Source organism: Apodemus sylvaticus, chromosome X (assembly GCF_947179515.1).
Source record: "Apodemus sylvaticus chromosome X, mApoSyl1.1, whole genome shotgun sequence".
Classification (NCBI taxonomy): domain Eukaryota; kingdom Metazoa; phylum Chordata; class Mammalia; order Rodentia; family Muridae; genus Apodemus; species Apodemus sylvaticus.
In genome coordinates, this window is record NC_067495.1 from 101,225,247 (window position 1) to 101,347,413 (window position 122,167).

General features: G+C 38.6%; 1 protein-coding gene and 1 pseudogene across 2 annotated transcripts; one reads left to right on the forward strand and one right to left on the reverse strand.

Annotated features, from left to right (window-relative positions):
* The first annotated feature begins 2,108 nt into the window (after positions 1 to 2,108).
* Positions 2,109 to 110,942, forward strand: Rnf128 (ring finger protein 128). 2 transcript variants are annotated; one of them, XM_052171475.1, is made up of 7 exons: positions 2,109 to 2,514; positions 79,877 to 80,124; positions 95,784 to 95,855; positions 100,784 to 100,866; positions 101,590 to 101,686; positions 102,439 to 102,607; positions 109,560 to 110,942. In XM_052171475.1, exons 1-7 carry the CDS (start codon positions 2,109 to 2,111, stop codon positions 109,691 to 109,693), a joined length of 1,209 nt encoding a protein of 402 aa, XP_052027435.1. In that variant the 3' UTR covers positions 109,694 to 110,942. The 2 variants fall into 2 exon arrangements, with proteins under 2 accessions (XP_052027435.1, XP_052027434.1); XM_052171474.1 differs by lacking the exon at positions 2,109 to 2,514 and adding an exon at positions 49,632 to 50,317.
* Positions 110,943 to 114,319: 3,377 nt separating this feature from the next.
* Positions 114,320 to 115,337, reverse strand: LOC127674934 (glyceraldehyde-3-phosphate dehydrogenase-like; annotated as a pseudogene).
* Positions 115,338 to 122,167: the final 6,830 nt, after the last annotated feature.

A 122,167-nucleotide genomic window follows, 5' to 3' on the forward strand; every position in this document is an offset into this window, starting at 1 on the left:
TGTGTTACCTCGCTTAGGATGACATTTTCCAGTTCCAACCATTTGCCTAAAAAATTCATGAATTCATTGTTTTTAATTGCTGAATAGTACTCCATTGTGTAAATATACCATATTTTCTGTATCCATTCCTCCATTGAGGGATATCTGGGTTCTTTCCAGCTTCTGGCTACTACAAATAGGGCTGCTATGAACATAGTGGAGCATGTGTCCTTATTGCATGCTGGGGAATCCTCTGGGTATATGCCCAGGAGAGGTATAGCGGGTCCTCCAGAAGTGTCATGTCCAGTTTTCTTAGGAACTGCCAATACTACTTCTTTTTATTGCAATGGCTTACACATACATGTGTGCATACTTTTGGTAAAATTATAATTTTTAGTAATTTCCATCCCCCATGACCCACACTCAGCCTTCCTTCTTTCTAAGAAGTCCCCCTTCAACTTTTGTGCCTTATTTTGGATGTAACACACTGAACTCAGATTGTTCAAATGAGCATGGATGGAGGTGATTTACAAGAGCACGCGCTGCTTTCTCAGTACCCAACAACCACGGTGGGGTAGTAACTCAGGTTCTGCCCTATTGATGAAATGTTGACAGCCTAAGTCTTCTTTCTCCAGAGAAATTTAACCTAAGAGTTTAGTGACATTGTCCATCAGAAATTAGTTTAGGGCAATAACACAGTAACATTAGTAGTTTTTCAGGCTTTTCTTTGTCTTTACATCAAAATGGTAGTATTCAAAGAGAAATCATGAACAGCTTGTGTTTACATAGGACACAAGACATGAGACCTTGACATTTTTCAGTTAGGTTGTAGCTATTAATAATTGTATTATTTAAGAAAAGTAGTAATAATTATAAAGAAAAGACAAAAAAGTAAAATGAAGGACTTTTGTTACTCCTGTCCACCAACAGTATTTCCTCCTTACTGTTGTTGGGCTATTCCCTGGATTTCCCCAGTCTTCCTGACTCCTTGCTTAGGATTTTGAACTGCCAGTGTAACTGGTTTCCTTTTGACCTGGTAGCTTTCTGCTTCCTCCAATAGCCTGATATCTGTTTGAATTGATCACTAACTCTTGGCCCCATGAGACTTCTGATATTTGTTTGTCTTGTTGTCTGCTCATTAATTCCTTCTGCAGCCTTCAGCACACATTGTAATCTCCCCATCACAGCAAGTTGCACAGACCCTTTGACCTTCTAGCAACTGCTGCCACTATCTACTCTAGTCCCAATTTAAAACTGTAAAACAAAGAAGGCAGTGAAATAAAATTACTATATCTTTGGGGGGAAATGTAAAAGCTTTCTGTGTTTAAAATTAAGGCTTGAATAGTCCTTTCCAGAGTATAAACCCTGAAGAGAAATAATGGAACCCAGCAGCCTGTAGATAACAATGAACAAATATTTGGTTGTCTACTGGGGGCAAGGAACTCAAAAGAGATCATGAACTACAGAGGTATGTTTACTTGGATTGAATAATAGAAGCTATTCCTTGGGGGAACCTCCTTAGAAAATAATTCACAAAGAAAATTGGAGAGGAAATGGTAGTAAAATGTTTTTACTAGGGGCATAGCAATTAAAAGTAGGGATTTTAACTTATTCCCAGCTCAACTGGTTGATAGCATATTTCAGCAGGGCTTGGAAAACCAGTTTTGTGTTTTAAATATTCCGAGAGGTGACTTTCAGCCTTGTCACGTGGGATTCCCAAGAGTCCTGTTCCTCATTCCAATCCACTCCGTGTTTATGAAAGTGCATTAGCTGGAACAGAAGAAAAAAAATTCACTGCAGGAAGTCATCCAATCCTGATAAACTGATTTGTGGAATAAAGTTCATAGTGTTGCTATTTATTACTAATATAGTTTGGCTAAGGTGTGTCTGTGTGTGTGTGTGTGTGTGTGTGTGTGTGTACAGTTGGAGGAGGGACCAGCAGAAGGGAATGTAGATAAAGTGAAAAGGAGCCGATGTATTCAGAGCTTATGTTGCTAGAGGTGAGATCAGTTACCTGCCTGCAACTGAAATTTCAAACTTCTGTTTAGAAGGGACATGAGTGGACAATGGTGACTGATAGTTGGAAATATCTGCAGACATCTTAAGTTTTATGAACAAATGAACGAGCAATGAATCAGAAGATTAAGTACAGTTTTCTTCAGCTCCTGGTAATTTTTTCCTTTTTACTGCAAAGTACAGCATCGTTTCCAACGAATGCCTATGTGACTGTGACTTACTTCAACGAAAGCAGCAACTACACCAAGACAGAAACATGTGAGTGTGGTGTCTATGGATTAGCCTCACCAGTGGCTAACGCTATGGGAATGGTGGGCATCCCTAAGAACAGTAACTACCAAGCTTGTGATGACAATACTGAGTTTACCAACACTGATAAACCTTGGATTGCTCTGATAGAAAGAGGTAATTGCACATTTTCTGAAAAAATTCAAATAGCAAGTAGAAGTAATGCCGATGCTGTTGTGATTTACAATTCTCCAGACACGGGCAACCAGACGATACAGATGGCAAATTTTGGTAAGTAATGATTGATTCCCTAAGAGAATTAATGTTTTGTTTGACTTAAAATTATATTCCCTTCTAGAATCACTGTATGATCTGGCAAAGAATTTAAGTCTTATAATTTTACATTAAGTTGCCTTGCCTGGCATTATTTGCAATTATTTTATTCTTAGTCAATATTTTTAATTTGTTTTAAGGACAGGAACAACTAATGAAGTGATTCCTGCCTTTGGGTTTGCATAGTTTTATTAGTTTCTTCAACATACATTATATAGAAGCTTTTAAATATACTGTGCATTAACTTCCATCAACATCAAAATAGCATTTTCATTTTGGTGCTATTTTAAATTTCACAATTTGATTCATTATCTCCTGAAAGTTACTTGTATATGTTTCTATGAAACCGTAAAACTGATCCATTAGGGGCTCTTAGACAACAGCAAATCGTAAGCAAGTGAGACTTACAGGATGGAGAATCTGTACCGTGTGTATGAAGATTTGGGTCTAGCTAAGGGAAGAAGACAGACAAATGACTGTCTGAGAAATGTTACCTGTTTAAAAACCCACAGGAGAATATTTCATATCAAAACTAAAGATTTCCCTTGGAAAGGTTTCCTAATGAGGGCTTTGGTCAACTACATCATCTATCTACCTCATTAGCTGTGTAAGGGAAGTTCTGAGAGTGATTTTCCTTTTGGGAAAAAAAAAAGAATGGCACTTTAAAAGTCAATGAAGACCTCTAAGTAAATATATCCAGTGCTTGTTGGTGTTTGCCGTACAAACCAATTTAAACAGACTTCAGACGCGTAAAAGAAAACAACAAAGCCCGGGTTAGTCAGAGAGCAGTTACACCCCTGAAACATGGAAGTTCTCTGACACTGAAGTCAAGCTGCCGCTTTCTCTGGCTATGGGGAAATTGGATGCAGAGATCTTTCAGCAGTACCAAGTTCTTTAAAACACAGCAACACTCTACTTTGATGCTTTTTGAAATATGTTCTGGGCATTGCTAGGGTTTCAGGTGAGCACCTTTCTTTTTCAAGCTAAAACAATTTCATGAGCCTCCTGTGAACATTCTTAATTTTGACCAATCCTCTGATTTTTGTAGAAATAAATTAATACAATTTTCTGGTAATGATTGCATTAAAGTTAATCTTAAAAAAAAAAAAACAAACAAATCATGGCTTCCTCTTCATTTAAGCTTAGAGATCCTGGGTGCTCTGGGTTTCTTTGGCCCATACACAGCCATATTCTGCTTATAGTTGCTCCTGTATTGGTAAAGTACAGTGTCTACATAGTAGTGCTGTTCTCAAACTTTTCTTTGCAAGTGTCCAGTAGGGATGAACATTGTATGAAATATGAGTGTGCCATTGCTGAATTTAAAATATTTACAGAGGGTCATTCACTGCAAATCGCTTCAAAACGGATGTGGACTATCTCGTATGAGTATGTGGCTCTGAACAGACATCAGGAAGTAGTTACATGACCAGCAACACTTTCTTAAAGGTCCGTCATTAGCACCGTTTTGAACTTAAAACAATGATCCGAGAAGCATGCATACACACCTGATATCAGAACTGCTCGGGGGGCTGAAGCTGAAGAACAGAGAATTTGAAGACAATAATAGGAAATATAGCAAGATGCCCACCTCAAAACATATACTAAATAAAACAATCACACTGAAAAACAGTTAGTATCGAAGCCAGGTGCACTGATACATGGTTACAGGAGCATGTGTAAGGCTGAAGCAGAAGGATCATAAGTTCAATGCCAGCCTAAACAACAAAGTGAGATCCTGTCTCAATGAAGGACAGGAAAGAGAAGACAAGACAGGGAGAGTTGACAGTGAGAAGGAGCAAGGAATAGAGGAGGTAAAGTAGACAAAAAATCAGCGAATTAAGTGAGGCAGGTAGAGAAAAAAATCTACAGTTAGATGAGGGTTGGAAGTCATGGATTTTTGTTTATTGCACAGTGGGACTTCAGATAATAAGATACTGTAAGCTGTATGAAAAGCAAAAAAAAAAAAAAAAAAGGGTAGGGGTGGGAGACATTTTTTAAGATTTCACCATAAGAAAATGCTCAAAGTTTGAGAAGTTAGAGATTTACCCATAAATCATAAATTATTGTTTATTAATGTGTCCAATTTTGTGCTTTTATATCAACTTAAATAGCAAAGATAGCAAAACCATGACTGTAATAGTTAACATTTATTGGCACATAACAATACATCATTATTTCTTTCAACATATATGCTTTAACAATGAGTGATATCAACTGTAAATGATTAAACCTGTAGCTTCAGTTTTGCCCTTACTAGTATTATCACTATTAACTAGTCCAGCACTGGGTTTCATTTTTCCTGGAAATGGCCCTCACATAGAAACTGTGATGCAATTGATAAATATAACACAGAGGGGTTATTTTGCTACATAAGGAAGAGTGAGTTAGTGCTTGCTGCCTTTTCCTTAGTGTTTTGTTCTACTTTCTTTGTGATAAAGGATGAAGGAACAATTTACCTGCCCATAAAAGCATATGGGTTTACTTTCCACCACCCCATGCTTTGCCCAAACTGGAGACTACCTACCATTTTATAAACTGAGTCTAGTCTTTGTGACCTGTGAACCTGACCACTCACTCCTCTCTGGTTCCTCCTTCCTTTCCTTTCCCAGTTCCCCTCTAGGCCTGCCTCTTAAATGCTAAATGGGAGGATCTGGAGGGAGGGAAATAAAGGGAGAAATTGTGTAAATTATATTATAATCTCAAGATTAAAATAAAAAAGTCCTAGAATTAACAATGTTTTCAGTCGGTGCATCCATAAACAAACTCACACTGTTAGAAAACACAGGAGGTCTCAGTAAGACTAGGTGTACTTTAGGTAGCTTAAGGAAGCAGGACATTGACCAACCATCTAATCTGGTTTGAAATGGTGTCAATTCCCAGGATGTTGGACTTTCAGAGCTAAAACAACCAGGAAGCTCCTGGGCAAACCAAGAAGTATTGACTCTGATAGCTGGGCTTATTTTGGATTTGTATGCTATCAAAAAATCAGGAAAAGCCTTTGATGGTTTCTAAGTAAATTCTTTTATAAATGGCAAAGAATAGTGAGAGGCTAAAAATATCATTCATGAAAAAGCAATAGCTATAGGATTTTACTCCACTCCTTGCTCATCATAGTTTTGTGATATATGAACCAAATATCCTTACTTCTGCATGCTGGCTAATTATGCCCTTTGCCTGCCTTTTTTATAAGTGCTAGTTAAGAACTACATCATCATCATCATCATCATTGTGATGATGGTGATGCTGATGATGATGATTGTAGTTCCTCATCCTTGGAGCTAAGTGTCTAATGTAGTCTCCCAAGTCACTGTGTGTTTGACTTGACATTTTTTATTTTATTTTAAACAGTGTGAGAATGTCATACATGAGTACTGAATTCACATCATTTTTGCCCTATACTGTCCCCTAACTCCTCCCATGTCTTCTCCCCATATTTCCTCTCAACTTTATGGCCTCTTATTCTATTATCATTTTTATGCATCTATATACACATGCAGATAAAAACACAATCTGCTGAGTCCATTCACTGTGCTCATATGTATTCGAGTTTAGGGATGACCCCTTGGGATTGGATAACTTATCAAGAAGCTCCTCCCTGGAAGATGGATTCTCCCTTACTTAGTAGCTATTAATTGCCTATAATTTTGGGTCAAGTCCTGTGAGATATTAATCATTCGTATTGGCACATAGTTGGTATTGCCATTGTACAGGTTTTGTTTAGGGAACTGTACTATTTTATTGTGTGCAACTTCTTGTCATGACATTAGACATAGGGTTACCTAGCCATTGAGTAAGGGCACACCTTTGATTTACCTTTTTTTTTCAAGATTACAGTAAAATTACAAAATTTCTCCCTTTCCTTTCCTCTCATCAAAACCTCTCAAAGAGGGTGACTTCTTGTTCTCTTACAAATTCTTGGCCTCATTTGTTCACTAAGTGTTAGTGTGTGTGTGTGTGTGTGTGTGTTATGTACATACATATATATTCCTTACTTGCCCCTACTCAGTCTGTATAGCATTATTTTGTATGTATGTTTTCAGGGCTAGCCATTTGGTATTGGATAACCAATTGGTGGGCACAACTTTTTAAAATTAAGTGAAAATTTTTGTTTTGTGTTTATTGCGTATGCATATACTACAATGTAGTTCCTCATACTTTTGATTTGCATTTCTCTGATTAGAGATTTTGAGCATTTCCTATATATCTGTCGGCTATTTATGAATCTTCTTTTTAGAAATATCTATTCACTTCTATCACCAATTTTAACAGGGTAATTTATTGTTCGTTTATTTAACTCCACATTCTGAATATTAGCCCCTGATTCAAGTTGTGACTTTCAAATACTTTATTTCACTCTTTAAACCAAACAAGCTCTCTGCACACCTCATCTTTCCCTTTCTGTGAGTCACACATAAACCAGGCTAGCCTTGAACTCACTATGTAACAAAGGCTGACCTCGAACTCCTGATTGTCCGTGTGTGTGGAAGTTAATGGATGCTTGTAGGAGTTGGTTCTCTCCTTCGCCCATGTAGTTTCCTGGGATTACACTCAGGTCACTATGCTTGACAGCAGGTGCCTTTACCCACTGAGCCATCTTCCCAGCCCACCACTTCTAATAATTCTTTCCAAACACTCCAGATATTCTTTCCCAGATATACAGGAAACATTAGGATTCCTGGGCTATTCAAACAAAAATTTGAGACATATAAGTACTCACTTGCTGAACAGACAGGGTTTTTTTTTTTTCATTTAAATAAGCTATTTATGGATGAATCGCCTTAAGAAATGCTTATTTTTGAATGTAGTTTATGTCAGCAAAATCAATAATTCAGGAAGGACAAACTAGTCCTTTTTATCATTCTGACTGTGTCTGATGAAGTGAATCATAGGGTGAGGGTTACAGCATTTCAAAATTCCCAACACTCACCAATTTTAGAGCAACTAAGTGTGTGGAAAGGAAGGAAGAATTTAATCAGCATGGCAGTCACCAGATGTATCAAAATGCTTTTTGTAGAAATGAAAGGGGAAGTACAGCCATACTATACGAAAGAAGAAGTGAGAGGACAATGAACTCCCCAATAAGATCTGGACTTTAAGCCAGGCAGTGGTGGCACACGCCTGTAATCCCAGCACTTGGGAGGCAGAGGCAGGCAGATTTCTGAGTTCGAGGCCAGCCTGGTCTACAGAGTGAGTTCCAGGACAGCCAGGGCTAACCAGAGAAACCCTGTTTTGAAAAAACAAACAAACAAACAAACAAACAAACAAACAAATATCTGGACTTTACTATGTATAGGAGCAAGAGGGTAATCCAAATGAACTGACCAGTTCTGCCTCACATGCATGTCAGGTCTGACCAGCTGTGTTTATTCTCATGACATCATCCTCATTTGCAAGCCACCACAATGGATTCTAACTAATCTCCCCACTGCAGTCCAAACCTATCCAGCAACCCAAGTTGCTTTGTGCAGCACAGGTGGGGTTTCGTGTAGCTCATTGCTTGTTTCAGAGCTCTTGGTAGCTGAGGAGGACTTTGAACTCCCACTGCTTCTGCTTCTGCCTATGCTTCTGGAGTGCTGAGATTCCAAGCCTGGGTGCCACTACCATAGCTTCTGTGGTGCTAGGGATTGGCCCCAGGGCTTTTAGCATGGTAGAGAAGTACACAACCACCTGAGAGACATACATCCCCACATCCCAAAATAGCTTTTCAGGAAAGGGAAGTCTCAGCTGTCATCCTACTGTAAGGGAAACATCTTTCCTTGTCATTCTTCATAGGGAACCCCCAGACTACTGCCTGCCACGCTGACTTTACCTCCTTACAGCGCTCCATGTCTTACTCTCTGAGATCTAGCTACTTTCAATTCCCCAAGTCCATTAAAATCTTTCCAGCCTTAGAGCCTGAAAGTAGCATTTGACCTTCCTTAACCATCTTCTCTCTTACAGGTCAATGGACATGAAACCTTTGCTTATTGTACCTCCAATATCCTTTTTATACCCTTTTTTCTTTGCCTACTTCTGATGCTTTTAGAGAAGTCCAGGACATCAGCTCTCAACGCTCTTCATTTGACTCTTACCATCTACAGTGTCTGGGAAAGTGGCCTTGTTATATAAATATGTTATATTTATATAATATATATTTGTATATATACATACACACATATGTGTGTGTGTCTGTGTGTGTGTGTGTGTGTGTGTGTGTGTGTATGTGTGTGTGTGTTTAAAGCCCAGAGTTTCTCTGTGCACAGGATAAAGTATTCCAGTTCCAAGCTTCAGGCACTCTGCTCTTTATGTTTTGTTTGTTTGGGGGCGGGGAGCTTATGTGCACGTGTGTTAGCAGCTATGCGCTCCTGTGCACACACATGTGGAGGCCAGAGGTTGACCTTGGGCGCCTTCTCCTGTTTCTCCCCACTTTGGTTGGTTCGTTGTTTCTTTTAGTTTTATGGTTTCGTTTTGGGGAGAGGGGAGTGTTTATGTGTTTATGATTTCTCTTTTTCTTTCTGTCTGTTCTTCTTTCCCTTCCTTCTGCCGTTTAGCAACAAGGACAACTCACTGAATCTAGACCTTAGCGACTCCACTCCACTGGCTGAGCAGCAATTTTCCAGGAACTGCTTGCTTCAGATCCTTGTAGTGCTGAGGTTAAAGACATACTGTAGAACACATGGCTTACTACATGGGTCCTAGGAACCCAATTTCAGGCCCTCGTGATTGTGCAGCAAGCACTGCCCACACGGAGCCATCCCGCAACTCTTTGTGTTTCTTAATTCAGAAAAAAAAAACCCACATATGTTTTTCACTTTTCCCTTTGAGCCACTTCCTCCTACCCCTCTTTTTCCTTCCTCCTCTTCTTCTTTCTCCTCCTTCTTGTACCATAATGCTGACTCCAAAATGTCTATTATTGCCAGTCTAGAGCATGTTAGTCACTATCATCCCCCAAATGACAATTACAAAAGCTTCCAAACCAGGTTCCTTATCTCTACTCTTGCTACCTACTGCAGATATTCACTTCACTATAGCCACCATGATGGTCTACACATATGGGTCAGCCACACCCTTCATCTTCTCCAAATCCCAGTGTTTTATGCTTTTCTTTATTCTTCAGATAAAATCTAAATTTTCCCACACCTGAAAGGATTTGCATTATTTATCTTGGCTACACTCCCAACCCAGCAATCCAACCCTCCCTCTCTAACCACACATCAACTAAAATGACCATTTAATAATTTCTCTAACTCAGGAAGCCTTGCTTTCCTTTGTCTCTGAATCCTAGTTTAAATGTCTCTTCTAAGAGATTTCCCTTAATAGTGTTCACGTTATTTCCCAATTGTTTTTAAAATGTACAATTATTTGTCATCTGCTGACTGCCTGTCTACCACTTAGACAGTGAGTTCTAGGAGAATATAGACCACAAATGTTTTTGCATTTCCTTGGGCTGAGGATTTGACATCATCTGTAATCCTTGAAGAACAAAAGTTTAAGACAGTGGTTCTCAATCTGTGGGTCACCCTAAAGGGCCAAATGACCATTCATCAGGTCATCACCTAAGACAATTGGAAAACACACATATTTACATTATGACTCATAACAGTGGCAAAATTACAGTTATGAAGTAGCTATGAAATAATTTTATGGTTGGGGTCACTACAACATTGGGAATCCCATTAAAGGATAGCAGCATTAGGGAAGCTGAGAACTACTGGTTTAAAAGATTGGAGAGGAATCTCTGTAGAAAAAAGGATGAACATGGTTAAGCGAAGTTGATTAGGTAAATTTAACAAACTACTGTGCTTGAAATCATTTTCACTTTTACAGATATAAGTTGCAAATGAATAATTTCTCTACCTAAAAAAGACAGTATCTGATTAGATTCCTCCTCTGAATACCAACTGTGATTGTTATTGATTCAGTATGGGACTTTTCAGACTTTTCCTATTTTTTTCTTACGTACATGTGTTCTGTGTCTCATGGATGCTCATATACATGCGCACACACAAATAAATTTGTGTAATATTCTTTTAAATAACATTTTGAAAACCTATATGAACATGAGCTGTGCTGGCAAAAACATGATGTGTTAGGGCTAGGTAGTAAGTCATCTGTGTAATTCACAAATCTGTGTAAACAGTAAAAGCTTTTGTATAACCTAGCTTTCCATAACAAGGTTTTAGTGCCTTTCTTATTCCTTCAGTGATGTCTAAATGCTCCCTGTCTCCCCTGGGATCCAGGTACCTAGAAACATAGCTACACAAACAATTATTCATTTATAAAGACATGAAGATATAATGCTTATGGACCTTGATTTTCAGACTGATTAAAATGAATAAATTCACTGTGAGTTCTCCAAAGCATACATTTTCATTTTAAAATTTAGGAATGGAGAATATTTTGTCAGGGCCTTAAAGATATATTTTCTTTTTATTCCTTAAGTTTTTGCTTAACTTTTTGGCATCTTCTACCCTAAAGTAATGTTTTGTTTTGTTTTGTTTTGTTTTTAAATATAATACTGTTGTCTGTTAGTCCATTAGTTTTCCTCACAATTCCTGATAATAATTAGGAAACTGTGTATATATGTATGTGTGTAAATATATAGAATAACTGCCTAAGGAAGACTTAGTTTAAGGCTGCTTCAGTGCTCCTTTGCTTGGAAGTAGCCCTCGCTTCCTGTATTCTGTCACTCACCCCATCCTTCCTTGACCATTCAAATATTCCTATCCTAGACTTCAAGGACTCTGACTGACTCTATTGTATCTGTATCTATCTATATTTGCAAGGGAAATATTAATATATCCATATGTTATTTTGATAAAACAGCCTAAGATATTTTATTAATTTTAAGTCAGTACACATACTATTACATTTCACATTGCCATTTTGTTTATTGAAAATAGATTGTTCTCTGATACAATACATCCTGACCACAGTTTCCCCTCCTTCCACTCCGCCCAGCTCCTCCCTTCTCCCCTGGCTCTTGGATCCACTTCCCACCCATCTCCCATCCAAAAATGGAAGGCCTTCAAGAGACAACAACCAAACCCAACAAAACAAGATGAAATAAGACAAAACAAACACTCTCGTATCAAGGCTGGGCAAGGAAATACAGTAGGAGGAAAAGACCCCCATGAGTTGGCAAGAGAACCACAGACCCTTACCACCACTGTTGGGAGTTCCACAAAACCAGCAAGCTAACAGCCATTACCCTTGCAGGCTCCATTATTGACACTTGAGTCTCTGTGGATTTAGTGGGCTGTGTTCTCTTGCAGGGGTGTTTTCAAACACAGTTCTTCGCTGATTCTTCTTTTCCTTGTACTCCTCCATCCCTGGACCCCACCTTTCCACCACCACAAACCTTTTATCATTTATTTCTCGTGTGCCCTATTGCCTCCCTCTCTTCCTTAGCAACACCACTCTTAGTCTCCCTTCTCAGTTTTAAGCCTATACCTACACCTACTCAGACTGTACGTGCATATAGATATTATAACCTAAGACTGGCGTATAAGGATAGAGTATGAGATTTTTGACTTTCTGAGTCTTGGATTAATTTGCTCAGTAGTCGGGAACTCTGTTCATTTTCCTATAAGGAGACATTTTATTTGTGGCACCTCAAAAACACCTTCACAGGTAACAAATATAACAAGTGAGAGAGAATAGCAGGGCTTTTGAACTAACTGTTGGACGAGTGCACTGGGGGAAAGGCACACCACAGCATCCTTTTTCACAGTGTGTGAGCAATAAGGCAGTTCACCTGTGCTCAAGGCCTGCTTTCAATATATAAATGATCAACAGTAAAGTGAGGCCAGTGATTTTTTTTACATTTATATTATATTTTCATCTAAATATTTAATAATAATAATATCTTCATAACATGGCCTATATAAGTATTTCATGTGCAATGACAATATATTTTATGACTAAATAACTAATACATTGATATCTCAGGAAAAAAAAAAAGAAGACCTGGGGAAATGAAACCCAACTTTAAAATTTGCTTTCTGTCCATTCTAATTCTCATTGTTTTTTTTTTTTGTCATTATCCTTACTCAGAATAATTGAAGTTTTTAAGTCTATCTGAGGGATAGAGAGATAGCCCACTGTTAAGAGAGTTTGCTCTAAAACACAATCCCCAGCACCACAAACAATAGGAAAAGAAAACTACCTGTTTGTTTTTCCACTCTGTGAGGACAACTATTTCTAAGAAATACTCTGTTAGTTGTGTGCCAAGTATTCTAAGTGTGATAATCTCCAGAACAATTTGAAGTCCTAGTATCAGCATGTCTATTTTATACGGAACACAACTGAGACATGGGCATGCTGATAAGCTTCTCCCATGGAAACAGAGCTGGTAGGTTTCGAATATAAACTTTGAAACCTGATATCCTGACTCCACATCCTAATTTTAATTATCCTAATAATAATTTTAATTATTCCACAAGATGTGTACCGTGCAAAGAACTGAAAATTAGTACAGAAATATTATGGCCTTTGAACAGGGAAATGGAGCAAGAGGAACTGATATTTATACAAATTGCCAGAAAGCAAAAACATGGAATATTAAGTTTATTAGACTTGAAGAGCCTGAGAGATTGTGAGGTGAGAGTGAGTGTTGTCAGGGTCTAACCATGGGCATTCAACTTATAAATGATGCAACCTGAACTGCTGAGATGGCTCTGCTACACGAGGCTGTCAACAGGAGTTTCATTCCTGGATCCCATGATGGAAGGAGGAAATGGCCTCCGAAAAGTTGTTGTCTGACCTCCCCTTGAGTACTGTGTGAATGTGTGCCCACACTCAAACCTGTATATCACACATGAGCACATGATAACGATGACGACAATGGTGACAACGAGGACAATGATGGCAATGGTGAACCCAATGATCAGTAGAGGGGATTTAAAAATGGCCAAAGATGAGGGGCAGGGCAGGCCGTCTCTGGGGTTAAGATTTCAAATGGAATTCTGGAGGAAAGTTGTTTCACACTAGCTTGGGACTTGATTTACTGGGGTAAATGGCTACCAGTATATGTGAAATAAGAGAATTATTTGCATGATGTTGGGCCAGTGAGATGGTTCAGTGGAGAAAGACACTTGCTACCAACCCGACCTACATGAAGGAAGGAGAGAACTGAGTCTCCGGTGCTGTCCTCTGAACTCCATGGGAGCACTGTGGTACGTGTACACACACACACACACACACACACACATATATATATATATATAAAGGGAAATAGCTGAATAAGAGCTGACTATCTTGAAGATAACTAGACCAACAACATAATCCAGAAGGCTTTGTGCCTAGATCGGGAATGCAGTTGGCATGTTGTATGTCACAAGGATGCACAAGAAGCATGTTGATGGCACAGAGCAAGGACAGAGCTTGGTGTGGCTGGGGACTCAGTGGGAAGTTATAGGTGGTATGGAGTGGCCTGAATCTAAGAGGAACCCAGTAGAGATCTTAAGTGGAGCTGTTTTCAAGGTTTGCTCCAGGTGCAAGGCAGTCCTTGACTGGGGCGCTCCCTGGGTATCTGGATGATGCTGCCTAGCAATTGGAAATCTTTGGAAAAGACTGAGTTGATGACAGAGCTCCCTGGAACTGTTTTTAATAATCCAGGCATTCTGAGAAATCGTATTTGTTGTGACTAGTGGTAATTACCTATCTTCACATGGAGAAGATTAGGATTTGTAGGAAAAGGGAGAAATTTAGTTACGACCTTCAGACGTCAAAATTGCTGTCATTAAATGCCTGCATTCCACTATTGTGTTCAGCCCAATCTACATCTACTTGTGTGTATTTTTAGCTTTTAAATGGAAATGTAAATTGAGTTCGTTTCCTTAAAGCACTGGGTTCAGCTGAGGAGGAGTATAGAATCAAGGAAGATGTTTGACATTATTTTAACCCTAAAAATGTCAGCACACTCAATTAACTTTTTTTTTTTTTTGGAAGTGGTTTTTTAACTGGTGTTGACAACCAGTGCACGATGCTCAGTAGAACTTATGGACAGAAGCAGCCACGGTAGCTGGAGGGCACAGGGATGAAGTTCATGCATAGAGGCAGGCAAATATTCTTCGAAAACGCATCTTGTCTGAAAATCCAGGAATATGAAAAGAGGCCACATTTACTGAGACACTCTCTAAGAACGGTTTGTCTCATTTATTCGTTGTTTACAATGTCTGCTGACCTTATGGCATTCTCCTGCATCCTTGGTTCTGATGGTCCTCCCTCTGCTCTCCTCCTTGTTGCTCCTCTCCATCATCACACCGTGAACCCTCGCATCCCTTTCCTCTACTTTCACATCTCGTGTATTTATGTGGGAATGTGTAGAGCCAAAATAAATAAATAAATAAATAAATAAATCAAACTAGAAAGGGGACTCAAGAGAGAACAAAAGTGAGGGGGGGGGGCAATAGAAAATCTGCAACACCTCAGAACTTTTGTCCAGGCAAGTGGCATTTTGGCTGAAGGAAGATTTATAGTTGGGCCATTTCAGCCATGCTCCCTGGCAAAGAGTCCCCATAACAGCCATATAGAAACAAGCTAAAGAGACATCCTAGGCTCCAACCCAATGCATTAGCACAGATACCTCTGCCTCTTGGGACGCCAGCAGGTGAAGAGAAGCCCTAGGGTAAGGGCCCTGGGGAGGCATATTCTTGTTTACTTATCTATAGACTTGGCAATGCTTGCTGGCACTGCGGCAAGCTGCTAGGAGAAAGTCTCCCGGGGAGGGCGAGTTCTGGCTGACAATAAGGGCTTTAACGTGGATTTTATAACAAAGACAAAACTAGGCATCATTTAAAAAAAAAAAACAAAAAACAAAAACAAAACTGAAATGCTAGGCTGAGTGGAATAATAATCCAGGCTTGTGATCCTACCACTCAGGAGGGTGTGGAGTTCCTGGACGCCCTTGGCTACACAGCCTTTGCTGTATGAGAACCTGCTCCAAAATAAACAAAAAGGAGCTGGAGAGATGGCTCAGTGGTTAAGAGCACTTCTAGAAGAACCTGACAGCTCACAACTGTCTTTTGTGATCTCTCTCTCTCTCTCTCTCTCTCTCTCTCTCTCTCTCACACACACACACACACACACACACACACACAGAGTAAAATATTAAAAACTCATTTAAAATATTACTAATAAACGAAAAAGCACTTACAGTTTCAAACAAAAGCAATGGTTTATTTATTTAGTCAACAAATATTTTTGAGAGCCAACAATCTGTCAGACCCTGCTCTCTTTCAGTTTTTCATTCCACAGTGCTCTCTGAGCCCTCACATGCACAGCCGGCTTTCCACCAGACAGAGAACACAGTAGTAACTTCACGGTGGATCTTTGTGGTGCAACAGACTTAAATGTGAATCTCAAACCTGCTATGGGTTTTTGTTGTTGTTGTTGTTGTTGTTTTGTTTATTTTCTGTGGACCATGTTCTGTGATCTCAGACAAATTGTTTAACGTCACTGAATTTTCACTAACCACTGAGCCATCTTTCTAGCCCAACTTTTATGGGTAGGATCACAAGCCTGGATTATTATTACTTCTCAGATGTGTGTTGTTCTTGGATTGCCAAAAGCATAGGCTCATGGGCCAGACTTAAGAGAATGGAAGTCTTTTTAACCTAGTTCATGAATCCCTTCCATGAAAATAGCCTTGCAGTGATTTCTCTCCTGTCTCAGTTCTCACAGAGGCAACTGGCTCCATTTTCTTCCCAGGCGGCGTCTTTCCTGCGTACTTCAAGTTTTTCCAAAGTTATTTTACAAATATTCTGCCTCTAACTTTCAAACATTTTTCTTTACTACGTTTCCCTTGGCAACGTAGGACAATAGACAGTTCACAACTTGAAGTTGTTTTTTATTTACTTTAGCATCCAGTTAGTTCCCGAATTTCAATGTTTAGACCATTTTTTTTCTATTGATAGCGTAGGAGGAAGACCTTTTAAAAAATAACGTAAGCTTTTGTGTGTGATGGTGGGGAACAAACACAAGACTTTGCAATACTGGGCAAAGTGTCAGCACTGATACACAGTCACAGCCCATGAGTAGTTTCACTTTCCCTGTAGAGGAGACAGATTTGGGGGCCAGTCATGTAAATAATATGATTGGATAGGGGAAATGGACAAGAATCTGTCTATACAACAAGATGACCCTCTCTACTAATAATACTATTTAAATTTCACCCATATTTTAGCACTATTTTTTAAAATTATTATGTGTATGGATGTTTTGGCTACATGTGTCTATGCACCATGTGCATGCAGTACCTATACAGGCCAGAAGAGGGCAGCAGATCCTCTGGAACTGGAGGTGAGGAAGTTGGGACCCAACCTGTGGGTGGTAGGAATAGAACCCTGGTTCTGTGAAGAGTAACTAGTGCTCTTAACTGGTAAGGATCTTTCCAGCCCCAAATGCCATACATTCTGAAAGTAGCATTTCTTTGGATTTTAAAATCTGTGTATTCAGGCTGGAGAGGTGGTTAAGTGACTAAGAGTGGTAAGGACCAGCCCCAGCTTGGAGAAGGGTTCTAAGAAAGAGGTGTCTGGGAGCAGCGAAATCAAACAATCTGAAGTCAAATCACGGATCCAAGCTGGTGGCCTATGTTCTGCTGCAGACAGTTTCCCAGATTGTTCTCTCAATGTTCTGCTTTCTCTGGAGATCTCTAGACAGATCTCTCTATAGTTTATGGTTGTGACAGTTCGCCAAGTTCTCTTTTGCTATTCTAAAAATTTCTCTGGATAGTTCATCTCCTGAAGATCATAATCCCAGCCTTTTATTTTACATACCAATCCCATCATTTACTCCACGTTTCTTTCCTTCTGATTATCTATGAATCACCATCCTATGACCCCAGCCCTTTGATTCCTAGGAGACAGCAAGCACACATTTTTTTATTAACATTGCAAAAAAATTCAGAGGTCTGCCTGCCTGTGTTAAGCACAGAAATTAGCATTTCTACCATGCCTAGACCTAACCTTGTTCTGCCCCAGGCCCACCCTGAATTTAGGAATCTGTCTGCCTTTGGAAGCACAAGGGAAAAAACTTAGCTGGGTGGAATCTCCTGTGATCACCTAAATCTCTTGATCTTCTTCTTTAGTATCTTTCCTTATATTTTTCATAGTTGAGAAATGATATATTTTCAAACCCATGTTTTTAGAGTTCTTCTACACACACAGCCTTTAAGGGCTGTCTTGAAGGTCCCAGCATTTACCATTTTGCTGAGACACTAGCCACACCTTTACCTCCCTGACTCATGTTGTCTCAGATCATCATGGAGTCACTAATGTTAACAGGAAGGACATTTCTGGAAGGAGGAATGTGAAAGTATGTACATTATACAAGTAAGTCTTACTCCCACAGCAGTCATTGACGCTCGTGGAGACCCACGAGGTCAGGAACCATGTCATTTTGTCCCTACCAAGGCCAGGCTAGACCTTGCCATTTGTCATAGCTTGAAGTATCTTACTAAGTTCTGTATGGTAAGGCAACGCATGTCTAGTAAGTGTCTTCTCAAAGCCTTCCTTCCCAGCCAAATGGAGTTGTGTACAGCTCACATACCACATTTAGGTTCATGATATACTCCTGCTTATAGCTTCTGAAGAGGCAAACCACAAAACCAGACTAAACTTCCAGAAGCCATTATTTCTCTACTCCAAAGTATCCTCTGGCACCCAGAAAACACAGCTCCTTGAGAATGCAATTGGTATTCCCTTTATGAACTTCTCCCTAAGGCACTCAGATCGGGTTTTCATACCCAGAGAGTCAAAGGCTTTTCATTTTTATCACAGAGACATATCTTCTGTACTCTCTTAAGTCAATTTCCTCAATTAGACCGTAGTTCCCTGCTTCTCATAGAACAGAATTCTCAATTGCTTATGCCATTTGTACAGTGAATAAAAGCAGATGCATATGCAGTTCTTAGATCTGCAGAAACTTGGTATTTGGTTTGTGTTGCTTTTCACTTCTTTCCTTTGGTTACTAATATCAGCACTGTGTCAGCTCTAGAGTCAGATTACCAGAAGGGTGGAAGAAATAACCATACTAAAGTAACAATGATTATTTAATGATTTATCTCACATAATAGTATACTCTTTATTTTTTGTTTGTTTGTTTGTTTTCTAGACAGGGTTTCTCTGTATAGCCCTGGCTGACCTGGAACTCACTCTGTAGACCAAGCTGGCCTCGAACTCAGAAATCCACCTGCCTCTGCCTCCCAAGTGCTGGGATTACAGGCCATCACTGCTCGGCTGATAGTATACTCTTTATAGTCTCTAAAATCGTAATACACTATCTGAAGTAATTAAATGAAGTAAATTCATGAGTGGGATTTGTTTGGTCTTGCCATTATATTTGGTCAAAAGCAAGAGGTTCCAATGATCTTTGAATCTAAATAATCATTTATCTAAAGGACAAGTATGGGCCATTGCAATATAGACATTCAATTTCTTTCAGAGGATCATGCATTATATAGGCTTATTCCTCAGGCTTGGAACTATTGAGAAGTAGCAGAACCTTTGAAAGGAGGGGCTTAGCATAATATCTGTATCCATTTCCTTTCTCTTCCTGCCTTGAATATTTTTGTTATGATGTAAGCAGCGTTGCTCAGTTGCTTGCTACTATCATGTGTTGCTGTGACCCAGGCCAAGAGGCAACAGGACCAAAAGCTCTGAAAGCATTGATGCAACCTGGCTGTTTTTCCATGTAAGTTGGTGATCTTAGCTCTTTGTTTCAGGGATGAAAAAGTAACATGGATTATATAACCTGAGAAGGAAAAATTTCAAAAAGCTCTCTAAGCTCTTACTCTATGAAAATACAAATACTCCCACACACAAAAAAAAAGAAAGAAAAGAAAAAGAAAGGAAGAAAATGACTCAAATCAATATAAAACAAAACACAATAAAATCATTACCTTGTGTTTTCTTTATTGGTGTTTGGTTCTGTATATGTATGTGGTGTATGTTTATATATAATAGTATTATATTTTTGTATTATTATATTATATATGTTTATATACATACATATATACATATATATGGTATATGTTTATGCATGGTCAAATGAGTGTGGGTGCATGTGTGCATGCTTGTTGAAGCCTGACACTGTCTTTTCAATCACTCTGTACCATCCATATTGAAACAGGATAGCTCCTGAACCCAAAACTCATTGTTTTGACTAGTCTGGCCAGCCAGCTTGCCTCCACTTCCCATGCTCTAGTCACTGGGTTTATGGGTGAGGCACAATAGCTTCTCAGCTTCCATGTGGATCCTGGGGATTCTGTCCTTATGCTTGTCCTCTGCATGGTGCACCATCTCCCCAGCCCAACTTGGGGTTTCCAAACATAATTACAAGTCTGGATATGTAGTTCCGTGGTAAAGTGCTTGCCTAGCAAGTGCAAGGCCCTGGGTTTGATCAATCCTAGTATCTAAAATAAAAAGTAATTATAAAGCAATGCATAGTCCTTCCAGAGAAGCAAATTTATGAAATATCACCACTTAAGATACTTGCACTTTGGTGTTTTCTTTTGAGGAATCAGAATAAAGGGTAATGGCTCATGACTATCTTATATCTTCAGAGATGCATTTGTATTTATATGTATTGTTACAACTAAATAAGGGGGAATGTTCTTATACATTTAACTTTTACCACTGTCTGAGCTTACAATAATGAAGAAAATACAACTCTTTCTATTATGAACTTATTTTCAAATATAGTCAAATTGTGTGAAAACGATTACTTGGATAATTTTAAACAAGGGATTTTAGAATATAATATTTCACTGTTGGAGAAAGGCTAGTATTCATTCTGTGATAAAAAATAATTTATATTATACCTGAGTGCCAAACTGGAAGCAGTAATTTTGTATAGGATACACATTCATGTTCAAAGGAGAAACTGTATATGTAATTCAAAAGATTTACATGGCTTTTTCAGATGTCTGTATTTTATTAGCTTTGATGACCTTACTGAATATGTCTGTGACTCTCTATGTGGCTGTTTGTGTGTCTTTTGTCTATGTGTAGGCTTGTGGATGTACCTGGGGAGGCTCTAAGAGTGACTTGAAACTCCTTCAATTGGAATTATAGAATGTTGTGAACTGCCTGATGTGTGTGCTGGGAAACCCGGGTCCTTTGAAAGAACAGCAAATTCTCTTAATTGTGGAGCTATCTCTCCATCCTCCTTACAGGTTCAAAAATAAATGAGCATTACCATTTTCAATCAATACAATAACACAAATGTCTTGCTACTAAAATAAATCCAAGAAGTACTACTTGATCTACTTTGATGACTAGACAATGACAGTCTTCAGGATACAGTCACTTTTATCTATAGCTTAGGAAAGCTTCTGGTCTCTGAAGGTTCTTAATCATCTCCTCACTACCTCTTGTTCATGTATGTGCTAATCCCCCACTTTAAACTGGGCAGTAGGACGAATGAATGAAGTTCTGCATGCTCTACCCAGTTTCCCATAGCACGGGGCAGATCACTCCAAAGACAATAGTTTCCTGTGGAAGAATAACAACTGCATAAGAAGTGCAGTGAATCAGGATGGGCTCTGCAGTCTGCTTCTCTCCGTGACCCTGTGTGGGTGCAGCACTCTAGGCAGCTATGTGGATCGCTGGTGGCAATCTAGGCAGTTCCTCTCGCCAGAGCTTTATATAGCAGCAGCCTCACAAAGAAGTCATGTCCCTGACTGCCAGCTAAAGAGGAGGCACCAAATAGTTGCAGGGGAACAGCCAGAGATCAAAAAGAACACTGTTAGTAGCCTGTAGAGCATCATTAAGCTGGGGAACCTAAAAATTGTTGGTTTTTTATCGCCCTCACATAACTATAGATAGAATCATGAGGGAGGTAAGATTTAGTTTTTTTGGCAGGAAGGAGATATTTCACTTTCTGCCTCATTTATTCTTCTTATTTTTCTCTTATTACTGAATCTCATCTGCCCTTCATTTACTCGTCCTCATAGTCTAATTTGCTCCCTCGTATTTATTCACACTTCAGTGAGACTGTACTCTGGGTCTGTCAGTGAGCTAAGTGCTATACTGACTGCTAGGAGTGATCAGGTTTCTTTCAGTGAAATAATCTCTGCTATGGTATTAATTTATGGGTGAAATTTAAGTGGCATTTTTAGTAGAGAGGGACATCTTATCGGATAGACAGATTCCTGTCCACTTTTACTGGCCAATCATATTATTTACAGGACTGGTCCTCAAATTTGTCTCTGACAGGCAAAAAGTGAAAGAACCTCTGGTCTGTGACTGTGTATCAGTGGTTGGCCTTGAGCCAGGATTGCAAGGCCCTGTGTTTGTTCCCGACCATCACCATGAAGTTATTTTTAAAAGGCATAAGGCCCGCTTCCTACTCTATCAAAGGAAAAACATAGTCTAAACATTGACCCATTTTTTGCCATGTTAGCCAAGTTTATGAAGATTTTTTTCTAGAAATATATGCCTTTAAAATAGAAACACAAAGCCCTATAGCTTTTAAAGATTCATTTTATTTATTGTATGGTTCTGAGTCTTTGGGTGTGTCTGTGTGGGCGGGATTGTGAATATGAATGCAGGTAGCTGTGGAGACCAGAAGAGGGCATTGGATCTCCTGGAGCTGGAGTTACAGGTGGTTGTGAGTTTCCCAAGGTATGTTCTAGGAACTAAATTCCATTAATATGAAAGAGCAGTATATGATCTTATGCTATGTCCACCATGGCCTTCGTAGGGACAAAATGACATAGTTCCTGCCCCCAAGGGTCTCCATGAGCATCAATGGCTGCTGTGGGAGTAAGGCTTATTTGTATAATGTACATATTTTTACATTCCTCCTTCCAGGAATGTCCTTCCTGTTAACATTAGTGACTCCATGATGATCTGAGACAGCACAAGTCAGGGAGGTGAAGGCGTGGCTAGTGTCTCAGTAAAATGGTCATTGCTGGGACCTTCAGGACAGCCCTTAAAGGCTGTGTGTGGAGAAGAACTCTAAAAACATTGGTTCGACACTATATCATTTCTCAACTGTATAAGAGTGCAATGCAAATTGTATAAGGGGCTTCACAGACCTAAAAGAACAGAGGAAGCTGTGCTGTGAGCCAACTTGTCAGAAAGATGCTAAGGAAGATCAAGAGATTTAGGTGATCACAGGAGATTCCACCTAGCTAAGTTTTTTCCCTTGTGCTTCCAAAGGCAGACAGATGCCTAAATTCAGGGTGGGCCTGGGGCAGAACAAGGTTAGGTCTAACCATGGTAGAAATGCTAATTTCTGTGCTTAACAGAGGCAGGCAGATCTCTGAATTCTTTTGCAAAGTTAAAAAAAAATAATGTGTGCTAGCCGGGCACGGGGTGGGGGGTGGGGCGGCACACCCCTGTAATCCCAGCACTTGGGAGGCAGAGGCAGGCAGATTTCTGAGTTTTAGGTCAGCCTGGTTTACAGAGTGAGTACCAGGACAGCCAGGGCTACACAGAGAAACCCTGTCTCGAAAAACAAAAACAAAAACAAAAACAAAAAAAGTGTGTGTGCTTGCTGTCTCCTAGGAATCAAAGGGCTGGGGTCATGGGATACTGTTATATAGGATAATCAGAAAGAAACCTGGAGTAAATGACTGGATTGATATGTAAAATAAAAGACTGACTGGGATTATGACCTGCAAAGAGATGAACTATCCAGAGAAATTTTTAGACTAGCAAGAGAGAACTTCTTTTCTTGTTTTTTTTTTTTAAAGATTTATTTAATTATTTTATATATATGAGTACACTGTAGCTGTCTTCAGACACCCCAGAAGAGGGCATCAGATCTCATTACAGATGGTTGTGAGCCACCATGCGGTTGCTGAGATTTGAACTCAGGACCTCTGGAAGAGCAGTCAATGTTCTTAACAGCTGAGTCATCTCTCTAGCCCCCAAGGGAGAACTCCTTGGAGAACTGTCACAACCATAAACTAGAGAGAGACCTGTCTGGAGATCTCCAGAGAAAGCAGAACGTAAAGAAAGACAGATTGCTTTCTGGAAACCTGTCTCGAGCCGAACATATATCGTCAGTTTTGACCTTTGACTTTGAGTTATTTATTTTTGCTGCTTGCAGACACCCCTTATTTAGAAACCCCCTCTAAGCTGAGTCTGGACTTTGGGAACAAATATGTTAATAATTTCTCTAGAGGAAACCCTTAATTTCCTACTGTCCTCCATAATAAAAGATTCTCACTTATGTTCCTGTGATGGCTTATTTTGGAAAAGGCAGCTGAGGCCAAACCTCATAGTGTGAGTTTATTACCTGGGACTCACATTATAACTTAGCCAAAGAAGAGATCTAACCCCCCATAAGTTGTCCTGAAACAGTCTCTCTCTCTCTCTCTCTCTCTCTCTCTCTCACACACACACACACACACACACACACGCACACGCACACACACGCACACACGCACACACGCACACACACACACACACGTGCGCGTGCACACACACACACACACGCACACGCGCACACACACATGCACACAGAGGCATACACCACCACCATGTAATTAAATGAGACTTAAAAATGTCCACTTATTTTACAGTAATGTGTGCTTATAGAAGTAGGCTTTGCATTCCCTCCCATTTGAGGAGGAGGGCGTAGCTTTAGAAGAGGCGAATTGTCTTTATGAACTTCACCCTAAGGTTTTTTTTTAAAGATTTATTTATTTATTATATGTAAGTACACTGTAGCTGTTTTCAGACACTCCAGAAGAGGGAGTCAGATCTCATTACAGATGGTTGTGAGGCGCCATGTGGTTGCTGGGATTTGAAATCAGGACCTTCGGAAGAGCAGCCAGTGTTCTTAACCACTGAGCCATCTCTCCAGCCCCCCCCCCCAGATAGTATATTTTAAAATAACATAATATTTTTAACACTTTTGAGATGTTCATACAACATATTTTGATCATGATCCTGGCCACAACTCCTCCCTGATCCACTCTGTCATCCATGTCCACTTTTTTCAGAAGACATTATCTTACAACTCAAAAAATCTTTCCACCCTGTCTTTGGTGATCTCTCAGCCTTTGGTGTAGCAATGCATTATAAATACCTTAAATTTCTCTTTTGAAACTAGCTATGTAAAGCAGATTTACCCTCACCATCAGAATATGAGTTCATGCTTAGGTTTATTCATCACATGTTGAAGTTCCAGTGACATTCCCTTTCTCAAGCCATTGTATAATCAGATGACACAGCGAATAGTTTTATCCTTTGTTTTGTCCCAATCTTATAAAGGAAGGCTCAGCAGAGAGCATGTTGAACTTTTTATTTTTTGTGAAAGTTCAAACACTTTCATCTTCATCTCAAATATATTTAAATGGTAACTTGTCACAATGGCATCTGAAGTGAAATTTCCAGTGTCTTCTGACACCATATGGCAACTCTTTCAATTAAGAAATACCAAGGGGAGAAAAGAAAGAAAAGGGAGAAGGGAGAGAACACCAAGATACTCAATTAGGCAAGGTCATCCAAGCAGATTTGAAAATAACAAAAAATCAATCTAATTGATTGTTTTAAAGCCAAGCCTTTAAAGATGTGAATAATTTTCCAGACTAAGATCAGTGAGTGAATAGAAACTCTTTTATGGCTACATACCCATGAGATACATGTGCTTATTGAGATGATTGTTTTGTATGTGGCCAGTCTTCAAGCAATGTTTAAATTGCTGGCTAACTTTAGTCACTCACAGTACCTTAGAGTTGCCTCTCAACAGGACTGGCAGCAATGCTTGTGTAGCACAAAGGATGAAATTAAACTGGAAAAAAAACATTTAAATACCAAATCCAAGTATATGTTTAATTATATACTTTATTATATTCTCTATTAACAATGCTTCCAATATACTGGTATTTATAATTGAAATTTGATTCAATTATTTAATTTTTTAGCGTGCTGCCTGTGTGTGTGTGTGAGTACACGCGTGCGCGTGTGCATGTGTGCAAGCAAATGTGTGTGCCTGTGTATGTATGAATGTCCAGACACGTACACGATCATGCATGCTCACGCTGAAGTCACAGCAGAAATGTAGTGCAGATCAGAAGACAGCTTTCAGGAGTTTTTTGTCTCCTTCCACTGTATGAGTCAATCCAGGGATCAGACTCAGGTCATCAGACTTGACGGCAACTGCCTTTATCTGCTAAGCCATCACACTGGTCCCTGGCTAGCTGCTCGCTTTTTTTTAAAGGGATAAACAAACAGGAACTCTAAGGAAACCACACTTTATTTCTCACAGAAAATGAGATTAAATTCACAAAGCATAAGGCTGATCTCAAAACTGAAGGAAAAAAAAATTCAGGAAGGTAAGGTTGTTGTTTATAATTTAAAAGACTGTGGTTCTTTTTAAGTGAAAACCATCAGAACTTTTAAAAGCAATCACTCCTTTCAGCACGAATACTTGACGTACTTAACCCCTGATACAGTACAGTGAATCAGAACATTGCTTAAGGCAAGACAGTCTTGCTTACACTTCCTCCATGTTGCTCTGCCTCCGTTTCTAAACTCCCTCAACTCAACTACTTATTTCCTGATCAAAGAAAGCCTTTACAGTCTTGCTCTTCTTCCCTGTTCCATTTTAATACCCCCTTTCCATCGGTAATATCATACATGTTTACCTGAAATAAAAGCAAGTAAACCATGCTAGTTGAACAAAGTAACTCAGTCTTCACGCTAACGAGTGTTTCAGTGTTTTGTAGATGATCCTTACTCTTGACTGTTTCCTGATATCTGTTCCATGTTTAGGCTTCCCTCCAAAAATATTTTCTATGTTTAAAACCATCAAGTGTTCTTCAGTCATATAAATTTAAAATTACTTGTGTTTGTTTTTAAATTGCATTTATGTATTTACATCCCAAATGCTGTCCCTCCTCTAGGTCCCTCTGGCACACAATCCCTCCCCCTCCTCCTTTCACCTTTCCTCTGAGTATTTCCCCCTACCCCCCACTCTCCCAAACCTGGCACATCAAGTCTCTGGCTCTGATTAAGCACATCCTCTCCCACTGAATCCAGACAAGGCAGCCCTGTTGGGGAATGGATTCCACTGTGGGTACAGCTGTTGTGACAGCACCCTGCCCCGCCCCCCCACCTCCCACCCCCTCTACCCCTACCCCCACTCCCCCACCCCCTACCCCCCACCCCCGCTCCAGTTGTTCAGGACCCACATGAAGACCAAGCAGCCCATCTGCTACATTGTGTGCAGGGAGACCTAGGTCCAGCCTGTGTATGTTCTTTGGTTACTGGCTCAGTATCTGAGAGCCCTCAAGGGCCCAGCTTAGTTGACTCTGTTGGTCTTCCTGCGGGGTTCCCTTCCACTCTGGGGCCCAAGATCCTTCCCCCAACTCTTCCATAACCTCAATGTGGCTAAGAACTGTCATAGCAGAAGTACAAGTCGCCCTATTTTTGTGCTGCTTTCCCCAATAACAAAGTTAAAACTAGAAACACAGAGGTTTTCATTCCCTTTTATTCTTCATGCAAAAAGGAAAATATTCAAGTTTTCCTCACCCCATACTAATACTAGTAATAATGCTTGAAATGAAGTTCGAATAATATGCTTTGTAAGCAGCATGTACCCCACTGTCTTTTTCCCTTTCCCTTTTTTTTTTTTGAGAAATTGCAGATTAGTGTGAACTTCTCAGAACTAGAGAGGTCCTATGCACTCTTCACCTACTTTCTGCCTTGCATAACTTTAATACAGTACCCTAACCAGGAAATTGGCAGTGATACAATCCATGCCCCTACTTTGATTTCGATAGTCTTACATGAACTCATTTGTATGTACTGTGAAGTGTTATCAGATATGGAGGTTCATATGATCAACAGCACAGTCCAGAGGCAGAAGAATTTCATTATCACAAGGCTTGCTTATGTAATATTTTTTCTAGCTGCGTACTCTTCTACTTTACAACCCCTTCTTAACAATGGGAGAAACAACATTTGTGCTTTCCAACTACATGTATTTGTTTTCCATTACTATGTACTTATAATTTTAAAGGTGTTATAGAAAAAGGGGCAAAGTGGCACACATCTATAATCTCAACACTCTAAAGGCTAAGGTAGGAGGATGACTTGTTAAACACCATCCTGCATCAAAAAGAGAAAAAGAAAAAAACGAAGTTGTATAAACAGAATCATAGTATTGGAATTGCCTTTTTGTACTAAGAACAATTATCAGGAGATCCATCCAGATTGCTGTTTTTAAATACAACAACATATATTAACAGACCTTTCCTTTTTCATTGCTAAGTGATATTCCATAGTATCATAATATCCTTTATCGTTTACTTATTGCACTATAACTAAGCTGTTTACAGAATTTGGTATCTGTGCCTAAGAAACTGTAAAAATAGGAAGAAAACACAAGAGAGTACAACAAAGTATCTGAACAAAGTATAGTGTTGTATGCATATGAAAATACAACTTTGTATATTAACAAAAAAGGTAATAAAACAAGAAATGAAATTTTATGGATGTTTTTATGAATATGACTCATTTGTCTGAGACAAAGGTCCAACTTGATAAGGTTTATAAAAAATTCAATCTGACTCCCATCCTAGATGTACCACTTTAAACTCCCATACAAAAATGCTGCTATGTTCCAGTGTCATGGGGTCCTCACCATTATTTGTTGTTATTATTTTAGAGGTCATTGTTATCCATTTTGACCATTTTGCTTTATGTACAGTTCCATGGATTTTTAAGTATATTTTCTGTGTGTGCGCATGAGTGTATTATGAGAACCATGTGTGCCCAGGAGCCCTGTTGGCGGTCAGAAAAAGGTATTGGATACCTTAGGAACTAGAGTTATAGACAGTTGTGAACCAAACCTTCGTCCCCTGAAGGAACAGCAAGTGCTATTAACCACTGAGCCATCACTGCAGCCCCCCCCCCCCCGTGTTTTTTAATTGCTGTTTTCTTAATGACTAGTGATATTGGACAGTTTTCCATTGCTTATTGGACATCAATATATCCTTCTTGGTGAAATACCTGTTTAAGAGTGATCTGGAAAGGCATTCGAAACAGTAATGAATTCGTTGTAGATAAGGGATTTGAGGTATGTCTGTGGATAACATGTTTTGACCAAAGAAAGGAATGCTGTTCAACTGGGGTTTCTAGAGTGAGTTGTCTGCAAAAACAGATATTCTAATGTTGACTCTTACCCCAGTGAAAATGTTCCTATGGAGGACTAGGAAAGTCGACTCCTAGAACAAGGCTTGACATTCTGAGACCCTGAGCAAAGTTAACCTTGAACACAAGTGAATTCAGCAAACTGACTTTGGACAACAATTTTACATGGATTTTTTAAAGTATATTTATTTTATGTGTATGTGTATGTGCATGAGTGTATTATGAGAACCATGTGTGCCCAGGAGCCCTGTTGGAGGTCAGAAAAGGGTGTTGGATACCTTGGGACTGGAGTTATAGACAACTTGTGAGCTGTCTATAACTTCTATAGATACACTTTCTATCATGGATCTGTAGGACAGTGTGATGTTAGTGGAGAGACTTTGATACATTCATCTTTGTATCACCCTCAGAAACTGTCATTGGACTGTGCGGATACTGAAAGCTTTAAAAATGACTATTATTCTTTAAAAAAAAAAATAGTGAGGCTGCAATGAAAATGGAATACACCAACATTTTGTTGGGAGTGTAAAGGAAACAGGAGATTATGCTATGGCTATCAATAGACTTAGTTTGTCACCTCATTTTAAAACTTGCCACCATACATTCATCAGCATAGGGAGTAAACTCCTTCAGTTCAGACAGGGTAGTTAGATTGCTTACAGGCAAAACTTAACTTTCTTTATAAAAGAGCTCGTGTCAAACCTCTGAAGTGGCTTTCTACTTCCGAATGAATTAAGACCAACTCCTAAACATGTTATTTAAGGTCGACAAGGCCCCTAACATGCCTAACAGCCCTTTTCCATCTCACTTCCCACTTAGCCTTTGCCTGCGCTCTAACGCAGACCCTGACTCGGAGCTTTTGTTCCTGAAATTCTTTCTCTTCCCTTGTCCTTAGAGCCTCTGAAAATAGTCTATCTCTAAGGCCCTCCTCAAATGCTACTTTCTCTATGAAACCTTTCTAAATTCCTGCATCAATATTCAAGTAGGATTTTGTACTCACAGCACTCATCTCTCTGACCATTCTTTTGTTTAAATGCTATGCCAACGCAAAAAAAAAAAAAAAAAAAAAAAAAAACCAACCCACAGACAACTCTCAAATGCATTATTGCTAAGTGAAAGAAGTCAGACACACAAAAGACTGAATGGTTCCATTTATGTGGCATTCTGGAAAAGACAAAATTATAAGGAAATAGAATAGTGGCTGCCAGTGGTTATGAATAAGGAGGCGGGTTAGATGCTAAAAGCATACCATAAGAGAATTGAAGGAATGGAGAAATTGTTTGAGATCTTCATTGTGGTCGCCATTAAATATGTTTATCAAAAGTTATAGAACTGTACACTTAAGAGAGTATGTCTTATTTCATGCAAACCATGCTTTAACAGAAACAGGGGAAGGCTGGCTCATAGCGTTTAAACAGCAAAGTAGACAAAGTATTCTTTAGTTGCTGCTATCAATTTCTTTGTCCTTCAAATATCTTCTGATACACTGGGTAATTCCTGGGGATACATGGCCTCCTTCTCAAAGAACAATCCCTGATGAAGAGAAGATATGTAAGTAAATGTAGCATAATGTGAGAGGCACAGTGCATGCTACAGATGCAGTAGAAAAACACTTGCCCATAAAGCAAGAAGTCATGGGTTCCATCCACACTCCTGCAAAGCATGATACACTGAAGTTGTAGAGGGTGCAATGAAAACTATGACCAGCTCAGCCTGAGTAGCTGAAGGTCTGGACTTCAAGTCAATAGATTGCTATTTTATTTATCATACAATAAGAGCTAGTGAAATTAGAACTGTCTAACAAAGAATATCTGGCTAGAGCATAAGGGATGATTTTAGAATGGTGGAGTTACTCAAAACAGATCAATTATTTAAAATAAGTCCAAGGAAAAAGTATCGCTTCTCAAGTCATAGACAACTGACATTAAATGACAAGTTCAGTGAAAGCAGGAACCACAGATCATCCAGTTGCATACAGGTTGAAACAAATAGAGGAGCCAACTTGTTTTTAAATAACAATTTACCCCTGGTGGACCAAGATATTTAGTGGAGAGACTTTGATGTGTTTATCTTTGTTTCGTCACTGGAGAAAGATACAGGAAGTTTCAAAATTTGTATTATTCTTCTAAAATATTTATTTTATGTATATGCATGTATACCTGTGCATATGTGTGTGCACCACATTCGTGCAGGAGCCCATGGAAGCCCGGAGAGAGTGGAAGGTACCTTAGAATGGGAGTTAGGGTCAATTATGAGCCACCATGTCCTCTTAAATTCTGAGCCATCTTTCCAGCCCCAAAATGTTTATTGTGATTATTAGAGAGTAAGTGGGTTTTCTCCCCCACTGTGTCTTTGTCTATCTCTGTCTCTCTGTCTGTCCCTCTGTCTGTCTCTCTCAAACGGGGTCTCAAGTATCCAATTCTTACCTCAAGCATGCTACCATAGCAGAAGGTAGCCCTCTAATACTGGAATTGCAGATGTGCACCATCATAACCAGTTATACATAGTCTTGGGGAACCAACCCAGACAGAGCTTCCTGCAGATAGACAAGCACCATATCAACCAGAGTGACACCCCTTAGATTATTGAAACACCAAAATAGAAAACTGTATATCCTGTATACCCACAGGTAATCGTTCTGTGATTTCATATGTCAGAGTACACCAGAGAGTGGAAATTCATTTTTAAAAAGTTTTATACCTAAATGTGTATGGTGACTGCAAAGATCCAGTAGGATTAGGCTAGCAATGCTTATTTCTGAAAAGCCTGGTTGTTCTTTGGTTGTTCCATGCTACATCACAGGGCTTGTAGTGAGAAGAGTCTGTTGAAGAGAAAGCTGAATGACCAAGAGTGATATAATTCCATGCTCTAGGATCCTACTCTGAAGCAAGTAGCTATTGCCTCTGTTTTTAAACTTGATTTTTTTTTTTTGTTACATGCCATGGGTATGGCCTATTGAAAGCACTGATGATAAATTTGTCTGCTTCCTGGAACGTGTGTTGAAAAGTTTTCAATCTGTCTTGAATCCAATCCAATAAAAGGCCTGAAAAGAAAGGAGCAAAGAGTTCTGTCCTAAACACCGTGAGTGGCCCAAACATGTGCTCTTGGCAGCTCTCTAAATACATCCGTTGTCATCTAAGAAAATAAGACGTTTAATGAACTGATGGGCTCATTGGAGGTAAACTTAAAGAGGCACTTCTTCAAACACAAAGAGTTCCAAGCTTTCCATTTCTGCCCCCCCCCTCCCCACTATGTAAAGCAAACATTGCTGAGCCACTTGGCTGCCTCTAGTAAAAAGGCTTTCTGTGGCTCCAGAGTTGACAGCATACAGAATATTAAGCAGTGGCCGATGCCTGTGTCTGAATTAGTTTGCTGTGAAGATCGGAAAATATTGTGATCCTATCAGCACTCAAAGGTGCAGAGTGAGATAGCACTTCAAAAAGTATACTGCCTGAATAATTGGAAGATTGTCAGCTTAGGGAAAAGGGATTTTTATGGATTCCAGGGTGAGCTGTGGTTCAGTTCATCTGGGTATGTTTTCCTTTTGATGTTCCTGTTAGTAATTTTCCCCCAGGAAAGTTACTGTATTGTACACTGCATAATTTATGGTGAATCAAAACGAAATTAGTTGTGCAGCTATATAATACCCTCTTGTTGAAAGTTCGCTTGTCCTTTGCTGCTTTCCTCTTACTAACAGAACCATAGCATTTGTTTCATTGGGGGGGGGGGGGTGATAGAACTTAATTATTGTGTGAACCAGAAGCAGCACACTAGCCGATTGCACTTGTCTTGTCTACGTACTAGCACCTGGTCACTTATTGCCAGATACTTGTTTACTCCAGGTTATTGATCAATTTTGAGCCCAGGGCAGCTGTAGCTAATCCTAATGCATATAGTTGGCAGCTGTGAAGTTGTGACTTTGCCCCTTGCAAATACAAATTCGCCTTTGCCCACATCCATGGAAACTTTAGCGTCTAAAGGGCAAGTCTTGGCTTCAGTAGGTGATTGTGATCACACACTGTAAACTCACATATAAGGACGTTGGTTTTTGAAGTTTCTATTTTTCCATAATGACTTTAAAGTTTTGTTTTAATTGATTTTTAGATTTCTTCAAATATTCAGACATGCATATAAAGTCTTTAGATCAGTGTAACTCTCAATTATATTCTAAACATCTATCCACCTTTCAATTCTTCCCCTATAATCTCACCCTTTCCCTCCCAACATTATGTGCTTGCTCTCTCTTTCTCTTAATAACCACTGACTCCATTTAGTGCTGCCTGTGTGTGCATGGGTGAAGGACCATCTACTGGAGCATGCTTCCCTAAGGAGAAATTACTCTTACAATATTCTCACCCCATCCTCTGTGATGTTGCTTTAGCCTTAGATATAGGACTATTGTAGATGTATCAACTGGGGAGAGACTCCACAGTCAGTTGCTCTCTGCATCTTGACCAACTGTGAAGTTCTTTGATAGCCTCTATCTGCTGAAAAAAAAAAACTTCCTTGATGAATGGTGTGATAGTTTGTGTATGCTTGGCCCAGACAGTAGCACTATTAGGAGGTGTCATCCTGTTGGAGTAGGTGTGTCACTGTGGGTATGTGCTTTAAGACCCTCATCCTAACTGCCTGGAAGCCAGTGTTCTGCTAGCAGCCTTCAGATGAAGATGTAGAACTCCTCCTACACCATGTCTGCCTGGATGCTGCCATGCTTTCGACTTGATTGATAATGGACTGAACCTCTGAACCTGTAAGCCAGTCCCAATTAAATGTTGTCCTTGTAAAACTTGCATGGTCATGGTATCTCTTCACAACAGTAAAACCCTAACTAAGATCTTCACTTGACAATAAAGTATAGAGCAGAGACTGAAGGAAAGGCCATCCGGAGACTGCCCCACCTAAAGATCCATGTCATATACAGTCGCCAAATCGGGATGCTATTGTGGGTGCCCGGAAGTGCTTGCTGATGTGAGCCTGACATACATAGAGGCAGATGCTCACAGCCAACCATTGGACTGAGTGTGGGGTCCCTGATGGAGGAGTTAGATAGGGGACTGAAGAAGCTGAGGGGGTTTGCAGCCCCACGGAGGAAGCAAGAGTGTCAATAGGCCAGACACACACACCCCCCCTCGGAGCTCTCAGGGACTGGACCAACAACCAAATAGTACACATGGAGGGACACATGGCTCCGGCTGCATATGTGGCAGAGGATGGCCTTGTTGAACATCAGTGGGAGAAACAGCCCTTGGTCCTGAGGGGGTTTGATGCCCAGTGTAGAAGAATGCCAGGGTGGAAGAATGGGAGTGGGTGGGTGAGTGGGTGAGTGGGTGAGCACCCTCATAGAGGCAGGGGAGGGTGGGAGAGGGGGTTTCCAAAGGGGAGACCTGGAAAAGGGATAACATTTGAAATGTAAATAAAGAAAATATCCAATAAAAGGAAAAAAGACAAAAAAAAAAAAGAATAAGTGTTTATAATGCAATCGGGAATTACATTGATTTTAGGAAAGTAGCAGTAATAGGTTCTCCACTAAGATTCATGACCTCAATAGACACATATATTTTGGTAGGTTTAAAATAATATGGATGAATTTGCCCTCACTGAGTTGATCTTAAGTGCAATTAGATAGTTGTTGGTTATCCCCAAGATGCATATACCACTATTGAACCTTTTGGAATATATTGCCATGTTGGTCATTGATGTGACTCATAGACTTTATAGCTGGGTAGGATTTTCAATTACTTCTTTCCCATGGAAACTTGCATAGCAACTTCAGATACTATGAGTACTAGCCTTTGGGGAGAAGGTTTCCATGTCAATTCCTGCTTGATTCCTCCAAGTTGGAATGGTTTTCAGTTTCAACTTGACAAAAGCTGGAGTTATCACAGAGAAAGGAACTTCAGTTGAGGAAATGTCTCCATGAGATCCATCTGTAAGGAATTTTCTCAATTAGTGAACAAGGGGGGGGGCATTGAGGGTGGTGCCATCCCTGGGCTGGTAGTCTTGGGTTCTATAAGAGAGCAGGCTGAGCAAGCCAGGGGAAGCAAGCCAGTAAGAAACATCCCTCCATGGCCTCTGCATCAGCTCCTGCTTCCTGACCTGCTTGAGTGCCAGTCCTGACTTCCTTTAGTGATGAACTGCAATGTGGAAGTGTAAGCTCAATAAACCCTTTCCTCCCCAACTTGCTTCTTGGTCATGATGTTTGTGGAGGAATAGAAACCCTGACTAAGACAAATTGGTACCAGGAATGGGATATTCCTGTGACAACCTCACCATGTTTTGGGGAGGACTGTGGAAGGACTTTGGAACTTTGAGCCATTGGGATGTTTAGAGCTCTATGGGATGTTCTGTAGGAGCTTGGAAGATAATGTTAAGAACAGTGCAGAAGATGAAGACCTGGCTTGTAAAATCTCAGAGGGAAGATTAAAGACTCTTATCAGGGCTGTTGCTATTTTAATTGTGAAGATTCTGTGGTTTTGGTTAGCTGGGGCTGAATAATCAGCTATGATTAACATGATACCAGAACTACTAAAGCAAAACATTTGCATTACTGGAATGATTGATGCTGGTTAGCCAGAGCTAAGAAATTAGTGGTGATTAAAAAGAGACCAGCATCATTGAGGTGAAATCTTTTCAGAAGTGTGTTTTGAGAGCACAAAGAGGCTATGTTCCAGAGATAGCCAAGGTTGTACCTCGTGCTTTGGTAATGTGGAAGAGTCATCCTGGTGGTACTGGTTTTGAAGACATGAAGGGGTCCTGAAGAGCCGATGAGGCACAGTGAGAGGCTATGGAAGGCCATTGGTGAAGGTGCAGCCTCAGTTGCAATTGATGGCCCAGGACTGAAGGGATCATGCAAAAGATTTAAGTTCTGACACCATGAAGAGAGCCTATGAGATGCTATTGGTGAAGCCTAGTTGCAGCGGAAGACAACAGAGTTTTGGAGATGCCAGTGCCATGAGATGACCACCAAGAACAGCAGCAGCAGTGGAGTATATGCAGCTGGAGCCTAGAAGACAAGGTGTATGCTACAAAGGGCAGGACTGGAGAAGTGATCCAAGCCCTTGGTGGAGCCCAGAAGATCATGAGTGGATCCCAGACACTGGACAGTTAGAGTTCGATTTTGATTGTAACTGTGCCCTGATCTTTTTCTCTCTGTAAGAAAGTATTTTAATAGAGCCCACAGTTAAGAGACTTAATTTTAAAAAGACTTTGTATTTTAAAAGTTACTAGATATTTTAAAAGAATCAAACTTATAATATGTAAAGACTGTGGAACTTTTAAAGTTATTTAGATCTTGGGGATGAATAAGAAAGTAAGGGTTAAGGCTTAATAGTGATGTGTTTGTGTATCAAGTTGATAAGGGGTCAATTGTACTGGCTGGTTTTGTGTGTCAACTTGACCCAAAGAAAGGAGAGAAAAGAGCTTCAGTTGAGGAAATGCCTCCATGAGTTCCAGATGTGGGGCATTTTCTCAATTAGTGGGGAAGGCCCATTGTGGGTGGTGCCATCCCTGGGCAGGTAGTCTTGGGTTCTATAAGAAAGTAAGCTGAGCAAGCCAGGGGAAGCAAGCCAGTAAGAAACATCCCTCCATGGCCTCTGCATCAGCTCCTGCTTACTGACCTGCTTGAGTTCCAGTCTGACTTCCTTTGGTGATGAACAGCAATGTGGAAGTGTAAGCTGAGTAAACCCTTTCCTTCCCAACTTGCTTCTTGGTCATGATGTTTGTGCAGGAATAGAAACCCTGACTAAGGCAATCTGAATTATGTGGGTCTTCAGCAATGAACTGAAATTCTACTATCTTGTAGTAGAACTTGAAGGTCTTACCTACCTTTTTACTTCAACATAGTGTCTTCTAAATAAAATAGGGAGCTGCTCGTAAAATCTTAACAATATGGTCACCTAAACAAGGTCTGCACAACTACAACACCAGATAACATACTAATGTAGAAAAAGGAAATTTCACAGGGCCCATATTGAGATAAAGATATTCAGGCAAAATTAATGGGTACCAAGAGACAGAGAATCAGTCTGATCCGAGGGCAAGCCTCGTTATAGACTATCCAATCCCAAGTTGTCATCCTCAAACATATATGCATATAAGCATATGAAATCAGCAGATTCTTGTTATGTATAACAACAATAATAGAAAAGGAAGTCATGAAATAAGGTGAAAATTGGAGATGGAGAGGGATCAATTATCAATAGCTCCTGTAGTAGGGTTGGGACTTTATAAGGCCCTTCCCTAACCATGCTGGGTTTTATCTGGCTTGATCTTGTGCAAGTCTTATGTATACAGTCCTAACTACTTTGAGTGCATGTGTGTTGCTGCACTGTCATTCAACAAATACTGTTTTTCTAAAGATATCCACCCTCTTTGGCTCTGAAATTTCTCCATCCTCTCTTTTGTAATGATCCCTGAGACTTAAGGTAGCTATTTTATCTTTGGTAAATAATAACATGTAAATTTAAGGAGTAATGAAATGTTTGCTCAATGCATATAGATTGTAGAATAATAAAATGCTGCTAATTAACATACACATCATGTCAGGTGCTTATCTTCATTTTGAGACTTTAAACTCTATAATTTTACCTATTTTGAAATGTGCAATACACAATATTAGCTATAGTCACTACAGTCAAAAGGTGTGGAATAGATCACTAGACACTATTCATCCTAAGGGAAATTTGGTACCATTGAGGAATATCCACCATTTCCTTGTGCACACAGCACCCTAAACCCATCTTCTGCAGTTATCATTATCCTCTCTGCTTCTATCACTTTGGCTTTCAGATTTTATGTTTTAGTCAGATAATGCAGTAATTGCCCCCCTTTATGCTGACTTTACTTACCATAATGGCTTCTAATCTTATCTATGTGGTTTTATTTTAAAGGAAGGATAGTATTCAATAGTCTATGTGTGCCACATTTTCCTTATACAACCATCCATTGATAGATATTACAGTTGTTTCCATATTTTAGTTATTGTGGGAAGTGCTACAACGAACATGGGAATATAGCCATCTCTTCAACACGTATTTCATGTCCTTTGGGTAGATGCCCGGTAGTAAGATTTCTGGATCTGACTTTAGTTCTATTTTTAGTCTTTTGAGGCACTTCCAATCTGTTTTGCATACTGCAGCAGTAATTTACATTCCCACCAACAGTGTACATAGGTTCATAGGTTCCCTTTTCTCAACAACCTTGCCTACATTCTATTTGTTCCTTACAGTTTTTATACTAGTCAACCAAACAGGTATAAAATGTAGTCCCTCATAGTTTTCATTTGCATTTCACTAATGATTATAGATTTTGAGCATTTCCAATATCTCTCTTGGTTATTTGCTTGTCATTTTTGAGAAATCTCTGTTCACTTCCATTACCAGCTTTAAGAGGATAATTTATTTTCTGTTGAATTCTTTTCATAGTTTTAATATTAGCTCCTGATTCAAGCGGTTACTTTCAAATATTTTATTCCACTCTTTATACCAAACAAACTTTCTCCACAGCTCATCTCCCTGTTTTTTGAGATAGGGTCTCAAATAGCCCAGGCTGGCCTCAGACTCACCATGTACTCAAAGATGATCTTGAACTCCTGAACTTCTTTTTACAACCTCCAAAATGCTGAGCTTACAAGTGTGTACCACTAGGCCCAGGTTTATGTGCTGCTGGCCTTGTGTGTGCTAGACAAGTACTCTATAAACTGAGCTTCATCTCTAGCCCTTCTGCTTTGCTAAAAGCTGCTTCCAAAATTTCAGAGCCTTTGTACTTCCATACAAATGTTGCGGTTTTTTTCTAGTTCTGTGAATAATGACACTGGTTTTTTTCTAGTTCTGTGAATAATGACACTGGAATTTTTATAGGGGAAGCACTGAATTTGTGGACCACTTTGGGTATTACAGATATTTTAACTATTAATTCTTTCTATTCATTAATTCACTGTCTTTCCATTTATGTGTGCTATCTTCTATTTTTCTTATCCATGCTTTATATAATTTGCTGCTACCTCTTTGGTTAAAGTTCTTTCTAGTCTATGTCATTTTGAGGTTATTGTAAGTTCAATGTCTTTCTCAATGTCTTTTTAAGACAGCATCTTAATAATTTGACTGTTTTCCGTTGATTTTCTACCCAGTAACCTTACAGAATGTGTTTTATCAGTCCCAAAAGTTGTTTCTAGGAGGTTTTATGGTATTCTGTGTATAATAGGTTGTCAAAAAAAAAAAAAAGGCCAGGGCAGAAATTCAAATTAGTTCATAGCTCCCCCATGGCCCCTGGAGGTCACAGCTACCAAAATATTAAGAAAGATTCATTTCCTTTCAATAATATCTGATTACTTTTTTCTAATTTTCTGGAGGCCTATAAGATCTCTCATATAAACGAGTTTTTATAATGCAATAATTTTCTTGAATCAAAGTGGTGAGAGATCACTTATCATAGAACTTCTAATCATGTTTTGCTACTTGTTTCTTCCTTTGTTACTATTTGAATGGCTCTAATTTCTTTTTCTTATGCAACATAAGTGGTCAGGACTTTTGGTACTACATTGCGCAGAAGTAATGAGGATGAGCATTCTTGCCTTGTTCCTGATTTTAGAGGGCAAGCTTCCAACTTTTCAACCCTCGGTGGGAAGATAGCTGAGGGCTTGCTATATACTGAGTATTGTTTCTAATAGTCCTACTTTTTTTTAGAATGTTTCTGCAGTCCCAGTGAGAAAATACAGGAGCTATTCCCCTAAACGTGGAAACTAAATGCAAATCAAAACAACCCTGAGATTTCACCTCACACCAGTCAGAATGGCTAAGGTCAAAAACTCAGGAGACAGCAGGTGTTGGTGAGGATGTGGAGAAAGAGGAACACTCCTCCACTGCTGGTGGGATTGCAAGATGGTGCAACCACTTTGGAAATCAGTCTGGCGGTTCCTCAAAAAACTGGGCATGACACTTCCTGAGGACCCTGTTATACCACTACTGGGCATATACCCAGAGGATTCTTCAGCATGCAATAAGGACACATGCTCCACTATGTTCATAGCAGCCCTATTTGTAGTAGCCAGAAGCTGGAAAGAACCTAGGTGTCCTTCAACGGAGGAATGGATACAAAAAATGTGGTATATATACACCATGGAGTACTATTCAGCCATTAGAAACAATGAATTCATGAAATTCTTAGACAAATGGATGGAGCTGGAGAACATCATACTAAGTGAGGTAACCCAGTCTCAAAGATCAATCATGGTATGCACTCACTGATAAGTGGATATTAGCCTAGAAACTTTGAATATCCAGGACATAATCCACAAATTAAATGATGTCCAAAAAGAATGGAGGAGTGGCCCCTGGTTCTGGAATGACTCAGTGCAAGAGTATAGGGAATTCCAGAACAGGGAAGTGGGAAGGGGTGGATGTAAGAATAGGAGGATGGAAGAGGGCTTATGGGACTTGCGGGGAGTTGGGACCCAGAAAAGGGGAAATCATTTGAAATGTAAATAAAAAAATATATCAATAAAAAAAAGAAAAAAATCACTAGTTTTTGTATGAAATAGCAGATGCCATTACAACTGGAATCAGATTCTGTTTGTGGGTTGTATTGCCCAGGTGCATTTTAAATTACTTAACTTGTGCCTTATTTACTGAGTCAGTACTTGGTCTTATACATTAACAAAATAATACATATCTATTTAGATGAATAGTCATATGCCACATAATGACATTTTGGTCAGTGATAAATGATGATGGTCCCATAAGTTTAAAATGAAACTGAAAACTCCCTGTCATCTAATGGATACATAGCTGTAGATGTAAGAGGAAAAGGAAGTATAAGAGAAGAAAAGAGGTTTCCAAGAAAGTTTGGTAAAATGTTTACCAGAAAGTGTTGCAAGTATCCTTAAAAAGTTTGAAAACATAAAAATTCCAATGACTAACAGGCTGTATTTATGTATTTAGGAATGTATATGTATCTGCATGAAATGTATATGCATGAAAAAACAATACAAAAAGAGGCTTTGAATTTGAAGGAAAGCAAGAAGGGGTATATAGGAGGGTTTGGAGGGAGCAAAAGGAAGGGAGGAATAATTATATTATCATTTCAAAAAGTAAAACAAGTAAATTTTAAAAATATGAGTGCTTACAAAGTATTATCCTCTTTTAAGGCAATACTGTGCTTTAAAAAATGAACAAAAGACAGCTTGGACATATTTCTGAGATGAAGAGTAGCACAGTCAAGATCTTAAGGCAGTTTCTTTAAGACAAATGCCAAAAGACCTTGTTATCATAGCGGATGATAGTCCTGTTCCTGTTACTTCCCTGGAGACTGTACAGAGAAGTGGGGAATAGGGATTCTGATGGTCCTGTCCTTGTGTAGGCCTAGGATAGTATGAGCATTTGTATTTCTATTGCTAATAAAAAAGTTTTAAAGGTAAAAATAATATAATAATAAATAAGTGTAAAAGGCATACAAAATAAGATATATGGAAAGAATTCCATTGATAGTGGTAGTGCATGTATGGCATCTTGGCACTTGGGAGACTGAGTCAAGGAACTGAGGCACATTAGAGAGCAGCCTGGGTTACAACATGAGTTCATGCCACAAAATCATAACAATATCTCCTTTTAAAATTAATAATGAAAGAAAGAAATGAAAAAGAAAAAGAAAGAAAGAAAGAAAGAAAGAGAGAAAGAAAGAAAGAGAAAAGGAAAGAAAGAAGGAACAGAGGGAGGTAGGGAAGAAGAATGGGAAGAAGTGAGAGATTGTAAAATTTGTGTTTTAATGATTGCAAAAAATTAAAATATAAACATTTATAAGCTAAAAAATAGATAAAAACAAGTGATGAAAAACTTATTTCTTAAGCAAATATTCCAAGTTCTTTTATATATATTTGTTACACAGGAAAAACTAGAAAACAAAATTTCTCTGACCTCTTAAAGGCTTCTTTGCTGGTGAGCATTTTCCTAAGAACAAATAGTCTTTTATATGAATGATCTCCAAACGCTCATGAGCAAAAAAGTGTCCAACGTCTGGATATCAACAATACAGTCTCTGACTACATACTGGAGTTTTTCTGTCCTGAATTTGTGATCTGCTCTCAGAGTCCTTTAATTTCTCAGAACAGAAGGCTCTTTGGAAGAAATAATGGGGGTGGGGGCACAACACTGGTATCAATGTAGTACAAGGCTAATTCACTATTGAAGGAAGAAAAATATTTTTATTAACTTAGTGTTGCCTAAGTATGCAGTGTGTATAAATTCTCGTAACAGACTGGTAAGCTCCGTTCACGATAATTGCTGCATATAGATGTACCATTTTAAAATAATTTATACCATATTTTCTTTTATTTTTTGGTCCCTTGGTGTTTTCCATGAACAAATGTTTCTGACTGTTTTATAACTGCCCTCTGTGCTCAGTACAACAGTGTGCTAACCAGGTTTATAGTCTAGGACACTAAACTTTATCATATACTATATGTTTGTAGTGGTCTACTCAATAGAAATTTATGGAAGTATATGATGTGATATCCACAAAATGATAAAATTTCCTAATTATGCACTTCTCAGTGAAGCTGAATTAACTATGCTAACAGAATTGTTATGCTATAAACTAATGTCATAATAAGTGGCTCAAATAAATCTTTTCAATTTATCATTAATATATCCACTTTTTTGTTGAGAAAGAAAAACTAGAATTTCCGGTGTCACACAACCAGTCAACTTCAAAAATAAGGGTAGAGATTGCAATGAGTTTCTATAGATCTTGTTGTGGGAAATATTAAAAAACGAACCAGTGTGTTCCCATGCTTGTGCTGGCAACTCTCTGCCCCAGTGGCCTGGCCAGCCATGCACTGGTGGGCAATTGCTGACCTGTTATTATTTCATGGAGAGTCTGACTCAGAACTCCAAAATCTCTCCACCCAGCTCCCTAGGTTCCCACTGGCTGGTTGCTAACACGCTACCACGTGGACCCCATGCTTCAATACCCCCACTAGTAGCTACATCTTGTCCTCACACTATCCCTGTCCAAAAAGACTCCTCCCCTCTCCAACCCTGAAGTCCCTCCTACTCACCCAGTGATTGGGTCCTTTATTCATTAGAGGATTGGTTCATAAGAAGTTACCTGAGTGATTCATGTGACTCACTCCTTGTCCGAAGCCCTTCCCTGGAGAGCAGAATTAGCATCAAAATATAAACAGCTCCAGGCCCATCCACAACAGGATCTAGACTATAGAGAGGCATATTGGGATTGAAGGAGTAGACTGAAGATAAACTTCAAGTATATGGTCATTTTGTAGGGTACAATTTTACACAAATTTTTTCCTTCTATCAATAACACACACACACACACACACACACACACACACATACACACACACCACACTACCATTCTTGTGGTCACAGATTTAATTCCCTTGGAATCTTCAATTCTCTAGAAATTCCAAGAGGAAATATAAAAGACTGGATGAAACAATATGAGCTTCCCCAGTCTACTCATCCAACAGCACAGTGAAGGAGAAAAGCCCCATATCCCCACTGCTCCTTTCAGTGCCTTCTCTGCCCATCTCTTTAAGCCAGTCCCACTTGCCTTGAGCTCTTCTCCACAGTGGGGGGTGGGGAACAAAGAAACTCTTCAGCAATCTGGAATCCCCTTAACAACCTTCCTAAATTCACTATTTGTGATTTGATCCTGTGGTGGAATTCAAGTGGATAAAATTCAATCCATATTCTCTGTGATATCCTATAACAAAATACACTTAGTGTACTAGTTCTCCTCACTGAGTGCACTCACTCTAAGCATGTATAGAAATACTCATTTCTATCCATGCATGTGAGTGAGCTTGTACAACTGAATATGTAGACATTCATAATGATTATGAAGCATTTGATAACTAGACACATCCCCCACAGTCTTCATTATCTAGGATTTCTGGAGCTGCTCAGCGAGGCACCAAGGGCCACTGGTAAATGTGTTCTTAACATTTTCCACTCTTGCTGGAAATGGCCAAGAAGGATCTGCTTTCTTCACATTGTAATGGTATTATCTCTATGTATGCAGAGTGGTAGTGCATCAGAGGAAAAAGATATGGCATTGGGAACCAGGAAAATTCCCATGAGAATTCTAACTCTGCCATATACTATGTAACATTCATCAACATACTTCATCATTTTACAATTCGTGTTCCTTGTATTAATATTGTGTATCATGAGAAACTAGAGATATAATTGATCCTTGTAAAGTGTTTGGTACATAGTAGGTTCTCCATAAGTTGAAGACCTTTTTCTGCTTTTATTTTCCAATGTAGTGTCATATAAGGCGCAAAGTGAGAAAATGGGAAGAGTATGGTTTTTGTACTTGAACATAGAGTCAGATTCATTTGGTAATTTTCATGGATGACATCATCAAGCTCCTAGACTTCTTCTGTTAGATTATAGTATATAATCCCTACCGGTAAAAGCTACCAGGACCATAACAGGTTCTAATTTATAGCTATTCACGATGGATAGAAAGACATTGTTCTTCGTTTTAGGTGCAGCATACTGAATATTGCTAAACCCCTCCCTTAAATTCTATTCTTTTCTTTGGATGTATGATAATAAGGGCTGTAGACCAATGCAAGCTAACTTGAGTCATATCTGCATTTGCAAATGATATGTTATCTACAAAGATGAAATAGCCTTAAATGTTGGCAATTTGCTTCACTTTGTTCAGTTCTTCTTTCTCTATACACCCCCCCCCTGGCACTTTTTTCTTCCTACCTAAATAGCAGCCGTCATGCTCTTTCTACAGAGCCTGCACAACTATGTTATTCAGCTCTATACCTACAGCATCATCAACATGGAAGACACTAGTCATTTCAAGCTATGTCTTGTCATTTCTTTAATGGTAAGAGGTCAGATGTGATGTCCCAATTGTTGCAGACATATTTTAGGCTGTACACTATTGTCCATCTCTATGCCTCTGTAGATACTCCCAGTAATAGGAAATGTAATCTCTCACAGTGGCGCCACACTGTTGCTCCTGCAGGATGCTGCTCTGTTTTTCAGTTCATCATTAGATAGAGCCTGCTGTTTCATTTGCTTGTGTTGATAGAAGCATTTGGCAGGGTTCGTCTTTGTGGTAGGATTTGAAGAATACAAAAAGGCTCTTGGTTCAGAAATTATTCCCTCCCTCAATGGTGACAGTGCCTGAAATGCATATTCGAAACATTCTTAAGCTTTCTTTAGCTTAAAAAAGTTTCAGTGTGCATGTCACTGTACAGAAGAATGGTGTGAGTCATTATCAACTATTAATACTTATAGTCAGAACTGCATTGGAATTCTGCTTCTGTTTAACTATGACTTTAGGCTGGCTGCTAATTTTGAACCTGTTTCCTGTTTTGTTTTAAAAAATGGGGATTAAAAAATGGAGGTATGAATGCAAAACACCTAGTGTTTAAAAACAGTAGATGAGTAACTGTTATTAACCTTAAGGGGAATAGCATTCAGAGAGAATATTCTTAGGTTTCATCAACTAAGTTGTCAGGAATCAGGTAAGATCTGGTTCAGGGCCGTTCCTGAGAGCGAAGGCCCTAGTTGAACAGGGATATGGCCAAGAGACACTGAAGGCCCAGAATCAGAGGAAAAGAGTTGGGAAGTAGGAGGGAGAGAATTGAACTGCATTAACAGGAACTTTCCAACAGGAAAACTGTAGTCTTACTCAGGGGGTGATTCTTTGTGAAGGAGATCTGGTACTGCAAGTTCTCGAGCAGAAGTGGGCGCTATCATTTCTAGTCAACTCCCTGACAATGGTGATGTGCCTGATCAGCAGCACACTTAACTCTTAGTGGTGGGCAGCTGTTATAGTGTAAAAATATTCTTCAGTAAGACATGGGGATAAGGTAAGGACAGCCAGCAAGTTACTCATCATGGAAAGACAATTGACGCAATTAGTATCGACAATCTGGTTCTCAGCTTTGAAAGCTTTGAAATTTAACTGGTAGTATAACCAGAGGCTGGCCTCCTGAGGACTGACTCAGAGTTAACCAAATTCACAGGAGACCAATATGTAAGCCAGAATGCCAATTGATTAATTTATAATGAGAAGTATAACCTCCAAATGGACCTGATACTAGTGTTTGCTGATGAGTACATTATCTCCCTGTAGGCATATTTACATGAGAAGCTAAATGATAATAAGAAGGTTGCTTGGTGAGGATAGACTCAGAGCAAGGGGATGCTTAATGGTTCACGTCATCAAGCTATGGTAGCCCAATGTCTTCATTTCATAATTGGGCTAGACCACCAAAAGAGATCTGAGGATGTTAGCCTCCTCAGTTTTCTTTCTATCACCAGAGTTGCTTTCAAAACAATCTGGATATATTTTTAAACGGAGATTTGTTATATTATTCATCTGTTCCACTATCTTCAATATTAATCTTAGATTTAGAGAACAGAAAAATGATTCAGTGCTGACGAGCTCTTCCAAAGGAAATGGGTTCAATTCCCTGCACTCTTGTGGCAGCTTACAAGTGCCTGTAACCCTGCTTCCAGAGGATCCAATGCCATCTTCTGACCTCCATAAGTACCAGGCACTCACATGACACACACACATACATGCAGCTAAAACAAACATACATATGAAAGACAATTTAAAATTTTAAAATTCACAATTTAAACTCATTGATTACAAAAAGTATAAGATATACAGAAAAGTTAAAACATTTAATATCTCTATGCCCACCGTCTAAATGTAACAATCGTTATTCATGTTGTCAAATTTGCTTTATGCGTATGTATGCATACATGGTATGTGTATCATTCTGCATGTTTTAAACTCTTTACATTCTACCTAATTGACTAGTTTGGTATTCATGAACTCCCCCTTGGTAGCATATATCTCAGCCATACCTAACTCCTGAATGTTAGTTTCCTGCTTGTTCTCTGTTTCCTCACATGGCATTACTTGTGCCTTAATATCATCTTTACTCTCTCTGCTATGGTAATACCTATGCCTTACTAAATCCTACCGCTCATTATTATATATGCTTATTATCTGTCCATGTCTCTGACTCTCCTGCTAAACCTTGGCTTCATTGAGAACAGGAATGTTCCCTTTATGTCTGCCTCTTCAGTGCCATACATCCAGTTAAGTGTCCAATAATAAGAAAAGCCAATAACCTTCTGCAGGCTTCTACCTGGTTCCATTACACACAGCTCAAATCAACATGTCTAACGTGAACTTATCTCTTTCTTGCTTATCAACTGTACACATTTTCAGGCTTCTTCCTGTACTTCCCCTGCCTGAACGCATCGTCTTTAGGCTCAACTCCCTTCCTCCCTCTGTAGCATCCCTCAAAATAAGTGCTGTTGATTTGGCCTTCAACATGAATCCCCTTTCTGCCCACATCTGCTCATATCTACTGCCTATCTAGTCCAGGTTACCTTCATTTCCCATTTGGAGTATTGCCAAAAATCTATCTCAGCTCCTCGATAGTACTCTTGTTCCTTCCAATCTATTATCCACAGAAAAGCCATAGTGATTTCTAAATTGCAGATCTGATATTACTCTGTTTAAATCCTGATTACATTACTGTTTTAGATAAAGTCCAGATACTTACTAGCTTTACTCCCTCAAATTCTGAAGGTCTGGCCTCTATATAGCACTTGAATTTATCTTTTATTTTTATTACTTACATTTTCTTGTGTTGGGGATGGACCCAAAACTTCTTCTCTGTTGTCCACTATTGGCCCGCACTGTGTAACCTCTATTGTAGAGATAGTACCATACACGTACACTAGTCAGTAACACCATGATCACTTAATGTTTGAGGTTAATTCATGAGCTTTAAGAAAGCATAGTTGATATTTTACTTAACTTACATTTAGTTCATAGCATATAGTACATGTGAAGAAATATTTGAGAAATAGTAAACGGAGGAAATGAATAAGCATCTCTATATTTAATTTTGTAGATATCTTATAAAATACATCCTTTCTTTTGATCACATTCTCTTCAAAGAACAATATAGTTGATTTTCATTCCACTAATATTGTTTAATTTTGTTTTGATTGTTCTCCATGAACAAACTCAGACAATTTCTAGAATGATACTAATCTTATAGATGGCTGATACTATTCTGGTTTTTTAGGGAGTATTTTAAATCTCAAAGGTTAAAGTCATTGATATTGGGGCTGGGATATTTTTCCACTTGCCCCATACCTACCCCAAATGGTTCCCTAAAGTTCCTTATAACATTCAAGGGTTGTGCTTCAAGGAATACTCACTTGTATTTTAGCTGGTGTTTGATAGATGGTTAATTTTCCTCTAGGTTTCTCTGGAGTCCTAAGAGTTATCAAGAATAGAATAAACCTATGTTTCATCTTGGGAAATACTATTAAGTAAATGCTGGGTCAAGGATTTACAGATGAGAGTGATTGGGAATGTTGTCCTGGAAATTAGACTGAACCAAATAGTAGCTAAGACTGAATTCATAAACAGCATGGTCTCTGGTTATTACTGCGAGGTAACAACATTTGATATCGTAGAACTCCTGTGCTCCTGAATTTGTGGAGTATCAATATTTAACATAATCTTCATATTCTGCTAAACAGGGTCCTGAGTGGTATACAGGAAGCCTTTTAACCATTTGATCAACTTCATGCGCTCAATGTTACCATTTCCATTTTACAATTTGTAAACAAATCAAAGCTCAGAGAAGTAAATTCTAGAGGTTAAAAACTGTTCAGAAGCCTGGCAGCAGTGGTGGTGCACGCCTTTAATCTCAGCACTTGGGAGGCAGAGGCAGGCGGATTTCTGAGTTTGAGGCCAGCTTAGTTTATAGAGTGAGTTCCAGGACAGCCAGGGCTATACAGAGAAACCCGGTCTCGGAAAAAAACAAAAAACCCCAACAAACAAACAAGCAAACAAACAAACAAACGAAACTGTTTAGAAGCTGAGAGAAGCTGGGCCTGGGAACAGTCTTTAAATGTAATCTCTACTAAGCAAGAAAGATTGCCCTAATGTATGCATATGGAGCTAATTTACACAGTTAGCCACGGGCTGGTCAGGGCTACTTATGGAGACCCTGTCTAAAAATCAAAATCATAAATAAATTCTAAACTGGCTGTCACCTGGTATATTAATTCAGCTTAGGTCCATGCACAATTTTTGAGAATCCAGTAACTGTAGCTGTTGATAATGCTGACAGAGACGTATGCTGAACAAAAACAGTGACATGTGTGAATTGTCCAGATGGGCCGACCTCATTCTAGTTGGTATCAAGAGAAGGAAGGTAATGTAGTTACAATCATGAATCTTGCTGGAATATCAGTTAGGTCAAACCTAATTTGTGGAAGGTGAAAAACAGGGGGTGGGGGGCTTGGCTTTGAGGTGTGTGGAGATGGTAATTCTGTTGTGGTTATCTAGATGGCTTGCAAGAGGCATCTGGTGCAGTGTGTTAGCCTTGGGTAATTGTAGGAAAGACTCAGATAGCACTTCCTGAGACCAGGGAAAGAGGAACAGTGCTGTTTGGGGCCGCTAAAAAAGTAATTTAAAAAGGGAGTAATGAGGCCTTGCTTTGCTTGTCCTTTCTAGGGGGAGTGGGGGACAGGAAGCCTCTAATCCTAGCACTAAGCCCCTACTCAGAACTCATACTCTCTGGACCCGGGGCTTTTCAGAAGTACTTTCCTAGTCTCCTACCACCAAGCCCAAACTCTCCTTCAGGCAAAGGAGAGGGAATTTGTGTCTTTCAAAACCAACTCCAATCAGACTCCGAACTGAAAGCTTGTAAACTGGCGCAATCTCCAGTTTCTCGGGCCGAGCATTCTTCCTAAAAAGGACAGGACACACCTGGCTGGCCAGCCTCGAGTCTCTCCTGTAATGTTTTCCCATCCTGTGACCCTTTTAAGAGGCGGATCCCGCAGTGTCCTTTCCTCTCGGCTTGCTTGCTTGCTGGCTCTCTCTCCCAGCCACCTCTACCCCCAGCCGGCTGGGCGGAGCTTCGCTCTAACGTCCCAGAGCCCGACGAGGCCGCGGCAGTCGCGAGCGAGCATCCCTAGCGCTTGCTTGCAGGAGCTGCGTCTGCAGTAGCCTAGCCGCTGACGCTGCGTGCCGGCCGGCAGGGCAGCCTGCGACCACGCTGGCTCCACGCCTGCTGCTAGCCGCCAGCTCCCTACCTGGTTCGCACCTAGTCCTAGCCCGGGGCTCCCGCCGAATGCGCGCCATGGGGCCACCGCCCGGGATCGGGGTCTACAGCCGAGGCGGCTGCGGAGCTGCCCGGCTACTGGCTTGGTGCTTCCTTCTGGCTCTGAGTCCGCACGCGCCCGGTTCCCGGGGAGCTGAAGCCGTGTGGACCGCGTACCTCAACGTGTCCTGGCGGGTTCCGCACACCGGAGTGAACCGCACGGTGTGGGAGCTGAGTGAGGAGGGCGTGTACGGCCAGGACTCGCCGCTGGAGCCGGTCTCCGGGGTCCTGGTCCCGCCCGACGGGCCCGGGGCGCTCAACGCCTGTAACCCGCACACTAATTTCACGGTGCCCACGGTTTGGGGGAGCACGGTGCAAGTAGCTTGGCTGGCCCTCATCCAACGCGGTGGAGGCTGCACCTTCGCGGACAAGATCCATCTGGCTTATGAGAGAGGGGCTTCTGGAGCGGTCATCTTTAACTTCCCTGGGACCCGCAATGAGGTCATCCCCATGTCTCACCCGGGTGAGTGCAGCCACTAATTTTCAGCTCTTCAAATCTCTACAGTGACCAGCTCCCCCGGTTTCCCTCCCTGCTTGCCTCTCCCTATCCCTTTGCTTGGAAGGAAAACTGGTGCCCCTTCCCCCCCCCCCCCCCACTAAGTAGAGCAGGGTCCTCCGGAGAGTCTTCAGGTGTGGGGGTTGGGCAGAAAAAATTCTTCAGAATTTAATTTGCCTCTGGTGGAAAGGGGTAAGACTAATTGGGGGGGGGGGTCACAGAAGCTGGCACGGGGGGGGGGGGGCGGCTTTTGCTTCTTTTCCTGGTGTTTCATAGGGTGCTTTCCTAGGATTAAGGGTGTGGGAGGGTGGACATTGGCTTTTAAACTATGAGGGACAACATTGCCTGGGAATCGCTCTGCAGTATAAAAACGGATTTTTCTCTTCTCTCTGGGTTTCTCTTCACCTTTCCTATGAATCAAGTAGAAGATAATGTTACCGTACTCAGTTAACCTCATTGTAATTTTTGTGGAAACTTTAGCTTAGGAGTTCACTGCCCAGTGGTCTTGGATCCCAAGTAGTTCTTGTTATCAGTGCTTTTGTTTGTAGCCTCTTGACAAGCCTGATTTGGTTTCTTGAGTTCCAAAGCAGGCGATTATTGTTACTGGAAAATAAATAAATAAATAAATAAAAATAAATAAAAAATAAAGGCCCAGACTTTGTAAAAAAAAAAAAAAAACAGTGGTCCAGGTACTTCTGAAATGTGTGGATATGGTGGGGTGAGTATTTTACTCCCTTCAGATGCCCCTACAGAAACCTCCTTTTTTGTGGTTTGCGATCCTAGGGCCTGAAGGACAGAGTGTGTGGGGGGAGGGGGAACAGGGGAGAGAAGGGAAGAGGCTAATAGCAGTGCTTCATGGCTATTAAGAGCTGGGCCTAAAGTCAGACCTTGATTCAAATTTCTGCTCTGGTGCTTACTAGTCCTGTGACCTTGGGCAACTTAATCTGAACTCTGCGTCTTGGTACTCTCCTCAGTCAAATGAGACTGGGTAATAAGAAACCGATTATCCACAGGTTTGCCTCTAGGGTAAAATGAAATCAAACCTTCTAGACTCTAGGGCAGTGTAACTAAAGGTTAGCAGAGACAGAGACTCCTTTAGGAGTTCCTGAAGGAAGGAATTTAGTTGTTTAACTGCATGAGAATGTGTGTTTTGCTTGCAGTAGTACCACTGGTCCTGCTTGGAGAGCTCTTGCCTGGAGTGAGGGGTCCTGTGACACAACGGAAGGAAAGAGCACTGAACAGAACCCCAGAGACTGGAATTCCTCTAAGCCTCCTCGCTTTACTCAGCTTTGTGATGACCTTGTCCAAGTTACATGTCAAATGGCAGTGTAGGCATCGAGGGGTGGGCACCCAGTTGGCAGAGCATGCACAGATACAGCCAGCCGAGACAAGGGAACACTATGGTCAGGATCCGCTCTAAAATGCTACAGTTCTTAGATTTAGTAGATTGGTTAAGGGAGCCAACTCTCTTTCCTAGATGGTAATACATTGATTAGAATGCAATTATATTTTAAAGGCTACTCAAGTTGAATAATGAGGCTTAGGAAAATTTGAAGTCTTTATTTGGCTATCTGATTTTACAAGGATTTGACTTAGTCTTCTCCAAATGAGACTCATTTGCATGGGTGATTCCCAGTTGAATAATATGCTTTATTTAGAGAGTGGACTTGTGTGAAGGATATTTATCTGGTAGTTTTAGGAGACTAAATGAACTTTTGGTGAGCTCCTACTATGTGCTAGGCTTTCCAGATACGTCTTATTGTTTATTAACAGGCACAATGGTGCAGTAGGAAAAAACAGACATTGAAGTCAAGATTGACAGTCCAATTCTGGATTTAACACACAATAGCTTTGTAACATTGGACAGGTTATTTAACTGTATTGAGTCTTGGTTCCCCTATTTGTAAATGCTATTTATGTTGTAAGAAGTAAGAATAGCATATAAGCCAGGTAGCAGATGAGACACATTCATAAGTGCTAGTTGCATAATAGATGAATGCTAAGAGGAAGTGAAAAGTAAATGTATACATGTATGATTTTCCAGTCACCAATTTGAAGACATGGATGTCCCAAAAATCTAAGTAGGTCTGTTGCATTTCAGGATCTCATACAGGAATAAAGAATGTCACAAGTGCACTGAAAGATAGTTGGATACTTTTGAAGCTTTTTTATTACCCAGATTGATGATGCAAACAATATTGCTGTTAAAGGAACTACCCAAAAAGCCAACAGATTACTTTTGAGGCCTAAAATGACAATTCTCTATGGAAGTCCTAGAGGCACTACTTTTCAGCATAGGGAGAAATCACTTTATTCACGTTTGCCATGGAGGACTTGGGGCATGTTGTGTGCTGTGGCTTTTCTTTCTTCTGAGAACAAATGCGGGGCTTCCTTTTAAACATCTGGTTGAAAAAAAAATCTTGGATCACAGTGGGAAATTGGGACTGAGGTTTAAGTTCATTCAATATGGATTAATTACATGGGGCCACCAAATGTGAAAAGCCATTGCTGCCTTCTGTGTTTACACAGATTTCACAGACTCTCACAGGGGCTACTCCGGAATCATTTGAACACAGTACCTATGCTCTCCTCCTACCATAACAGTAAAATCTTTAATACTCATTGTTTCAAGGGATAGAAATAAGTGCTTTGAAACCCTTTCTTTTGTTCTTTGTATACTTGTTTTGGAGGCAAGATCTTACAGGAGAGCCCAGAGAGGCTTCCAACTCACTCCAATGACTTCAGACTTGCCTTGGAAACTCATGATCCTACTGCAGGCTGAGATTCCAGGCCGTTGCCGGGCCTAGCAGAACCTTTAATTAATTAATTAATTAGTTAATTAATTAATTAATTTTAAGGGAAATTTTACAATATTGAGCAGTTATTTAGGAAAATGAAGCTATTTTTAGTGGATGAAAAGGTGTTCTACTCTCTGGACATGGTGGTCCATGCCTTTAGTTCCAAACAGAGGCAGGTGGATTTGTTTTCTCTGAGCTCAGGGCCAGCCAGGGCTACACAGAGGAACCTTGACTCACAAAATAAAAATCACACAAGCACAAAAAAATGTAGTCTGCTATCAACTTGTGCAAATTATGTCTGTATTTTATTTCGATTACAAACTATTAAGGAAACTCAGCTTCACATAGATAATGCATTTTGAAGGATACAAATGAAGTAATAGCTTACTGTGGAGTACCTGAATATATTATATATTATATATATAATGTTATATATATATATGTTAACCAAAGTGATACAGAAACAACTGAGAAGAGAATTCTGAGGAGAATTCGGTAGCAAAGTTTAACTATTCAGAGTCACTTCAAATATGAAAATCAGATGAGAAGCATCCACAAATTTAGAGTAAGCACTGCAGACATGTAAAATGTCGATTTTCACAATGAAGTATGTTAAGCATGCTTTCTCTATTACACAACAGAAACTGATCTTTCTCGGATCAAGCAGATGGGCCTAAGGCATGCCTGCTGTCTAATTGAGCACAGCCTACGGGTTGAGGTGATCTGTGTACTTGCTGGTACAATTATCCTTGCATCAATGGGGGCAGGCAGGAATTTATTGAAAGACCCATGCAGAGCTATGGCGGTCATCATCTATGACACATTTACAAGTACTTGAAACATGCAAAAAGGTGATAGGAGAAACAAGATTTCTGGGGACTTTATTTTTTTTTAAAAAAGTGAATGAACTAAATGGTATAAGTTAATGATTGGCTGCTCTTTCATCAAACACAATTTGGTATATAAAAGTTGCTTGTATATTTTATTGAATGAAAATACAGTACATTAGTTAATAGAATGAGACCTGTCACTTACTATTTCTAATCTCTAGGGCACTTATTTTACGTCTCTGAATTCTTTCCTATGCAAGATAGAATTTTTTTTTTTTTTAAAAAAAGCCTCATGAGGTTGTAGGATTAAATGAGATAGTGTTGACAAAATATTCTTATTAATCCCAGTAAGCTAGCTAAATGTATTTTATAAAATGAAAATTAAGTCCTATGTTTAGAGAACAAAATTTGAAAATGAGCAGCCTACAGTACTTCAAAGTCTGCGTAACCCAAAATCTTAATTTAAACCCTCTAGGCATAGAGTAGACCGGATAGAATTTTTTTTTAACAAGGAAAACCTCTTTTGATCTTCCTAGCTTTGACATTCTCCTCCTTAATAGTTCCTTTTCAGTCAAGCTACTAATCTTTTCCTTTTCCATTCGAAAAGACGCTTGAAATACTGTTGGTTTGAGCTGTCTCACTGTGTAGACCAGGCTGGCCTCAAACTCCTTGAGATCTGCCCACCTCTGCCTCCTCAGAACTGGGATTAAAGGCCCGAGCCGCCATGCCTGGCCATGATATATGCTTTTAGACTGACTTATCACCATCCCAATCCATTCTCAACACTTTTTTTCTTTCTTGAATAAGTTAGAATAAGTTGATTAAAGCATTGGATGGTGATGATTTACCAATGTGAAATACCATTGCCAAATCCGTTTCCAGAATGTTCTTCACAGCTTCCCTCTCTAATATAACAGTTGCAGCATCCAATTGATGCTATCACTTTAAATACTGTCACACAGTCCCCCTTCTCTCTTGTGATAATTAATACCCTGCTTTCAGTTCCTGTGTCTTCTCTTGGAGAACAGCAGCTAGCTTCCCGATTGGTCTCCTTGTCTCCAGTCATTTTCTTCCTGTACACAGTTCTTCCATGTTGCTACCAGAGCACAGCTCTGACCACATAACTGACATTGCCTATACATTTTGAAATACTTTCCTCAGCATAACACATACAACTTAATTGATCCCAAAGTCATTTGAAAACCTTATATCCGTCTTCACTCCTCTCTGTCTTTTCCTAGTATCAGGGGTTTAAATGTGCATTTTTTAAAATAGTTTTTAAATTGTGAGTATGTGGTGTGCATGCCATAGCATACACATGAAACTCAGAAGATGACCTTTGGAGTTCATTCCCTCCTTTACCCTAGGGTCTGGGGACCCAGCTCTGGTCCTCAGGCTTGTGCAGTGAGCTCCTAATTGATTTTTTAAGATGGGGTTTCTCTGTGTACCTTGGCTGTTCTGGGACTCGTGGCTGTCCTAGAACTCACTCGGTAGACTAGACTGGCCTTAAACTTCTGAGTGCTGGGATTAAAGGCATGAGCCACCACTGCCCGGCTGTGCAGCAAGATATTTCACATGCTGTTTTGAGTTCACTTCTGCTTTTACCTATGCATTCTTCCCGACTCTGCTGTTCAGAAACCCATTCATCCTTCAGATTTCAGTACGAATGCTTCCTTATCCTTGAAGATACCTTTTTTTTTTCTTTTAAAATTGCTTAGTTTTGTTTATTTGTTTGAGACGAGGTCTTACTATGTGGGCCTAACTGGCCTGAAAGTAGATATATAGGCCAGGTTGCCTTCGAACTCACTGTGATCCCCTTGCTTGTGCCTCTTGAGGTTTAAATCTTGGGAATGCAGGCATGGGCCAGTTTATGCATGTCAATCCCAATTTTAATGATTGCACACTAATTACACACACTTATGAGGTTCAATTGTGGCATTTCTATATGGCTCCCTAACCCACCCCTACCTACAGTCCACACCTGAAACAAAATTAACCTTTCAGCTTAAACAACACTTCACCGCTTTTCATACTTTCTGCCTTTTGCTGGCTGTTATTTGTTGATGTAATGATGTAGTCATTTTTATGTTTTAATTTTTAGATTCCTCATAGGAGCCTTTGTTCTGGGTGCGCTTTAGAAATGCTTTTTAAATTACCCTCAGCACCCAAGAAGTCCAATGCCAGAGGGTCATAAGATCCACTAGAAAGGTATCTCAGGCCTGGAAAGGGGGCTGCATTTTACTGAGCATTATTAACTCTGTGTGTGTGTGTGTGTGTGTGTGTGTGTGTGTGTGTGTGTATGTGTGTGTATATATTTGTGTATATGTGTGTATGTGTGTGTATGTGTGTGTGTGTGTGTGTTTTGTCTGAGTGTACAGAGTAAACACCATGTTCTGTGAAAAATTTAGGGGTTCATAGGATGAAGAATATATAATAAAAGGATAGAAATATTTCAAATTATAGGCTCCTTAATTGCTGTAGGTACCAAATAATGACTAAATTCTACTTTTTTAAAAAGCAAAATGACCTGGGTAACAAGGAAATAATGACAAATGGATTTTAGAATTTTTACATTGTGCTTTTCCTGTGCTATTTTTGGATGCTTAAAAAACTATGCCAGCCTTCAATTTGTGTCTCCAATTAAAATGCTTCCATCGAACATGTTCAACTTTGAATTTCCCAGCATAAAATGAGCTCACCTTTAAAGAAAGAAAATACAGCTCGATCAGTACATTGTTTTCTTTGCACATAAAGGTTTTTTTCCTCCTCTACCTCTAGAAAATATGGATGACCACATCTATACTATCACATCTAACCTGTATGCTCCTTAGCTTCTTACTGACTTTGTTCCCACTTTGAAAATGTGAAAAAATGTAATTAAAAGCATTGAGCTTCAATATAGGAATGTTATGTAACGAGTACCTACATACATTTCTTTGTTATTTTCTGATTACACAACTCAGTATAGGTAAGATATAAAAATCATGCTCCTCATTCCAAAGCACAGACATAAACACCATTAATAATTTTTCTTGTCTGTTTTTCCATGTGTAAATATTTTACTTTTATCATAGTAGTAATTTTTCATAATTAATGCCATGGTAGTAATATTCAGAAAAATTTAAAGACATACAAATTTGAAGAAAAATCCTTTTTTTTTATATTTAGTGTTTTAGTAATATGTTTTCCGAGTATATACTATTGTTGTTATTGTTAGTTTACATATCTATTTTTTTCTTTTTTTCCATCGATTCAATTTATGTCCCACTTGTATCCCCCTTGCCAGTCCCCTCCACAATTCCTCTTCCCCACCTCCCTCCCCTTCTTCTCTGTGAAGGGGGAGGTACCCCCAGGTACCAACCAACCAGAACTATGTACACCCTCACTCACTAAGGCCAGACAGGGCAGCCCAGTTAGGGGAACAGGATCCACACACAGGCAACACCTTTTGGGGTAGTCCCCAGTCCAGTTGTTCAAGACACACATGAAAACCAAACTGCACAGCTGCTACGTATGTGCCAGGGGACTAGGTCCAGCCCATGGATGCTCTTTGGTTGGTGGTTCCATTTCTGGAGCTCCCAAGGGTCCAGGTTAGTTGGCTCTTTTGGTCTTCTTATGGAATTATTTTTAAATTGTACATACATACTGTGTATACCACAGCCCTATATCAAAACCCAATGCTTTTAATTACAAGAGCTGTTGGTCTCTCAGCTCCTTCTCCAGCACCATATCTGCCTATATGCCATCATGCTTCTTAGCATGATAAAACTGTAAACCAGTCTCAATTAAATGTTTTCCTTTATGCAAAAAGAAAAAAAAAGGAGTTTTCTCATAGTTGAAGGTTATGTCAATTGACTAGGGACTGGAAATGAACCTGGCTTCCATTAGCTAGCAGAAAGAAAGTGCAACAGTTGGACAAGGAGCAGTGGGATTTGCATCAGTTAAAACAAAAATATGTTCTCCATAGACGTTTACATAAAGATATACTCAATAGTTCTAAAGTGGTCTACTCTACCCCATATGCACAGTATATCATGGCTTTGCTCCCCTTAAAGACTTTTTTCTGAGTCAAGGTATGATCTATTCCAATCTGGCCTCCAACATACTATGTAGCCCAGGATGGCCTTGAAGTACTGATCCTCAAGCCAGGTAACGGTGGGGTAGAGCTTAGACAGAATCCTAATAGATATTACCAAGTGCGTGGGTATTTTTGTGTGCTTGTTCCTGGGTTTGTTGTTGTTGTTGTTGTTAGCAAGAATATTAAAATAGTTGAGAGCCGCTACCCTTTTCCCTAAAACACCCACTTTGGAGCTCTGCATGAGAGTCTTGTTTTTATTCCATGTCCCACTCGCTTCTTTTTCAGCTGTATGTGGCCTTCTATGCATGGTATGTGGTACTGCTTGCATTTGCCAATAGACTAACTGCAATATTGATTTCTTAGCTAAACAAAGTCTGGTGATTCATGCTGAGCAGTGGGAAACCAGATGTAATTGGAGGCTATTTGGTTCAGAATCTAATTGTGAATTACTTGGTTTTAACACTTGAACAATCAGGTGACTTTGAGTTAACGCTATTCATTTTGACCTTTTCTGAACGATGATGGTACTGAAATTTGTTGTGCCTTTATGATCTCTCTGGAAGTGGCTTAGACAAATGCTGCCTGCAATTAACGATATCTTGGCATTTAAAAAGAAAATAGCACCATATTATTAACATTGTTGGTGAAAATTACAGGTTATTTTCCTCTTCCTTGTTTTTCTGTATTCTCTGATTTCTTACTATGAATATATTTTATTTTCGTAACCAAAAGAAATGTTATTTTAAAAAAACCTTAAATATGCCAATAGTTTGATAAAGCTTAAAGAAAGAATTAATAATATAGTATAAAACAAAAGCATTTGATTATAGAAATGGGTTACAGACTGAGAATTTAGGAATTGCTTTGGCTTTTTGGATACGAAGGCCTACAGTCTTCCTATTTGTTATGAAATGTTTTTCTTTTCTTTTATATTTAAATTTTTTATTTTCCCTTTGTGCACATTGAATCATACGTATGTATGTATCAATGATCATCTTTCTTCCTATTTTCCTTTCTTTTCCAGTAGAGGCTTGCTGCATCTCACTAGCATCCTCTAGCATCCATGTTATTGACTACTTTTAATACTTATACTTATTGAATGCCTTGGTATAAGGAGCATATATGTTGATCATTTGCACCCCGCAGCACTAGGTGCTCTGATATAGTTTTTGTCATTCTAAAAAGGAGGATGAATTTTTACTAGATTAAGAACAGTGGGGGACCTTAGTGTTCTTGTTTTATAATTTATTAATGATGGATAAAACATTTTGGATCATTAAAATTGAATTACTTTTTAATTTTCATTGAAACTACTTTTTCTTCTGTGAAACACCACTAGTTTATGATTCTCACAAGAAAACCTTGAATATATAGGTTGCCGTGGTGCCACTTTTTTCCTCTTAAGAAACCTGCCCCACTTTCTGGCCTATACTCTACCTTTATGGATCTGGTTAATTCCACCTTAGGTAGTCTTGCACTTTGCACATACAGGCATGTTCACATTCTTATTCTCCCCCCTCCCTTCTGTCTCTCCTCCTCCCTTTTCTTCTCTCTTTCCTTAGTTTCTGATCTCCCCTGCCTTCTTCCTTTTTTAGAACTGCTACTTCCTTGCTTCTTTTGAAGTGAAATTAATCTCTCTCTCTCTCTCTCTCTCTCTCTATATATATATATATATATATATATATATATATATATATAAAATCAGTGCTCTTTATATATAATCGATCTTGAGCGTGTAGTTGCACTTACTCGCAGAACCACCACATAATCTCCAATCAGCTATGTAATCTTCCTGATTAATCTTCTCACGTTCTAGTATTCAGGATAAATCTGAAATGTTCTTGTTTGCTTTGCTTTAAGTATTATAAAGATACAATTTTTGGAAAATTTTTCTTAAATTTGGGGTTAAGGAATATTATTTTTATTTTCTTACATTTTAGTCCTCAAAGCACTTCAACATGCAACAGTCTGTGTGGTCCCTTGAACATACAATCTCCTTAGCAACATTACTATGAGGAAAAAAGTGTTTTCTGTAGTTCCAAATAATTAGATATTACCCATTAGTGTTTTCATGTTACTTACAATGATAGTCCTGCCACTCTTCAACTTATTCCATTCTTTCCAATTGTCCTGCTTTGGACTTTATTGTACTGAGTTTCTTTGTCATATTGATCATGGTTCTCCCTCACCTTCCCCTGTGGTTCACCATGAAGAAATTTTGTTTTTCTAATTTCAGATGATCTTTAACCACTATATTTATTCTAATAACACTTAAAATATTCTTAATTTTGAGATATTTTTATTTATTTGTATTTTAAATATATGAGTGTTTGCCTACATATATGTCTGTGTACCACATGTTTGCAGTGAAGATGTTGGATCTCCTGGAACTGGAGCTACAAATGGTTGTTAAGTACCATTTGGGTGCTAGGAATAGAACCAGAGTCCTTTAGAAGACTGGCTAGTATTCTTAATTGCTGAATCATCTCTCCATCCCCTATTCTTAAGGTTTTTAAATATATATATATCTTAAATTTGACTTGTGCTTTAGTTAGCCAACAGCTTTTCAAGTGCATCTTTTCTCTTCTTAGAGGATTTAAGTAGTCATTTGGATGGAGATGAGAAGAATGAAGATTTTCATTCATACATTAAAAAAAAAAAGCCAAGAGCATACTGTCTATAACTCTTTTCCCAAGGTGTCTATAACTCTTTTCCCAAAGTGCACTTCTAAAGAGTTTTTGCTTCAAAGTCTTGGTTTCTACCCAGTCTATTTCATTTTTGCAAGTAAGCAAGCGGTACGAGATAACAGAACTGGCAAATGTAAAGATTATCTCTCACCTCCTTTCTGTAGTCCTCTGTTGTGTGTCTTTTCCTAGGAACACAGGAACAAGCATCTACTAACTCCCAATACGGCATTGACTAAAGAAACAATTCAACCTGAGTCTAGCTTAGTGAACTAGTGAATTTATTATGATTACTCAAAGGAGTATGTATGGATAGCTAAAAGCAGTATCATCACTTAGAAACCCATTCCAACATGGGTGATAACTCATGAAAGTTGTATCCTTGGAGTGCCCTACAAGACTTACAGAGAGCTCAGCCAGTAGGAGACTTCTCTCCAACAGTAGTTAGTGCTTATATAATCTTAAAGGAAGTGGGGTCTTTTTAAAATCATTTTAAGACATTTTTTATTTAAAATATTTTTTCATATAGTATTTACTCTGATCATAGTTTCTCCTCTTTTGTCTCCTCCCCACAGTGCAGGTTTTTTGTTAAAAATTTTTTAATATAATATACTATGCGTATATTCCCTCACTCTAGGAAAAAGCTTTCTAGAAACTTTTTCTTTGGTAGGTGGGGCTTTTGAATCTTATTAAGATTCAGGAATTTTCAGAGACTTGTGAGTTGTTTATTTCCTGAGCCTTTTGAGTGTTAATTGCTCCGAGTCTTATCAAGTTTTCCACCTGGATGGAATATTTCAACAACATTCTCAAACCATTGTATTCTCACTTCTTTAAACTCACTAACAAGGTAAGGGAATTTACTTAACCTTAAGTAATGTAATGAAAGACTAACACTTGATAGTCAGGAAAGCTACTTGATTGCTTTATTTCTTTATTTCAATATATGGTACCAAGGGTGAAAGTGTTCCACTTGAAAGTTGAAGATAGCATATTACAATGCAAGAACAGGTGTCCTTGAGTCTGATTGCTTGGCATGAATTCCTGTTCTACACATGAATAAATATGTAATATTAGGCATTCTGGCAACCTGAACCTCAGTTATCTTATTCATGAAAGAGACCCAGTAATATTTATTTTCATGATGCTATAAATAGAGCGTTGAACACACTGTGAACAACTGAAGAATGTTAGTTCCCTTGAACTTTTTACTAACAGTTTTCTTAATTTGAAGCCACACTCTTCCTTTGGTTGTTGTAGCTTTTCAGTATCATACTTTGAAATACGTAATGGTTTTATATGCAAAAGAAGTAAAGAGCAATGGTTCCCATTTTGCTTTTTCCCTGGGTAGTTTCTGAAAAATGATAGGAAGATTGCATAATGAAGAAAGGAGTCTAGACATGGTGGCAAATGCCTGTAGTAATGGTACTTAGAGGAGTTTGAGGCAAGCCTGGGCTACTCTGACACAGATAAAACAAGGACAACAACCATGGACATAACTCAGAGGTAGAACACTTGCCTATCATGTGGAAGTCTCTGGGTTTGATCTCTAGTACCATAAGAAAACAAAGCAAGAAAAAAATTAGAAAAAAGAAGAAGTAAACCTTCCAAACAAAAGGAACAACTGGCATGTCTTCCATTTTAAAGTCAGAACAAGAGTTTAGTATTAAGACATTAAACTTCATCAATGAAAATTTTTATAGTCCCCTTTCTAGCATAGAAATAAAGAGAAATGATTTAGGAATCAGATGGATTTTAATATGATTCTCAGTTCATTTATCTCCTGCAGAATCTTTGTGTGCTTTACCAAGTAATCTCTTTAAAACTTGGTTCCTACACATGTAGAATGGAGAATAATAATTATGTGTACATTATAGGTTTATTATGATGGATAAATATAAAGAATTGAGTGCACATTTCAATACATTAAAGGGAAAGCTTAATTTCTCTTTCACCTAATCTGTAGTCCAGTCTTGGAGACTAGCAGTGCACATCATTGAATCATTTCTTAGAGCCTCTAAAATGCCAGGAAAACTCAGTTCAATTTCATTTCATGTATTGTTTCTGAACTTCTATATCTATAGATTTTATTTTTATCTCCAAATTACTAAACATCTGAAATGTATATAATTTGGGAGTGCTGATTAGCATGCACTTTATAATTTCTCCCTTCTCCCATTAGTTTTTAATTTTGGCCTCATAATTTTGACTATATCAAAATCTGGTCAATTTACGGAAGTGACTAAACCAGTAATGTTACCTCAATTCATTATAGGAAGAATAGAATGTGTTCAATGTGACAAACATTTATGTATATGGTTTGTACCTTTTAGATCGTGCAGATGAAGGTTCAGTGTAGATACCAACAGAAAAAGTGTGTCTCTTTATTGACTCTTAGAAACAATTTATTGTGAAAGTATAAAAACATGTGAGGCCAGTTTGTGGGTTTTTTAAAAATTATTTTGGGAGGCTATAGACGCTAGCCATGTGATACTTTATACAAAAAGAAACCCAGTATCCTCAGGTATTCTCATTTATGACCTTTAGGTACCAATAGCATGATAGAAGTTATGCAGAATCATTACAGAATCTACTTTAACTTCTGTACTTAAAGGAATAATAATAATATTTTTATAATTATACCTTTGACTTCTTTGTCCAAGTCAAGATGAAGACTTTATCTTTCAACGCAGGATTCATTCATTCTCCTGTACTGAAAAGGATGCAAAAGAAGTTCCAAAACCAGCAGAAGTTTTAACCACCTTCATGTTGGATGTGACATAGTAGAGATTTGATCAAGTAATTGAGATAAAGTGCAATGTCATCAAATCTTTCCACGGAGTTCTCAGTGTTGGGCTGTATTGAATTTTTCATCATCAATAATAGTTTAGTCAGGGTTATACTTTTGATCTGGAATGTCTCCCAAGGGAACATGTGTTAAAGGTTTCGTTGTCCCTAGCTCTTGTCACTACTGGGAGGTGCTACAATCTTCAAGACATGAGCTTAATGAGATGAAGAGAGGCTGCTGGGAGTGGTCAGGAAGGGAATATTGGGACCTTGGCCCTTCCTCTGATCTCTCTTCTTCTCGTGGTTCTTAAGTGGTAAGTAACTTTGTTTCGCCACCCTCTCCCCATGCTAGTGTTCTGCCATGCCACATGCCCAAAGCAACTGGACAAGTTCCCAGACTAAATAATCATGGATTGAACCCTTGGAAATTTTTAGTCTCAGGTGTTTTGTCACAGCAGTGCAATTCTGAATGACATAGTCTAGCTTTCAAATACCAACTTAGGAATTTCAGGTCTATACAACAATGGCACTGTCTGATGTTTAGAATTGGGTACCATTTAAGATAACAGGGCACATCTTTTTTCTACATGTTCTTAAATTATTTCCATTTGGGCTGAAAGATTGAGAATAATGTGACAAGTGCTGGAATCTGTGTTCAAGTTTCAAGCTTCCAAGTCTCGCCTGTGGGTATATTTTTCACCCATATGTTTTGCACACGATACCGTAGCAACATAGTCAGCCACTTCCTAGTCAGGCAGTGGTGGTGCACACCTTTAATCCCAGCACTTGTGAGGCAGAGGCAGGCGGATTTCTGAGTTCGAGGCCAGCCTGATCTACAAAGTGAGTTCCAGGACAGCCAGGGCTACACAGAGAAACACTGTTTCGGGAAAAAAAAATTCTTCCTAAGGCTTCATAAAATAGGAAAACAAAGATGATCAATAAGAAACAAAAAATAGTTAATTGAGTAGCCTGTATTCTATAGAATCTTACAATAATGTATATTTTCTCAATATAATCTAAGGTTTTCACTGCTCTAACTGCTTCAATGATTTTCTTTTATGCTTCCTGAACAAGATCCTATGTTCTAAAACCACTACTTTCCTAGTGAAACGGATAACTACATTATAACCTGACCTTAGGACCCAAATTGCCTGTATCCTGGTATTTAAACTTAATTCTGAAGCTGAGATATACCCAAGCTCCCGGTTGGAGTGGGGTTATTAATTTCTGTGGATTAGGCCTATCAACACGGCCATAGTTAGCTAACTGTATCAGTGTGTCAGTGAGCATCATACTGCACACAAAGTCTATAGAATAGGAGTAGTCTTTAACTTTTTATCAGTGTATATCTCATATTCTTTCTTTAGGTGGGCATACCTAAATTAAATATGACATCTTTGTATGTGAGGAAGAGGCATATCTTAGGATGTTTATATCTTAAAAGGATGAATTTGGTTTTCAGATTGAATCAAATTTTGAAGAACCACCAAATATAGCTGAGAGTAGCCCAAGATATTCCACTGATGTTTGAAACCATAAACATTATTGAACTATAATACATAATACATATATATGAACATGTATATTCCTTTACATTCATACCTATGATAAAAATTTAATTTATAAATTAAATAGAGTCAGGACTAACAACAATAACTAATAATAAAGTAGAAGAATTATAACAGTATAATAAAACTAAAACTTAAGATGTTTTTATTTCTGAGGTTTTCTGTATAATTGTTTTGGAATATAGATAATTGAAATGTCAAAAAATGTGATTGTGGATAAGAGGGTACAGTGTACTTAAAACTTGACTTAGTAGGTGTTTATTTGGCATGTTATTGCCGCTTTGCTAGATACCACATATTCAATGATGAAAACCAGAGTCACCAACATGAAGTTCATAGTTTGATGTAAACGACAGACGAGTAAGGAACATAACTTCAAGAAAAGCACACACCGCATAGATAGCTTAAGTCAGGCCTTCTAACCTACATGTGTCAGGTTAATCTAAAAAGTGTTTAAAATATTGAACACTGTGTGAAGCAGTGTTTAATAAAGCCTTTTACCAAAAGAACAGTCCAAAGCTAGTAATGTTTCTTGTAACCATGAAGATAGCAAATCTGAGAACTTAGGCTGGTGGCTTGGACTCTAGTGGGGAATTTGTTATTGGTGATTTAGATGATATTAGTGACAGTAGAGATGTGTTCTATTGAGAAAGGAATGGGTGTCTTTCTGATGTGGCTAATTTTCAAACTTCTGTATAAAATACATTGCATACTTTAAAAAATATTCTCTTGGCAGACTTTTTCTATACAGGGCAAATAGTTGATACTTTTCTAGACATTGAATTGATATTTTTCTAAACCTTGTTATGAATTAAACTATAAACAAACTCCAACATAATGCTTCTCAAAGTATGTGTAGACCCCATAATGCAAAATAACCCATAAAACTAGTCAAACCAGCAGATATCCATATCCTACCCCAGATGTACTGACTCCAAATGGGGCTTAGGAAATCTACCGGTTAAGTCCCATGCATAGTAAAGTCTGAGGTTCATTGATTACCCAAAAAGCATATTAAAATATTGTCAGAGGACTATTGTTGCTCCCTGTAACTTCTCGGTGGTTCAAGAAGTCGACTTGTTTCATACTAATACTTCAACATTTTTCACTCTATTCTTGTTTACATGAATGATATAAAAGCAGTGATGAAAAGTGCTAGCATCAGTTTTGTTGTTGTTTTGCTTTTTGAGATAAGAGTCTCTCTTTGTAGCCTTCGTTATCCTGGAACTTCCTCTGTAGACCAGGCTGGACTCAAACTTACAGAGATGCACCTACCTCTGCCTTCCTCTACCTACCTCTGTGTTGGGATTAAAGGTGCATGCCACCACCTCCCAGGAGGGAGCCTATCCACTAGCATCTGAAAACAAATTAAGACTGAAAGCACTAGATGGTATTAATTGTTATCTTCTACCTCTGTGTACTTATAAGAAAAGGAAAATGCCAGCTTTGCAGAGAATGTACCCCAAATACCATGGAGTGCTCATTTGTAAATGGGGCATCTGCAGTACATCTCCTTCTGCAAGGCTCAGTGATCATTGTAAAAGAGGAGGCAGGAAGATTGTAAGCCAGAGTGGTGGATGGTTGCATGGGAATGGCATTTTCTCTACCCAATAGGGCAGTCAGTTGCACATGTGAACTCATAGTCGTTATGGCAGAATGCATAAGACCCGTATAAGCTAAAGCCAGACAAAATTGCAACATGGAATGGGAGATGGGTATGAAGTCCCATGCCTAGCTGAAGAACTCAGATGTTTGATAGCTTCTGGGAGAGAGAAAGTAAGTTTTCTTTAAGAGCATGACATCTGTAGGCCCTAGCTCCACGGCAGGCCTCATACCCAGTAGTAACACTAATTGAACTTGATGATTGGCTTGGTTTGGATTTGTTGTTGTTGCTGTTGTTTTAGATTTTCAAGACAGGGTGTCTCTGTGTAGCCTTTGGCTGTCCGGGAGCTCACTCTGTACACCAGGCTGGCTTCTGAGATCTGCCTGCCTCTGCTTCCTGAGTATTGGCATTAAAGGCATGCACCACCAGTACCCTGTAAATTTGAATAGGCTTTCAAAAAGAGAGAACTTGAAGTTGGGCGGGTAAGGATGCAAGAGTGGAGTTGCCTGGTGTTGGAGTGTATATGATCAATGTGTGCCTTATAAAGACTTGGACAATTAATAAAAAACATTACTTTAAGATTAGAAATAAAGCTGAAGGTCACTTCAAAAACACCCAGATGAATCAGTAAAATAATTTTATTAAGTCTCTCTTCTATGGCGCTGACACATAGGTGCATCTCTGTGTGATGGGTAGGTGACATTAGCATAAAGCAGCTTGCAACACAGTCAGGTGTTGTGCTTGAAGGAAAAGCACGTGTGGGATAGAGCTGTCAGCCGAGCTAGCTATTCTTTTCAAATACGTCCTTTTAACTTGACAACCTACTGACAAACAGGAGCTCTTCCGAGCTAAATATTTGGAAGACCTTTTCTCAAGAATGAAAACTGAGCCTGTCATCTCAAGGAAAAGCACTGACAGTATTTGCTGCCAATGATATGATTTTTAAGTTTTCAGGCAAAATTGGAATTTTTTTTTAAATGAGCCTACCATATAAACTTGGTAACTTCCTGATACTTGGGCTTTTCTGATAAAATTCATGTTGATACTAACAGCTGATTACTCCTTTATATTGTATTGTCTTGAAATGTGTGATTTTTTTTAGCTCTGTATAATTCAATGAACCAGGACTTTATAGATGATCAGTGCATGATATTAAAGTGGATAAGCAGAAGCAGAGGATATAGCCCAGTTGATTAAGTGCTTGCCGTGTACGCATTAGGATCTGAGTTCAAGTTCCAGAATCCATGTGGACAAAGCTGGGTACAATTCTGCATGTTTAGAATACAGGTAGCTAGGAGGTTGAGACCTGTTGAACCCTGGAGCTTGCTAGCTAGCTCTCCTAGCTTCTTAGTGAGATCGAAACCAATGAAAAACCTGATCGGAAAAACCAGGGTAGATGGATTCTGGGGAATGACATCTCAGGTTGATTTCTGGACTTCGTGGACTTGTAAACATGGACATGTACCCACATGCCTATATAGCTCTCTACAGGAACACACAACACACACACACATACAGGGCAGGGATGGGGAGGAGTAGGTATGGATAAATAAAATATCCACTCAATATGTTCAATATGCAAGCAAACCAGTGGATTTCCATTTAACCAAGTAGGGAGGGTCCATTGACATGGTTACAAATTATACCTTTTAACTAACTAAAAATTCAGATTAGATGTAATATAAAAGTGCAGTATATACAATTAATCGGAAGATACTCTTAAAGCAACACTTACTTCTTCAGTTGCATCATTTCTGTGAGTAAAAATTTACTTCATAGGCCTCCACTAAAATATAAATAATACCACTCTTCCTTGTTACAGTTTGAAGAAATAATAGTTATTTTAATAAAATAATGTTATGTATTTATGATGACTTTAAATGAGTGAATTAACATTTTCTAAATTCCTTGGTATTAACTTCTAATCTGGTAAATGTCACTAGAAATAACCTACATAAACAAAGGTTCTTTGAAGTCATCAGTAACTTTTAAAACATGTAAAAATGTCCTGAGACCAGAAAATTGGAGAACTATGAATCTAGTTCTTGGATTCTTTGTGATATGCTAAACATAACAACTGGTGGAAATCAAAATAGTCAAGACAGGACTAGATGTTTTCAAAACAGTTATGAGAATTATATACTTGTAAATGTGATAGGTCATGCATAAATTATTCATCCATGACCTTTTCTAAAGAGTTGCATCTATTTACCTACTATCTTTAATATGATGCTTTCTGAAGACTTCATCTATTAGAGACTGTTTTGTATAATATCAAAACTGATCCATTCTTCCATTTCCCTGGTGTAGCTGTGCCCTCCAAACCTACAGATGAAATACTTGAAAGTCCAAACCAATAGAACACCTTTCTGTACTATACACACTTACATATTTTCTGTCTTACAGAAGTACTTCTTAGACTTCCATTCTGAGAGCTTTCGTATTCCTGACTGAAATAGTTATCTTCCCTAACTGCCCAAAGAGTTTGTGTTGTAAAGGAAAAAAAAAAACAAGTCTTTGAAACCCACTATGGAAAAAGTGAATTTTCCAAAGTCCAGGTGATTGGTTACAGGTTCTCCTGATTAGAGGGTTGTTTATTTCCTGTGCAGGAACCCCTCACACATAGACTTTGTCCTTTTTAGATAGCAGTGAATTCCCAAGTGCTGACTCCATTGCAGTGTCAAGATGCCTGGGCAGTGTTGAATGTGAGCTTAGTTTTACAACAACCACATTGGACTTCAGTAGCCTTGTTATTTGTGATTCATTCTTAGTGGATACTTCTGCTTTCCTAACATTAAATTAAGAATGCTATTTTTACTCATCTCCTTATGTTTCTTGTTGAAATGTCCAGGTCCTGTAAATATTCTATCATTATGCTTAAAATACACCATATGTTATGAAAATCTTCTTATAACTTATTTTATATCTTGACACATTAGTATCAAAGGTGAGTAAAAAGGTCCAGAAACACAGAACTTACTGTGTCTTTATTCTCTATAAATACTCATTTAATGAGTTTGTGTTTATAAGTAAATAAGATTAAACTGGAATAATAATATCATTACATTTTTAAAATAAATGAAAAAGGTCATCTATCAACATGACCCTATATCTAATTTGTGTCCAGTTTGAATACTAAAAAGAAAATAAATGTTTCCATAGTGCTTATACTAGAGACCATTGTAATTTAATATATTAGTTGAATGATATTCAGAAATGGTGGTAAGCATTGTTACAGAGGCTAGAGAGATGGTTCAGTGGTTATGAGCACTAGCTCTTCTGGAAGACCTAAGTTTGGTTTCCAGCATACATGTTGGATGGGTCATAACCACCTTTAGCTTGGTCTCCCCAGGGAATGTGACACTCTTTTGGCCTCTGTAGACACTCACCACTACCACCACAAATAGTTAATAAAAGAGATTCTGTTTTATTATCACTATTCCCAAGACAGGGACTGTGTTTTAGACATTTACTATAGCCCCATAGCCTAACACAGTACCCGAACTGTGTGTAGGTACTGAAAATAAATAGGATGAAATTGGGGGTACTGTCTGTCCTCTGTGTAACTGGTCCATAAGGAAGTGATTTATAGTTTTAGTCATTGGCACTGATTTGATCACCTGAGCTATCCAGAGCACATTCTGCTGGTTCTAAAGTAGAGAAGTAATACAGTGAAACTTTTGATAGAAAACTAAATAGCAAGCTGGCTTGTATCTTTAAACCCAGCACTCTGGAGGCAGAAGCAGGTGAATCTCTGTGAGTTCAAGGCCAGGCTGGCCTACAAAGCTACTTCTAGGACATCCATGGCTTTACAGAGAAACACTGTCTCAAAAACAAAACAAAACGACCAAACTAATAAACAAAAAGGAAGAAAAAGAAAACTAGAAAGACTAGGTAACTCTACAACTTAGAAAACTATATAAATTGGTGCATTGATATTGATCTTAAAGATAATTTTATAGACTGTCCAATCAGTTTGCATTAAATTTGTTTTTATATAAAATGTAAGAGGACACGCTAAAACTATTGAGAAAGATGATACAATGTGCATGACACAGATTCAACAAAACAAGTTTGTTCCTGGATCATTGGATTTGTCTTCCTGAGGCTTTGAATGCTTGTCCTTAGAGAAGATCCATTTTATGAGCTTTGAAGAACTGCTTTGAATAGGTCTCTGAATAGAGAGGGGCAGTACCTTATTCTCCCTAATAGGCAAAGGGCTGTATTTTAAATAGTCCCCCCTGAAAAATCATATTTATTACATTTTCCAAATCTTGTTAAAAATAAAAATGCTATCTGGCCTGGTGAGTCACAGAGCAGTTGGGAGGTGATAACAAGATGGTCAGAAGTTTAGGGTCAGCCTCAGCTACCCCATGAGTTTGAGGCACATCTGGGCTACATGAGACTATAAGGGCCTGCAAAATATCTCAGTGAGTAAAGGTGCTTGCTATGACAAGAGTTCATTCTGTAAACCCTTTATGTTGGAAGGAGAGAAACGACTCCCACATGTGTCCTATGCACATGTATGTGAATACGTGCATAAAGTTTTAAAGAGAATGTAAAACCAAAATGAAAGGAAAAGGTTCTTCTAACCTATATGCATGTGTCTTCAATCTTTCTTTCACTTTCTATCCCCCAATCAATGACTGTCTACTTTGGGAATAGTAAAAGTTTACAATAAATTGTGACCATATATGTACTGCTTATTATACATGGCTAACTTCACATAATGAGTGTTTTGCGAGACTTTAGAAAGATCACTTATTAAACTGAAATAATAGCTCAGTGACAGAATATTTGCCTGTTATGCATGAGGCTCAGGGCTTAGTTCTTAGCGCAACGACAAAAAAGAAAAGATCATTTTAAAAATCACTAAAGCTAACTTGAAGATCTGAAAGGTTTGGAATCAGTCGAAACCATAAAAATGACCATGTGCATTACTGGAGAGCTTAAAGGAAAACAAAACTCAGCTAGGTTTGCATTAGCAGCACAAATTCACACACACCCAACTGTCATAAAAGGCTTTCTTTAGAACCCTGGGGCGTGGCTTACTGGTAAAGTGCTTGCCTGTCAGTCATGGTGGCATTCTGGAGGCCTTGCATTTAATTCCCAGCCCTGAAACAAAGAGCTAGTTTTTGTTTGTTTGATTTTCTTGTTGTTCCACTAAAACAAATCTGTTCTTTGGAATCCAGAGTCAACATCTTATTTTGTGGTGTTCAATAGAGTAACAAATAGAAAAAACAAAAACCTCTCTTGGGATTGCATATACACTGATTTGATTTTTTTTTTTTTTTACTTGCGTGTGTGCAAGTATGTGTGGGGGGTGGGTATGCCTTGATGTCCCTCTTTAATTTTTATTTTGAAAGTCAAATCACTTTGGACGTCATTAAAAATAGAGAACTAATATAGAAGAGTGGAAAGCGGAGTGCCAAAGCCACTGCCTAGGTGTTGGCCTCTTCTTCTCCGTGCTGGGAATTCAATTTTACCTTGTAATTGGAGCAATAGCAGTGCCTACCTTATATTAAATATGTTAAGACCTTCATTTATAGATACATTTTATCTTGTAACTTTCACTATCAAGTAAAATTGAGAAGGTAAACAGAAATGTCTTTGAGCAACAATTATAAATGCTGTGGTGTTACTTGCACTGAAGTCCATAGCCCTCTGGAAGCCTATTTGCTCTTTCTGCTTGATTGTCTCTTATCCAACAACAGTGGAGGAGCATCAAATTGTAGAGGAGGGCTGAGCTATTAGAAACAAGCTAGACAAGACTCTTCCTCCCTCATGGAAAATTGTTCAGTGTTAGATTACTTTTTTTTTTTTTAATGAATTAGGCTGATCCATGAGGTCTACTCCAGCTTCAATAATGTATGACTTCAGTGCAAATTATAAGAGTCTGGGGACAGATAATATTACTACTATATTAAATAATAGCATACAAAACTAACCCACTGTCAATAACAAATCATAATTAGTATATCTTAGTTATGAAAATAGGGCATTATTACGTATTTGTACACTTTTGTCTGTGGAATAAGAAGCAAGTACAGCTAATGATGACATGCTTTTAATAATATAGGGATGGGATGGATTGATTTCTTTATCCATTTGCTTCACGTAGTCCATTAGAGCAAAAAGTCTGTGTTAAATCTATAATGGAATGAAGCTAATATTTTGTTAGTAGTTTTCACTTAATTATTTTTAGTGCAATGAGCCTGTACGTACCATAACACTGTGGATTTTTTACAGGGTTCGGTTGTCAGACTCTAGTGGCAAGGGTTTTATCCCCTGAGTCATCTTGCTGCCCAACTGTTATAAATTTAATCAGTATATGACATACATGTTTTACAGAAATAAAACACTGCTCGCAGATTGTTTTAAAAATTCAAATATTGTGCTGAAATTTATGTTATATTCACTCATGGAAAAAAGCTGATTGTATGGTTGCATGCACTAAATACATTTTTGTTATAACATTGATTTTCCATTCATTAATTATTCATTTTACATCCCAATTGCTGTCCCCTCCAGGTTCACCCCTCACATAGTCCCTACTTCCAACCCCCCTTCACTTTTGAGAGGGTAAGATCCCCCATTATCCCTCCACCTTGGCACATCCCTAACACTATAGTGATACACACTTTTTAAAGATAAGGACTTAGCCAAACATTTTTGACTATGTTGAATGTATTATCTGATAGAAAAAAGTTGGAAAGGTGGCTCAGTGCACAAAGCACTTGGCATGTAAACATAAAGACCTGAGTTCAAATCTCCAGAATCCAGGTAAAGCCATACAGAGTAGTGTATGCATCTGTAAGCCCAATTATCCCAGAGGGAAATAAAGAAAGAGACAGGAAAATTTCAAGAAGCTCAAAGGCTACCTAGCATGTAATATGCAGTGGAGAAAAAGAACAAGAGACCCTGACTCTGTCAAGGTGGGAGGTAAATACTGATACCCAAGGTTGTCCTGATATCTACAAGTATGTCATAGCATGTGTGTGTGCTTGTATTCACATGTCCATACACTGTATACATATACTACCCAAAATTAAAAGCTACTTACATAAATATGGTTAAGTTTTAATATTTGTGTAAAGCATTTTTTCCAGTAAATCTTACTTGTGTGAAACATCTATCTAAATAGCACCAAAAGAAAAACATTGCTGTAGTGAATTAAAGACTTTTTCCACCCCAAAAAAGTTTCTTAGTTTAGAGAGGGAGTTGGTATGCTGACTTAAGTTGTCAAACAAAATGAAGAGCTGGACAGAAGTTAAAATTCAAGTGATGGGTGCTAGGGAGATGGCTTAGTGGATGGTAAAGGCATTGCTGCTAAACCTGATAATGTAAGTTCTATCCCCAGGAACTACTTTGTAGAAGGAATGAACAGACTCTCACTCATGAAAATGTGTTTACACACACGTACACACACACACATGCACACTGAATAAGGATTAAAAATAAAACCGATGGAACATTTGCTTTCACTCTGGAAGATTATGAACTGGATCATCAGGGATATAGAGGCAAATGGGGGAGGGGGCAGTAATCAGGATGTGTGCTGGGGACTTGAGAATAAGTGTACAAAAAAATTAAGAGTTCTTGAAAAGTGAATGACAACAAATGGCTGCATGTGGTTGAACCTGAGTATGCATAAATTAGGGTATAAGGGAGATACACCAAACTGGACAACTCCTTTGACACCATATCAAATGAGATTGTATACCCTAAACCAAGGAATCAGGCTTCAATGAGTAAAGAATTCTGAGTAGGATATAACCACATATGCCAAATAAATAAATAAATAAATAAATAAATAAATAAATAAATGAAAATGAATTCTGATGTTAGTTAAAGATGCTGACTGAATATTAAGGATACTGGATGTGGGAAAACCAGATACCAGTTAGGTTATAGAAATATGCCAAGGAATTATAAAAGCGGCATGAATATGAAAAAAAAATATTTTGATAATGGGAGACACCAAGAAAGAAAGATTTACATGATTGCTAGGTGAATACTAAAGAGTTAAAGAGGACTTTCCCTGTCTTCACCTAATGTTTCACTGTGGGTCTCTGTATCTGCTTCCATCAGCTACTGGGAGCCTCTCTGATGATTGGGCTAGGCACGGATCCTATGAGTATAACAGAATATTATTAGGAATCATTTCATTGACTTGTTTGTCAGTTGTGTTTGGTTCTACGCTAGGTCTCTGAGCCATTGAGCTTTCAGATCCCGGCCACCTATGTAGTGTTAGGCATGGACTGACTCTTCTGGTGTGAACCTCAAGTCAAACCAGTCATTAGTTAGCCAATCCCACAATGCTCTGAGCCACCACTGCACCAGTGGCAACCATGGAGCCTGCACCAGTCTCCCTGCATACACCATGTGCTGCAGTTTTAGCTTAGAGTTATAGTTAAACTCCTAACAATGGGAAGGGGGTGTCTCTCACTCTTTGGCCTGCTCATGGGACCCTTTTCCTCTTACTGGGTTGCCTTGTCCAGCTTTGACATGATGGTTTCTGCCTAGTCTTATTTTAAAATCTGCTCTTTTCTGAAGGGAAATGGGAGGAGTGAGGGGAAGTGTGAGGAAGACTGGAAGGGAGAGAGGGAGGGAGGGAGGGAGGGAGGGAAGGCTATGGTTGAAAAACTATAGTAAATTATTTCTTAAAAGAACACTCAGTTGCTCCTTAAAGCATGTGACTTGAAGCGTTGTGTTACCATTATCTGTGATTTGGAACAGTGGATAAGTAGGAATTTTAGAAAGCTGTAAGGCATTGAGGAAGAAGAGATCTACAATAATGTCTAGGATAGACCAAAATTAAAAAACCAAACAACGATAACTAAAAAAAAAAAAAAAAGAAAGAAAAATGTTTATGGGGCTGGGGAGAAGTAGCAAATACTTGATTTGCAAACCTAGTATTTGAGAAGCAGAGACAGGACTCTCATCTAACTCAATTGGCAAACTCAAGGTTCAGTGGAAAGATGTGTTTCAAAAAATAAGATGGAAAGAAACTGAGGAAAACAACTTGACATTGAACCCTGGCTTCCCTATACATGAAGACATACCCCTAAGACACACACACACACACACACACACACACACACACATATGCATGCACCTCAAAAAAAATGAAATCTTTCTCTAAAATGTCTACTTATTTTAAATTCATATAAATGGGGGAATGCACTGGTATCATACAAACTATTCTTCTAAGTGATCTTTCAGCCTATGAGACATGTGTCTTTTATATGACTCGAAGTGTAATTCAGTGTATTTCATTGTTAAACTTCAGAAGGTATGAATACAGATTGTGGGTATTGAAACACAAACTTGTTCCTGATATATACACAGTGTACATTCTTGACTTTTTATTTAAGTCTGAATACAGTGGGTAGTCTCAGTAGCCACTTCAGCTGCTTTGTCTGTATCTTCTTTTGGTTTGTTTGTTTTGTTTTGTTTTGTTTTGTTTTTCGAGACAGGGTTTCTCTGTATAGCCCTGGCCGTCCTGGAACTCACTCTGTAGACCAGGCTGGCCTCCAACTCAGAAATCCGCCTGCCTCTGCCTCCCAAGTGCTGGGATAGATTTCACCTCACACCGGTCAGAATGGCTAAGGTCAAAAACTCAGGAGACAGCAGGTGTTGGTGAGGATGTGGAGAAAGAGGAACACTCCTCCACTGCTGGTGGGATTGCAAGATGGTGCAACCACTTGGGAAATCAGTCTGGAGGTTCCTCAGAAAACTGGGCATGGCACTTCCGGAGGACCCTGTTATACCACTCCTGGGCATATACCCAGAGGATTCCCCAGCATGTAATAAGGACACATGCTCCACTATGTTCATAGCAGCCCTATTTGTAGTAGCCAGAAGCTGGAAAGAACCCAGGTGTCCCTCAATGGAGGAATGGATACAAAAAATGTGGTATATCTACACAATGGAGTACTATTCAGCCATTAGAAACAATGAATTCATGAAATTCGTAGACAAATGGATGGAGCTGGAGAACATCATACTAAGTGAGGTAACCCAGTCTCAAAAGATCAATCATGGTATGCACCCACTGATAAGTGGATATTAACCTAGAAACTTGGAATACCTAAGAAATAATCCACATATTAAATGATGTCCAAAAAAGAATGGAGGAGTGGACCCTGGTTCTGGAAAGACTCAATGTGACAGTATAGAGGAATACCAGAACAGGGAAGTGGGAAGGAGTAGATGGAGGAACAGGGGGAGGGAAGAGGGCTTATGGGACTTGCGGGGAGTGGGGACCCAGAAAAGGGGAAATCATTTGAAATTGTAAATAAAGAATACATCGAATAAATAAAAAATAAAAAATAAAAAAAAGGTGTGCGCCACCACTGCCCAGCTTGCCTGTATCTTCTAATGGGGAAAAAAAACTCTAGAATTCTTCTAGTCACTAATTAGAAGGTCACATCTATGATGTAAAAAGAATGCTTTCAAAGGGCAATATTTTCTACAGGTGACTTTTAAAAGTAGCTGTACTGTCAAATATCATATCCATTACAGTATCATATTATGTGACTAATGAAAATTTTACAGACAGATGTTTTCCTTATAGGAAAAAGACAGAATTCTAGGTTTTAGTTTCATGGCTAGAAATTAAAAAAAAAAAAAAAAAAAAAAAAAAAACAACCAAAAGACCCCTTTCCTCCTAAGTTACAAATTCTTTCACCCATAAGGGAAATTTTGGCCATATGTTTTAGATGAAGTTTAGTCATGTTTGTTTTAGATAAATATACAGGAAATGCTGTCTGCATTTTATACTCTTCACTTCCTGTGTCTTCTGTAATATTCTTCCATGGAAATAGGATAGTAAGCCATTAACTTCTATCAGACTGAGTTGTCTGTCATGCATCAGTCAGTAAGAGCCCCAGGAGTTTAACTGTCACCTGTAAAATAGGTTTTTTTTGGGGGGGGGCTTTAACTATATATAGTGATGAGCTGGAGAGCTGATTTAGAGGTTAAGACTACCCAGTGCTTTTCCAGAGGACCCAGGTTTGGTTCCCAGACACACAGTAGTCTGTAAGTATCTGTAATTGCTGTTCCCCGGGCCCCGACAGCCACCTCTCACTGTAGTGCATGCACATCACACATGGTGCTCGTAAAGGCGTTCACGCAAACACTCATATACATAAAATAAACTGATAAAAGGCTCTTTGGTGATAGCTTTTGCATATATTAGGAAAAGATCCAAGCCTAGGTACTAGGAGGTGTTTCTGTGTGGCCCAATCTTTTGTCTTTTGCTACTCAGAGCTGTAAATTTCAAGGATTATTTACTTGGGTTAAAAAAATCCATAATATATACCACCATTTAAGATTTTTACTCTTAGCCATTGAAAATGGCAACACTATCTTAGTATTGTCCTTTGTGTTTAAATTCTAGTCTAAAGGTCTTATTTGTGGGTGGTTGTTTATTCCAGGCTGAAGTTTAATCATTAACCTTGAGTAATACCTTAACCTAGTATCAATAGGGGGGTTTCTCTGGTTGGCAATACATTAACATTCAAAGAAACCTTCTTTTGCTTGGGATCATTCATCTTGGGTCATAAAAACTTGGAGGATTATAAACTTTGATAAGCATTGGAATGGCTTAAACAATGACATTCTCAGAACATTGAGAAAGATAAGGTTTGTCTTGCTTTTCTAACCAAACATGTTTGGGAGTAGAAAGGAGGTTATTACAGATATGAGGCCTTTAGTAACAGTAGTAGTGTGGTTCAGCTTTGTCCTTAACTGGCACTAAATAGAAATGAATACTTCTATCACTACTTTGTGTTATTTTCTTTGCTAATCTGAACAGGTCTATATATAAAACCTTAGAGCTCTTGAAACAAAATGTCTGCCTGCCGGTCTGCCTGCTTGCTTTCTCTTTTCCTTTCTTGGAATAAATGTTAGATGGATGAAGATTATCCTTTTCTTCTTTATTTTGTTTCATAGAACATTAAGAAAGAAGGGAGGAACAAGAAAAAGAAAGAAAGAAAGAAAGAAAGAAAGAAAGGAAAGAAAGGAAAGAAAGACAAGAAAAGAAAAAAGAAAAGAAAAGAAAAGAAAGAAAAAGAAATATATCTCATACATGGATAGAATGAGCTTTATGTTAGCCTACCCATTGCCCTCTTTTGTCCTATGTTCTCCTTTTACAAGTATACTTCTCCTTCCCAAGTAGCTTGTGCAAATTTGATATTATCTTTCGTAGAAAAATACCACAGCGGGGGTGGGGAGTGGGGGCACACGCTTTTAATCCCAGCACTTGGGAGGCAGAGGCAGGTGGATTTCTGAGTTCGAGGCCAGCCTGATCTACAGAGTGAGCTCCAGGACAGCCAGGACTACACAGAGAAACCCTGTCTTGAAAAAAAAAGAAGAAGAAATGAAAAATACCACATTGTGAACATGGGTATGGGCTTTAAAACATATTATGAGATTATTTGTCAAAAATCCCTATCGTGATTCATAAAGCTTTATATATAAATATTGAGTAAATATGACAATCTGCCTCCTTATAAATTAAAAAAATACATCTAAGCATTTTAATAATTCTGAGGAGGTAAGTTCTATTGCCTACCAATAGTCGACTATTTGTCATTAAGAAGGCCTTCACACAATTTGCATATTGGGGTGATTTTTCAGGCCTGTACTCCTAGCTACTCAGGAGGATCAGGCAGGAGGACCTGAGTTCCAGGCTTGCCTGGGATGCAGAGTGAGACAAGCAAACTAGACTCCAAAGGTAATGCTGTTGAATTACAGTTAATCGTGTGTGCCATGCCTTCCTTTAAAGCAGCTGTTCTTGACACAAAGGGGTCATGTATCAGGTATTTACAGTACAACTCACAGCATCAGCAAAATTACAGTTATGAAGTAGCAACAAAATAATTCTTATGGTTGGGGTCACTACAACATGAGGAACTGTATTAAAGGATCAAAACATTAGGAAGGTTGAGAACCACTGCTTTAAACAATGGGCTCCTGAGATCAATGCCTAATCTTACACATGGTTATAACCCTTATGTCTTTTGAATATGTAATAGGTGCTTAGTAATGTTAACTGAATGATAACACATCCTTTTGTGTCAGTAGATCTCATTTTAAATGTTTTAAATCATCCATTAAGTTGGCTTTTTATAGTAATGATCTCAAACTAAAACTGAATTCATCTTCTTTTACAGGTGCAGGAGACATTGTTGCAATCATGATTGGCAATCTAAAAGGAACAAAAATTCTACAGTCTATTCAAAGAGGCATACAAGTAACAATGGTCATCGAAGTAGGGAAAAAACATGGCCCCTGGGTGAATCATTATTCAATTTTCTTCGTTTCCGTGTCCTTTTTTATTATTACGGCAGCAACCGTGGGCTATTTTATCTTTTATTCTGCTCGAAGATTACGGAATGCAAGAGCTCAAAGCAGGAAGCAGGTTTGTAATGCTCCCTTTCCCCAATTTTCATATATCTCTACTGTTTCAGTTACAGTTTGGTTTCATGGATATTATTATACTTACTAGATAGACAATGATCTATAAATATGCCTTATGACATTTAGTCATTCAAAAAGTATATCAGCTTTCATCATTTCAAGTTTAATATTCTGTCATTTGTCAAAGTTAATCCTGCTTGATTAAGTCTTTTAACACCTCTAAAGATGCACAGCCAACATTTATTTATAAATGACTGTAAATACATATGTTGCTTTAAATGAACTGTTTTCCTAAATTATAAAAGCATTTCACACTCAAAGAAATTAGAAAGTACAGATGAAGAAGTATTCATAAAAGCAAGATAACTGTTGTTACTGCCTGAACATAAATATGTGTGTGTGTGTGCGCGCATGCACATACACGTGTGAGTATGAGAGTGACAAAGTGAATGAATTAATGAATGAATAAATGAATTTGTATTCAAGTCCATACTCTCCTACCTTGTGGGTTCCAAGAATTGAATTCATGTTAGGCTTGGCTGTAAGTAGCTTTACCCACTAGGCCATCTTGCCAGCCCAAGGAAGGTTTTAAAATTTCAATTGTTCATGATAACAGTGTTAAATTACAGACATACTGCATATTCATGATTTTACCATATTTTAACATTAATGCTTTAAAAAGTACAAAGTATGGAAATGGTGGCACAAAACAACCAAAAGCTTTTAGAACAGAGGAGTACCTATAATCCTCTATCCCTGATCTTGTCATATTTAAACTACCTTCACCACTTCCCATATTCTCAATTCTCTAATCAATTAGCTTAGGTTCTGTGGTCATTCAAATGTTATTTCAGACCATCACTTTCGTTGTTGTAGATTTATCCATTTGGTGTCCACAAGGGATTGGTTTCAGGACCTCCTGTTGTATACTCAAAACCCATGGGCTCACAAGTCTCTTATGTTAAATATCACAGTATTTGCATATAATGTATTCATATGTAAACACTTTAGATCCTGTCTAGATTGCATATAATAACTAATACAATATTTATGTTATGCAAATAAGACTTATGCTATGTTCTGTAGAGAATGACTGTCAGAAAAAGTCTGCACATATCCAGGAGAGATGCAGGTTTTCATTCTGAGTATTTTCAATCTAATGTTTGCTAAATCCATACATGTACAACCTATGTACATGCAGGGATAGACATACTCACTGGCAAAAATCAACCCTAGCTAAACCTTAACTTACACTCTATATCTACACCTTGACTTGAAGAAGTACCAGGAAAATATTTGTAACTCTACTGACTTTAAACTTATGATCTACATCTATACTTCTGTCTGTATCTGCATTTAGATCCTGCCCCTCCTCTCTGTCTTCTGTTTTGACAGATAAGATGTTTTCTGTAGCAGCCAATTTTCTCTGGTATACACGCTCTTTCTGGCTTTTGTATACTCAAGGCTGTTATTCCAACCATTTTTCTTTTAGCAATGTCTCCCTTTCCTCTAGTTCTTTCCAGTCAACACAGGCACATATCAGTATTACACCCATTTTCTACAGAATTTCTATTATCTCTAGGCCAGAAGCTATTGAGCTGTTCTTCCCCCCTCTCTCAGTCTCTGTCTTTCCCTCTCATTTCACCCATAGCCTTCATGAACAAATGCAGTATCCCTCCAGAGCACAATTATTTAACTACTTCTATTTCTCCCTTCTTCCCCATGCCACCACCATTAGTTACTTTTCCCTTCAAGTTTTGTCAATGTAACAACACAATATTGTGCCACTTTCCCATGACATTTGTAGTTAACATTTTCAGGTGATAGAAGCAACAGAATGTATTTTCATACTCTGGAAAGTTCCGCAAAGGCCGTGCAACGTCATGTACTAATTTTCCACAAAGCAAAGAAACCTTCATTATATTTAGGACCAGAAGCAACAAGATTTCTGTAGAGTTAAGAAAGTTAATTGAATTTCACAATAGATGAAAAGTTTAAATTTTATCATAAAACTTATATAAGGATTAGGTACCACCATATATTAATAAATGCTGAACATCAGAATGTTTAGAATTAATTGACTTCTGTCCTCTTCAGTGAAGAAGCTTATCACAATGGTGACAGGTTCAGCCTGTTACCAGCTAAGGTCAGAAGGATGTTTAGCATTCCAATGCCAGACTGCTCAGTAAATTCACTGTGTTAATATTTGACATTTGTATATCATGTGGGCTTTTATCTCTGAGGTTGGAAAACAATGATCTCCCATGTGACTGACTAACTATGCAAAGGTTAGTCACAATGATGAAAGTGGTTTGTGTGTGTCCACAGTAAGATCCGTGTTTCTGTATTCTAATTGCTATAATAAATCTGTAAACTCCTTTATGAAGTAATAAGGTTTATTCCTGGATTTTAAACAACAGAAATATATTATTCACAATTCTGGAGGCAGGAGTAATAAGGTTTATGAAGAACTTTGCCTGGTGTTGCACAAGCTTCATTGCACATTTAGGCCTAATCTCATCTTTCAATTAAGCAATTTTCATAAATTATAATACATTTTTATGAAAGTGTACCTCGGTCGAATTTCAAGAATAGCATTAAAGCTTCTCATCTATTACAGAAGGCTTTTGGAAGATCCACTTTTACTCTTTATTGGATTTTATCTTCCTCCTTTGAGGATACAAAGATTAAATATATGGGCAGTAGTCACTTTTGCTTATAAAGATTTAAGTGCTGTAATGTTACTTGTAGATTTGATTTTTGTAAGTCCACATTGGTTTCTAAAAAGCTTCATGTACATGTTTACAACTTTAACTGGACATTTAGCCACCCTAGTTATGTATTGATAGAAATGTTGATGAAGTTGTATTATGGAAACTTTCCCCATCATTAGACTATTAAGAGAAGGCATGGTGATGCCTCCCTTTAATCCCTGCAGAAACAGGTGAATCTTTGTGAGTTTAAGGCCAGTCCTGATACATATTGAGTTCTAGGCCAGCCAGGGTAACATAGTGAGACTCTGTCACTAAAAAGTAAACCAAAAGAATATTAGAGAAGATATCATTTCCAGAGATATCTTCCTTCTGAAGATTATGAGGCATAATAGCAAATATTATATAAATTGATGGTAGCTAAGGTTTGATAATTATTCAGATGAGCCCTTGGGTATAATACCTTTACCAGCTCATAAAAGATGTTTTTGCTGTTGAAAAAACTTGTAGACATCATGAAAAGTACCAATGGTTTCTGAATGAAAATAACATACTGATTATGACAAATCCTATTGCTGTTACTACTTAAAACAACCTTAATAGAAAATAATGTTACAAGAAACCTTATGACACAATTACATCAAATACTAGACTACTGTGGTCATGACCACTATAACACTGTAGAATATAGTACTTATCATTTGGAGAGAAATATAGTGTATGTATCCTGACACTATCTAAGGCAGTTGATACTCAGTGACACCTTTCATTGGATTAAATACTGTTAAATGAAAGAAAATAGGTGTTCAGTAAAATAGGAGATGGAATATGTATAGCAAGAAAAGCTGGATTTACATTTACTTTTGAAAAAAATATTTTTAAGATTATGGTTAATAACATCACTTTACCCTTCTAAGCATTCCCATGAATTCCCCCTTGTTCTTTAATTGTTGTTATATGTGTAGGCACACATGCATGTGTGTTTTCCTAAATACATAAACACAATTTGCTCACTCTGCAAAATGTTACTTTTATGAAAGTTTTCAGGGCTGACCATTTGGTAGTGGATAACCAGTTGGTGTGTTCTTCCCTGGGGAAGACTGTTTCTCCTGGTCTCAGCACTCCTTAGTTCTTTGTGTAGGGTTGAGGCCTCAAGAGCTTTCTGTTTTCAACATTAGCATGTCTATTGGTATCGTGTTTGTACATTTACTCTTAATGAGCAGTGATTTTAAGAAGAGTAAGATATAGTAATTAAAATACATAGGAAGGAATTATTTGCAAGAAAGGCAGAAAAATGGATTGATGGATTTGGAAGAAGCTAAGGGAGGTACAGGGAGAGAATAATCAGCATATTATATATATATACATATATATGAATGAAATTGTCAAAGGAAAAATTTAATCAATAAGCAATAGATTAGAAATAACTATTTTTGAGAAGAAAATGTATGAATGGAAATGTCAAAATAAAACTCATTAAATTTTTACAAGTCATATAATGTCACAATAAAACCCATTGAGTCATTCATAATAATAAAAAAATAATAATGATACACATGTACTCGATAATGGAAGGAGTTAACCATGCTGTGCAACAATTAATGGGAACTTTTAACTACAAATTAATGTGAATTAAAATATGTGATACAAAAAACTTTGTCCCAACTAACACGGAACCTAAACATGACACAATCATTACTACTAGTGACATTTCTCCATAGCAATATTTCATACACAGGAAAGGTCAGTCCTAGAAATGTAGAGTTCTGTGATACCTCCTGGTTATTTGGTATATTGTGACCATACTTTGAGTTCTGAAATGTACATTAGTAGTAGAACACTTCTATAACATATGTGTATGGATTCAAAGTAACACACACACACACACACACACACACACACATTAAAAGGCTGGGAATATGCCTCCATTGGGAAAAGTACATGTTTCACAGACTTTAAGGTCTGAATTAGGTCCCCAACTCTCATAGAAAAGCCAAGTATGCCACGGCTTGACTGTAATCCCAGTACTGGTAAGGAGGAGACAGGAGGATCGGGCTTTATTGGCCAATCTAGCCAAATTTGTGAACTTTTGTCCAGGGGGAGAGTTTTTCTTAGAAAATAAGATGAACAACAATAGACTTGATAACATGGAAGGGGAAAATCTCAGACTCCTACACCTAGACAAAGAGATATAATGAGCAACTAAGGAATACTGAGAGCAGGAGAAATTGTCATCCTCAGGAATGAGCACCCTAATTATTTATCCAACAACAAGTGGTCAGCCCAGAAATCATATGCATGTAAGTAACACTAACTTCCCTGAGCACTGTATTTATATACTTAGGCATATATATATATATATGCATGCCTAGGCACAATAACAAAGACAGTAGCCTTGAATTTAAGGCATTCTGGGGTGGGTACTTGGAAGAGAGTGGATGAAGGAAAAGGAATGATGTGATTACTTATTACTTAAAATCAAACAAAAATAAGGTGGAGAGAAATTTAGGAAAATGCATGATATTAACCTATGGCATATACGCACACAGTAAAATCATCATACTATAATAGGGTATAATAAGAGTCAGCTCCTATGTGTAAACAGATCATATAGTAATCAACTCTAGTGGAAGATATAAGTAAAGCTCAAGATGTAATGCTAATGGATAGTGACTTAACTGAGAAATAATTAAAATTACCCAATTTATTACTATGGTAAGTTACTCTGGACAAGCTTATTACAAAGTTCAAGTAGCCATAGATCAAGGGGTAAATGGATAATGAAATTGGTGTACCAATAAAAGATATTAGTGAGGGTCTTATAGATGTTGAATTGTTTCTTTGAGCCCATTTCTTGTCCTTACAGACTGTATTGTGGATCTATGTGTGCATGTCTGTTTGGGTGTGTATGTTGTATATATTTTATATGTACAAGTGCTATATTATGCTAATATAAATACTATACTATAAATATAATTAAGTCTATAAATATCAACCAAATGCTATTTATATGTAATTGTATATTTATATTATAACATAAAAATATAACAGCACATATAAATACTTAGACTTTACTATGGTAAATACTTACCAAATGAAGTGTTTATATATAAATACATTTTAATACTATGATAAATACTTACCAATGACATATTTATATATAAATATTTTTAATATATATTTTTTATTTTCTATATTCTTTGTTTACATTCCAAATGATTTCCCCTTTCCCAGTTCCCCCCTCCCCATATGTCCCATAAATCTTCTTCTCTCCACCCATTTTTTTTAAACATGATAATTTTGTTACAAAAAATTTGACCAAAGACAATGTGAGTAGACTGTAATACAAGAGGTAACGGAGTGGAACTAGTTGCTTATACCTTGAGTGTTTCCAAGTTAACCATGATTGGACATTAGCCAACTCTGGGAACGTGGCCCTCAAAGTGTCCTTTATATCAGTGGTTGACGTATTGTCAGATATGACTGGAGCAATGAACCATGTTATACCAGTTTTTCAAGATAGCTTTGCACAACAATCAAACTAGATGATATACACCTGGTTTCATTGTCTGGGCCCCACCTTTCAGACAGTATGACCAGCTGCAGGCAAGATGATCCTACCAGCCCTTTCCACTCCTACCATTTGAGTCTGGGAGTCTGATACTAAAATTAGTTCCCTAGATAGGGATATTCCACACAGCTCTTTATAGTTTACTGTTAGAAATAATAATACCAGAGTTCTCTAAGATGAAGAAGGGCTAAGCTGTATTAATATCTTAAAATTAATCCTTGGACCTGGTGTGCTGGCTTATGTATATAATCTCAGCATTTGGGAGGATGAGGCAAGAGGGTCACTGAATGTCTGAGGCTAGCCTGGCTACATAGTGGGTTAAAGACATGCCTGGGCTACGATGTGAGACCCTGCCTCAAAATAATTGTCTTTGAGGATAAATTATTGTTAGTATTATCTGGAATATTTCTAAGTATGGTCTCTTAGCTAAATTAACTGAAAAAGCTGCTTATATTTTGTACTATTACTTATCTTAGTCTATTACCTATCTGTCTATATGTGCATTTAGATATGTGTGTGTGTGGGTCTATAAACACACACACACACATATGCTTAATGTATATTTGTGGTCAGTGTGTTTACATGTATGTATTTGCCTAAATTTGAGAATTAATCAGGACCTTTTACAAAACCATGAGAATTTTGGCTCTTACATGGAGTAAGTAGCACAATTGCTTGTCTAAATGAGACCTATCTTTATAGTCTTCTGACTTTCACATAGATTGAAAGGAAACTCAAATAATGAGTCTCAGAATGTACTCTAATTTTACTGGAGGTTTTTTTTTTTTTTTTTTTTTTTTTTTTTTTTGAGACTGGGTTTTACTCTTGCTGGTATATTTTTGTTTGGTTGGGTTTGGTTTTGCCAGTATGACAAAGTCCTTGAGAAAAATTAAAGTAGATAAAATTTATTATGATTCATGGAATTGAGATTTCAGTCCACAATCATTTGGCCCAGTCACTTTAAGCTGGAGAAAGCATCGTAGCAGACCATGTAACTATGTAGAGTAATTACTAGCCCCATTGTGGTTATGAAAACAAAAGAAGACAAGAAAGAGTGGGGTCTCAACATCCTCTTCAAGGATACACCATTAATACATTTTGGACCCACTTCCAAAAGGTTCTATCAGTTTGTGGTAATACCATAGGCTGACCACCACCTTTATAATAAAAACTTTTGAAAACATTTAAGTCTGAAACCATAACAATTAACCTGAGGTGGTGATGAACTTTTGATTCAAGCAATCTTCCATCTCAGCTTTCCACACTGGTTGGGGATACAGCCAGGTATAACTATAGCCAGATGATATCACTAAGTCTTTACCCAACTTTATGTTGCATATTTGGCAAATAAACTTGTATCCAAAATGTTCACTGTGGTGATTTGAGATGCTGTGCATTGTGAAATGATTGCCAGAGGCAATTTGTTGAATTTCTCCTTTGCCACATAGAGTTAACCTTGCATGTGTTTAGGAACATCCATTTTAAGAACTGCTCTCCTAGCAAATTTCAAGTAAATTATTTTGAATGGCAGAGTTCCATAATTTTCTTCTCTGTAAAAACGTTAATCTCATAGAAGCAGAGAGCAAGACAGAAGCTTCCAGGGTTGTGAGAAAGGGAAGAGTTAGCTAGGAACTAGAAGTGATTTAGACGTGCAAATTTATAGTCACAGCACGATTTCTAAAGGTGCTAATTATATTTGTTTGAAAAGGCTATATAATCTTAGTTATAACATACATATCCACTGGGCAATTTACCTTTCTTCACACTTCGTCCTTGCAGTATAGTTCTTTATACTGCTAACGGTGGCCATCTTTATGGGAATGATCTATAGTCTTCCCTAGCCCTGTCTCCAGGGCTTTTAGCTATATGGGAACTCCTTTAATCACTGGTTTCTCCTTTCCAAATAAGGAACATTTTTTTAAAAGTTGCTTCTTAATTTTTTTTTAATTAAAGAAAACTCATATTGTTGGAACTTTTATCCAGGAATCATGCATAGGTTTTCTTTGGACTTTCATTTTCAGTGCCTTTTATTTCACACCTTGAAACTGCCACATAGCACAGATACTGCATTTGCTCACAGACAGGTATCCTGGGAAAAGAATCCCTTCACTATATATTTTCAAACAAATTTAAAGATTAATTTTTATAAACTCCGAGCCGATTATGATTTTTTTCTTCATTCTTGGATAATGTCCTATATTTTTAGCTTTTAATGAAGTGTTTGTTTTTTAAAAGGCAATGACTCAATCGCAGGAATATCTAGTTTCTTTGCATTATTCCCCTCCCCTATTTTTGGTTTTTGTATACTCTAGCCCCATTAAGTAACTAGTCTAACTCTATAAGTTGTTTGTGTATAGTTCAGTTACACTGAATGTTAATTGCCCTGTGGCCAAATCCCAGGCAGGGAAATCAGCAGGCTGACATGTTTTGTGTAATGTGGTATGAATATACAGATGAACTAAATAGAACAGCTTGTGTTTACCACAAATTTTAAAATTGAAAATTATAATAAATAATGAGAATTGGTCTGACTTTATTTTCAGCTCCCTCCTCCCAGATGCTTTGGAAATGCATAGAATCAAAAACAGCAACAACAACCTAAAATTGTCGAGCCCATAGCTTCAGTTACTGGCATGGCACTGTCAAAGCATTTGATTGGTTGGAGGAGTGGCATTAAGCTTCCGTTAAGAATATTGACACACACACACACACACACACACACACACAGACTCATAGATAGACACAGACACACCTACAGACCCACAGACAGACACACACACACACACACACACAGTGTCTTTTCCTTCAGTTCTCAACTCGATTGTCAAATATTCTTAAACCAGATATGATTTAACGTTACGGAGGAGAGGTTGTTAGTATAATACATCTATTTAAAATGTTCCTCAAATCACAATGTATAGCCAATTTAGAAACAATTTTAAGACTGAGTAATAGCTGACTTTGAGTGTTGTCTCCCTAGATTTTTTTTTTCTTTATCTTCTTCATAAGGAATGCAAAGCCTTTCAAAGGTTTCCTTACTAACACACAATGGAGGAAGTGTACTGCTGTGGAGAGAGCACAGGCTTTAAAGTCACATACAAGCTGGGCTGGAACTGAATCAGCCCTGTGCCTACTCAGCCCTGCACCTAGACCTGCCTGGACTTTAGTCAAGCTTCAGAACCCACTTGACTTGACTATAAAACTTGGAAATTAAAATACCTATTTCACATGTTAGTTAATGATTATACATGATGACACAGGTAAAAAGCTTAGGGATGAGCCTGGTACGTAGTTGGGGCCCAGTAAATGCTCTTTAAAAATTACTTTCCCCAGAGGTACTGGAAAAGAGGCTTTAAATAACTAAAACTGAGAAATGTCTTATTTGAGAAGCCATGGAAGCATTTATATTTTAAAATTAAATATTCTCAGAGCAATGAGAAGCCACTATGGGGATTTTTAAAAACAATTAAGACCCAGTCCTCTAGGTACTAGGAGTTTAGAGGGAGAAAGATAAAGAAATAACACACTTATAGGACCTAGAGTTTTCTTTTAAACCTAGTTTTATTAATCCTTTGAGAATTTCATATAACATATTTTAAAGATACCCTACAAGCCTCTCCTTGATTCCATCCCAACATCCCTTCTCTATTTTTTAGCCCACTGAATCCAGTTTGTGCTGCATGCATATATATGTATAATATTAATTATATATTACATTATATACATACCATGGGTGTAGGACAAGGCACTAGAGCAGTGATTCTCACCCTCTGGGTTGAGATCACTTAAGACCATTGAAAAAAAGATATTTACATTAAGTAGCAAAGATACTTATAACATAAAGAAGTTATGACATAATTCATAAAGAAGATATTCATAACGGTAACAAAAGTGTGGTTTTGAAGTAGTAACAAAAGTAATTTTGTGCTTGGGGGTTTACCATAACATAAGGGACTATGTTAAAGGGTCACGGCATTAGGAAGGTTGAAACCCAATGCACTAGAGCATGGGTCAACTATGAGGAGCCACACCCTTAATAAAAAACTGACTCTCCCTCCCCCAGCACCCATCAACTATAAATAGCTCTCTAACTAGGCATGGGGGCTTTCTTTCAGGCCTTCCTCCATGCAGGAATGTTGACTAGTTTGATCTTGTGCAACAGCCACAGCTGCTAGGAGTTCATAACCTCAGTGATCATCTCATGCCCAGAAGACATTTTGTGCTGGCCGTCCCTGACCTTGGGCTTTTATAGTCTTCCTAGCGTATCCTTTGAGAGAGGTCCCTGAGCTTTGATAGGTATGATACAGATGTCCCATTGGTGGCTGAGCACCCCGCTGACATTTATTTTTTTGCATTTTGACCATTGTGAATTTCTGCATTCACCATCGTCCAGGACACAAAGAAACTTCTCAAGTGAGGTCTGAGAACTGCACAAAGTACTCATTTTTATGGAATACATTACAAACTGCCATTTGAACCCACATGCTATCTTTAGAGATCTTCTACAACCAAGTTTCATTTTTTTATTATTAATTATTTTATGTATTTACATTTCAAATATTGTCCCCCTTCCCGGTCCTCCCTCCATGAGTCCTCCCACCCTCTCCCCCCTCCCCTTCACATCTAAGATAGTGCTTCCCCACTCATCCACTCCCACCTCACCCCTATACTCTCACCTCATCCCTCTAGCATCCACCTTCTCTGGGGCAAGTTTCTTATTTAATAACTTGGCATTTGTAATTAGGTCATGTGTGAGTGTGTGTGTGTGTGTGTGTGTGTGTGTGTGTATTTTACCCCATCACATATTTTTAGCTTGGCATTATTATTTTGGGGGGGGGGGATTTTTGGGTTTTTCGAGACAGGGTTTCTCTGTATAGCCCTGGCTGTCCTGGAACTCACTCTGTAGACCAGGATGGCCTCGAACTCAGAAATCCACCTGCCTCTACCTCCCAGAGTGCTGGAATTACAGGCATGCACCACCACCGCCCGGCCTTAGCTTGGTACTAATACCAGCTCTTTTTTCCTTGGGAATAGATTCATATATGGTATATATGTTGTATTTGCCTTTGAGCCCAAACCTCACATTAATTTGTATTACATTCATATCTGCAATGAAGGAAAATTGTGTGGCATTCATTACGAGTCAACATAATAAACATTATCATTGGAGACTCAGGGATTGATAATATATGGAATTTAGGAATGAACAATCAGACAATGCTGGCTTGAGGTTTGACAGCTTGTTTGGAGGTTCTCTCAGGGGAGTACAGCTATTCATACACCCTTGATAAAAGACTGTTCCTCCTCTATAGGGGAAGGTTGTCCTCTCCAACCAAGCATGAAGTTTTGGGTGAGATACACATGGAGTGGTAAGGTTGAAAGGGGACACCGACCTAGCCAGCCAAATTAGCTGAGTCAACCTTGGTGATGAGCCGAGTGACAGATGTTGCAGCCAGATCACCCTCCCGCATCTCAGTGTGCATATATACTTAATCAAATAAACATGCTAGAGAAATAGCACTTCCTAATGAGCACATTCCTCTACTTGGCTATAGAACGTGATGCTTAAACCTCAGCGAGCAATTTTTAAAGATAGATAGCAAGGATATATTTCTGGGTATACTATATGCCTTCCTGTCTTTGATTCTGTTTCCCTTTATGTTGCATTTTTTCCCCTCAGTGTCGTAGTAGTTCCTGATCTACATGATAAGAAAGTACTGAGGCTTAGAAATCTGAGCCACAGCCAGGCCTGTGGGTCCTAGCTGTTCACCTAGTGAAAGGAACACAGCTTAACAGCCTACAAGCTCAAGAAACTGGAGAACTCTCAGAAAACAGCTGAATTATAGATGGTTTTATTGAACCTGACTCTAGGAATACAAAGATCAAGCTTTCTTATTATCCTAGGTTTCCTTGGGCTTCCATTTGCAGCAGCGTTAGTTATTTCTACTAATCTATATTTGCTGGTCGAGGAGCAATCTGAGCCAGGTTTTTACTCTTCCTGGCTAGAAAAGGAGTTTGGCTAGTAATTTTGTTAGCTTTCAGTCAACTATCTTTCAAAATGATATATAGGACACATGTTTAGGCATTGGGCACATTCTTTACATACCTCTTCTATGGATTACTTTCTTTTTTTTTTTAAATGTGTATGGATTACTTTCAAAATATCATTGTCTGGAATATTCACGGGCCTTTTACCTGTATCTAGTGGGACTCATTTACAAGCCTTAGTTTATATTTCCATTTACTAAATGTTTTATTGCGTATCTACAATGTGTCAGGCACTATGTTAGGTAGTTTATTTGCATTATATATAATTTCCATGAAAGTCTTTGTGAGCTGGAAACCTTGCTGGGGAACAGAGCCTTCCTGCATAGAGGTGGGGGCAGGGAAGGAAAGCTTTCTTTCTCATAATGAACTCCAGTTCTCAACACCCATTGCTTGATGAAGTTCTGCCAAGTTTATTGCTTTTACAACTAAAAATAATATTGTAACTCAGAATATGATTGTGTATCATCTGTCTTGCTGCTATGCTCTTGAGTCCACACAGCATCTCCCTTGACGTGGAAGCTACCTCGACTTCTGTTTACACACACAGTATATTCACCTGAGTCATTCTTAAATAAAATATAGATGTTTATTTCTGGAAAAAAGTAAAGATTTTTTACTTTTGCATTAGACCAAATTAAGACTAAATATCTTGTTTTATTCTGTAGTCAATTCCAGCTGCATAAAAGCAAGGCAGTCTGCCCATGAGTCCATTCTCTGCAATCTTTTCTTAACATGTAGGGTCATCTGCTTTGTAATATGACTTGTGACTCACATATGAAGAATAGTTCTTGTTCCACTCCGTATATGAGCTTTGCTTTGACGTTGAATATCCAGACTCATCTTAGATACATGCTCAGTGAAACAATTTGGAATCCATGCCCCTTCCTAGACAAAATTGGTTATAAGCAGTGGGTTTTTCTAATATTAGATATATCAGGGCTATTTTCCTCATTTTATAGAAAAGTAAGTAAGCTCAATACTTCAGTGACTTGTTAGTGTTATTCTTTAGTCAGTGACAAAATCAGATTTTTTTAATCTAGGCCCATTTTAATTCAAATCCTGTGCACTTTTGTTCAAACAAGACCTATTTCAGAAATGAAATTGGAGAAGGTATACTTTAAGATCCTCTGAGCTTGAAAATAGGAAAATTGCTTCCTAAATTCATAGCATCTGACTCCATTTGGAAGAGAGGCATACTATTTTTGCCATTATGGTCCCAGGGATGCTGTTTTTAAAAGTAGGGAAACACAGTAAGTAAGTTTCAGTAATTTGGGGATTTAAGGTCCATTCTACATGAGAAACTAATGTCTGGTGCTATATATAAATCTGGCCAAGAATCCATGGGGTAGAGCTATTACTAGCATTTTGCTAAATTGACATAGTATCAAACTGTCTTCTAAATTCATAAGTCTATACCCATTGATCAGTGCAATTTTCAGTCCTCATTCAAAGGAGTGTCTTTGTGCAGTGGACAGCAATTACCACTGAAACTCACAACTGGTCAAAGTACAGAGAACAGAGTGTCTCTGGTATACTCAGACATAAATGGGACATCTGTATTACAGGGCCTAACCCCAAGGCACAGGGAATATCTTAGAAGAGGGAGCAAAAACATTGTTAAGGCCAGATGTTGCAGAGGCCTAGGGCCAAACAGTATCTTCTGGACATAATCGGACCACTGCACTGGGGCTCACAGCAACTGACTACTTGCAAAAGAGTCAGCATGCCTGCATAGAGGAGGTGGAGGGGCTGGAAAATTCCACTCCTAGTGGAACCATTAACAGTTGATGGGTATTTGGAATGAAATGTCAGTTTTCTTTAAGGATTTACCCCTGGTAGATACATTGTACTCTAGTGCAGTGGTTCTCAACCTGTAGTGGTTAGCAACCACTAGGGAGGTTGTAGATCAGATATTTATTTACATTAGGATTCATAAATGTAGCAAAATTACAGTTATGAATTAACAATGAAATAATTTTATGGTGGGGTCACCACAACATGAGGAACTGTTATTAGCAGGTCTCAGCATTAGGAAGGTTGAGAACCACTGATTAGTAGATGGCCCCACACAGCTGTGAATATATAGGCAGCATAAAATTGATTCAGTGGACTATAAGAAAACGTTTCCCATCTATATGTAGCTGATGTGCAGCTTTGACTTGATATGGGTCCTGAACAACCATGGTTAAAGCTGTTACCTGTCTGTAGAATCCGTTCCTCAGTGGGAGTAGTGCCTACCCCATCAGAGACTTGATGTGCCAGGGTAGGGGGATACCCAAGGGCCTTACACCTTCTCAGAGGAGAAGGGGAGGGGGTACTGTGGGATGGGGGCAGGAATGTTAGAGGGGGCAGTAATCAGAATGAAGTGAATACATTTAAAAAAAACAGAAAAGAAAATAGTTTCAGTAATTTGGAAGATCATGTATTATGGTTAATTAATTTGTGTGTGTGTGTGTGTGTGTGTGTGTGTGTGTGTGTGTGTGTGTGCATGTGTATGTGCACGCCAAGAAGCTATTTGTTATTAATACCTGCTGGGAATGAGAAATTCAGTTTCCTCCAATAGAGAGTAATTGGGCATATCAACCATACATGAGGGCATTATTATTTTTTGTTTCTTTTTTGTTTTTTCCATTACAGGGTTTCTCTGTGTAGCCCTGGCTATCCTGGAACTCACTCTGTAGACCAGGCTGGCCTCGAACTCAAAAAATCCGCCTCCCTCTGCCTCCCAAGTGCTGGGATTAAAGGCATGTGCCACCACTACCCGGCCTGGCATTATTATTTTATTGTTCTGACTTTTTGTGCTGGTTTTGTTGTCTTTTGAGAGAGGGAGAGATAGGGAAGGAGAGAGAGAGAAAACATGAAGATAGGGTGGGGAGGTGGGGAGGATATGAGAGGAGTTGGAGGAAAGGAAAGAATGTGATCAAAATATATTGTATAAAAACTTTTAATGCAACCTTACATGCATATGGAAGCCAATGGTCAAAGGCATGTGTCTTCCTCACGCGGCCTTCACCTTACTCTCTGATACAGCCTTTCCCTGAACCTGGAACTAACTGAATCAACTAGACTGGCTGGCTACTGAGGCTCAGGAATCATCCTGTCTCTGCCTCTGCAGTGCTAGGGTTAGAGACACACATTATGATGCCTTGCTTTCAAATGAGTGCTGGGCCTCAAACTTAATCCTTAATGCTTGCATAATAAGCACCTCATCACCTGAGCCCTCTCCCCAGCCACAGATTCTAATCTCTAAATTTTGATTTAGATAGTAATTTCACTGAGAGATATTAAATCACTATTTTAAATCATACTTCTATCTGTTTTTTATTACAGAGGCAGTTAAAGGCAGATGCTAAAAAAGCTATTGGAAGGCTTCAGCTGCGCACCTTGAAACAAGGAGACAAGGTACTTTTATTACTTTTAAAGCAATACTACCAAACCATTGTTCAAACTAAATGCCAATTGTCCAAATGTCTTTTCATTGCCATTTATACACCTCATTGAGTATTAAAATTCTATTCAATCCTGCAATTAGACTGTACAATAGCCTCCAACTGTACCTTACATACTAATCACTGGCACCTGTGAATATTATTATCTGGCAGAACGAAATTGCAGCAATGGAAAGTTTGAGAATGAGATCATCCAGGATTATTTAGACAAGTCCTAAATATAATCAGAATGCATATAAGCTAGAGGAAGGAGGAGGTTTGATCACCATTCATAGCAGCGTTGCAATGAAATAAAAAAAAAGGCAGAGTGGTTCAAGGAAAAGGCCATGAAACAGGGAATGCCAGGATTCTTTCAAAGCTAGGAAAAGTAATTACAGGTATGTTTCCTGAAGCCCACAGTAAGGACTGCTAACACCTCGGTTACCTTTTGACCTCTACAAAAGGTAATAAGCCATTCTATTACTGTAAGCTTGTAAGGGATTTTAATTTGGGATGGCAATGATTGAAAACTAACATAGTGCTTCAGGACAACTTTGTTTGAAAGTTCATTTTGGATATTGATGAAAAAAGACACCAGCAAAAAAATAAACATGACTTAGTGAAATAAAGATTTACCATTTCTAACACCATCAAAAGCATTAGGTGCTTAGTCATAAATGTTCAAAATTTATACAAGATTTACATGTGGGTGGGAGGACAGGGGAAGAGAAGGGGGCTTACGGGACTTTCGGGGAGTGGGATGCTAGAAAAGGGGAAATCATTTGAAATGTAAATAAATTATATCGAATAAAAAAATTAAAAAAAAATTTTCACAACACCAATGAAAGAAATGATAGGAGCTGGGCATTACAGCTCAGTGCTGGAACTCTTGCATTGCATCCTTGAGGCTTTGAGTTCAATTTTAAGTATGGAGAAGAAATCAAGGAAAACTCTACCAACCAGAGTACACAAGGAGGAACCCATGGCTCCAGCTACATATGTAACTGAGGATGGTCTTTTCATACATCAAGAAGAGGAGAGGCCTTTGGTCCTGTGAAGGCTCGATGCCCCAGCGTAAGGGAATGCTAGGGTGGTGAGGTGGGAGTGGGGCAGGTAGGGGGAGCACCCTCATAGAAGCAGGGGGGAGGGCTTGGGGGCTTACAGAAGGGAAACCGGGAAGGAGGATAACATTTGAAATATAAATAAATAAAATAACCAATAAAAAATTAAAAAAGAAAAACATATCTAAAGAAATGAGATATGTATTGTGTTTGTGGATCAAATAGTTCATTGTTAAGGTGGCAGTTCATCTTAAAATAACTTATGAGTTAGATACATTTTCAACCAAAATTTTCTTTTGGAAAATGTTGGAGAAGCTCAAGTATCAGTATAATCAAAATAATTTTGAATAAGAGCTATAGATGTTGAATGTCCTGTATCAGTTCTCGAGGTATGGTGGAACCTGGGAGAATGGAGTCTGATGAAGAAGCTTGCCTAAAGTCTCATGTACTAGCCAATCTTCTTCAGAGAACCAGAAAAATCTATGTTCTGAGGGTTAAGAATGGCCAGATGAGTGAAGTCCTCATGATTTTAAGTAGTAGACAATTATAGGACAAGCCACGCATGGTAAACACATGTTCCATAGAAGCACATGAACATCTACTTGAATAAGAACCCCAGGGAATACTGAAGACTCTAAAGCAAACTCAATCCTATCTGCTACACCTGGGAGGAGCATGACACCACATTCCAAGAACAATTCTATGTTTTGAAGAAACCGAGGTCACAAGACTCTTGTTTTCTTGGAATGTTCTCACAAGCACTCAGAATTCTCACATGACTGTATTCCTAGACTGTGTTGGACAGTACTGGCCCATGCCTTCAAGTCCAGCACATAGCAAGCTGAGGTAGAAGGATTGCAAGTTCAAGTTTAGCCTGGGCTACATAGAAAGACCTTGTCTAAATATAAGGGTGGGGTAAAAATGGGAAAAACTTCAAATAGTAATTCACACCCCTTCCGACTTTTATTTTAAGGCTGTGTCTGTGGGAGTGTAGAAGTGCTAGACCAATAAATGAATGAGCAGAATAGAATCCAGAAATGGACCAACAGATGCCTGGTCGGTTTATTTTGTATGAATAATGAAACCAGAACACAATGCACTGATTGTAACACTATGACCAGAAGCATTTTGGGGAGGAAAGGGTTTATTTCACTTTATAGTTCTATATCACAGTCCATCACTGAGGGAAGTCAAGGCAGAAACCTGGAGGCAGAAACTCCTGGAGGTGCTTATTGGCTTGATTAACATGCTTTGTTATATAACACCCAGGACTGCCAGCCCAGGGTGACACCACCCACAGTGAGCCCTCCTATATATAAACCATCAATCAGGAAAGTGCACTACTGGTCAGTCTGCTAGGAGCATTTTCTCAATTGAGATTTCTTCCAAAATGATGCTTATAGTCAAGTTGATACAAAACTAGACAGCACTGTATCAACTATAAAAACACTCCCATTCCCCATACAGTGTAAAAATTAAATTAAAAAGATTATAGGCCTAAATATACAGCTGATAAAGTCTTTGGAGAAAAATAATTCATTTTATGGGATACACTAATATTTTATATTAATAGGTTTTGTGTATGACCCCAAAAATGAATCCACAGAGAAAATGTGGAATTTGACTGTCAAAGTTTAATGGGGATAGTGAGATGGCTCAAAGGCAGTGGTTACTCTTTCAGAGGATCCCACGTTCAACTCCTAATACTTATGGGTGGCTCACAATCATCTGTAATACTCTCTCCTGACTTCTGCAGGCACTGATCATGCACACAGGGCACAGATATACAAGAAGTTAAAATGTACATACATATAAAGTAAAATAAAATAAAAATAAAAATAATTTCAATTCTTGGTGGACATAGTGGAACACATCTTTTAACCCCAGAACCTGAGAGGCATAAGCGTCTCTTAAGTGTGAGGCCAGCCTCCTCTACAAAGCAAATTCCCAGACAGTCAGAGCTTCATAGTGAAACCCTGTCCTGTATTAACTATACTAATAAACAAAACAAAAATAATGTATTGTCCGTTATTTGAAAGACAGTTTTTAAAGAAAGAAAAATGCGAGGTACAGTCTTGGAGAAAATATTTTCAAACCACATATTTATTAAACGACTACAGTTTGAACATAAAGAACTTTTGACCCCATAACAACAGGAACCACCAAATAAAAATATAGATGCAAACATGTGGTATGAAAGCAGAAAGGTTATGGGGCAGTAGAGCGGTACTGACAAGAGGGGTCAGAGAGCATATGGGAGGGCATATCAACAACAAAACCAATTTTAAAATCCACATTGAGGAGGCAGAGAGATGACTTGGTGGTTAAGGGCAATCCCCTGCACCCACATGGTGGTTCACAATCATCTGTAACTCTAGTCCCAGAGGATCTATCGCCCTCTTCTGGCCTCTTTGGGCACTGTATGCATATGACATACACACATACATTCAGGCACTCAAAACACATAAAATAAAAATAACAGAGAATAAAAATAACATAATGAAACCTAATATTATCTGTGCTATTACTTTGAATAAACATGGGCTGAGGAGATGCTTCAGAGTTTAAGGGTACTTACTGCTTTTGCAGAGTCCTGGGTTCAATTCCCAGCTCCCACTTGGTAGCTCACAGCAGTAACACTATTTCTTTAAAATTAAGCATTGTAAGAAGTATGATAAATAGACGTTTCATCAAAGGAACATATGGCGGAGAAGTATACAAAAGAATACTCAGCGTCACTGGTCATTAGAGAAATACAGAGTTAGAACCACACGTGAGAACAGTACACATTCAATAGCCTGGCTAGAAGTGAAAAAAGCTGGAAAAGCCAAGACCCGGTGAATATGTACAGCCTCTGTCTAGAATTCTTATGTATCTTCTGGTGATAATACTAAATGATCATGACCACCCTTTAAAATTCCTTATGAAGTTAAAAATACACTTACCTTAGGGGGAGGGGGGAAGCTGGGAAAGGGAAAATCATTTGGAATGTAAACAAGGAATATAGAAGCGAAAGAAAGAAAGAAAGAAAGAAAGAAAGAAAGAAAGAAAGAAAGAAAGAAAGAAAGAAAGAAAGAAAGAAAGAAAGAAAGAAAGAAAGAAAGAAAGAAAGAAAGGGAAAAAACATTTCAAGAAAAAATACACTTACCATACTAGATATTCACCATAAAGGAAAGGAGGGAACCCCTATAGTCCCATTAAATTCCTAAATGTACTTATTAGAAATTGTTCAAACTGGAAAGAATCCAAATCCATAGATAAACTGTAGAATATTCATATCATGGAATAAAATTTAGTAATAAAAGGGTAAGAGAGCCCTACTGCTACATATAATAACATAGTTAATATCAAAGACCTTGTGAAGGAACTGAGCCTCAAAAGCTAGATATAGTACATGATTCTATTTATATGGCATTAATACAAAAAGCCCAAGCTATAGAAATTGAAAATATATAAGTTGTGGGCAGAGACTGAGAATGAAAGGAAGGCTTTAGTTCCTAAGGAAATATGGATTGGTTTATTGGTATAATGTCACTATTCTATACCTTATTGTGGTGGGAAATCGATCACTGCATATGTTTTTCAGAACATGTAAAAACTGTAAACTAAATGACTGACTTTTACTAAATGTCAATTATACCTTTTTAAAGAACATAACAATAAAACTTCTAAATGGCTTTCTGTAGTTCTAGAGTCATAAAAAAGAGTTGCAGTTACTACATGATTTACTTTGTTCTTTCTCTATTTTCTCAACTTTATTATTTTACCTCTTCAAAGTGTCAACTTTAAATCTCCATTGAAACTTTTTCTTCTTTGAGTCACATTAACTCTTTACCCATAGGAAATTGGCCCTGATGGAGATAGCTGTGCTGTGTGCATTGAGCTCTATAAGCCAAATGATTTGGTGCGCATCCTAACCTGCAAGTAAGTTTCATCTTCTTTCATATCTGTAAAAATAATATCCCCAAAATTAACATGAGGAAGTAAAACTATTTTGAATGCTCCAAAATTGATATATCACTAAAATCCAGTACAGTTTGTTTTCACTGCAAGGAACTGAGAAACCTAGTCAGCAGTGTGTGTGTGTGTGTAGCATTTGATTATTTTAAATTTATTCTAATATTTCTATTTCTAAAATCATCTTGGTGCTCTATTTTGAAGTCTTCACTCTTTTTAAAAAATTACTCCTCTGGAAGGCTATTCTTACCACATTTCCTCTCAACTAATAGAGGTATTCTTGGAGAATATTCCATTGCCTAAAGCATTGATACTGTGTTATACTTAGTACTATAGCATTCTGTTACTGAGAATGGTGATTCCATTTTAGAGGAGTGAACTGATACTTTTAATATTGTAACATTTGAAATACCAACAGACTTAAATCAGGTAGCATTAGCCATTTTCAAGCTATGAATATTAAAAATATCTTTTTGAGGCTAGAATAATATGGGTACATTTAAGAGTTTTGTTTTATGAAATCTTCAAAATTTATTCTTGTGGCACCTTTATTAATGACATGTTTAAAGTGGGAAAAAGATACCCATGCAAAGGCTAAGTGTAATCTGAGTGTGTGTGTGTGTGTGTGTGTCAAAGTGTTGTTTCTGTTTCATATCTTACAACTAAATCATCTCTTTTCTCCTTCATTAGTCATATTTTCCATAAGACATGTGTGGACCCGTGGCTTTTAGAACACAGGACTTGCCCCATGTGCAAGTGTGACATTCTCAAAGCTCTGGGAATTGAGGTAAACGTTGTTATATTCTTTCTATGAAGGAACTTCAGCAGTGTGGTATTTATATGCACGGGCATTCATAAAAATAACTTCTCTCTCTGGGTAGGTAATATGCAAATCACAGTTTATCCCTAACACTAGGCATAGTTCTTTCATAGACACAGGGAGATTACTACCATCTTGGACATATACATTTTTCCTTCTTCTCAAATGTACTTATTATTTGGATCATAATTAGGACTGGTAGCTATATAAATTACCGAGGTGTTATTCACTTTTCTATTTTAACCTTGTTATTATTACAATTATATTTGTCATTAACCACCATGTTAGTTTGAAAAGGTATAATAAAATTATAATTTTGTATTTGGTAAATGAAAAAAACTTATCTTCAAGATATAATAAATATCAACTCAATAAAATCTTTAACAGAAATGTGCAGATGAAAGCAATTCTCAGTTCTCCTTTGTGACAGAATAGCATATATTAATGTATACTGAGCACCTACTTTGTACTGGCCATTATATTTTGAGGTGAAGGGATCAGCCAACTAAAGACATTTGCATCCCATTGGTAGAGCCATTTCCTACCCCAGCTCCTGTGATTGGGGCCAGCAAGAGATTTTTGTGATCATCGAAATGAATTAGAGGTTTATGAGGCTAAGAAATATTTCTGCAAGTTATCACCAATGAAAACATTATGATCATATGTCAATGTAATGCATGCACTCCAAATGTCTTATTTTGTTCAAATGCTTTCCGAAGGTGGATGTTGAAGATGGATCAGTGTCTTTGCAAGTTCCCGTTTCTAATGAAGCATCTAATACTGCCTCTCCCCATGAAGAGGACAATCGCAGTGAGACTGCATCATCTGGATATGCTTCAGTTCAGGGAGCAGATGAGCCACCTCTGGAGGAACAAGCACAATCAGCAAGTAAGCACAGGACTGAAGGGCAGTGGGCTCATCACAAGTAATCCACTGTGGACCACACATCTGGCCACATATCTTGCTTTTAGTAGTTGTTTCGTTTATTCCTCATGCCATTTCAAGTATTTTCTACTTAAAATGGCACAATAAAAGATGCACTCCTGCCATAAAGTATATGCATATTCAAAGAGGACATACATATTCAAGTATTCCTAAAATAGATGACATGCAGAAGGAATTGGGATTATTCCCAAAAGGAGAGTTTTGTTGGAAAATTCCCTGGGCCATTTAAATGTTGGCTAATTGACTTCTTCCTGAGGCAAAGAGCAACTTTAAACTTTAGAAGCCATTGTTTATTACTGATAAATCAGAATGTAGAATAAATGACTCCAGGAATAATAGAAAAATTTGATTTACAAAAGCAAGATTCCTTCCCATCTTCTCAGAAATCCATTTTGCAGATAGAAAACTGGGTTGAACAGTGGTATATGCTGCCACCTGTTGACTTTTCAAGGACATGAATCAGTTGTTAGACAGTCTTGTTGAACATATTATTTGGAATTCATGTAAAATTATCATTACAGTTTAGTAATTTTACATGAATGGAGATATTTGGGGATTGTTTGTTACTTCTAAAAAATATCAAATCTCCATATAAATTATTTTTCCTTTCTTTAACCTCATTCTCTCAATGTTTTTGTTTTGCTAGGTATTTATTTTGCCAAGAAAAGTGAAAACATAGGCTAGTACATGAGTGTTCCCAACAGTGTTGTTCCCAATAGCGCCGAAGTGGAAAGGATTTGTTTATTAACTGACAAGCGAATAAACAAAATTTGGTGTATGTGTATAACAGAAGGTGCCAGGCATGGTGGTACATAGCTTTAATCCCAGAACTCAGGCAGAAGCAAGCTGGATTCTGTGAGTCCAAGGCTAGCCTGGTCTGCATTGTAAATTTCAGGACAACTAGGGCTACACAGTGAGATCCCCATCTCAAAACAGCAACAAAAACAACAACAGCAAAAAATGAATGATGTGCCAAATATGGCAACTCATGCTTGTAATCAGAGCACTTGGGAGGCAGAGGTAGAAGGAATGGTGCGAGTTTAAGGCTCACTTGGATTATATAGGAAGGCCTATGTCAACAAATAAGGGAAAAAGCCAGCAAGATGCCTCAAAGGGTAAGATGTTTGTCCCCAACTCTGATAACCTAAATTAAATCCCAGGATCTGATTTGTAGAAGGAGAGAACTGACTCTCTTCAGTTCTTCTTTGACCTACACACACACACACACACACACACACACACACGCACACGCACACGCACACACATATACATGCACACACATGCACATGAGCATACACATGCATGTGCAAATACACACCATCAATAAATGTAATTTTTTTATTGATAGATACTACACAGGCATGAGTCTTGGAAACTACTAAGCTTCCAGACACAAAGAGTCACATATTGTGTGCTGTAGGATTCCATTGTTGCTTGTTTTCTTTTGGTTTTTGAGACAGGGTCTTGTAGAAACCAGATTGTCCTTGAATGTGGTATGTAGCTGAGGATAACCTTCACCTCTAAAGTGCTAAGTTTACAAGACAACACCACTGTGCCTCGATGACCATTTTATTTCTATGAAATATCCAGGCTAGGTGCACAATTATAGTCACATAGCAGATTTGTGGTTGCTACAGTCCAAGGATAAGGATGGGAAATGACAGCCGATAGGTGAGGGATTTGCTTTGGGAGAGACAGAAATTTCTGGCAGCTCTGTTTTTCTTGGTTTTAAAATTAGGTAGAGGCAAACAAGGTGGCTCTGTGGTTACGAGCACTCCTTGCTCTTGCACTAATTTTGAGTCAGTTGTTTAGCACCCACATGATGGTTCATAACCATCTGCCATCTGCAACTCCAGTTCTAGGGCATCACATGGCTTTAGCTTCTTCTGACCTCTGAGGTTACCATGGTGCATATATATACATGTAAGCAAAACGCTCATATACAAAAACTAAATAAGTCTAAAAGTTTTAAAAATAAAGTCTAAGTTTTATAAATAAAATAAAATTAGGTAGTGGTGATAGTTGCAAAATTTTGTGGTTATAACAAAACCCTTTGAACTATGTATTTTCTTTTCTTTCTTTTTTTTTTTTTTTTTTTTTTTTTTTTTTTTTTTTTTTTTTGCACTGTTGGTCATGGAAACCAGAGCCTTTTACAAACCACAACTTGGGTATACCCCAGTTGAATTATACAGTTAAAGATTGCATTTTTATGGGATGTGAAATACATCTAGATTTAAGCCATTACCAAAAATCATATCTGCCTACATTAAACAATTACAGGGAGCTGTGAATCTGCTTTTTTGAATGTGTGCTCAGTTTTTGTCATTTTGATACAGGGTCTTGTGTAGTCCACACTGGCCTTGATTTCCTAATCCTCTTGCCTGGAAGCTCTGTATTTTTGTTGGTTTGAAAGTTTTCTCTCAGTCCTTACTTTGAAGTAACCCAATGTTAGTGCAAAGGCGGAGGAAACGAAGTACTACAGTAGCTTATGAACATTTCAGCTTCCCATGACATAAACCTTTGCCCTTTATGGCTTTATCAGTACCGTAGATATCATTTCTGAAGATGTCACAAGGCACACAACTGTGTGTGTGCTAACTACATTTCTTGCAATATAATATCCAGGCATTTCCTTGAGCACACTCATAAGAATCTTAATTATCTGTGGATTTTTCTACCTGTAATACTGAGTCATTGTTTCTTTGTCTTGATGATCTTGTGTTCCCATAATGGTATGGTAATAGAATTCGGTGAAGATAAAAGATAATTTAATTTGTGCTGGTTGTTTTATATAGAAAATTCTATCGTAGTTGATTGTGTTCATCTTGTAGGGGTTGCTTAGAAGAATGGGGAAGCAGAAGAGACTCTACAGATCATTTAAATAGGAAATGAAATAATGATCCATGCTCTGCCTGCATCCTTACCTGGATGAGTGGCAGTGGTACTCACTTTGAGGCCTTAAGGATTCTCATTCCCTATATTCTTCACTCCTTCTTTCCCATTGGTTCAGTATATTTTCTCAGTTCCATCCCCCTAATCTCCCATATATAGCTGCAGTGTGAGCTCCCTGCATATCACTATGCCATTCCACTTGAACTCTCTCAGTCTGACCCCTGCTCTGCCTTCCGAGGACTTGCCTCTCCTCTGCTTCTTGGAGAAGCCTTTATTTCACTTGAACATCCACAACCGCAAATTTCTATTAATGCATTTATGAAACTAAATTCTTTCAGACAGCTTGTAGTTCTTCTAGAGCATCTTATATTAACCAGTTTTCTACTCAGCACACCCTGCTGCCTGAGATATGTAAATTTGTCTTGGAAAAAATGAACACTTAGATTATAATTCAGTCTGGTCTGTGTATACTGCTGATTTGGCAATCTTGCATATTTGTCACTGATAATTACAATGAAAGTTGATATTTATAACTTTGCAAATGCGTATTTACTTCATCTATGAAGCACATTGGAATCAGCTCTGTTAGTACACTAGTCTTCAAACTTAACTACAAACCTAATTTCCTGGAGGATTTGTTGACTCAGTGGGCTTTGAGTGGAGCCTGAAAATTTGTATGTCTGACAAATTTCCTAGTATGGAACCACACTGAGAGTATATCCAATAAGATCCCTGGGCTAGGGAGATGGCTCAGTGGTTAAGAACACTGGCTGCTCTTCCAGAGGTCCTGAGTTCAATTTGCAACAACTACACGGTGGCTCACAACCATTTGTAATGAGATCTGATGCTCTCTTCTGGTATGTCTGAAGACAGCTACAGTGTACTCATGTACATTAAATAAATAAATATTTCTTAAAAAAAATAAGACCTCTGCTTGTCAACCTGGCTGTATGTCAGAATCACTTGGAAAGATTTTTAAAAAATCATGGCAAACAGTGTGGGGTGGGATACCCAAGGGGGACCCCAACCCACTCAGAAGAGAAGAGAAGGGCAGAAGGATTGTGGGAGGAACGACTGGAAGCGGGGGGGGGGGGGGCAGTGAGTACTGAACAAGTAAAAGGTACATTAAATTAAAATTAATAATTTTAAAAAGCATGGCAGGTAAAAAGCACTTTAGAGCAATCAAATCAGAATTCATGATGGACATTGCCTAATTAATTACAAGTAGTTTTATTTTAATTTTAAAATAACTTCAGATTTACTAAGAAACTTAAATTTCAATAATCACACAGAGAATCCCCATCTGCCATTTCCCAGCCTGTGTAAATTTGAACATCTTATAGACCCATATCTTTATATGGAACCTAGGAAATGACTTGAGAAAAAGATTTACTAGAGACATTGTTCAGCATTAGCAGCTGGCCCATGCACACCCTTTTCTGTCTTAAGATGCCACATTTCATGGGCTTTTATGTCTCCTCAATCTCCAGTCTTTGGCAATTCCTTAATATTTGCCTTTCATGAGGTTGATACTATTAAATATTACTTTTCTGCTACTTTATAAAATGTTCCTTTCCTTAGCCGTGTATGCTGCTTCATGCTAATTAAATCACTGTCCATTTCTGCTAAGAATGCCAGAGAAGCGGATGCTCTGTCCCAGTCAGCAGCACGGATTATGAGGCACACAATGTTCTCATTACAAACGATTTTAACTTTGTTCACTTGGTTGAGGGTTTTGTCTGCCAAATTTTTCCCTTTAAAGTTTCTATTTTCCATTTGTCATTATTGAATGTCTTTTTGATAAATGCTTAGAAACTGTGGACGTAGTTTGTTTCTCGTGGTTCCTTTCCTGAGCAGCTTTCACAATAATTGATACTTCCTGTTATAATTATTCATCAAATAGTGATTTGCTAATTCCGTCATTCTTCCCACACATACTAATTTTCAAATGCAAGGAGAAGCCATTCCTTTTCCATTTTATTGGGGTATTTATAGTAGCGTGAGATCACAGAATTTCTTTCATTCTTTGTTAGTTTCATGATTTGTCCATTGCTCATAAAGTCCCCCAATTCTGTCTTCAGAATCTTGGTTAGGTTAGGTTTTTTATTCTTTTGACTTCTTTATTTTCTGTTACCATAGCATGTTTTCAGTCTTAGGTTGCCTTTTTCTCCCCTTTAAAGGACCAGGCAATAAATATTTAGGGATTGAAGGCCACATATGTTTCTGTTGCCATATATGTATTCTTTCTGCATGTCTCTTTAAGGAGGGGTTGGTTGCTTTTGAAAACTTTTCTAACATGTGAAAAGCACCAGTTTTAATTTTTTTATTTATTTACATCCCAAATGTTGACCCATCCCAGTCCCCCCTTGCAAAGTTTTTTACCCCATGCCCTTCTCTGAGAGGGTGCTCCCCAGGTAATGCCCCCACCTAGGTGCATCAAGTCTCTACAGGATTGTCATCCTCTCCCAGTGAGGCCAAATAAGTCAGTCCTCTGCTGGAGGCGTGCCAGGGTCATGGAGCATCCCTTGTATGCTCACTCAGTGAAAAGCGCTCTTAATTGTGGCTTTGTCTCTGTGAGATGTAGTTTGCTTCCACTTCGGCTAGAATCTAGGTTAATCTTATATACCCTCAGTCCAAGAATCTGCCATTTCTTCAAAGAGTTTTTTGCTTAGAGATTGTTATGTCAAAGGCAAGATATGGGCACTAGGCATACTCACTTATTGTCACAGGGTGGTTATTACAGTCAGTTCTTTCAAAGAACAAGGCTAGGAGGTACATGTTTATTCACAAAGCTCCTCCTCCCTTCCTTTCTTTGTCTCCCTCCCTCTTATCTGGAAGACATTGAGCTTCTACTGCTGGATGTATGTCATTACAGCTACATGCGCTCATTCAAGACTATTCTTCCGGCCTTACTTGGAATTTTAGTGACAGTGAAAGGAGAAAGGTTTTCCTTATCCAAAATATCTTTACTTGACCTTTCAATTCTTGCTGAAACGTAAAATACTTTAGCAACTACTGAACAATCCATTTCCTTTTAGCCATATGGCTTGAAGTTACTTAGGTGCCAATTTGTTCATTCCCCCACCTTTTATCTTCTAGGATGATTATCTATTTTATTTACTATACAGTTAGGTTCAAATAGCTCAAGCGGTAGTAATGTGCAACCAAGCTTAAGACCTGCTATTTTTAAGAAAAGAAAAAAACGCAAAAAGATGTAACTTTTGCCCTTAATGAGTTCATAATTTAAGTAAAAGTAAGCACATAAACATAAATTAAAAAATCAGGAATCATTAATCAATAATGCCAAAAATGCTTTAAGGGATACAATATAAATTATTTCTTTTGGAGATAGGCTCTCATACTGTAGCCTAGGCCAGCCTGAAATGTACTATGTAGCTCAGGCTAGCTTGGAAGGCACAAGAATTCTTCCAGTGCTATGAATACATGAGGGCATCCCACAGTTGGAGTTTGTACTGGCTGGTTTTGTGTGCCAACTTGACACAGGCTGGAGTTATCACAAAGAAAGGAGCTTCAGTTGGGGAAGTGCCTCCATGAGATCCAGCTGTGGGGCATTTTCTCAATTAGTGATCAAGATGGGAGGGCCCTTTGTGGGTGGTACCATTCCTGGGCTGGTGTTCTTGGGTTCTATAAGAGAGCAGGCTGAGCAAGCCAGTAAGTAACATTCCTCTATGGCCTCTGCATCAGCTCCTGCTTCCTGACCTGCTTGAGTTCCAGTCCTGACTTCCTTGGTGATGAACAGCAATGTAGAAGTGTAAGCTCAATAAACCCTTTCCTCCCCAACTTGCTTCTTGGTCATGATGTTTGTGCAGGAATAGAAACCCTGACTAAGACAGATTTTTTTAAAAAGTTACATAATATTAAGGTGTCATCGTCAGAATATGATGGCAGTGAATAAGGAAGCCTTCTTGGAAATGAGTACAGACTTCTGCCTTGAAAGGAAAAAAAGGTACTATCATTCTAACGTTTTCACTTCTGTGTCCAGATGAAAATCTACAGCTGGTAAACCATGAAGCAAATTCTGTGGCCGTCGATGTTGTTCCCCATGTTGACAACCCAACTTTTGAAGAAGATGAAACTCCTGATCAAGAGACAGCTGTTCGAGAAATTAAATCTTAAAAATCTGTGTCAATAGAAAACTTGAACAGTTAGTAACAACAGGACTGCCAATCAGGGCCTAGTTTACTATGAATGAACTGGGTAAATGTAAAACCAGAATGATACTGAAAGTGCTGAGGTGACTTATACTATAAACATATTTAACCCAGTACTGTTTTCCACAAACTCACTATAACGTTTTTCATAGGCAAGTTTCCTCTTGGTGATAGTGATAGCAACATTTTTGAACATTGAGAACTGTCTACAAGTAGTCAGGTTTTTCATTTACAACAACTTTCTTATAAAAATATGTTGCTTTAAAATGTGGAGTAGCTATAATCACTTTGTTTTATGATAGTGTCATAATTAAATAATACTACTACTTTAGCTTGGGCTCTATGTGTCAGGGTTTGTCTCCAGGTGATTATATTGATCTGGAATTTGTAAAAAAAAAAATTAAAAAAGCAATGCGAACTTAGGCATTAAGTTGATAGTACAAGATTAAAGCAAAATAATCATTTTAACCTTTTCATTTTAAAATTAAGCTGTGTATGTATTTCATGTGAGTGTTGAGCATAGTTTGTCAGAAAAATATGAACTGAATTGGTTGGTCAGTATATTAGTGACACCACACAAGATTATAGGCATAAAAAGTTTCTTACAAAAATATTGTAAACTATTTCTCAAACTTGACATTTTTAAAAGCACAGGATAGAAACTACCATCAGATTTGAAAATATTAATAGCTGAATAAATCGTAGAAAATTGGTAACTGTTTACTGTGCAGAATTCATCTACAGAAAATATTCCATAAAATTTGTCTGTAGAAAATAGTTTCCAATGTTGACTTTGAAAATTGAGTTTACATTTGGCCTTGTGGTCCTTGATTACATGAAATTTAAATTCTGTCCATATATCTATAATTTTGTGAATGCATTTTGTTGGTGTTTGAAAAAGAATCAAGGGAAGGGGGGATTCCAGGTGCCTTAATATAAAGTTTGAAGCTTCAACCACCAAAGTTAAATAGAGCTATTGAAAAGAAGCACTTTATTTGTACTTTGTGTGGCTTGTCCATTAGTTTTGTTCCCAGTGCAAATTCCCACAGAATTTAGACAAAAATAGAACAGACATGTATTTTTGTTTGCTGAATATATAATGGATGAAACCATTGCATTCTTGTACACTGATTTGAAGATGCTGTAAATATGCCCAGATTTGTACTGATTCTCTTTAAATATAAAATGTAAATAAAATACTCCAATGAAAGGTTGCATCTGGTGTTCAGTTTAGCTCTCATGTGCTAGCTAACTTTTGTATCTAATACACCTACTGTTGAGAGGGCAGAATAGTTGGGTATAAATGGACACTGATGTATTTGATCAATATAGGCTGAAGCTCTAGTGTGATCTTTACATATGACCTTATCCAGAAAGGGAGGTGCTGCCATTCTGATCTCACTGAACAGACTGTGAACTAGTTTTAGGTGTCATACAAACTGAATAATAAAGCTGCTCAGTTAAAAAAAAAATCATGGTTGAAAGTTCTTTATGTCTAACCTAGCAGTCCAAATCCAGGGAAGAGAGGAGGGAGTGGGACTGTGATCGGGATGTAAAGTGAATAAAAAAAACTGAGAGTTAAAAACAAGTTCTGGATGGCAACCTATATTCATTCCATTCATTACATGAGGATCGGTTCAATGTTTTAAAGCTTTCTTCCCATTTTCTCTTTTGATTGTACGATTGGTGGGATATTGTTAATGAACCAGAACATATTGGTGGGATATTGTTAATGAACCAGAACATATACACAGATACTTGGATCACCTCAGGACCATGATTATCAAAATCAATTTGAACATATTTTATGTGACAACATGCATGCAATGCGAGTATTCCCTGTTATTTTCAAAGAGTTTAAGTTGATGGGGCTTATTTGTAGAGAGGTATTTTTTTTTACATCTAAGAACTTAGATCTTTTTTATGCTACATAACTTGGCTTATTTATTTATTCATTTAGAGACAGTCTCACAGTGGAGTCTGGAACTCCCTATGTAAAGCAGGTTGAACTTGAACTTACAGAGTTCTAACTGCATCTAGCTCCCCAGAACTGGATAAAGATGTATAACACTATGCCTATGTACTTCCATTTTTGACAGGATTTCCAAAGCCCTGGCTGACTTCAAACTCAGTGTCTCTGTGAGGTCAATCTTGAACTACTAACCCTGCTGCCTCACTTCCCCTAAGGGCTAGGTTTATAGTCTTTTGCTGCCACATGGGGTTTTATGCACTGCAGGGGATTGAACTCAAGGCTTCCTACGGGCTACAAAAGTATTACAGAGAACTCCTTCCACAGTCTGGACCCTAAAGCTGCATCATTTTTACATATCTGGATATCTCCAGTTACACAATTATTTTGTGAAAGAAATTGAGCATCATTATGCATTTTTATTTAAATCCTAGTCTCAGAGAAGGACACAGGGATCAGTTGAGGCTAGGAAAAACTGTCCCACTACCTGAGCCTGCACAATGCAGCACTCCCCACATAGAGGCCCAGAGATCTGATCTGCCCATTTGGAGATGAGGGCCTGTTGGGAACCTCCCAGCCTGGAGGGCTTTGAAAGGAGCCACAGAGCAAGATTCTGCTGTGGCTTTAAAGACTGATGCTCTCCAGATGTCCTAATTTTCTAACTATACTGAATCCTGATGATAACTTCTAAAATGGCCTATTTTTTTTCTTTCTGAGGGTCAAAAGCTGCTGGCTTAGGCAATTACCACCTGTAGCCTAACAACAGGGGTATAAGCAAGGTAGCCTCTGTTCTATCTCCCTAGGAATTGCAGGGCTCAAACTAACAGCCTGCTGATTGAAGTTGAAGAAAGGTAGGTCTTAACAAAATAAAATATAAAACAAAATCATACTGAAGCTGGACAAGCCAATCTGACAGAAAAATAAAAGCCCCAAGAATAAGCACGGTTATCAGAGAGACACCCACTGGTTCACACATTCAGGAGTCTCATTACAGTACCAAACTGGAAGCTATAATATATGTACAGAGGACATGGTGCAGATCCATGTAGATCCTGTGCATGCTGTTTCAGTGAGAGAGGTATTTTTAACTTAGAAAAAAATTTGTGTACATACATATGTGTAGTGAGGGGTGGTATATATAGTGGCCAGAAAAGGCTGTTAGATCTCCCAGAGGTAGAGCTACAAGTATTTGGCGAATATATGCCCAGCTTGTTAACATAGGTGCTGGGATTTGAACTCAGGTCCTTATTCCATTATCCTAACACATACCCTCATGCCAACTGATAGTCAACTCCTGTTCCCATTTCCAGCCCACACATGCATTCACCAGTCTGCTTTTTGTCTCTATAGGCTTGTATATTTTAGATATATCATACAAACAGAATTCTTCAATAAAGGTTTGTGATCACATTCCCTTTACCATAATATTTTCAAGGTTCACTCATAGTATATAATTCCAGTAATTCATGCGTATTCATTGCTGAGTAATATTCTGCCATACAAACATCTGACATTTGTGTATCCTTTCATTAGTTACTGAATTCTTAGGGTGTTTCACCCCTTTGGCCACTATGGATAATACTACCACACACATTCATATGCACATCATTCTCTTATATTTTGGAGTCTCCTGGTATATGCCACTTGTGGATTTTATTACTTCCAGCTACTACCGTTAGATATACTTTAGCTTAAGCATCAGACTTTATATTATGCTCTCACATGATAGTCCCAACATAGGCTGATTCTTTTAACAGTGACAGTAGATAATATTTGTATGGTAAGTTATAAACATAAAAATTGGGGTGTATGGATTCATATTTAGTGGAATTTGAGTTGCATATTAAAAATCTACATTTACTCCACAATGTAATAAAAACATAGACACAACTGAGATGCTAGGAACATGTCTTCTCCCTTCCATATATAGAGATTGTTTATTTGTGAAATATTTTGTTAATGAATTATTAACTCAGATCATAAGCTTTTTAGTCAATTTCTTCACTCATTGTTTTTATTTGGAGTTAATTTTTACACCTTAAGTGCAATAACATAAAATTTAATTAAAACATTACATGAGAAGAAAAGAAATTAAGGTTTGTGGTCACTTTGATCTCTAGTGATGCCCTCTACCAACAAAGTTACTTCTGTGAAAAGTTTGGGAAGTAATCAACTTTCAGGTGTGTGTGTGTGTGTGTGTGTGTGTGTGTGTGTGTGTGTGTGTGTGTTGTATGCACATGAAGGAAGGCATGCACAAAAGCTAGAGGAAGACTCTCACTTATTCCCTTGAGACAAAGTCTCTCACAGAACCCAGAGCTAGGGTGGCAGCCAGCAAAGCCCAGTAATCCCCCTGTCTCTGTTCCTCCACCTCAGCCCTGGGATTATAGGTGTGAACAGTTGTTCTAGACTTTTTTGGGGGGGCATCCAGCAATCTTTTATTGATGGCATTCAAGAGAGTAGGGAGGGCTCCCTAGGCCCCTCCTATTATTATGGGGGTCTCGGATGGAAATTGTGAGGGAGATGCTCAGTGTTGGGGGCCGAGTTGGGACAGGGACTCCTCAACAACCTAGGGCCTCTCTCTTACTCTCAGTGTCCTTGCTGGGATAGATGGTCCAGAGTTTCTTACTCCTTGGAGGACATGCAGGCCATGGGGTCCACCACCCTGTTGCTGTAGCCATATTCATTGTCACACCAGGAAATGAGCTTTACAAAGTTGTCATTGAGAGCAATGCCAGCCCTGGCATCAAAGGCGGAAGAGTGGGAGTTGCTGTTGAAATCGCAGCAGACAACCTGGTCCTCAGTGTAGCCCAGGATGCCCTTCAGTGGGCCCTTGGATGCCTGCTTCACCACCTTCTTGATGTCATCAGACTTGGCAGGTTTCTCCATGCAGCATGTCAGATCCACAACAGATACATTTGGGGTAGGAACACAGAAGACCATGCCAATGAGCTTCCCGTTCAGCTCTGGGATGACCTTGCCCACAACCTTGGCAGTACCAATGGATGTAGGGATGATGTTCTGGGCAGCCCCATGGCCATTTTGCCACAGCTTTCCAGAGGGTCCATCTACAGTCTTCTGAGTGACAATGATGGCATGGACAGTGGTCATGAGCTCTTCCACTATTTCAAAGTTGTCATGGATGACCTTGGCCAGAGGAGCTAAGCAGTTGGTGGTGTAGGATGCATTGCTGACAATCTTGAGTGAGTTGTCTTATTTCTCGAGGGTCACACCCATCACAAACATCGGTCATTGGCTGAAGGGTCAGAAATGATGACCCTTTTGTCCCTACCCATCAAGTGCGTCCCGGTCTTCTCCATGGTGGTGTAGATGCCAGTAGACTCCATGACATACTCAGCACCAGCATCACCCCATTTGATGTTAGCGGGATCTCACTCCTGGAAGATGGTGATGGACTTCCCATTGATGACAAGCTTCCCATTCTCAGCCTTGACTCTGCCATTGAATTTGCCATGGGTGCAGTCATACTGGAACATGTAGACCATGTAGTTGAGGTCAATGAAGGGGTCATTGATGGCAACAATCTCCACTTTGCCAGATGCAGAACAGAAGGCAGCCCTGGTGACCAAGCACCCAATATGGCAAATCCATTTATACCAACCTTCACCATCTTGTCTATGGGACGAGGCTGGCACTGCACAAGATGTGACTGTCTTTGGAACAGGGAGGAGCAGAGACTGCTTTTTATTCAGATCCTCTTGCTTAATGCACTAAGTACTTACCACTGAGAAATCTCTCTAGTCCTCAACTTTATTTTAGTATGGAAGTAATTTCAAGAGTTCAGTAAGGTACATATACTATACTTGTTGGTGTTTAAAGAGAAAAGTATAGAAATGATTATGGCTGGTTAACAGCAAGTTCCCTTTTTAGCTGTAACTCCAACTAATATCAAAGGTTTTTTTTTTTTTTTTACCATTACTAGAAATTAAGAGAAAATATGAATGAACAAGTTCTGATAGAATCTTTTGTTTTTAAAGAGCAATATAAACCACCTTATGTTGGCAGAGCTTACATGCTTAATAATGATGCCTCTGAGGGACTTTATGGAAACCTGTTTAATGGCCACCAGTTTGTGGTAGTTTGGTTTTCAAATATCAAATTTGCTTTAAATCAGTATCTTTATCTTCCCACAAATTACCTAGGGATCTTGTTAAAATGTGTGTTCTAGTTGAGCAGGTCCAGTGTAGGGTGAGAGAGTCTGAGTCTGAGAGTCCCAGATCAGATGATGATAGTCTCGGATTCACACTTGGAGTAACAAAGCTTTAAATGACATTCCTCTAACAGTAATAAATATGCTTTGAATCTTACTGCTCCCAAACCTACTACAGACAGAAAAACAAACAAACAAACAAAAACAAAAATCCACGTAAACTTAGCTAGTATCACTTAGATAACCCAAGAAACTAAATGACAGTTGAAGCATTTCCATAGCACAGTCTCTGGAATTTTGTTTTTGGGGAGGGTGGTTTCTTCATTCCTACACTTTCTCGTAGGTATTTGAGGCCACTGTTTAAAAAATACAGCCATCTGGAAAGCTGACCTCTGGATAATATACCCACATGGCATATGGCATATTCCTAGTTGGGTTGATATAAAGCTCAGAAGATGTGAATGAAAGCAAACAGGTGAATGGGGAAGCCATTAAATTGAACAGCAGTAACATGATATAGATTCCTCTAAACCACAGGAGGCTGAGATATGTTTTTTTTAAGTGTTGTGTGATAAGAGATACACACAGACACAAACTGGTAGAAATGGGGAGACAGGAAAAGAAAGAAAGAAATCTAAGCTTATTCCAAAGTTCTAAGCTTAACACTTGGTAAACAGAAGTGCTCCAAACTAAAAGAACATCAGGCTGGAGTCATCTTGGAGAAGAACATTTAGCATAGGACAGACTGTGTTTGTGTCTATGGACCATATACATAGACAATAATAAAGAGTTTTGATTTGTAGTCATAAATGCACATTCAGATTTCAATTCTGCCATTTTGTTAAAATATGAGGTCTTAGGAAAGTAACAGTGTCTGAATCTGCATTTGTAAACATAGAAAAAAGCATAGACTTATTGTAGTAGTTTGAATATGCATGGCCTAGAGAATGGCAATATTAGGAGTTGGCCTTGTTGGAGTAGGCATGGCCTTGTTGGAGGTCTTAGTTCCTCTAGCACCATGCCTGCCTGGATGCTGACATGCTTCCTGCCATGGTCATTATGGACTAAACCACTACATCTTGTTCCAAAGGTAAACAGGATAAGAATGGTTTCCAGGCAGCTAGGGGAAGGGTCTCAAAGCCCACCCCCACGGTGATACACTCCCTCCAACAAGGCCATGCAAGCCCCAATTAAATGTTGTCCTTTAAAAGAGTTGTTTTGGTCATTGCCTCTCTTGTAGCAATGGAAACCCTAACTCAGTTGGTACAAGAAGTAGGGTATTGCTGTGATAGGCTTGACCATGTCTTTGGAGGAATGTGGATTTGGGGACTTTGGATTTCAAAAGCAGGAGAATACTTTAAGTGGGGCTTAATGGACCATCCTAGTAGGAAAATGAAAGACATTAGTGGTAAGGATGAATTGAACTGTGCAGACCTGGTCCAAGATGTTTCAGTGGAGAAGAATTTTAGTATGTAGCTCAGAAACCAATTATGATATTTTTGTGAAGAATTTGACTGCTTTTTGCCATTGTTTGGAGAGTCTGCCTGAGGCTAAGGAAAAGAGATTTAGATGAATTGTTTTGACAAAAGAAGTCTCAAAACGACCTGGTATAACTTCTATTGTGTTTACTAAAGTTCACTCTTAAGAAGAGCATTATTTTTTTACGGTAGGTACAGAGTTTATTTTTTTAAGTAGTGACATTTTAATTTTTTTTTGTTTTTACAATCCAACCATTGCACCCTCCTAGGCCCCCTCCCACAGTTCCTCATCCTATTTCTCTACCACCACCCCCTCATCCCTAAGAGGATGCTCCCCCCCACCAGACCTCCCTCTTCCCTGGGGCCTCAAATCTCTCCAGGATTAGGTGCATCTTTTCCCACTGAGGCCAGACCAGCCAGTCCTCTACTATATATGTGTCAGGGCCTCATATCAGCTGGTACATCCTGCTAGTTGGTGGCTCAGTATCTGAGAGATCTCCTCAGAAGACCAGGTTAGTTGAGGCTGCTGGTCTTTCTATGAGGTCGTCCTCCTCTTCAGCTTCTTCCAGCCTTTCCCTAATTCAACCATAGGGGTCCCAGACCCAATGGTTGGGTGTAGGTATCTGCATCTGTTTCAGTCAGCTGGTCATCGGACCTCTCAGAGAACAGCCATGCTAGGCTCCTGTCTGTAAGCACATCAGTAATAGTGTTAGGCCTTAGTGTCTTCCCATGAGGTAGATCCCCAGATGGGCTGGTCACTGGACCACCTTTCCCTCAGGCTTTTCTCCATTGTTGTCCCTGCATTTCTTTTAGACACTTCTGGGTCAGAAATTTTGACTGTGATTGGTAGCACCACCCTTCCTCTTGAGGCCCTGTTTATCTGGAGTTGGACTTTATGAGGAACATTTTAGTGAAAAGGAGCAAGGGAAGAAATAAAAAAATACAAAATGTATGAATCAAATATTAAAGGGGCACCAGGAAGTAGAACAGAGCTAAATCCTTTGTTCAAGGAGATAAATGGATTAAGAGAGTTGTAACTATAGGACAAGATCCCACCCAGCTAAGCTTACTGTTTATGCTTTTGCAGTTAAACAAGGGAGAGTCATATCTAGGTGTTATTATTACGTGGCTAATTTTAATATGAAATGAATTACAGTCAAGAAATGGATTATACGGGCTGGAGAGATGGCTCAGCAGTTAAGAACACTGACTGCTCTTCCAAACATCCTGAGTTCAAATCCCAGCAACCACATGGTGGTTCACAACCATCTGTAATATGATCTAACTCCCTCTTCTGGAGTGTCTGAAGACAGCTACAGTGTACTTAATATAATAAAATAAATAAATAAATAAATAAATAAATAAATAAATCTTTAAAAAATAGATGAATTATACACACTTCTGATCTAGATCTTGTGGAGCAGTGGCCATGAAAGCTTAGGCCCCGGCATGGTAGTACATTCCTTTAATGCCAGGAGACAAAGGCAAACAGATCTCTGAGTTCAAGGCCAGTCTAGGGTAAAGAAATTTCTAGGTGAAGAAAAGCTTAAGTCCAAGCATGGTGGTACATTCCTTTGATCCCAGCATTCAGGACACAGAGCCATGCAGATATCTGATTTCATGGTCAATCTACAGAGCAAGTTCCAGGACAGCCAAGCTTAGGCAGTGAAGGAGTTGGGAAACAGAAAACTGGTGATAATGCAACAGAACAAGGGCACCATGTTCCAGCTCCAGAAAGTAGCAGAATGTGGCAGCTTTGGACATATGACTCTGGCTTTAGAGTGAGGAATAGAAGGGATCATTGGGACAATCGGTGCTGGTCAGCATCATTGAATTAAATTCTGTGGTAAAATCTTCTAAGGTATATTTTCTGAGATTGCAAAGAAGTTGTTCCAGATATAGCCAGGATTGTACCTCATGTTGTAGCTGGACTTAGCAATATGTAAGAATCACACAGATGGTAATGGTTTTAAGGGCATGAAAGAGTCATGGAAAGCTGCCAAAGCTTGGCAGTATGTGAGGCCGGGCCATTGGTGAAAGTGTAGCCTCTGTTGCAGTTGACACCCTAGGACTGAATGGGTTGTGCAAAGAAGTTGAGGTGTGACACCATAAAGAGAGCCTATGAAAGTCTATTGGTGAAGCCTAGTTGCAATGAGAAACCCCAGCATACTAGAGATTCCAGTACCAACCATGAGATGGCTACCAGGTGCAGCAGCAGCAGCAGTGGAGTAGAGTCAACCAGAGCTTAGTATGCTACAGAGGGCAGAGATGGTGAAGTGACCCAAGCCCTTTCAAGATGCACAGAAGATTGTGTGTGGATCCCAGACACTGGAACTAGAAGCTGTAAAGTTGAAGTTGCCTTGGAGACCCCAAAATGTTAGAGATGACAGAGTCATGGAATACCTGCTGAGGAAAGGTGCTAACAACCCAAGAGAAAGAAGTTTGTTGCAGTCAACAGCAATGAAGGGAGTTAGAGAACTGAACAGTGTTTTGACATCAGACATGAAGATGCAGCATTTGGAGTTTGCCCAGCTGGCTTTTGGTCTTGAATTTGTCCAGTATTTCCCCACTATGACATTTTAGAATGGCAATGTATATCCTGTGATGTTGGAGGTATGTGATCTGCTTTTTTTTAATTTTGATTTTATAGGGGATTACAGTTAAGTGGGTGGATAAACATCAGAAGAGACGTTGAACTTTGGTCTTTTAACATTGTTGAGACTGTTATAGACTATGGGGGATATTTGAAGTCGACTAAATGTATTTTATATTATGCTATGGCTAGGTATTGCCACCATAGAGTCATAGGTTTGAACAAGCCTATGGGGGCCAGGGAGTGGAATGTAGTGATTTGAATATGTGTGGCCCAGGGAATGATACTATTAGAAGGTGAGGCCTTAAAGGGAAGGAGGGCTGTCTGATCCTTACTGCTGGTCTCCACGGCCAATTTTGTTAAGGTCTCTTTTAGAGTTCTATTCATTCTCTCTACCTGACCTGGGTTCTGGTGTCTATAATCACAATGTAATTTCCAATTAATCCCCAGTTGGGTGGCCAGTCCCTGACTTGCCTGGGCAACAAAGGCAGGTCCATTATCGGACCCAACTACCTTAGGGATGCCGAACCTCAGGAAAATTTCTTCAAGGATTTTCTTGGCCACTATGTTGGCGGTTTCAGTCCTGGTGGGGAAGGCTTCTACCCACCCTGAGAAAGTGTCTAAAAAAACTAATAAATATTTGCTACCATAAAAAAAAAAAGAAGGTGAGGCCTTATCAGAGTAGATGTAGCTTTTTTGGAGGAAGTGTGTCACAGTGAGGGTGGTCTTTGAGACCGTTCTCCTAGCTGCCTGGAAGCCAGTCTTTTCCTGTTTGCCTTTGGAGCAAGATGTAGAGCCCTCAGCTCCTCCAGCACCATGCCTACCTGGATGCTGCCATGCTCCCACCATGATGATAATGGACTGAACCTCTGAACCTGTAAGCCAGCCCCAATTAAATGTTGTCCTTTATAAAAGTTGCCTTGGGAGCATAGGCATTGTCCAAGGCCCCAGGCACATATATAAAGGGGTCTGACTGGTCTAGCCTCAGTGGGAAAAGATGTACCTAATCCTTGAGAGACTTGAGGTCCAAGGGAAGGGTGATGCCTAGTGGGGGAGTACCTTCTGGGAGGCAAGGGGGAGGAATGGGATGAGGAACTGTGGGAGGGGAAGCAGGAGGGGAAGCAACAGCTGGAATGTAAATAAATAAAATAATTAAAAACAAGACTTGCCTTGGTCATGGTATACTTTCACAGCAATGAAAACCCTAACTAAGGCACTTATTAATGAGCATGGCATGCTATACATTAAGTACCAGGACAATATCAGCAGCAATATTCAAGACTGTAATACTTAAGTATTTTCTGAAATATTCATAATTAAACGATGAAGAGAATGCCATGGTATTTCAAATGTGTTTTTAGAGAAACAATTATTTGCAAAGACTTGAAGTAGATTATGATCAAGACACATTTTTTGCACAATAGATATGATTCAATTTGAAAACTGTTTTCTTTATACAATCAGTGAAGGGTTTGTTTACAAATGCAAAGGGGTTCTAAATCCCTAGGTTGAGTTGAAGGTGGGCCTGATCTTAAGACAGAGCATCTGGGTAGCCCTGGCTGGGTTCAGAGTACAGAAAAAGGAACCATCCAATTCTGGTGCTCCTTACCATAACTAGTACCTTAGTGTACTGATGGACAATGGAGGCTGGAACTGTACAAATGAAGGAAGACAAAAGCTATCTACATTTACTGCATTTATTGACCTTTCACTGTGAAGAAAAGGAGAAACTATGTGCCTTAATACACATTCAAAGGGTGACTATGCACCAACAAGCACCCTGGCTTAGGATTTCGTTTTGTTGTTGGTGGAGGTGGTGGTGTTTTTCTTCCGCAAAAATACTTTCTTGTGACATATACCTGCTTCGCCAGAAACCGCCCAAATCTTGGAATACTTAACCTGGAGACACACCTTTGGGGCAGAGTTCACTGGCTCCAGGACTCCTAGTCTGAGTGTGTCCCAGTCCACTGTTTTAGCCACATGATCCCATATCTTTATTTTGAATACCTTGTCAACTTCTCAGGACCCTTTATCTGCATTCTTTCTGTAAGCTGGTTTTCACTGTCATTCTATTCTTTCATTCCAGGGATTGAGTTATCCCAACAACAACGAGGATGACGACGATGCAACGAGGATAACAACATCGGTCGTCAAATAATTCCTCACAGCAGACCTCTTTTATCTTAGTGTGTAAGCAGTTGTGCAGCATTGTCAAGATATCAAGAAAGGAA

Bases quoted from the DNA above. Each gene is read 5' to 3' on its own strand.
- Rnf128 (XM_052171474.1), top strand. From the start codon at position 49,825: ATGCGCGCCATGGGGCCACCGCCCGGGATCGGGGTCTACAGCCGAGGC. The intron at 80,125-95,783 runs GTTTGTAATGCT...TTTTTATTACAG, and splicing joins GAGCTCAAAGCAGGAAGCAG to AGGCAGTTAAAGGCAGATGC. The intron at 100,867-101,589 runs GTAAGTTTCATC...CTCCTTCATTAG, and splicing joins GTGCGCATCCTAACCTGCAA to TCATATTTTCCATAAGACAT.